The 144,179-nt window shown below is 39.0% G+C and overlaps 2 protein-coding genes and 1 long non-coding RNA gene across 4 annotated transcripts; 1 reads left to right on the top strand and 2 right to left on the bottom strand.

Moving 5' to 3' along the window:
* Positions 1-8,311: 8,311 nt before the first annotated feature.
* Positions 8,312-13,048, top strand: THOC3 (THO complex subunit 3). Its single transcript, XM_053462977.1, has 6 exons — positions 8,312-8,528; positions 8,883-9,039; positions 11,484-11,688; positions 11,981-12,142; positions 12,410-12,510; positions 12,623-13,048. Exons 1-6 carry the CDS (start codon positions 8,358-8,360, stop codon positions 12,784-12,786), a joined length of 960 nt encoding a protein of 319 aa, XP_053318952.1. The 5' UTR covers positions 8,312-8,357; the 3' UTR covers positions 12,787-13,048.
* Positions 13,049-73,301: 60,253 nt separating this feature from the next.
* LOC128490878 (uncharacterized) lies at positions 73,302-73,925 on the bottom strand. The gene is made up of 2 exons (XR_008353985.1): positions 73,669-73,925; positions 73,302-73,625 (listed from the first exon to the last, which is right to left on the bottom strand). It is a non-coding gene; the product is annotated as an uncharacterized LOC128490878 (long non-coding RNA).
* Positions 73,926-77,060: 3,135 nt separating this feature from the next.
* CPLX2 (complexin 2) lies at positions 77,061-130,662 on the bottom strand. 2 transcript variants are annotated; one of them, XM_053462982.1, is made up of 4 exons: positions 130,465-130,662; positions 89,202-89,293; positions 85,272-85,447; positions 77,061-78,329 (listed from the first exon to the last, which is right to left on the bottom strand). In XM_053462982.1, the coding sequence occupies exons 2-4, from the start codon at positions 89,230-89,232 to the stop codon at positions 78,132-78,134; spliced, it is 405 nt and encodes a 134-aa protein (XP_053318957.1). In that variant the 5' UTR covers positions 89,233-89,293; positions 130,465-130,662; the 3' UTR covers positions 77,061-78,131. The 2 variants fall into 2 exon arrangements, with proteins under 2 accessions (XP_053318957.1, XP_053318958.1); XM_053462983.1 differs by lacking the exon at positions 130,465-130,662 and adding an exon at positions 100,172-100,264.
* Between the last annotated feature and the right edge of the window lie 13,517 nt (positions 130,663-144,179).

The raw sequence follows: 144,179 nt of genomic DNA, 5'->3' as shown, positions 1-144,179 counted from the left end.
GAAATGGGGATGGAACTAAAGGGAAATAGGGGTAAAAGATAAAGAATATGGAATAATGGAAGAAGAGGAAAATGGGGTTTGGGAGAAGAAACTGGGAGATGTAATGGAGGAAGAGAGAAATTAAAATGGAAGAAGAGGAAAATGGGGGATGGAGGAAGAAGGAAATGGGGTACTGTAAGAAGAAAGAAATGAAGTTGAATAGAAAAAGAGATAAATGGGATAGAAGATGAAATGGGGTAGTAGAAATGGGAAATGGTGGTGGGATAATATATGGGGGATAGTAGAAAAGGCAAATGGGGGTATGGAAAAAAGAAAGAAATCGGGGTAAAAGGAGAGGAAAACGTGAGGCGATGGAAGAAAGAGAAATGGGGGGATGAAGGAAGAGAGAAATGGGAATGGAAGAAGAGCAAAATGCTATGGAATAGAAAATAAGATACACGATCTGGTAGAATAGGCCAAATGGGGGAGTGGAAGAAGAGGGATATGGGGATAAAAGAAGAGAGACATGGGGGTGGGTGGAAGAAGAGAGAAAGGGAGTGATGGAGAAAGAGGGAAAGGGGAGAATGGAAGAAGAGATAAATGTGGAAGAAGAGGAAAATGGAGGGGTGAAAGAAATATGGGATGGATGAAGAGAGAGAAATGGAATGGAAGAAGACAGAAGTGGAGTAATAGAAGGAAATGGAATTGGGTAATGGTGAAAGAAGATGGCAATTTGGTAATGGAAGAAAGAGAAGTGGGGTGATGGAAGAAGAAGTAAATGGGGGGAAATGGAAGAAGATTATGATTTTGGGAAGAGAGAAATAGGGCTGCAATAGAAGCACAGAAAAGCGGGGAAATAGAGGAACAGATGAGTGGGGTGAATGAAATAACATGGTGTGGAACTGACGAAAAGGAAACTGAAAAAAATTGAAGAAGAAATGAATAGGGGGATGGAAGAAGAGAGAAATCGGGGATCGAAGAAGTGGGATATAGAGGATAGAGGAAGAGAGAAATGGAAATGGAAGAAGACGAAAATGCAATTGAATAGAAAAAGAGATAAATTAGGCATAATAAGAGACAAATGAGAGGATAGATTGGGATAAATGATAAGAGGAATGGGACAGGTGAATAGAAAAAGAGATAAATGAGATGGAAGAAGGGATAATGGGGGAGAAGTGGAGGAAGAGGAAAATTAGGATGGGAGAGGCAAATGGGGCATGGAAGAAGACATAAATGGGGAGAATGGAAGAAGAAATAAATGGGGTGGAAAAAGAGGAAAATAGCGTGGAAAAAAGAGGGATATTGGCGATGAAAGAAGAGGGAACTGAGGAAATGGAAAAAGAAGAGGCAAATTGGAGTTAAAGAAGAGGGAAATGGGAGGTCGAATAAATAGGGAAATAATGAAGAGAGAAATAAGAGGGATGGAACAAGAGAGAAATAGAGGGAATGGAAGGACAGGGAAATGGGGCTGATGAAAGAAGAGGAAGAAAAGAGAAGACAGGGGATGGACTAAGAGGGAAAATGAGGCATAGAAGAAGTTGAAGTAATCTGTAATATCATTTTAGTATTCTACATTGGTAGGAACAGAATCAAGGAGGAGTGAGTATTCAACGATGTGTATTGTAACAGTTATGCAATTTAATGATACTTGATCAGCAAGCAGGTTCAGTAACAGACTCTGTTACATACAGAGTTAATAGTACTGAAGGAAAGTCCAGGTAGTGAGCCCAGAGTATTGTTATTATACCTGAGGATAATGAGAGGGGGAGTCCTGGTAGCTGTCTCTCAGAAGGGCTGTAGTGCAGTATTGCAAATGAGCTGGAAAGTATCTAGGAGGCGGAACAAACAGAGCAGTCAGCTGGAGATCCAATGGAGCAGGTAAGTAGCAATATTTAAACAGTCTCTTTAAGGTAAAGGGGTAAACAGCGTTACGAGGGACCAAATCAGCAGGCAATCAGATAAACTTGAGTAGAAGCTAAGCGGTCTGATAAAGGAGAATACTTTGCACGGTGCACAACTAGCACAACAGGAATGTAAACGAGGATGAAGTCCAGAGGTCTGTAAACGGGATTCAGTCAGCGTTGTACAATGAGCTGTGGGCAAAAGGGAAATCCTTATAGCAGTCCAGGTAAGTAACAGAGAAGATGATGCAGGGAGCTTCGTTCAGGACAAGGAGATGGTTAAACAGACAAGTCTTTAGAAAATACAGCTCCGGTCTGAGCGGTGGGGCCCTTCCTTGGATCACCTGTAGAAACTAGGTACTCGCGCAGCACTTTTGTTAAGACAATTGAAGTGCCCAGAACCACTCCCTAATGAGGTTTAAATAGGAAGTGATCACATTAGGCATTGATTACTTAAAGGAAATAGGAAAATTGGAATGGAAGAAGAGGGAAATTGAGGGATTAAAAAAGAGAGAATTTGAGTAATGGAAATGGGGAGGTGGCAGAAGATGGAAATGGAAGAATGTAAGAAGAGGGAAATGGGGTTAATGGAAGAATAGAAAAATAGGGAATGAAAGAAAGAAATTTGGAGAATGGAAGGAGAAACTCAAAATTAAAAGATGGAAATGGAATGGAGGAAAGGGTAATGGCAATGAAATAACAGAAATGGGGGCTGGAAGAAGAGTAAAATGGGATGGAATGGAGGTAAATGGACGGATGTGGGGTTTGGAAGAAGAGGGAAATGGGGATGAATAGAAGAAGAGGGAAATAGAGAAGATGAAAGAAGATGCAAATCGAGGAAATGGAAGAAGATGAAAATTGGGGCTGGTGAAAGAAGAAGAAAATAAGGGTGGAAGAAGAGAGAAACAGGGAATGTAAGATAAAGGAAAGGGGATGAAAGAAGAGGGGAATAGAAAAAGTTGAAATGAGGGGTAGAAGCAGAGGAAAATGTTGTTAATATAAGAAGAAGGAAATAGGGGATGAATATAAGAAGAGGGAATTGGGAGGAACAGAAGAAGAGAGAAATAGGGGTGAAATAGAAAAATAGGAAATGGAGGAGCGGAGGAAGAGGTTAGTGGGGGGGGTGACATAACAGAGAAATGAGGCCCGAAAGAAGAGCGAGAGAGGGAATGAAAAAATAGGAAAATGGGGCAGAATGGAAAAAGAGGGGGTGTGGAAGAGGGGGTATGGAAGATGAGGAAAATTAAGGGGATGGAAGAAGAATGAAGAAGATAAAATTGGGGAATAGAAGACAAGGAAAATAGGACATGGAAGAAGAGGGAAATGGGCATGGAAGGATAAGGAAATGGGGAATGAAAGAAGGAAATGAGGGGAATAGAAGAACCGAGAATGGGAAGATGGGAGAAATGGGAATTGTGGGATATAAGAAGAAGGATATGGATGAATAGAAGTCTAAAAAATGGGGGGGGTGGAAGAAGAGACAAACTGGGAGTGAAAGAGGGGAATGGAGGAAGAGAAAAATGGGAATTGAAAGAAGGAAACTAGTGAAATAAAAGAAGATAGAATGGAGGAGTGGAGCCCAGAGGGAGGGCAGTCCTTTAAGCCATGGTTCCCCAGAGGTTTCCCCCACAGGGGGTTTTCCTCTCCTGCGTGCTTAAGGATGACTGTTTGTGAGTCCACAGGTAGCCTTTGTTTTGGTCTTGTCTATAGAATAATTAACCCTGTCCAAAGAGTTGGTGCATAATCATTTTACTGGCAAATTAACTCTAATGTTGTAATAAAATAAAGTAATACTAAATTTATACACATTGTCTCATGGATTTATTTCTTTGGATATGTTGCCTGAAGCAGCATTAAACACATGGATGGTGGGTGCAAATGTGAAATGGTGAAATGTTGTTTTAAACAGGCAGCCGGCACCATATTTAATATTAATGTATGTTGATGCTCAGTGAAGTGATCAAACTGGGCTCCTGCTTCAGACTTTGGTGTTGCTGAATGCCTAAACATCGAGGTATTACAGAAACAGCATTTGGGAGAAGAAAGCGATTGTAGATCTCACGTCAATTGTCGCCAACAGGATGTTTTTCTGTGACATACCAGGCATGTCAGTTGTTGTCAATATCAATAGACCTTCTCAAAACATTTTTGGCAGTATGCTGTACTGTTCAAAAGTTTGGGCTTTTCATGGAAAAGGTTACAGATCACAGATGGTAACTACTCTCAGCTAATCCTGCAGCACAGGAAGAAACCTCAAAACTTTTGAAAAAAGTTCTTCTTTTGCAGGTGTACGGCGCACATGCGCAGAGGTTTTTACAGTGCGCAACCAACCTGCTTTCAATGTATAAGTGAATTTGTGAGGTTAGTGTTTTGACTACAAACCTAGAGTTTAGTAAACACCTAATTTTTTGTAATGTTTATTTATTCAAAATCATGGCACATTCAGAAGAAGACTCAGGTATTAATTCCAGAAGGGTGACCATGAGAACATAGAAAACAAGAAACAGTATTACAAAGTGGTGATAATTATGAAGATAGGGGTGGCTGTTCAGTAAGCAAAATTCTCAGTGGAATTGGAAGTGGAAGTGAAAGTAAGAAGCAAAAGTATTTAAAAACAAAGGCAATTGGCACAATACATGCCCTTCACATTTTCACTACTCATTTAGGTTGGGGGAACTTAATCTGTATTAAATGCATTTTAATTGAAATACTCAGATACCTTCTTTCCCCATTTGCTTGTTCAAGGGAAGTACAGAAACTTTACCTTTCGCCATAAGAATCATGGCCAGGTTACTGAGCACCACATGTTGATCAGGATGATCTTTTTTGCCAGCTCAAAAGCTTGGCTCACATAGTCACATGCCTCATTGTGGAAGCCCTGTGCAGCCTACACAGTCGCCAAATCATTCATCAAGGTCACAGTCTACAAGAAACACACAACAGAAAAATGGTCATGAACGGTAAAACCAGAGGAAAAATATGGTTAATAGTTACAACGAAATGTACAGTTTGTTCTATGTATTATCATTTAACATACAGTGAAGGCTCTACATTGCACTGGTTGCTTTCCTTGTTCACCTGTGGGTGCAGCTCCCCCTGCTCCTCCTCACAGATCTGCAGAGCTTTTTCATACATTCCTTGTGCTTCTGCATATTGTACAATGCTCATTAGGTAATGTCCATACGAATCTAGACATAGACCCAGGAGTAGACGAGTGTTGGACTTTTCCTCTGCTGTTAGTGGAAACAGGTCACGTCTTACAAACAGAGACGTACATTGAACGGTATGTGATGGACAGAGGTCTGACCTGGTAGATCCAGCATTCCGTCCTCCCTCTCTATCTTCTCCTTAAGACTCAGAATACAGAATTGATATCCGGCCACAGCCAGTTCATTTCTGAGACATGAAAAGGAAATCCAAGTTAGTTTTCACCATAAAAGTCTGGAATACAATTCTATTATGGCCTCTTAGTATACAGTATACATCTGAATTATAATAATGATCTTGCTATAAAGAGAAATTAAATTGGACATATCTGTTTAACGCCTCCATCTCGAAAGATATAAACCGTATTTGCTCGATTCAGAACAAATAACCATAGTCTTATATTCGAGGTCATTTTATAATCCGACCTCAAATAGAAATCTGATTACAAGACTAAGATCCAGATCCCCCGCAGCACTGCAGGGGACCTGGATCCTTCTCTCTGGCAACCGGTGGATGCCTGTGCGCTCTTCTGAGCAATCACAAGGCTATCGGGGTAGGAGGGTTGTGTTGCTACATGCCTCGATATCGAGGCATGTCAGCAACACCGTTTATGCTTAGAAAGCGATTATGATCGCTTCTAAGCTGTTTTAGCCTGCCGCTGACCTTTTTTTTTCTCCCCAGATCCACGGTCATCCTCGCTTGTGACATAACACTTTCTAAGCTTGCTTAATGAAATGACGTTAAGTGACTGTTTTTTTCATGCAGTGCCTGACCCATCAATGGACGTTAAGGGGTTAATACAGCATTGTATACTTAGCTATATACCATGAGAATGAGATTTAATTTACATGATATATGAAATTATTCATCAACAGTATCACATGCGAGTTAAGTGCCAGATTGGGTTCATTTTAACCAAAAGTCGATCAACATTATGTATTGGCTCCCCTAATGGCATTCAGGAGGCAACACAAGAACAATTTGTGTTAATTACTAAATATTGTATATAATGTTATGTGTGCAGACTTCATATGCGTCTTCCGCTTATGTTCCTCTTAGTAAATTTGTAGGTGAAATTTATAATTTGATTCATTCAATGTGAATGATGCTTCACATAAATGATGCCCATCACGATTAAAATATTTCATGTTCTACATGAGAAAAATCAAAATTACTTTATTTTCCATGATTGTTCTTGCTAATAACTATATACATAAGAATCCCCCAGGTTCTGGTGTTTTTAGTGTAGAAGAGTTTTTGCTAAATGCAATTAGAAGTGAAAATTGGGGATAGTAGGCCCGAGTACATAGAGATTTGTTTAACCGCAGTTTCATCTGAATTTATCTTACATTTTGTGCATGTATATTCCTTGTTTTTTAAATGTATGGAATAGTCATACAATAATACATTCTCGTTTCTCTTATTAGAAGTGCAATTCACCATAGGTCAGACAACACACTTGCTAGACGCACTTTTTCATCAAAAAATGTTGGCAGAAGCAAATTTTTGGATTCCATTATGTCTAATGTATTTCATTTATTATGTTTTATAGTTATTTGTATGGCAAATAGTGTGACTCGGCTATGTATTAGGGGTGCGTGTGGGTATAAGAGCTCGACTGGTCTCCAAATGTTTCCAGGGCTGCTTTTCATTCCCAGCCCGGCCCTGATCACTGAGTGAGCGTAGGCTGCCGTAGTTAGTGTCAGTCAAGTGCCGCTCGCTCGCCACCCAGCTCCTATGCTGATTCACTGACTGATCCCAGAGTGTCAGTGTCACTCTGTTTTGCCCGTCTCCTGGTGCTGACTCCTGGTGCTGTTCCCATGCTATGATTGACATTGCATGGGAGGTCATCACAGCTGCCAGACATGTGAAAATATATCACATGGCATTAAAAAAAGTATCGTTAATTGACAAAAAGTATCGATACTTGTACTCGGTCTCAAAAAATGGTATCTGTGCATCCCTAGTAAACATGATTATACCCATATTCTTATCAGAAATGGGTCAAATGTGTTCCTTGGCATCTGTAACCATGATATTCCTCCCACAATCCCCATATATAAAAATTATTATACCCATATTCTTATCAGAAACAGGTCAAATATGTTTCTTGGCATCTGTAACCATGATATTCCACCCATAATCCCCATGTAAAAAAAATATTATACCCATATTCTTATCAGAAACAGGTCAAATATGTTTCTTGGCATCTGTAACCATGATATTCCACCCATAATCCCCATGTAAAAAAAATATTATACCCATATTCTTATCAGAAACAGGTCAAATATGTTTCTTGGCATGTGTAACCATAATATTCCACCCATAATCCCCATGTAAAAAAAATATTATACCTATATTCTTATCAGAAACAGGTCAAATGTGTTATTTAGGATGTGTAACTATAATATTCCACCCATAATCCCCATGTAAAAAAATATTATACCCATATTCTTATCAGAAACAGGTCAAATGTTTTCCTTGTCATGTGTAACCATGATATTCCACCCATAATCCCCATGTAAAAAAATATATTCCAAGATGATGATGATGATAAAACAGGTAAAATGTGGTGTTTACACATGCATATACCATATTAAGTCCATAACCCAACCCTACAAATGTTTTGACTCAATTTTGTATTATTCCTATAGAATTTATTATGATTCCGTTATAAAACTGTACACATTTCAGCAAGTGAATAGTTACACATTTGCAGCTTGTATCAAGAACTACAGAAAAGAACATACTTTGATTTACCATGAGTGTAAAAGGTGTACTGACATCTAGTGACAGTGATGAGCATTGCAGCCTATCAACCCAATATGTTGTTTGGTCCGTCCCTACAGCAGAAGCTCATTGGGGTTAACCCTTCATAATGTAGAGTGAAGTCAATAAATTAAAAAAGGAACTTTGAAGCCAACTCTCCCTTTAGCGAGTAGACGTCAATGGGGGTCATTTTACAAACGCGCGCAAACAGAACATCCGTATACCAGAAGGCATTAACGACTCATAAACACAACCATTTTCTAGTAAAACCGCGCATCAAAGGAGCTAGTACGGGAATAACTGACAACTCAGACTTCTGGATTCAAATAATAATTATATAATAAAGCTATTACATTCCCCAAAACTTCCAGCATCGCCCCCGTTCCAGAGAACGCCGGTATCCTAAATAGCCTTTGATCCGGAAGTTTACCCGTCTTCTCACGCCGGTGGGCGTCGCACGGTTGTGACGCATTTCCGCTCTTCCTGAGCTTGGTGGTTGTCATGTCGGTACAGGAGCTGCAGGAGCATTTTCGTGGGAATAGTAAAACCCGAGAGTTCCCGGCACACAGCGCTAAAGTCCACTCGGTGGCCTGGAGCTGCGATGGACGGCGACTGGCCTCGGGCTCTTTCGATAAGACAGCCAGCGTGTTCGTGCTAGAGAAAGACCGTCTGGTTAGTAATGGGGGCAGCTTGTTAAGGGGGAGTGGGTAAAGATCTCACTAATCTGTGCAAGAAACCTCATTTAGAGAGGGTTTATAATAGGATCAGCAAGAAAAACACAGACACATTTTCATCTATCCCTAGTATAGCTAGAAACAAAATCAGAGCTATAAAATGTGCATATGGGAATAAATTAACAAAAACCCTTCCAGAATCTTACTAAAACATCAAAAACTCTTACATGTACATGTATGTAATAAAACCCTAATAATATGGTCATCTGAACACGCATGCTCCCAAGTACATATTAGATGTAATGATATCATATGTTATAACATGCACACATTTGGTTTTCTTCTCCTGCAGGTAAAAGAGAATAACTATCGGGGGCACAGTGACAGCGTGGACCAACTCTGCTGGCATCCCACCAACCCAGATCTCTTTGTCACCGCATCTGGAGACAAGACAATTCGTATATGGGACGTGAGGACTGCAAAGTGTGTATCCACGGTCAGCACTAAGGGTGAGTAGCATCCCCTTTCTTTCTGAACTCTATCACTTAGTTGTTATGGAACGGATTTCTTGGCTACCCAGTTGGAATAAATCCATTTGTGCAAGTATGGAGACAGCTGTTCAGAATTAGCGGCCATGGAAATTGTATATATCTGTATAATGATACAGTAAAGGCACAATCTTTTTTTGGCAAACTGCTGTTTTTAATAATTTTAATAAAATGAAAAAGCTTCTACCCCGTGCCGACCCATGCTAGAAACACTATGGCTCAGCTATCCCCTTTTCCCCGCACAGGACACAGTCCTGTGTGGAAGTTGAAGACAACTCATTGAACTGGTGTCGTCAGATTTCTTGCCGACATTCACACCTGTTTCACAGGTTTTCATGCCAGTGTACAGATGGGGCTCCCCCCTGTCATGTGCCCCCCCCCGTAGTAAAAACATTTTGGAGCAGATTTACCCATGCTCCTGATGCCTCAAAACATGTCCATGCACAGACCCATGGGACCCTGATGCCAGGAAGCAACTGATTCTTAAGTAAACAAGAAATGTTTGTGATGGAAATACGGTACATCTAGTTTATCATTCGGTCTTGTTTTGTGCAATAAATATCAGTTTTCAAGTAGAAATGTAACCGCTCTTCCTAATACGCTATGGTGGATGATATAAATATAATTAGTTATAAAAATAAAAAATTGAAATGTAAAAAATATATAGTTCTTAAGGTATGCATGCCCCCACCTACTGCATCTTGATCAGCAGGCTAGTATGCCAGTGGTATAGACAATTTGTGGTTGAGTTCATTTCTGAGCCCAGCCTCTAGGGGACATCACATTTCAAGTAAGGAACAGCTGCTGGAAAAAACGAATATGCAGTTTCTAAAAGAAAGTGGTTCTGCTGCTACATCATCATCTACAATAACTTTGTTTTAAAAAGGACTTTTTTTTTTTTTTTTGTTGTTGCTTTTAGCGCTTTTATCCTACCCCTTTTAAGTTTACTCTAAAAGAAAAGCTTGTTTTACTGAGCGACAGGCATTGCAAACAATTTGCTTCCCTGATTAGTCTTCCACTTACAAGGGGTGTGACAATTAGAAAATAGTTTTACTTAATTCTTTACTATACCTTCATGCAGTGAAATTCGTCTGACAAATCTGCTTATAAAATGGTGTGTGTGTGTATTTCTTTTTGGTTTATGTTGGGTTGTTATGGGTTTTGTACTGAAACAGCATTTTTATCATAATGTCATGTTTTCCAATGTATATCCACCTGAAGCAATAATAATATATACAGTATCTCACAAAAGTGAGTACACCCCTCACGTTTGTAAATATTTCATTATATCTTTTCATGTGACAACACTGAAAAATGACACTCTGCTACAATGTAAAGTAGTGAGTGTACAACAGTGTAAATTTGCTGTCCCCTCAAAATAACTCAACACACAGCCATTAATGCAGTATTTAACATGATAATGACCCCAAACACAACCCCAAGACTACCACTAACTTGCTAAAGAAGCTCAGGTTAAAGGTGATGGACTGGCCAAGCATGACTCCAGACTTAAACCCTATTGAGCATCTGTGGGGCATCCTCAAGCGGAAGGTTGGGGCACGCAAGGTCTCTAACATCCACCAGCTCCGTGATGTCGTTATGGAGGCGTGGAAGAGGACTCCAGTGGCAACCTGTGAAGATTTGGTGAACTCCATGCCCAAGAGGGTTAAGGCAGTGCTGGAAAATAATAGTGGCCACACAAAATATTGAGACTTTGGGCCCAGTTTGGACATTTCCACTTAGGGGTGTACTCACTTTTGTTGCCAAAGTTTAGACCTTAATGGCTGTGTGTTGAGTTATTATGAGAAGACACTGTTATACAGGCTGTACACTTACTACCTTACACTGTAGCAGAGTGTCATTTCTTCAGTTTTGTCACATGAAAAGATATAATAAAATATTTACAAAAATGTCAGGGGTGTACTCACTTTTGTGAGATACTGTACGCAAAGAAAAAAAAGCCGCGGTGAGGAGTTACCAAGTTTTCTGTGGCTTTGATGTAACTTTTGTATTCCGTGTGAACAAAATGTTGACTAACCGTCTATTGTCTTTGTTTGAGAGCAAACTCACCCAGTGGCTGCCTTATAATATTTTACATTCATAGAAGTCTCGATGAAGTTTTGGTTGCATGCTTTTTTTTTTGTTTTGTTTTTTTATAAATTAATGGGGTGGGAAAGAACATTCAGGGGTAATTATGAAGCATCTGTTACCCTAGTAGTAAGTGTTTTATCAACAGAGGAACCCAATGTACAAATAATCATTATTGGCTCCAATAATTTTTAAAAGTAAACATTTCTTGTAAATATAAAATGCATAATATATTTTAAACAGAGGAGAAGTATGTACCCTTGTTATTTGATTTAGCCTTCCATTTCATTGCATTAAAAAACAACTTTTGTTTCCAGGAGAAAATATAAACATCTGCTGGAGCCCAGATGGTCAAACAATTGCAGTGGGAAACAAAGACGATGTAATCACCTTCATAAATGCAAAAGACTATCGTTTCAAGGCAGAAGAGCAATTCAAGTTTGAAGTAAATGAAATCTCCTGGAACAATGACAACAATATGTTCTTTCTGACAAATGGAAACGGATGCATCAACATTCTGAGGTACAATGGCCCGACCGTGACTAATTATTCCCTCTTCCACTTAATCACGCCAGTAAAATGATACTTTATTGATGAGGGATGCAAGTTTGGATGCTTAAGAAGCTGAATATTTTATATATCCGGTACACACATAACATGCCATAAAATAAATAAAATCTCTGTAAAGCAAGAAAATACATTGTTCACCTGCCATTATTTTTTTATATATATATTTGTTCAATGCTTGGAAAGAATTTCATGCAAGCATGCAATTTGTTTTATTTTTCTATTTTAATATCCCTTTTCCATCCAGTTACCCGGAGCTCAAGCCAGTGCAGTCTATCAACGCACATCCCTCCAACTGCATTTGCATAAAGTTTGATCCCACAGGGAAATATTTTGCAACAGGTAGCGCCGATGCCCTTGTCAGCCTTTGGGATGTAGACGAGCTTGCGTGTGTCCGCTGCTTCTCCAGGTAAGGAACTCTTTGCTATAGTAAATGTTACATACGCTTTCCAGCTCTATTGGTGAGATTAAGATCCCATCGCAAAAGCATCGTTTTTTTTTTTTTGGAAGCTATGCTATTGAAGCTATCACTCACATTTATGTAATGTTAGTAGTTTATTTGCTGTGAAGTTAGTGTAACACTGGCAGAATTCACACTAACTTTCTTTTGTGAGAGCATCTGAAGATCTACTGTTCCATTTGGCTATAGTTAATTTGAGTTTTATATGGCCTGTAGGTTGGATTGGCCCGTGAGGACACTGAGCTTTAGCTATGATGGCAAAATGCTGGCGTCTGCATCAGAGGATCATTTCATTGACGTTGCACATGTCGAAACAGGTAAGTGAATAGATGAATGCAACTATTAGTAGATGGAAAAATGTGTAAGACATAGTAGTAGATCAATGGTGACTGTTAATGTACAGAGGAGCTTATTGTTGCTCTTTTTCAGGTGAGAAACTGTGTGAAGTTCAGTGTGAATCTCCTACCTTTACCGTGGCTTGGCACCCAAAGAGATACCTCCTCGCTTTTGCCTGTGATGACAAGGATGGCAAATATGATAACAGTCGGGAAGCAGGCACTGTGAAACTGTTTGGTCTTCCAAATGAGTCTTGAAGGACACTGTGAAGATTGGTACCTAAAATGAAAGCCTCATTGCAATAATGGACCTTGTGAATTTGGGCAATATATAAGAAAACAAACGATGGTTGCTTGAAGCTGACACCCAGTACTTGCTGAATGGAAATGACTAGAACACTTGTGGCAAAAGTACAGTCTGTGGAACATTATGTTTAAGTTGTCATGGTTTTTGGCTTTGGAAGCAAAATATTTTCTATGGAGTAAACTTCTTTTTTAATAAAACTGCTTTTAAATTAAATGAGTTATATTCCTAGGCCAGTAATAAACTTTTTTTCTTTAACAGAAAGTCAGAATAGTAATATTTTCCCATTTCACCCATCAAATTGGGCATACTGTTTTTCAATGTCAGAAGGATGTATATACTGTATTTGCTCGATTATAAGACAAGGTTTTTTCCAGAGACTAAGAGACTATGAGACTAAGATCCATATCCCCCACAGCGATGCAGGGGACCCGGATCCTCCTGTCTCCCCCTCCTCCCCCACTTACCGGTACTTCTGAGTCCCCGGTGCTTAGTCTGGGCAGCGTGTAGAGTTCTACGCGATTCGCGTACGCAACTTCCGCTGCAGCCAGGAGGAGGTGCGGTTAGCAGCGGGGGTTGTCTGCGTCCATCGCGCAGACCTTCCCCTGCTGTCAGAGGACTACGCGCCAGGGACTCAGAAGCTCCGGTAAGTTTGGAGGAGGGAGAGTTAAATGGGGGACAGGCAGAGTGCTCTGTGAAATGCCTTTTAACCCCCTTAATGCCACTCTGCCTCCTGAAATGCCTTTTACCTCCCTATATGCCACTCTGTCCCATAATATGCCTTTTAACCCCCTAAATGCCACAGTGGCATATAGGGGTATAAGGCAATTCTGGAGACAGAGTGGCACATAGGGGGTCAAAAGGCATATCATGGGGCACAGTGGCATTTAGAGGGTTAAAAGGCATATGTGGTACAGTGACATATAGGGGGTATAAGGCATTTCTGGGGCAGAGTGGCAAGCCTGGGGGCAGATGTGCATAACTGGGTGGGCAGGTTCAAAAAAAATGAAATAAAAACAAAATATTTTTCTCAATCATAGCTTTTATTAAAAAATTGATCACATAGTTTACATGAATTAACATTTACTGGTAAAACTTTTTTCCTATAGGGTCATCTTATATTCAGGCTTTTTCTTTTTTTCATAAATTAATATTCAGATTTTGGGGGGGTCGTCTTATAATCAAGCAAATACGGTATGTACATGAACAAAGATGACAAACGTAAGTGGTAGAAAGATAACTAAAATTTGACTTATAAAAGTTAGTTTTAGGGTTAGGGAAAGGTAACCGTAGGATGACTGATAATTAAAGAAACTCCATAATATCATTGTAGAGAGAACACTGTCTTTGTATATAGATTACTTTCTTTGGGTTTATGTAAGTGTTTTAGGTAGTATACTAAACATGTGGACGTGCTGACTGGAGAGAAACTTATAAGTGATTAGGTTGATGAAGGAGAAGATACATTGCCTTGGAAAAGCATTCAAACCCCTAACTAATTCTCCCGTATGACTAAATCACAAATGATACACTGAAAATTTACAATATGAAAACACTAGAACTCATAATTATTGTAATTAAGGTAATTTTGTTAAAAAAAAAAAAATATGAACAAAAACATTGCTGGCCCTCTCACCATTTAGCATTTCAGTCATTTCACTGTTGCATGGGCCTTGTGCCTTTTGCTTACTGAACGTTTGACTCAGACTTCAGTTTTTTTATGTTCTCTTGGAGAACGTCCCTGTATTTTTGTCCATCCATGCTTTCCTCAATCACAACAAAATGCTAGGGCCCTGCAGAGGAGATTAATCCCTGGTACCACACACAGAACTTTGCATTATGCCCAAAAACCTCTGTTGGTCCCATCTGGCCATAAAGCCTCCCATGTTGTTGGAGCATTCAAATTTTCTGTCAAGCTCCAGATGTGATCTTTGAACAACGGCTACAATGCTGCATTAACTGTTGGTATGCTAGGTGTGTGCGTCTAGGGGTTCCCAAACTCAATGGATAATCCAGCTCTAGCACAGTTATCTAAGAAAAGGTGTTGAGTGCTTAGTGCAGTGCTACCATTGCAGCTCATATCATGCGCCAAAGTAGTGCCAGGGGCCTGTTAGGTCTAACTGTTAAATGAGGTAATTGATGAGGCGTCTGCAGATTTTTGGGAGGCACAGTATTTTATTTTTAAATCTTTAATATTTTGAGTGGGAGATCACAAAGCAAACTGTTGTTGCTCTTCAGATCATTTTCTAGATGAATTACAGCTTAAATATGTTCTGTAAATTCCTTAAAACCATATTTTAATAATACATTTCTCTGTTTTTTCCCGGATAGCTTTCAACCTTACATCGCATGCTATGTTTGCATAATTTGGCGCATATGAGGGTGAATATATTGAGGCAGATCTTATATTGCTGAAATGCAAGGTTTACATGGACTTGTGTGATTAAGCTACATGGGGATTTAGGAAGACCATTCTTAGCGAATGTCGGAAGGCTGGAGATACATAGAAAAGTGTGGAAATGTAAATAAGATCCATACGAGATGCATGAGAGTCTCTTAATCATGAACGCTTTCTACTAAAGTATCATAATAAAGGTGAAAAAGAGGTTAACACAAACTAATGATACGTGCTCACAAGCATGGTCCAGGTTACTGTTGTATGTATTGCGTGTGTGGGTATATACTGTGCTCACGAACATGCTGGTAGTTAAATGTTTATAGGGAATACTGTTCAATAATGGTCCTTTTGCATTATGCCACAGGCAAACTGTGACACGGCCTACGCTTTCTTACAAGTGGGCAAGGGCAAGTTTAGGTTATGGGAAAAACATGCCTATAAGTATAAAACATCATGTGACAATTTGATCATAAAGAATTATACAGACGATCCAAAGGCATAATCTTTAAACAAATATTTGTCAAAACAAACAGCCGTTTCAGTATGGGAAAGGTGATTCGCCTGCCATTAATTATCAGAAAGATTGGATAAAAAAAAACTGTTGAAGACCACACAATAATTTACTAGCCTCTGTAATTTTCAAGGGATCTGCCTAAGGACCAGTGAATGGCAAACAGTTATTAAGCACCTCTGTTATTACGTATTTACCAGAAAACCAATATAATGTCCTTATAGCGGCTGTGCAGATAAAAGGAAAATAACCCTAGGCTGGATGAAAAATGCTGCAATAATAGATACAGTGAAAGCATTTCAAAGGGACAGCAAAGTCTAACGAGAGGGAGTCCTTATATAAAAGGCAGCATTATTGCATACATATGTTGCATACATTTCAGTGCATGTACACATGGCAAGGGGGCTGCAGGTACAAGATTTTTAGGAGACTGAGTTCTGGTGTAGTCACGGCTGAACCGTCACACTAGTTTCCTGTACAGCTAGTGTTCCAGATTGTGAAAGGATCATAGTGTTTCACATGGATACACCCCACAGAGAAGAGGTAGGTTGAGGGACTTGGTTGACATGAGTGTTCTCTAAATCTGTTATGGGTTGACCCTTAAATGACAGTACATCAGAAAACATACTTTTTAAACCAATAAGATTTTTGTTTTGACACTTAGATACACCGTAAACATTTTCTTTTTTTAATAGGTAGTAGTTTGATTTTCTAGCCGTCAGACGCAAAAACAAGTAATGAAAGAAAAATGGGTCAACAAATGGGTGGGAGGGCATGACAGTCTCCTAAAAAGTTTCAGTCAATGTTCTTTCAGATACATAGAAAACATTGCTGATTCAGTTACCACTTTACATACAGTATATGTATTGTTTTCTAGGTTTTAGAAGATGCCAGGTTCTTGTGATTTTAAAGAATGAGACAAAGATAAATCATGTCAGAACTTTTTCCACCTTTAATGTGACCTATAACGTGAACAAATCAATTGCAAAACAAGCTGAAATCTTTGAGGGGGAAAAAAACTCACAATAACCTGGTTGCATAAGTGTGCACACCCTCTTATAACTGGGGCTGTGGCTGTGTTCAGAATCGACCAATCACATTCAAACTCATGTTAAATAGAAGTCATTACACACCTGCCATCATTTAAAGTGACTGATTAATCACAAATAAAGTTCAGCTGTTCTAGTAGGATTTACCTGACTTTTGCTTAGTTGCATCTCAGAGCAAAAGTCATGGTCCGCAGAGAGCTTCCAAAGCATCAGAGGGATCTCGTTGTAATATATCAGTCAGGAGAAGGGTACAAAAGAATTTGCAAAGCATTAGCTATACCATGGAACACGGTGAAGACAGTCATCATCAAGTGGAGACAATATGGCACAACAGAGACGTTATCAAGAACGTCCCTCCAAAATTTATGAAAAGATGAGAAGAAAACTGGTCAGGGAGGCTTACAAGAGGCCTAGTGCAACATTAAAGAAACTGCAGGAATTTCTGGCAAGTACTGGCTGTGTGCTACATGTGACAACAATCTCCCGTATTCTTCATATGAATGGGCTATGGTGTAGGATTGCAAGATGTAAGCCTTTTCTTACAAAGAAAAACATCCAAGCCCAAACATCCAAGTCCCCCAAAAGCTCGTGGGAAGATGTGTTATGGTCTGATGAAACCAAGGTTGAACTTTTTTGCCATAATTCCAAAAGGTAGGTTTGGCGCAAAAGCAACACTGCATATCACCCAAAGAACACCATACCCACAGTGAAGCATGGTGGTGGCAGCATCATACTTTGGGGCTGTTTTTCTTCAGCTGTAACCGAAGCCTTAGTCAGGGTGGAGGGAATTATGAACAGTTCCAAATACCAGACAATTTTGGCACAAAACCTTCAGGCGTCCGTTAGGAAGCTGAAGATGAAGTTCACCTTTCAGAACGACAACGACCCAAAGCACACATCCAAATCCACAAAATCATGGCTTCACTAGAAGAAGATTAACATTTTGGAATGGTCCTGCCAAAGCCCAGACCTGAATCCAATTGAACATCTGTGATCTGAAGAGGGCTGTGCACAGGAGATGTCCTCGCAATCTGACAGATTTGGAGCGCTTTTGCAAAGAAGAGTGGGCATATATTGCCACGTCAAGATGTGCCACGCTAATAGACTCCTACCCAAAAAGACTGATTGCTGTAATGAAAAGGTGCTTCAGTGTTAGTTTAAGGGTGTGCATACTTATGCAACCAGGTTATTGTGAGTTTTTTTCCCCTCAAAGATTTCAGCTTGTTTTGCAATTGAATTGTTCATGATATAGGTCACATTAAAGGTGGAAAAAGTTCAGACATGATTTATCTTTGTCTCATTCTTTAAAATCACACAAACCTACCATTTTAACAGAGGTATGAAGATTTTTTATATCCACTGTATGGGAGTCCCACCAGATGGCAGTGTCTCCTTAGCCATAATCCCATATGTTTTGGGAGCGTTTTGCATCAAACAATTTTTGCAGTCCACCATGCAATGTATAATTGGATGTTTACATGGTCTTCCAAAAAAGATATTTCTTATGTGAGGTTTTAGAGGTTTCCAATAGCTTTGACACCCTCATAGCTATTGACTATGAACAATTATTCATTGTCAAATACTGTTTGAAACAAATGCATGGCAGACATGTACCCAGCAATAAAATTAAAATCCCGCAGATCTCCAAATAAAAGAGAGCATTGCAACTAATATAAGCTATTTTTATCTTCCCAGTAAATTAAATTATTTATTTCTAAACCTTTCTCATTATGTCTTCAAGTGGTGCAGAAAAACAGGAGATAAATATTAGGCATGTGCCCAATAGGCATAAAATAATGAAGTTCTGTAGCGTGTATATGGAAACACAGTACTAAATGTATATTTTTAATTTACATCAAAACATATAAATTGTTAAGTATTAGTGCTTAATATAATTGCCATAGGTCATGCAAAACAACATCAAAAAGGTTAAATATTTTGTTCTCCTAAAACCTAGTTGCTGAGAATCGCACTGCTGCTAGTCTTCCAATCTCTATTAGATCTTCAACTAAAAGATGGAAGGCTCCGAGGAGCTTTCCAGCATGAAGGAAGCTTGGCTCTAGTATATAAGATGCCTTTGGCATGTGAAGTCATTGTGATAACAGTATATAACGTCACAGTGAAGTCAAAGAGCTGCTGAACATAGGGTTTGGGTCTGGGTGAAATCAGTTTCTAGTACCCATAAAAATATCTTTCTGTTGCTACAGGTGCTTTCTTAGTGATGTGTTAATAATCTGTTATCAGTAGACCCCCACCAGCTCTGCACTCTAAGCAGCCACCTATATGACACATAGTCACATTTATGGCCATGATAATCCGGCTTTAGAGCAATATGTTACTATTTTATATTTAATGTGTATATTACAATGTCCTGGGCGTCGGGCGCTAGACCCGAATATAGGCCGCACCCCCACTTTAAAGACTTAAAGTGGGGGGAAAAAGTGCGGCCTATATTCGAGCCAATACGGTATATATACCGTAGATATATATACATACACACACACAAACATATATTTATATATATATATATATATATATTTATATTATATATATCTATATATATAGTGCTGAATACATTTAATCATAAGTGGGAGCAATATTTAATGTAGTGTACAAATGAAAATAATTTTATCAAACTGTTTCAGTAAAATTTGTTTATCTGCAAATCTGGATGTCAGGTGGAAGTTTAGTTACTTTCCAAACTTAAAAATCTCACTGATCTGAGTCCTGCATATGCTAGTTTAACGTTTATTGTTTAACGCATGCACTAGATAGTGCCAACATAATACTGAACACATTCAAACAGCCACTGAAATGCTGTTACAAACATTGTATTTTACGGAAGCTTAGTTGGATCAGAAATGAACACAAAATGTTAAAAGCCTTTTTAAATGCTAATAGTATTAAAAAATATATGGTGAGATTTTCCAGTGTTCTGCAAACTTTCTTTATTTAAATAAGCTATGTTTATTTCTTTTTCCATCTCTTCCTGTGCTTGTATAAAAAAAATGAAAAAATAAATAAAACATGACTCTCACCTAAGCAACTAAATGATATATTGGCAGAAGAGAATAGATTTGGCAGGTAGTATTGAAACCTGGCTGCTGTCTGTAGTGAGCCTGAAATATGTATTCTGCACCACGAGAGCTTCCTTTGTGAGTATTTTGGCTTCACGTGGCTATGTGCCAATAGTCTCATTAAGGATAGATTGATGTATTGCAGAATCCTTCTGGTGGCAGGAAAAATTCTACTGCTGACATGCAAGCAAACACCAGGTGTTGAGTTAACACTCTGTTTGCTAAAGGTCACAAACTGCTGACGCTGCTATGCCTAGCGGAGTGATATTTCCTACCAAAAGCCATGGGCATTTAGCACCAACCTCCCTTTTCTATTGTCACTTCTTTTTACCTGCTTGTCTATTCATATTAGGTGCCTCACCTTATATTTGCACACTATTCTTGGTCTTGTTATTCCAGTAAAGTGCATTGTCCCAATCACAACCTCATGCTGACGAGTCCCATTAAGGACGAAACAGCTGTCCATAAGTGGTGATCTGGCTACTGCACCTCTTCCTGAGTTTTGTCTAAAGGCTGTCTTGTACAGCAGGCAATTACTTTCAAGGGATCCATGTATAAAGTGGATATATTGGCGGCAAAAGTTGATTATTGTTGACCTTATTTGCATGCGCCTACCCAGAATCCCTTGTGGTTGTGGCAGCACTATGAGATTTCTGAGGGAAAAACAAGCCTTCTGGCTTGCCTGGTGTCTGTAGATGAGTGTTTGGTGGAAGGGTTTTCCATCACCTTTACCCACCATAACTTATGTAATGGTATTTCTTGTCCCAATTAAGACATCTTATAGTGAAAAAGGTATACATGTTTGAAAGGCCTAAATGATACATCTTTGAAAAGCCAGCAATGCAATATTTGAACACATAGAACTGTTCTCATTTGTAAGCAATTGCGCTCTGGAATAAAATGTCTCAATGGTTTAGTGCTTTTTAAATAGAGAAGCATTTAACGAGCTTTCAGGACATTCAGATTTTTCTGTTTCTTTGTTCATGCTGGAACATGAGAGCTGACAATAGCACCAGCTACAAACTAGCATTAAGTTACTATTATATATTATTTTTGCAGCAGTAAAACGAGAGGGCTTGACCGTTCATGTCAGTTTGTATAATTTGTACCGCTTTAACTGAATATAAGGTATGTTTAATAGCTTTGTGGCAACAACAGTCTTTTTGACAAGGCAGCTGTTTAGGGTCCAGTCAACATTTATCCACTAGTAGGTTAAAAGGCCATGTTGGCCATTAAGCTTGTGACATCCTGTGAGGGTGGGAAATTATTACAGTGAGGAAGGAAATAGTGAGTTTCGTCGAATATAAACATTGACAGTATGTGCCCACTAAAAACTCCATTAGCTTTCAAGGTGACCCTGGCCACAAAGGTTCGACTGACATGTGGAAAAGCTGCATATTATGCTAATAGTATTTTGAAGTTTGGTCAGAAGTATGAACCCATTCCAGTTGTGTTTATAGTTGAGGCCTAACTATACTGACACCAATATGTGTCAATATAAAGCGAAGTATTGTAGACAATACAGGAATTTTAGTCATTAGTGTTTTAAATATACACTCACTGGCCACTTTATTAGGTACACCTGTTCAATTGCTTGTTAAACACAAATAGCTAATCAGCCAATCACATGGCAGCAACTCAATGCATTTAGGCATGTAATGTAGTCAAGACAACTTGCTGAAGTTCAAACTGAGCATCAGAATGGGGAAGAAACGGGATTTAAGTGACTTTGAACGCGGTATGGTTGTTGGTGCCAAAGGGGCTCGTCTGAGTATTTCAGAAACTGCTGGTCTACTGGGATTTTTACGCACAAACATCTCTAGGGTTTACAGAGGTTTGTTCTGAAAAAGAGAAAATATGCAGTGAGGAGTTGGCCGAAAACATTGCTTTTTTTTTTTTGCTTTCTCTTAATAAAGTATCCTAAAGATTGGAAGCTGTTTGGAGTGCTGGGATTCCTTTTCTTTGTTTGTTGATGTCAGAGGTCAGAGGAGAATGGGCAGACTGGTTCAAGGTGACAGGCAACAGTAACTCAAATAACCACTCGTTACAACCAAGGTATGCAGAATCACATCTCTGAACTCACAACATGTCAAACCTTGAAGCAGGTGGGCTACAGCAGCAGCAGACCACACCGGGTGCCACTTCTGTCAGCTAAGAACAGGAAACTGAGGCTACAATTCACACAGTAGCCTCAGTTACTTGGACTGACAATTGGACAATGGAAGACTGGAAGAACGTTGCCTGGTCTGATGAATATCGATTCGAGCTCCAGATGGCAGGGTCAGACTTTGGCGTAAACACCATGAAAGCATGGATCCATCCTGCTTTCTATCAATGGTTCAGGCTGGTGGTGTTGTAATGGTGTGGGGGGACATTTTCTTGGCACACTTTGGGCCCTTTAGTACCAATTAAGCAATGTTTAAACACAACAGCCTACCTGAGTATTGTTGCTGACCATGTCCATCCATTTATGGCCACAGTGTACCCATCTTCTAATGGGTACTTCCAACAGGATAATGCACCATGTCACACAGCTCAAACTGGTTTCTTGAACATGACAATGAGTTCACTGTACTCCAATGGCCTCCACAGTCACCAGATCTCAATCCAATAGAGCACCCTTGGGATGTGGTGGAACGGGAGATTCGCATCATGGATGTGCAGCCAACAAATCTGCAGCAACTGCGTGATGCCATCATGTCCATATGGACTAAACTCTCCAGTTTTGGTCCATATGATATGCCTTTTAACCCCCTATATGTCAGAGTGGCATATAGGGGGTATAAGGCATTTATGAAGGCAGAGTGGCATATATGGGGTATAAGGCATTTCTGGAGGCAGAGTGGCATATAGGAGGTGTGACAAGCCCTGTAGCAAAAGGGCAGTAACAGTTAGGGTCTTAAGCACAGTCCTCTAGGGCAATCAGAGTCAGAAACACCAGCTTGTAACAAAACAGTGCGTTATTTTAACTGTCTAAATGCAACACCCCAAAAACCAAATCATAAAAAGAAAACCTAGCTCCCAATTGGAGCCCTCAGTAACTAAACTATGCTGGTCCAGACTGACCAGCCTAATTACCCACTAACTCAACCTCCCAGCCAGACCCAGCTAAACCAGGCTCTGGAAAACCTCCCCCAGACAGCACACAAAAGGTCCTGGAAGGTATTGCTTCACTTGGCTCAGAGATGGTCTTCTGCTTGCCCTGGGAGTTCAGGAAAACATCCTCTTCCCTCAACAGTCTCTCTGAGTATCAGGCTCCAGGGGTTTTTAATGCCCAGCACCTGTGCCTGATGTCGGCCCCATAGGAATCCCGGACCGGATCCTGCAGACTTCTAGCCTCCCGGAAAAGCCAGCATGGAATTTCCACAGAATGGGGGAACGGAGCATTGGGCCACCCTGCTCTCCAATTGCTCCACCCCAGGGACCCATATTTACGTTCTGGATAGCACCTGTACCCAAATGCCAAAATTAGCATCTCTCTGGCGTTAACACTGTCACAGAGGGTATAAGGCATTTCAGGGAGGCAGAGTGGCAAATAGGGGGGTATAAGGCATTTCTGGGGGCAGAGTGGCAAGCCTGGGGGCAGATGGGCAGTCCGGCCCTGATCAGGGAAGCCTGTACATGGTTACTGACTATGGTTATTTTAGGCTAGTCTAGTATGAGCTTTTAGGCTACCTACAAAAGATTGTTTAAAGTAAGGATTGGTATTGTAAACTGGGACCCTTGATTTTGAATGAGGTAGTACTGCGGATACTGTCGAATTACACATTATCTGGGTTGTAGATTATTCTGTGTATATATATTGTGATGGTTTTTCCATTAAAAGAGGATTTTGATTGATGTGGTTAATTTGCACTCTCACCCTTTCATTCTAATTCTGTAGTTAATTTTCATTCTCACCCTTTATTTGTCATGTCAGACAAGTGAAAGTGCTGCACTCTGTATCCATTAAGAGAACCCTGGCAGAGGAGATACTGCTTAATACAGAGATGGCAGGCGGTTTAGTTCTCTCCAAGCCACTATGGGACTGTTTGCACCAGAAGGTGGCAGCGCAGTAGAGTGTTCAATTCAAAAGCCATGCCACTGGAGACTACAGCATTTTTTGTGAAGATCATTTATTTCGCTTAAATGTTTTACAATATTTCAGTTGGTGCTTAAAATTAACTTAAACGGTAACTGGACCCCATCCCTGAAAAGCAAAGGAATGGTCCCTTCTCAATGTATAATTTATATACTGTGACATTTCAAGCAAATTACCTTAACATGTTACTAGAGTTGGACGAGCTGGCTATTTCTCTGCATGAAGCAAGCCCAGGCCAGCCTGACCTTAGGCTTGGCTCAGCAAGTCGTGCAGAAGATGAGGCGCATGCACCTGCAACACAATAAAAGTGTCTGTACAAAATATATCAAGATGTGGAGTCTAATGCATATGATAGGTGAGTGGGTCCTTTAAATTTTAGTGGCGTTACTTTAATTGTCCCTTCCTCTTTATTTGAATGGCAGACTGAACACATCTCCTGCCATGTCATATATTAACCACCAGTAATTTCTGAAAAATACTGGTGATTAGATATATAACAGTATGCTGGTCCAAAGTCTGAATTATGTTATCACCATAACAACCATGGAGATGTCCCTGCTGACTCAACAGTTCAGTAGCTATGGTAAAGAGAACTTTGCATCATGATACATTTTTGTGCATAATACCTTGAGTTTTCAGGGATTCAGCCAGTTTATTCATGGAGTGTACTGAAGAGCTTAGCCCATCATGAGCAGGGGAGCTCATCTACAGGGTGGGTAGAGAAGCTCAACCTAAGGGTGTGCAGAGGAGGTCAGCCATGTACAGAAAAGCCTGGTTGCAAGGTGTAATACCATATGTGCAATGAAGCTCAGATGAGTTTCATAAAGCAATTTATGAAAAAAGATGAGCTGAAGTTAACCTGTTTAATATGCATTCATAGTCCACTGCTAACCTACAAAGGGACAATAACGAGGGCAAGAAAATACATTTCATTTCAACTTAGATCTTGCTTTTACTTTATTTCTAGAATAGAACAGTTGCATCCTTACTGAAAGCTTCCTGGCGCCCCAATAGGCAAGAAGGGTGACACTGATCATTGATGTCCTCAAGCAGTACTCCAGAGAGATGAAGCAGAATCAAGTTGGTACAAGACTATGTAACAGTCTATGGAATATTTTTCCCTAAGGCTGCATATTAAATATTCAGCATGTAGTGCCCTCCAGTCATGATCTATCTATCTTTCTAAGGAACTGCTCTTCAGTGTTAACTTTGGGTTAGTGGAGGCTCATGCAATGTGGCGCCAGGAAGGAGAGAGAGAGAAAAAAGGAAAACAGAGTCTTACTTAAGAAAATTAATGATAGAATATATTGGCAGAAGAGAATAGAAGAGATGAGAGACATGTCATTGTTGCACTAGACTGCTGTAGCTAGCATGTAGGATCCTATCGTATACCACTTGGTGTTGCCTTAACCAATGTATAAAATACCATGGTTTTTTTTTTGTTTTTTTTCCTCTTTCTCTTGTCTTCACTTGGTCTCCCCACCATGTCCGCTCGTGTCGCCCCTCCTTTTCCTCTTTTGCCCTTGCCTCCTTACTGCAGCCTGCGTTTCCGGTGCTCCGGTGGGCTCCGCACCCCAGGTCCTGTGCGGTTCCTGTCGGGCTGTGCTTCCGCCGCACAATATATATATATATACATTTTTTTTTGTAACGGACGCTGCTATATGATTCTCTGTTTCTGTATTATTCTAATTGTTTTGTTCCCCCCTCCTTCTCTTTTTCTGTATCCCCCCCTACTTTACAAAACAGAAAACATCAATAAAGTTTGATTTACCCTAAAATACCATGTAAATTGCACCTGTAACATACGGTAATAAACATTACTCACAAATGGTCTGTATGAATTCCAAGTGATTATATATAGTTGCTACTAAAGTTGGATACTATATTATTTCAGAATGTTTCTGCAACAGCATCTTTTTTCAGAAGAGATGAGCTTGGTACACAGATAGTCTAGTGAATCACAACCTGTTTCCTGTAGACTATATGAGCAATGACTTCATTGTTACATTGCATGAATAGCCATAGGTCTGTTCTTCGATAGTACAAATTAAATTATTTTTTTGGGAAAGTGTCTCCTAGTTTGAAAGTAATCTTCATTGCATATAACCTAATTTATTTGTTGTTGTTGTTAATTAAATTAATGTTTAGATTAAAAAAATATTAACAAAACAAGCAGTTTTTGTCACACCAGCATAAAACATCAAAGCATTTTTTTCTTCTATGATCTGATTGTCTGGGTGTCATTCTAGCCACAATGATTGTGTAATTACAAATGAAGGTTGACAATACAGACGACTAATGTAGTACGGCATGTTGGCACATTTGTGATACATTCAACGACCACATCCTATCCCGACTGTAATAATAGTTGCTTTGGGCAACTATTATCTTCTTGACCTGTACCTTTATGGGTACTTTAACAATCATATGCTGTAATTTTCATCAATACTCTCAGCTAGCGCAAAGGGTTAATTGCTTGAATGCCAGTGCTTACTGGTTTGCTCGCACTTGTCATTCTCTCTTCCCTTTCTCTTTCATTTACACAACACAGCTAAAGGTAATTTTCTTTTGTAGGCAGCATAATAAGCCTGCCGAGTTCGCGTGGGAAAGTCAAAGGTCCAAATGCTGCCAGGCCTCAATTATCCTCCGAAATCTCTCACTCAGTGGCAGCAGTCGTACGTTCATGAGTTGCAAACAGCCGTCTGCCTCTTAGAAAACTACTGCTGCTAAGTAAATGACAGGTTGTACTTATATACACACACACTCACGCGCGTGTGTGAATATAAAAGCACAGTGAGGTGCTGGCTAATGTAGCCATTAAAGAGAAGAACATAACTGGGAACAGGTAACAGTCCAGCGGGAATCAAACACCAACTTTCCTTCCAACAAAATAATTAAAAGTTGTAAAGGGCAGAACCCTATGTTGTTTAAATGCTTATTTTGTATACATTTCAGGTGATCGTAGAAGAAAAAATATTGCTGCTCTGCCTTCCATTTTAATGTTTATAACCAAAATGTTTTTATTTTTTGCTGCAATACTTCTACTTCTATGCTGGTGTGACAAAATAATTGTGTAAGCAGTGGGAAAAGGAAAATTGAGTTGTTGTGTGTTATGTATATACACACATAGCCTTAGTGGCTTGTCACTTACCCTTACTTATGCTCTCATTCTCCCATGCTCTCACACACTCTTTAATTCTCTCATTCTCTCGCACATGCTCTCACCTCTCTCTCAATGTCTCCCTACCCTCTCCGACATTGTTCATTTTAAACAGTTCGTGTGCTTTACCTGTGTACATAAATGTGTGTATAAGTGTGTGGCAAAGTGTAAGTGTGCCTGCAAAGGAGATTAAATACATTCTAAATATGTGTATAGTTTTATAACAGAATTAACCCTGACTAATAAAGACATTCCAATTGCATTTACAATCTCTGGTGCCTTGATAAAGTATTTATATACATATCAAATCCTCCCTGAGAAACCCTTGTCAGTAATACACAATAAGCAATGTTGCCTTTATCCCTAGATGAGCACCTTTTAAGCAATGGTAAAATTATGATCATCTACCAATCAGCATCATTATTCCTTTACACTGTACGCAATGAAAGGGTTAACGCATCAGATCTCAGCTGGCAGTATAAAACATGGATGTGGCCTACCAGATTTTGTACGGACCATATCCAGCCTCAAAATCATATAGGTTCTACTGCTTTACATTTTTAAATAACATAGAACCATAAACTTTAATAGCAGATAGGAACCATTCGGCTCCTCTAGTTTGCCCATTTTATCCATACCTGGGAACTCTCCGGGTCTGACCCAGAGATTGCTGGGTGAGCACTGCTCCTCCGGGTCCTCCGGGTCAAGACCCTAATCCTCCGGGTTGCGGGAGCGGGGTCTTGACACGCCCCACTCCTCGCCCATTTTTTCCTTTAAATGGGGGTGTTTCATAGTTATATTGTTCATAAGGTTGAAAAAAGACCTATTCTTTATCCAAAAAAGGAACCCCCCCTAATTAAGCTGCTTCGAATTCTGCCATCAGGGGAAAAAAATTCCTTCTTAACTCCAAGAGGCAATCGGATTTCTCCTTGGATCAAGAAGCTCTAAAATATTAATGTTATTCTATTTATAGCCCTGTAGAATAACATTAATATTTTCCCGCTGCCGTCAGCGGGAACTCCCCCGATGTCAGCGGGACCACCTGCCGATGTCAGTGTGCAGTCCTGGCCGCGTCCCGCAAGGGAATGCTCCGGGTAGCCAGAGCCCAGAATTTCCCAGAAGACTCAGAGCTTAATCAGTCCTTGGTCTTCCCTTAGATTTAGTATATGCTTTAGGTCTATCTTATGCTTGTTTAAATTCCCACGCTGCATTAGTCTCTACCACTTCTGATAGGAGGTTGTTCAACTTATCAAACACTCCCTCTGTAAAGTAAAATAGTGTCTGGTCACCCAGCCTATGGTTGTGAATTAGATATAGCCCTTTCTCTCACAAAGCTGGATATCAGAATCTGTAGAGTCCTTTATGTCATGACTCCACTATGTATCAAAGACAACTGTCTCTGCAACACTGATTTATGGACATTTCTTTTTCTATGCTGTATCTGGTATTCAGAAATGCCGTGGTTCTAATGTGCACTTCTAGGGTTAACCAGTTTGCTAACGAGTACAAACTTTGTAAAATATTTTCTATTTATATGTGATTGTAATTACCAAAAAGCTGATTGCACACCATTAGAAGCAGATCGTAACTGATTGGCAGCACTTGTGAATGCCACACTCCAAATCACCAATATGAGCCAGAGAATAAACTCTGGTATAGAAAATGTACAGTTTAGGTTGCTTGACTCAAGATTCTGATAAGAAAAAACAGCCATGCGAGCATCTAAAAAACAGTCCTATATTAAATCAAGCAAGTTGAGTGCATAGAGCCTAGTGTAGTGCATACTGCATTTATTTTCTAAAGTGACGAGTGTTACACACAAAGGCTAGACCATAGTTACAATCAGTATGTAGGTATACAAATTCTTATAGTATATATTCACCTGCAGCTTCTACATAATATAATTTATAATATTTATAGGACAGCTTTTTCTTTATGCCACCCAATATAGTGAATAGTTACTGGACTACTAATTTAATTTTCATGTATTCACTCCAGGCAGCCAGTACATACAGCCTCCCTATGCCATGCCGTTAGGTACGCAACTGGCTGAGAAAGAAAAAAAATAAAGGTGTTGCAATGGCCCAGTAAAAGTCCAGGCCTTAACCAGACTGAAATGGTGTGGTGGGAAGTTAAGAGAGCTGTGCATAAACAAATGCCCGCAGACCTCAATGAACTGAAGCAACGTGTAAAGAAGAGTGAGACGAAATTCCTCCACAAGGATGTGAAAGACTGATAAAACCATACAGAAAGCGATGACTAGTTATTGCTGCTAAAGGTGGTTCTACAAGCTATTGAATCAAAGGTTTACTTACTTTTTCACACATGGCCTCTCCATTTCGGCTTTATTTTGTTGAATAAATAATGACAGTATAATATGTCATGTGTTGTTGTTCATCTGAGGTTGTATTTACCTCATTTTTAAGACCTGCTAAGGAACATATGTCCTGATATTATGTCCTGATATTATGTTATGATATTATGTCCTGATATATAAACCTATAGAATTCAAAGAGGGTGTGCTTTCTTTTTTTTTTTTTTTTAAAGTAGACACAGTTGAATTGAGAGGGGTAGAATTATTTTAGTTTAAATTAACAAAATATTTCAAAGTGCTTGTTATGGCAAATGCCCAATAGCTCTTTTGAATTGTCAATGAACTAGATCAGAGGTTCCCAACCTAATCCTGGAGGCACAGCCAATCTCCTTACTGGAACAGCAAAGGTTGATAACTAAATTCTGCTCTATTATTATACCTTTAGGACTGGATTGGGAGTCACAGAATTAGATAATTACACTGTACCATTTTCCAAAGTAAGTAATGAAAGACCATTTTCCTCCCTAAATAAAGCACTTATAGTGTTACATTATTTCTATGTGCCAGTTTTCAGTCTGAACAGTTTTCTAAATAGTTTTCCTATTTTTTTAATTGATCTTATTATTTTCCATAATATTTTGTAGAATATTTGGTGATAAGACATCTTCAGTGTGACAAATTACAATGTTTCTCCTAATACGATTATATAAACATTTTTATATGAAAGCATCATTCAATACCAAATAAATGAGTATCAATTAATTTTTACCACATCTTCCTTTATAATATTGATAGGGCAGCTTTTTCTTTATGCCACCCAATATAGTGAATAGGTTCTGGACTACTAATTTAATTTTCATGTATTCACTCCAACATGCAGGGTCAGGGACCAAAAGATGGATGACGCTTTCACTTTAATGAGATCCAAATTAGAATTTATGATGTTGGCTGAAAAAATATCGTGCTATTAAAACATACTTAAAAACGGAATGAGACAACAGAACAGATCTGTTGTCTCTCATGTTTTTTTCCCCACAAGGGGCGAATGTGGCCTGATATAAATTAGGTATTTTTTCCAGGGAAACATTACAGAGCCAGCTAATGGAGGGCTTGTTAATGAGTTGCAGGGTCCCCATGACTTTAAGGAATTATGCTGGCAAAGAGTTTTGTTTATTGTTCCTAGAGACAAGCCCTTCTTGAAATCAGTTGGAACTTATATTGGGAAAACATGACAATTCTATTCACCATTTGCAAGTGTGGCCCAAACTCCAATACCTTTTTTGACTTGTGACAAACCAAGAAATCCACATCCATTAAATGAGATTTTTTTTATGTTATAACCTACTTATTATGTCCTATTTCACCTTTGTAGTGCACTGCTTAATAAGATGGGGCTAAATAAATTAATAATAATTATAACTAATTCTAATGGCGTTATTACCTATTGTGGAGCTGAATCAGATGAATTACATTATTTTAAACACACTAGTACTCTTCTGCAATTTAAATTGGCGTTGTTGTGTACCATTATCATGTTGCGTTGTAGACATTGTCCATTTCAGCAGTGTCACAAACCTATGCTTGATAGGTGAATGAATGCTTCCCTAAGTGATTTTTTTTGTAGTCCAGTGTTCTGAAGTTTGTGTTATACCTTTTTATAATATAACTAAAACACAATCACAGGAAAGATGTATGGACTTGAATCCTTGAGAAAATAATATCTTTTTTTTTGTAGTTTCACACACGATCTTATTCTTGAAACAGGTGTCCCATGACCCAGTACCCATATTTGACAGACTACCTGTCATTAAAGGAAATTATCCTTATCTGGACAGCTACAAGTTTACTTTATAATTAAATCTTTTGGGCATATAATCAAGACTTCATTTTGTTCTAAGTTTCTCCAGTTTCACGGTGAAACAGTTAGCATCGGTGTCACTGCAGTCACAGAGAAAAAAAATTCCATTAATCCGTTTGATCAGCTACATTGTCTGACTAATTAAAGACTAGTCCCTCATTTGCATAATACATTTGCTTGGAGGCAGCCTGACTCTCTCGATCATAAAATTCTGCTTCAAAGAATTAAGATGAACTGTCAGGGATCTGCTATTAACCCTTTAATGATTATCTGTTAAATCTCTAAATATATGTTCATTCTCTTACACCTTTTTTAAGCTCATCTACTTATTGCCTATACTTTTCAATACACTCTTTTAGCCATTGATCAACCATATTGATTTCTATAATGTATTCTATATTTAAGGTATATGCAGATTGATAATACTGTATTGCCAAGGATTTTGTTTTTGTAGGCGTACTTGCCAGCAATGGCATTCAGTTATCCCTAATTAAAAAGATATTACAGTAGAAAATGTGTACACTGTGCCTTTGTCACACCAGTTGCAACTTCCCTCTGGTGTCTCAACCAGCAAATATAAATACATAAAAACAAACAAAAAGTGCGTTGTACACTTAATACACCTTAGGTGTAACATAAATTTAAAAAAATGGCACCAAATATTTTGGACATTGTTTAAACCTATTGTAGTACTTCAGAGTGCATATATTCCAGCATATCATTCATTCTCTTTTCAAAATATATTCTATTTAATATGCCATTTAACTGCTTTATGTTATCATATAAAAAGCCCTCTGATGAGATTTAAATGTTGGTATTATTTTGCTATACACTGATCATTTTTCTAATACCAAAGAGGGCCCCATTGGAGTACACCCTGGCAGTGCGATACACTGTACCTGTACATATATTGCTTATATATAATTAAGACCGAAACAGCTTATTCATCCTAAAGGGTACCACTCATCTACAAACAGTAGAACCACAATACAATTTACCGGTAATTGAAGACCAAGTTTAAGGTTCATACTTGTGTGACCCAGATAGTAAATGAATCTGATAGAGTTGCAATAATGCAATTGATAGGTATAATTATACTCCTCTAAATGTATCTCTCGGTAGGAATGACCCTAAAATGTCTAGTTTGTACAGTGCGGCAATGTATATTCGTGTCCAGGATGCCACCAGGCAGCTATATAATTTTCTAGACCCCCATCAACAAGCTAAAATCCTGGCAGGAACACCATAGAGACCCCACTCTCCCTATGTGTATTGGCCCCAGGATTTACTTTAATCTCACTGTTTATCATTGCAATCATTTTCTCTTTATCCTTTCTGATACCAAAAAGGTTAATCCATCCCTTTCCTTTTCTTTCCCTGTTCAAATGTAATGCAGCTTCCCAAATGTGACAAGATAATAAGCACCCGGTTGTGACGGGGGAAAATCGTCTTCAATACACCCCTGTCAAGCTGTCACCCTGATGGAGAGCTTTACTTAGTTTCCAAAAAATGTGCCTTAAGGAAGCAACATGTTTCATATTTGATGAAAAGGGAACTCAGATTCCCAGATTTTGCAAAAATCCTCACGTATATCAACAGCCTCTCTTATATTAAAGAATCCTTGGCACGTAGTCCATGGCACCTCTGACAGTTTCTTTGTCCATAAATGTTATTTAATTTTGCAGCAGTGAACAAATTAAATAATAATAATCAATGGTTAATAAGTGAGTTAACATGTAGAAATCCAACTAAGCATTTGGGGGCCGTAAATAAAAAATAGGGGAGCTCATCTGTAATACATGGAATTGAATCAAGGGAATGCACTTTAAATGTCTGTATGATCAGTGTTTTGATGTGAAGAACAAAAACCAGGTGAAAAAATGGTGCTGGTGCCCACAAGTGCCAAAGCAGCCACCAGATTCTCCAGGTCTTCGTCTTTGGTGGTCGCCAAAGCAATACCTTCTCTCCCCGGCCAAAAGGCATGCGGAAGGACTGGATATTCTTGGCCCTTCTCTTGGAAGCGCCTCTAGGACAGTCGTCTCTTCACCAAAAAAAAAAAACAGAATCTTCTGCGACGTCGGTTCCACCATGATCATTTAGGGTGCTTTGAAAAATAACACACATGTGCCCAGTGAAATAAATTAAGTGCAACATGAAATAGGAAATAGGAAATAGGAAATAACCAAAGGTGTCAATCGTTCCCCAGCTGTAGAGCTCAAACAGGGCCCAAAGTAGCTGCTTAATTTGCACATAGGAGCAGCACCTTTTAGCTTTATACAATTTGGTGTCAAGTTCAGGCAGCAGGAAGCTTCTCTAAATGCATAAAAAAGTATAGATAGGACAATCATTTTATGAAATGTTCCATTTAGAACTGTATACTTATTAAGGATTTGGTAATGTATAGATACCTTATCGTGATCCTATTTGTGGGTGGCAGATCAACGTTAATGATATTTTTCAGGTTTTCCCCAATATCAGATGTCCAAATGAATGAAAATAGGGTCAGCAGCATGAGGTTTGTTTTGAATACCAACAACACAACTGTGTTATACTTCTCTGTCCCCATCAGTTACATTCTATTTCATCAATGACTTATACATATTATTTGAAGAAGAGTATGTACAGTATATTTCTTTTGCACATTTTAAATATTTACAAGAATATACAGTACTGTAACAGAGGCACATGTATATACGACCTTTACTAGTTTTTCAGTGGTTACTACAGATATGGTTTCCATTCTTATTCACCCCTGACTTAATATACTCTTTGTGGATCACAAGGATGTATTTATATACCCATGCCCTTAGAAGATCAGTAGTGTTCTGTCACTTAGAAAACCTCCACCTCATAGAGACAACTCTGCATGGCTCTGCATACAGTGTGTATACACTGCTGATTGGAACTGATGTCTTCTGACAGCTCATTAAAGTCTGGTGTAGGAAGAGAGGTGGGGAACGCATAACCCCCCACCTATCCACCCAGCTGGGGGAAGACGATGTGGGAAGAACGAATGCAAAGGAAACGTGATCCCAATTTGCAGGGTTTGTTATGTGCGGAGATTTAAAAAGCGCACGGTACCCAAGTGCTGCTATTCCTATTAACCCGTATGACATTCGAGAGTGACAGTGTCACTCAAGGAATTAAATGTTGCTCTTTACTTGTTTAGATGCGGCATACACATTTGTCTAGCTGCACATTAATGCACATCCGTAGTGTCACATTATAAGCCGGTTCCAAGGTGTTACAATTATCACCGACTTTGTGGAGAAAGCCGTATTTGTGTGCTTTTACAGCAAAAGCTCTGAAATGAACTTGAACTGCAACAAATCCCTACTGCTATAAGCTTTATAAAAATATTAATTGAGGTCACGTAGGCTTTGAATTAAATTAAACCTTTAATTAATCTTATACAAGTAGATTAGGCATATCACAGTTCCAATCATAAATGAGTGTACTGGGACACATTTGCAATCCACTATTTTCTTATCCATGAAATATTAAGCAGGGCATGTGTTTCTGATCGTCTGAATCTAGCAGATTAACCAAACTTTCTAACGCTGAAATAAAACATCTTGACTACAGAATTCACATTTTTCAGTTCTACAGTCTTCTCTCTGATAATACAGTATCCATCGCTCACAGAACGATAATAAATAATGTTTCAACATCAAAAGTTTTTTTATAACTGCTTAATTTATGATAGCAAAAATAGAAAGAAAGCGATGTTGTGTTATGTCTTTATAGGTACGTGACATGGACTGAAATGTGTTAGATCGTTATAGATCTGGTTAATAGTTATTAAAGAATATGCAAATTGAGCTTTGCAACAAATAAGATGATTTACACGCTTGACATCTATCTGAACCAAATCAATAAATGCCTTAATTTACATTTTCTTTTCTTATACACTGATGAATGAGAATTGGTGAGCTTCACATTGAATTATAGGCTTCTGTGTGACCGTTCGTAAGCTTGTATTGGGATTTACTTCAATGAATAGGTTGATTTAGGGAATATGGTACTGCTGATTTGTTGATACCAACGTTTATGGTAATCATAGACTGCATATTTTTAAGATTATGAGGTCTATTTTTTTTAATTTGAAGCCTGAGGTGCAGAGCCGCAGCAGAAGCTAGAACCTCCGTAAATCTTGTGACAAGGCACTCCCTGTAGGCATAAGCCTTGTCTTCCTTCCCTCCCCAGCCAAAAGGCCTTTAACCATAAGGAAGAGATGGGGAATCATAAGGCATCCACCATCTCTCGCACCGAAAAAGCTGGTGTCCAGCTTCACTGCCGCGCAGTGCTCAATCCGTGAATCAAATCAGTGTCCATTGCCATTTCCGTTTATCCTTCAGTGTTTCCAAGAAAAAAAAAATCACACACATCTATTTACAAAAAATCATTGTCAGACGTGCACACAAACAAATGCAATTCGTAACGTTAAGTAAAAAAGTATCCAGACATTCGGCCTTGGCTGGATTTAAAAAAAAAATCATATTCTGAGCCCATGAGGGTCAGGGAATAGTGGAGTGAAGTGTAGCGTAGCTCTAGGTGCTCTGCGTGCACTTATTTGCTCCTCACAATTAGTAGTGCAATATTGTGAGTGCATCCACTACTGCTCTGGGGGCTCGAGCTTCAAGCTACCTTGGCCTTAAGGCTAGAGGATCAAGTTTTCCCCCATCCACTATGGGACTACTCTTGATTTTAGCCAAAAGGCAGAGAAGATTATGAGGTCTATATAATAAAGGTTAAATTGTCAGTGTTTAAGGAACAAGTGATATAACCTTAATTACATGCACTCACATGCCAAAACTCAACAGCAACTCAAGGATTTGTACATTTCTTTTGCTGTTGATATATCGCTTAAGTATAGATGAGGTTCTGATGGCTGAGCTGTTACTTCTAGATATTTACACTTAATATTAGCAGTGGATCAGGGAAACCTAGAGAACCACATTTAAAGTTACTTTGGTACAATCCATTCTATTGCCAGTTTTTGTGCTTGATTTTGTACAGCTGTTGGCAATGGGCATGGCTGACTAAACTGTGGAGGGGTGTCCACATCCACATATAGTGGATTTTCTTTTACATATTAATACCTTCATATTTTGTGATGTTATTTACATTTTATGTTTACTTGTTTTTAATCCTTATTGTGATGGGGCTAACAACGATGAGCTGTGCTAATGCATGTGCACATTGCTGTTACTAATGGAGTAGACTACTAGTAGCATCCCATATTCAATTTCCTTTGCTCTCGCACATTTTGTCTACCCTTCACAGTAAACGTGTAATGTTGCAACATGGTTTCATTCTCATGGTCTTGTATGAATTAGACTGTCTCTGGAATACAGCAAATGCACCACCCTGTGGTGGACTGGACTGCCCACCACTAGAGGAGGAGGGCAGGTTGGGGAGATCATGGATCTGCCTCTAACTGGGCCAAAGTAAAGGAAGTGCAAGGTCCTTTCCTACAGATCTCTGTTTCACTGCTCCTTTACTATGCATGCTGGTGATTGATGGTGAGTGCTGGGAGACAGACGGGGAGAAGGGGTAGGTATAATGAGAAAAACAAATAGATAATGAGAAAAAGGGAAAGATAAAGATAAAGGAGGAGGATGAAAGCGAAGAGATAAGAGCGAAAGGGAAGAGATAAAAGGGGTGCGCGTAATGAGAAAGGAGAGTTAAGGCAAGTGTAAGCCATGATGTTTGTGTGTAAGGGAAAGCGTGAATATGCATGAATATGCGTGTGTACGTATATGTGTATTTGGACAGTGTATCTATAACTATTATTGTTTGTGTATTACTGTTAGGAGCAGACATATTGGACTGTATATAAATAAGTAAAGGGGTTTTCCAGCCTGGATGAAAGTCCCATATGTAATAAGAACTTGCTTAAAATAGTTTATCTCTGGAGAATCCTGTCACCTGATCCATGTTAACACAAATCAGCACTGCTTGGACAAAATGTCCTTTTCTGAACAGTGCAGAACGAAGTATCAGCGATCTGGATAGACAAATAGACACAATCTGTGTAGCACACAACTGAATATTCAATCATAACAGCAAGTGACCAGGGAACCGCCACAGAGACAAGGCAATTTGCAATTAAACGACAGATTAATTCAATTATATAAGGTCTTCATAACAGCGCCCTGCTCTCATCTGAAGCCTATAAATTATGACCCATAACATATTTTATCTGAACTTTCGAAACATCTTTAGCACATGTTATCTCTGGCAAATGAAAGGCAATTAACAATGTGATTGCAAGCTCTTCAGAGACAGTTTTGTTTCGACGGCAGATTGAATGAAAATACCTCCAATGCATTAATTCACAACCCATTATTATCATTTGTTTCTAACGTGTTAACATGCCCTACAACTTTGCGAAAGATAATAAATTCTAATAATTAAGCTTAATTATGTTCTCTTTATTCTTTTGCTTACCTTATCTTCCCACTCATTTTGGAGCCTTTTCTGTGTCTTTAACTTTTCAATTACTCCCACTTGCATTATTTCTCGAGTATTTATGTACTATTTTAATACCTTAGTGTCTTGTTAAAAAATCTTTTTAATGAAGCACTTTTTTTTTTATTTGATAGCTCTATAAATTATAGAATTAATTAACGATTAACCCTATACCTTATCAATTGTCAAAGACAGCTATCACCATGGTTAAAGATATAAAAAACAAAAACTGTCTGCGCTTCTTACCCTAATAAAGTTGGCAACAAATATATAAACATAATATAAATGAGAGGTTAAAGATATGCTTATGTAGCGGGGTCTCATGTTCCAAATAATTTGGTGCCTCCAACCAGTCATCATCCCCCCACCTGATTACGTTCATGAAATTAGGGTGTAGCTGTCCAGGGGGCTGCTAATAGTTTTTATCAGGTAGGGAAACACTGAGATCAATGGTTCTGTAGACACTATAGCAGGATGATCTGATGTGGCATATAGCCCAAGTTTCAGATTGGAGTCAGTTGATCCCAGAATCTCCACTGCCCTACAGAAATACTTTGGTTTGCGATCAGAGAGGGGACCCCAAAGGGCCATTACCTACATTATTAAAAGGTAAAGCCACTATGCCCTTTTGTGCCAGCTATGTACCACTTATTTGGATTGCACTATAGAGTTAGGCCATAACGGGCTTAGTCTGTTTTCTTCCTCATTATTCTTATATTTATTTCCTCTAGCTAAATTTCTTCTCTCATAAGTGACATAAATTGTCCTTCTCGGTAGAGTGAAAGGGGCTGAAAGCTCCCTGCAGCCTTTACAAACATGATAGACTTCTATCCAAACTCTTCATTAACCTTTAACGGAATAAAGTCTCAAAGTAGCATGCAATTACCTTTCAGAGCTTCATATCTTTACATCTGTCCACAGGTCACCAGCTGCTCATTTAATGTAATAATTTGCCTCGTTCCATACTTATTGACTTCTGCGTAAACCTCTTCAGAGAACTATTCATATCTGGATAGCCAATTCACTCCAATCAAATATTTTAAAAGAGACAAGCGAGATAAAGCTTGAATCTCCAAAGACAAGGACATAGAGGAAAGACATTGAGCCCGATTCACTGGGTTCTGTTTTTAAAAGAAATTAGTTTTTGAAAATGTGGGAATCTAAAAAGCACTTTGCGGCTGCTAAGTCTAGATCAAGACCACTAAAACACATGCCTAGCGCAATGAAAGTAAGTTCATACCGCTATTCATATAGCTATATGAGGGGCTCTTCTACATGTTAACAAATCTAAAATGACACTTTATCACTCATACTTCCCTGACCGTCACCAGCTAGGTCTACAATCAAGGGAAATGGAAAACTTAGCATACCGGTTACCCCATCAAATTAAAAATACAATTGTAACCCTTTTACTGCTACAACAAAACACCCCTTAAAAACCTACACTACATATGTCCCACATCACCCTATCACACCAGTAAACAACAAAGACTTAACCTGAAGCCACTGGCCCACAGCACTCCATACTTACTACAGTGTGTGGCTTCTAGCTGGATAAGCCCAGTAACACACTGCGTATAAAACACAACGAGCAGCCATGCTTTTCCACTTCCGTCATTTAGCGGCCACTAGCCTTAAAGTGCTAGGGCTGTCCAGTCATCCCCAGTCCGGTCCTGATATGAAGGGAGGTGCAGCCAGACTTCAGGTTATCAAAAACGTAGATAAGGACAGCCCATGTTTTCTGCAAAATGAAACAAAAATAGATGCTTGAATTTATGTTCTGCTTATCTAGAAATTCATATGTAGAATGATATACAGTTACTGGCCACTTTATTAGGTATACCTGTTCAATTGCTTGTTAACACAAATGGCTAATCAGCAAATCACATGATTTTAGAGGAGAATGGCCACACTGGTTCGAAATGACAGAACTTTCTGTCATCTCGAACCACTCGTGACAACCAAGGTATGCAGAATACCATCTCTGAACATGCAACATGTCAAGCCTTGAAGCAGATAGGCTACAGCAGCAGAAGAACACACCGGGGGCCACTCCTGTCAGCTAAGAACAGGAAACCGAGGCTACAATTCGCACAGGCTCACCAAAATTGTACAATGGAAGACTGCAAGAACATTTCCTGGTCTGATGAGTCTTGATTCCAACTGTGACATTCAGATGGAAGAGCCGGACTTTGGCGTAAACAACATCAAAGCATGGATCCATCCTGCCTTGTATCAATGGCTTAGGTGGTGGAATTTTTTTGGCACACTTTGGGCCCCTTAGTACCTATTGAGCATCATTTAAATGTGACAGCCTACCTGAGTATTGTTGCTGACCATGTCCATCCCTTTATGACCACAGTGTACCCATCTTCTGACGGCTACTTCCAGAAGGATACCGCACAAATGTCACATCAATGTCACAAAGCTTACATCATCTCCAACTGGTTTCTTGAACATGACAATGAGTTCACTGTATACCAATGGCCTTCACAGTAACCAAATCTCAATACAAAAGAGCACCTTTGGGATGTGGTGGAAAGGGAGATCCGCATCATGGATGTGCAGCTGACAAATCTGCAGTAACTGTGTGATGCCATCATGTCCATATGGACCAAAAACTCTGATGAATATTTCCAGCACCTTGTTTAAAGTATGCCACGAAGAATGAAGGCAGTTCCAAAGGCAAAAGGGGGTCCAACCCGGTACTAGCAAGGTGTACCTAATAAAGTGGCCAGTGAGTGTATATTCAAAGGTTATTATTTTAAATACACATATAATTTTAAACTACGATGAATTTCTAGATAAGCTGAACATAAACTCAAGCATCCAATATTTTTAACCCTTAATGATAGACCAAACTGTTTAAGTAACAGAAACGTATTTATGATTAGACTTGTGCATGGAAAGCAAAATGTTTCATTTAATTTTTGCCCTGTTTGTTTGTTGACAATACATTTTGTATTCAATCATGTAGTCAATTAATTATACTGCCTTTCAGTAGAGGCAGCCGGGAGTTCTAACCCCCAAAAGTTAAGAATGCATGCATCAATTTGTATAAAAAAAAATGGGGAACTAGGCTGACCCTTTAAGCAGTCATGCACTGCCACTGGTATCTGCCTGTGCAAGTGTGTTATTGTGGCATAAGGGTAATAGATTATTGTATGGGGGACATGGAAAGGTATAGCCCCAAAGTAAAACCTAAAACTTAGGTTGTAAGTAATACCGTAGTTAACTACTCATGGTCATACCTAATAACTCTCAGAGTTTCACCTGAAGACTCCAGGAGAAGCAATGCTTCTCTGGGTCACCACCAGAAAACTAAGGGCTGCGTGAGTGGCATTCTGAAATGCCCCATTCCCTGCCCATATCCCCCTTAAACAGTAGTGTGTCCTGTGATGTCAGCAGGAACGCCCATTGACATTAGTGGGACCACCCACCAACATGCGAGACCTCCCACTAACATCAGCGGGACCACCCACCGACCTCGGCAGGACTCTCTGCCCGCATCCTGCAAGGGGGGCTTCAGGTAGTCAAAACCATAAAGTTCCCAGGTTTGTTCATGATCCTTTAAGTACTGACTAAATGGCACCAAAGAAGAAAAAAATATATATGGTTGAAGTTCTGAAATGATGTTTTTTAAAAATAAGGTATTCCAAATCTACTCAGTTTTACTCAGTTTAACAAAGGTGTTATATAAAGAGGGACATAAAATAATTTTGAACATGGCAACACTTAACTAAGATAGATTAAACTCATTACTGTTTGCGATGATGACCTCAGACTTACACCATATAGCGATAGTTAAAGAACTGTGCGATGCATGCTGGGACCCATTTTGTCTCTACTCAGGAACAATTAAAAGGAGCCATTTGAAAAAGTCATGTATTTCAAAGTGACAACTCACACTGACGGGATGCTGAATTTGGATTGCTTGAAAATTGACTGACAGTTTTATCTTTGCCATGACATTTAATTTCTGCCACCTTGCTCGGTGATGAATGCCTTACCACTTCTGTTAATAAGACATTAGACATTGCTATTAACATGCTGTCTTTCAAGGATCTTCCCTAATGAGATAGTGTTTCAAAGTTTACTTTTGCAGTTTTAGATATAGGCCTATGTTGAGTGGTATTCAAGTCTATCCCACACAGAATCCAAGTACAGCAAATAGGCTAGCATACTATATAATGAGCACACTAAGGCTCATTATGCAAGTGCTATACGACAGGCCATTATGCTATTCCTGTTCCGACTGTCAACCTACAGTAGAAAACCCTTTTTGAGACAGGTACTGATAAAACCAATGCATGGTTCCTTAACCCTTTGTGTGCTTGGGGTCGGGGGGAAACATTTTTCCTCTTGGTAGACCAGGCTAAAACTTTCATAGTTTTGCTATAGTTATATTTTGCTGACAATGATAAGAACAGTTTATATTTTACATAGGGAAACCTGTATATTTTGTTTCGGCACAAATTAAGCTATTTATTGATCAAACAAAAAGAAAAAACCCAAAAAAGCATAATCGTTCCTGCTATTTCCCCATAAACTTTAAACCAAATAATAAAAGTAAAGGAAACAAAATCATTTTCTTAACCCCGTAACGACCGGTGACATAGGGGATATGTCAAGAAAAACTGGTCCTTCAGGATCAAGGACGTAACCCCTACATCATGGGGGTTTTGGCAAATGACAGCCTGGTCTCTCCTCTGACAGCTGGGGCCAAAATTTGTGGCCATAATCTGTCAGATTGAATGTGACAGTGATCTAGTTGAGTGGCAACACATTCTACAGGGATTTAAATGTTCGAATGGAGTCCTCTTGTTGCGGCAGGGACTTATAGAGTCTGTAGAGCACCAGATTGGGTCTGCTACCGCAGTATTTCATTGACAAGATTGCACAATGTGTGCGTGCTGTCATAGGGCTGCACACAACGATCAGAGGGTTCACCATAGGATTCCCCCGATGCTGTTAAATAAGTGTAATTAATAATAATGAAACAATTAAAACCCTTTTCCACCCCTACAATGTTCACTAGTTATCTAAAATAAATAAATGAAAAATAGAAATACACAAAAAAATACACTTTGTAATGAAGTACAGGTACACTTCATTGGTTGATGGCAGAGGAGGCCCATGCCGGCGACCAATAGAGTTGCTCGTATGGACATTTAAAATCCTGGCGCCAAAGCTGCTGCATACTGCGTACCGCGTTAACACCGTATTAACCCCTTCTACAAAAAAGGAAGAAAAAAAAACGCACACGAAGAATGTACACAAATATTTGCCCGAACTGAACACAGGAACGGGCGAATATTCATGGAATACGAAGATTTTTTCCCCCATGGAGACGAACATGAAGAGTTGGCCGCCGCCCAAGTCTAATTATAAGTGCTTGAGCATGTAGGCCACTTTTATGCATGATTAAAAATAGGTTACAAGAGACCTACATACAAGGATATATAAAATCTGAGAACAAATGTAATTCAAAATCACAAACTTCATACACCTGATAGAGCAAAGAGAACATCTACGTACTTCAAAACAGGATCAGAGAAACATGTTTCTAAGCTATTATATGGACAGAATGATACTGCTAACTTTTGTAGTTTTCGTGAACAAAATAATTGATTTTCAGTCTTCTAATTAAAGGATTTTAGCTTTTATTTTTTTGCCTGCATGCTTTATATTGAAAGATGGTGAAATAACAGGGTAGTTTCACTTTACTTAGTAACGGTACACCTTGACTAACAGAATACAATTTGTTGTCACATATTTTGTTAAGATTTCTCTAAAGTCATGTAATGATTCAACTATACAATATACAATATACTGTTGGTCGCCAGCAGGGGGCTCGTCTGGCATCAACCAATGAAGTACAGGTGTACTTCATTGGTTGATGGCAGAGGAGGCCCCTGCAAGCGACCAATAGAGTTGCTTGTATGGATATTTAAAATCCTGGTGCCAAAGCTGCTGCGTAGTCCGCACCGCGTTAACCCCACATTAACCCCGCATTAACCCCTTCTACTAAAAACGGCAAAAAAGAAGAAAAAAAACGAACATGAAGAATATACACGAATATTCGGCCAAAACGAACACAGGAACGGGCGAATATTCGCAGAATACGAAGATTCCCCCCCCCCACGAAGACGAATTCTAACCCTAGGATAACCCTCATACACCAAATACCAAGATGCAGACACATGCTAACCCCATCCACTACCATACACACACTCTAACACCATATACTGACACTCAGTCTAAGATGGAAGGATAGGAAGGAAATTGGACTGAAAAAGGAAAAAAAAATGTGTCCCAGAAAACCATGACAGCATGGAACATCATGATTAAAGTAGTGTTGTGTGCTACCTGGTGCAGGGGTGCGAGGCAATCCCTGGAAACACTTACTAACCCTTCCTTAGCTACTGATCTCTCTGGGACTGATCAGCAGCCTCAGAAATGCTATAAATAAATAAATTAAGAATAATTAAAAATGACAGCAATGATCACATGGAGAAGGCACCATCAAAATAATTAAAGAAAATAGACCAAATGTCACCCCAATAAAACACTAAGAAAAAAACCCCAAACCCACATTTTATAAACATAGTTAACTACCATCACTCTCAGTCAGACTAAGTTGTAGTACACAAAAGCAGGTGCACCTGAAGAGAAAAGGGCTGGCATACTTGGGAGAATGTGGTTTTTTTTTTAAATCTAAGCTGTGTTAGTTTGGTATTTTATGTCACTTAACCTACGTACCCTGCCCTATGCTGTAAGCTCTACAAGTGGGATAAACAATACAAGTGGGATATTTCTAAAATGCTGAGGGGCCACTGAATAAAATTTTTTGCTGAATATATTTCAATGGCTTACTTTGGCAAGGATTGGTAGCCAAATGACTGCAGGACAAGAGCATACATGCCGTCAGAGAAATACCCCAGGATGTCTACATGCGGGTTATTTATTTTAAAATTTGTTCATGATTACCATTACAAATCCATATACTAACTGTGAAAATAATGTAATAATTGCCACAAACATATAGAAATTATTACATGTAAGGTCAACAACAAAATCATACAACAGTGTTGGACTGTACATCTAAAAGTGGCATGCCCTATTAGTACAGTTAATATGAAAAAGGGAAATCAAGGCTGACAAACATATAGCAAAAACACAAAAAACATTCTAGGTTTTGGGTTACAAAATGCCCTCAGTAGCGACGTAAACTTTGCATACTTTGTATGTATAAATGCTTCACCTAATCCTATGTCGGTTGGCAGCATCATGTTATGGGCCTACACAAATCCACGTCATAGACATTGACATTGTGCAGACTAAAAATATCAATTATTTATCATGAATATAAAATGATATTCTGAAAGAAATTCTCAACTACTCTTCTTTAAGGCATCAAATATTGGGATAATTTAAAAAAACTTGGATGAAGAGAAACCTCATTGTTGACAGAAGATGAGTTACGACCCCTGAATGTATTTATTTCAAAATAATATCTAAGCCTGACACGCGATTCACCTAAATGGCTACAGCCATTTTGCACTGTTTGTGTAAGTTGTGATTACATGACTTTAATGTAAAATGTTTAATTTAATGTACATTAAATATAATTATTGTGTTAGAATCTGAATTTACATTCAGATTACATTACAAAAAATTGCATTGTACTCAAGTCCATACTCAGGGATGGTGGCCATACAGAGGTCTGAGGAAAGCTTTTGTTCTGAAGTTCTTCATGCGCTGTACCTCAAAAATCATTTAATTTTTGCTTAATGGAAAAACCTAGGCTGTTCCGAAGTTGAACACGATTGCATGCAAGTCTGGAGTATAAATTGACAAAAAAACCCAGAATGATTAAGCTTCTCAGGCACTGTATCATAATGAAAAACACAAAGATAACACAAATACGTTTTTCTATCCAAAACTAGTCAGCAATAGTATATAAAACCCATTTCCATCGCCTCATCTGTTATTCTTTCTTATTTTTTTTTCTTAACTAAAATTACACTTACAGAATCACGGATAACTATAAATGATATATAACCCAGGGAAGCTATTGTGACCTTATATTAAGTGTTACATCTGGAATGGAATTAATTAGAAGCAGAACTAATTATCCAGCAAATAACCCTTTGGAGGAATGCTAGCTATATACTAAATCATGGTGTCAAAGGTCAGGAGGTTTATGTACCCCTCCAGGACCTCTAGCTAATGGCATTTTTTTTTACCTTCAGAATTTAATTTCACTTTGGTGCCTGGAACAAGTAGGTTCCATCAGCTCTTTACCCAGAGGCTAAATAATTCCGAATGTGTTCCCCTTTGTGAGTCGTCAGCTCACATAATTATGCACATGACAAATCTGTAGGGAAAAAGATGAGGAGGACGGTGACCAGGAGGTGATGATTCAGACATCTTTTCCACTTCAGCAATGTATGTTTTGCAGTTTGGCACACAGCAAAGGGAGCTAATATGAAACATATTGTATTTAGCTAGAAATTGTAGATCGTGTTCTGTGTACTAAATAACAAGACAGGTAATCATAATATCATAAAGGGAATATTTTGTCAATTAGGCAAGGGAATAAAACAGTTCCAGAATGTTTTTGGGAACAAAACCCATGGGACATAGCAGGGCTGGCCTTAGGTGTTAAGGCGTGCTGTGCGGGCCACCTCTGTAGCGCCCACCCCCCTCATAACCACCAGAGTCTGTTAGTCTCTTCCTCCCTTCCTACCCATGTAGTTCAGGTATAGATCAAAATCAGCATTGAAGGTAAAGATCAATAAATAATGCTGCATAGAAAGCCGAAATTGCAGGCATAGATCACAGGCCATCCCTGGCACCCAGATTGCACACATATGGCTTACACAGCATCAATACTGCACGCATAAGACATGCCCAGCATCCATATTGCACACACAAGATTTGACCAGCACCCAGATTGAGTCCACATACTTGCTTGATATCCTTGTCCTAACATACAAACACACTTTCTCTCTTCACCTTTCTCATAAACTCTCCCCTATCTCATTATCTCTTCTCTTTCTCGTTATCTCTGCCCTTTTTGTCCATTTTTATTACCCCCCTTTTCCCTTTCCGTTTTCCCTTTATCTCTCCTTCCTCTTTATCTCACCCTTTTCGTCTTATCTCTCCATTTCTTTTTATCGTTCACCCTTTCTTCTTGAATCACCTTCTCATTATTTCTCTTTTGTAGCTCCCCCCGGGAAATGTTTGGCCCAAATGACCCCATCAGCTACCCAACATGCGCACTGGCACATATATGTACACACACTTACACACTCACGCTAAAACACATACATATGCTGACACATATTTACACTAACATACATATTTATGCTTACACAGGAAACAGCTTACACATACATGTTCTTACATACACTTATACATACCGTATTTTCCGGTGTATAAGACGACTTTTTAACCCGTGAAAATCTAATCAAAAGTCGGGGGTCGTCTTATACGCCGGGTACTGAAACTTACCCAGCCGGACTGGAGAATCACGAATCTCTAGGGGAGGGGCGAGCGGAGAAGCCGCCTCCTCTGGGCCGGTTTTCAGGGCTGCGCCGAGGTAGGTGCAAGATCGTGATCTCCCCAACTAGCCCTGATCAGCTGGCGCCCAATGAGCAGGGCTGGTTGGGGAGATCACGACCTCCCTCTGACTAGCCCAACATTAGGGAGCTCGAGGTCTGGCACTTCAGAACTCGGCTTCCGTGCTCCCTAATCACTATGCGCCAGCTATTGATGCCGAGCGCGGGGATGATGTCATGTCCCGCCGCTCGGCATCAATTGCCGGCGTGTAATGATGAGGGAGCAGTAAAGCAGAGGTCTGAAATGACAGACCTCACGCTCCCACAACTGGATGGAAGATAGAAGATGGGAAAGGTAAGAGATGGGGAGAAAGGGGTGTAAGTGCAGTGTATGTGTATATATGTTGGTGTGAGGTGGTCAGTGTATGTGTATGGTCAGGTGTGTGTAAGAGCAGTGTAGGTATTTGTGTGTTTGTAAGCTGGTGTGTATATATATATGTGTGTGTGTAAAGGCAGGGGTGTGTGGTGAGGGCAGTGTATAAATGTGTATGTATGGACAGGCGTATGTTAGTATGTGTAGATATATATATATATATATGTGTATGTGCAGTCTATGTATGTATGTATATGTCTGTGTATGGGCAGTGTATGTGTATATGTGTGTTTGTAAGCTGGTGTGTACGTGTATATGTGTGTAAAGGAAGGGTTGTGTGAGGGTAGTGTATGTCTATACATGTGTGTGTGGACAGGCATATGTTAGGGAGAGCTGACCCACCCAATCCAAGCAGGCTTTGTATACAACAACCAGCCAATCACCGGTAAGGTACATCGCTTGCCGTGATTGGCTGGTTGTTGTATACTGGGTAGAGGGGTAGTCTTATACGACGAGTATAGCCCAAACTCTATATTTTAACTGGAAAAGTTGGGGGTCGTCTTATACGCCCAGTCGTCTTATACGCCGGAAGATACGGTACATTTTCATTCTAACATACATATCTACATACATAAATTCTCCCTCCCTTACCCACTCACTCCCTTCCTCTCACACCCCACTTACCTGCCTGGCAGCTTTGCATGCAGCCTCGCTTTCATCTTCTGCCTCCCTGTGCCTGGTACTGCATCACATTGTTTGATATATGTTATGGTAAGTAGGTATGTATATATAAATAAAATTGGAGGCAAGTTAAAAATGTCAACATTCTGACAATCAAAGATATGTTAGATAGTATATAAAGGTAACAAAACAAATGCTACATAGCATCACTGCTGGATTAATATGACACAAATGTATACAGAGATAGCAAAAAAGCAAGTGTCCCATCTAGTCTGTACTTTATTAATCATCTTACATTATTTAGCTTTATCTGTATTCTAGGCTTTCTTGAATTTCTGCACCATGTTTGCGTGGGCTCCTTTTACTGTCTGTTCTAGATTATTACTATCTTCTCAATCTGAAAAAAGAAGGGGTCATTTAACATGACAAATCATTTTTTTATCACCACTTGATAAAGTATCCATGAAAATTTCCATTTTACATATGCAATATCCGATACTTAAAATAGACCGAGTAAACATAACCGTAATCATAAATGAAATATTTTCTTCAAAATTCTAAATGAATCTTTGAAAATCTACTACCCACCCTACTCTACATCTTTCTATGTCTCAACCACCCAGTTGGTAAATTACACAGACCATTCCTATGGCTTTGCCCCCAGACTTCCATCATAGTAATACCATCCATAGTCATTTTTCTAAAGATTTTTACTTTAAGAGTGGATTTGCATCTCTAAAACGTGCTAGTAATGTATCAGATATTCACTGCCCTTACAATGATGTATTTGATTTCTTAGTAAAGGTATGCCATGCATAACATCTACATGTAGAACATTTCTGATTGATTAAACAGCACTTTATCACATTCTTAACAAAATACATTGTTTTAACATTAATCTGAGTCTAATTTGTCAACATGATGACTAAGTTAAAAGCCTGCTTCATCAATGTTCCAGCTAACCATGTTGTTGGACTGAAAGTAGAAACAAATATTGTCAAGGTGTTATGAAGTCTCACTGTTGACTTTGTATGAAAGCTCTGCTACTGATTTAATATGTAGCCTCCAGATGTAACTCACACAATAGCCTATGGGATATGCTCAGCTCTTTTGCTTGTGGGCAAATATTTTCTGGAAGGATACACATTTACGCTCTGAACAAAAACAAGGCATCTCAGTTTGTCAGGTCACCAAATAATAATCAAAAAATGTACATCAAGCACAGACATCACAAATTAAAAATAATTCCACGTCTCAAAGTCAATTCTATTTTTTGGCTAAAATCAGTTTGATATAAAGTTTGATATGTTGCAAATGATATCTCCTGTCTACACACAGTGCTTAAATGTTGGACTGACATTATCCACATCTAATGCAGACTAAGAACTGAGAAAAATAAATGCCTTATGGATGCATCGTCCAACAAGATGAGAAGGGACAATTCTCTTTTTCCTTTTATTCTTTTCCACAAGGTGCCTCATTATGGTTTCCACTGTTGATACTTACCATAAAAAAGTGGAATTGCTCACGTACAAAATAATAAATGCACATGTCTGAGAACTTTCTGAGTTTGACCCAGAGTCTTCCCCAGGTCAGTGACTTCCCCAGGTCAGGTATTTTTTTTCTCCAGGCAGGAGAGCAGTGTGTGGCCACACCTACTCCCTGCCTACTTTCCTTTTCTCCCCCCAGTTCCCTCTCATGATAGGCTGTTTGGGTCCAGCCTGACATATAGGCATAGCCACTCACTAAGAAGAGGGAAAGCTCCAAGTAGCCTAGACATTCATTATGAGCTAGCTGGCTGCCTTCAGTTCTGCCTGTATACTGATAAAATTATGGTTTCTAAACCTCATCTTCACAAGATAGCCCAATTGCAGGTTATATCTTGTTTAGTGTTGGCCAAAATATACGAGAATTTGCAAAATGGCATGGCAGACCCATGCCTGGAATACAGAATAGCTTTATTACCGCCACTATCAACCATCCATGCATATTCTCCTGAGATTCTCCTGACCTCGTCTTACCGTGACTCAAGAATACACGTGACTCTTCACTAGTGGGTGGTGGTTCACTAGTCGGTGGTTGGGGGAAATATGGCTTCCGTTGCTGACACTAAGCTCCCCCTCTAGTAGGTGGTTTATTTCACTATGCCACAACGTCACCATTTATTATTATTTTAGTTCTTCGTACATTGTGTCGGGATCTTTTGCTTTCGATCAGGTGTAACTTTGTGATGGGACCGCTACATACAGACCGGACCACTTCCTCCGTTTAACAATTTTATGTCCTTGGGGTTTCGGCCTACGAGGATCAGATACTGTTCGATGGGACCTCCTTCCAATTGCCGAGTCAACACTGTACCATTCTTTATTCATATATATATATATATATATATGGTCACTGTGTTTCTTCCACCATGTGAGTTACGCCTTCGGATCACATGCTTTGTTTTACCTCATTTCTTATGTGGCATTACGTATTCTCTCTGATGTCTCGGTCTTTGTACCATTACTTGTACACAATCTCAAAAATGAAAAATCACGACAGATATCACCTGCTTTTTTACTGTGAAACATGGTTCTCCCTTCTGTCAATAACATTTTTTAAACATAAAGAATACACGTGACTCAAGAATAAATGCTCCCCTGCTGATTTTTGCAACATTTTCTCTTCAGATTTTCTCCCACTGCAAATCAAACAATTAAGTCCTGAAATGAAAAGCAAAGGTAAATAATAAGTTAACTTTCGGCAGCCTGAGGAAAGGTGACATTAAAACCATTTTAGTACAAGTACAACAAGGGTAATCGACTGTGGCCCATGATATAATATGTACTGTGTTTCTATCCTGCCAATATTTACAACAATAAACAAGTTTATATTACATCATTTCTGACCTGAAAATGTGCTGAATATTATTAGATTGTATTGATTTGCCTCATAAGATGTTAGAAAGCAACATGTATGTGATTGTATTTGCCACTCACATTGTCAGAGGATGGTTGCTATGTTAAAAGGCAATAGCGAAATTCTTATAATTTTACTAAGAAACGCAACAAATAAATAGTTATTTAATGAACCACAAGCACTAAAACAACAAATGTTAAAGTCTTTTTTTTCCTTATTTAAGATTTGTAAAATGAAATGACAACTAAAAAATACACTACTTTTTTAAGTTAGTTTGTAATAACTTTCTTCTGTAGTATATATATAATTTTTTTTTTACAAAAGTACAAAAAAAAAGCTCAAAAGGAGTAGGCATATTGCCTTTTGGAGCGTACCCATTGATTCATTTTGAGATCTTTGCTTATACTTATCACTCAATGGTATCATTTAGCAAAAAAAAGCTTTAAGAGTATTTTTTATTTGTTACAATAAGAAAAGAAACAGACATCATCTTGGGAGGCAGGCTTGTGAGCAGAACTGAAAGCCTCCAAGTGATATAAAGAAGTAAATAATTTCTGATAAGCCAAGAAAAAGGGAAGTCACTGAAAAAAAACTTTTTTTTTTTCCCTTGAGCATACTGCATTGTATGCTCAAGGAAAAAAAAACTTTTTTTCAGTATACAGTAATGTAGGTCAGTAACGTAGTTCAGCGCATGCCCAGTGAATAACATTGAAACAAAACACCTATCCGAGGATTTATATTGGGGATTCCATCATATAATGTGGCCATATATTGTTTAGCCCCGCCACTACATCAAAGCATCCCAAGTTTGGCGAGTTCGGTCTAATTTTTCATGGCGATATTGCTTACCAAGGAGCTGAATCAATGGGACTGCCCTTCATTTTTTACCCAAATGAGACTCTCAAGCAACTTAAAGCCTTCTCTAGACATAATTAATGAGACCGATGCGTGGCACGAGTGTAGTTATTGGTCATTATTATTCTAGCTGAGAATTTAAATTTGTTTAGCCTTTTATGATTTTTAGGTTGTGCACTCATCTATTTTTGGATATTTTTTATTCCAATAAACCACCTTTATTTGCAGACATGGAGGCTGTTGAAAGCCGTGACATTTTCGATTACTTTCCCTGCTCAAATACTAATTATTTTTGGCAATGCTAATGAAGCCCATTCTTCCTTAGGCTTTCAATATTCAGAGTACCAGGTTTGGTGATTAAGACAGAGCCATTCTACAGGTTTGCCACAGGCAGTATGATAAGAGCCGTGCTCCTTGTCTAGTTGATTGGGCTAAAATAACAAAGCTATGCCCCAGCCTGATAGCTAAATGCAACTGTCTGAAAACATAATAGAAAAACTATGATTGTTTTAAAAAACAAATCTGAAAATAGTAATAAAATTTGTCAGAAGAACAGGTTAATGAGGCTCCTTTTTTCTACCAGCTGTAAGACAGCAAACATTCTTTAATGCTTGGCCTACACACATACCACTCAATATACTGCATTAACCTATTTCTTCGGCTAATCTAACGTTCTTTCAAAGGAGCACAGTAGGTCATTTTACAACCCAAATACCAGGGCCTTATTTATAGCGGATGGAGCTGCCAGAAGTTGACAACAAAGGCCATCATTATTAACCCCTTCAATCCCAGGGGTTTTTGGTACCTCAAGTCCCGGAGCAATTTTGCCATTTTTGCGGTATGTCGGTTCAGCGATTCTTCCCCTTTCCTGCAAATAGTGTACCCATGTACACTATATATTTATTTCAAGGAGAGAGGGCTTTCTTTTGATACCATAGTTATATAATAAGCTGAAAATTTAGGATGAGAAATTTAGTAAAAACTAGCGAAAATTAGAAAAAAAAAAACATAATTTCTTTATATATTTTCCCCTCTGAATCCTCATAAAATTAGGTAAAGTGATGGAAAATACCCCCAAGTTTATCAGTTTATTTAGGTGTCCTGATTTTAGAAATACCTAATTTATATAGCATTTCCATGCTTTCCCAGCACTTATAGGGAACATGCTATAAGGTGTACATTATTCTTTACAAAGCCGTAGAATTTTTACATTAGGTATGATGGGATTGCAACTCTAATTTTAAACAAATAAACCAAAAATACCCACAATATTAAATATTTCTGTAAAGAAGACAACCCAGACTATAGTATAGTATAGTATAGTATTTGTTTAGCTGCATCTCCTGATTACAGAAAGTTTTTTTCTTTCTAGAGGGCCATATCCATCCTTTACATATAGGACCCTATAGGGTAGTATTTTTTATACTTATGGCTTAACAGGTTTGGGGGTTGTGAACAGGGGCAGGAGGGTTTAACCTTTTAGATGTGGTGTTAGGGCAATGGGCCAGGATGTACTGCTACGTCATAGGGGACTGAAGGGGTTAATTTATACTCTGAAGATTTATGGTCCTTGTTTGAGTGAATAAGGAATGTGTCTTTCGAAAGAACATAAAAATAAATCACAAACAACAAATATTTAAAATACAAAAGGATAATTTTTAGGTAAATATAATTTTTTAGTGGATACGTGTTGCAGCTCACAATCAGCTTAAAGCCACATTTGGCATTATGCATTATGTAGAGCATTAACACATTTTTTTTTTTATAACATTGGTTCGGATCATTGCATTTCAAGTGCTCTATACATTTGACATTACTTTTAATTTATAGAACGTCAGCAGATCCCAAAGCATTAGTATAATCAGGGAGAATACTGTGTATAGTACCACTGAACTATGTATCCCAGTGTATCACTTTTAACAGTATATCCATTGTAGGCATTTACTGGAGAAAAAAAATGTCCGAGAGCTGACAGCATGCATTTCACCCCATTAGTCCTGTTGAAAGTCACTTGAAACAACACATTTCTTTTATTCCTTATCCAAGGTTTGACTTCCCTGCCCTTACTCAACTAGAGCTGTCGGAAATTCATGCAAATGCTGGATTGATTTTGGTGGATTGACACTCTACTTTCTATCCTCTTGGGCATGACTACTGAAGGATTGAGCAGGGATAAGGAAAGTCTTTTACTGTAACCTTTTTATGACCTCTTCAAGGACCCCTGAGATTTCAATCCTGAAGATTAAGATCAAACTTCTTACTATCTTGTTATTGAAGCAGAGTTCAAAATCAACAACAGAGAGAAAGCGAGAGTGTGAAAGTGAGATGAGGAGTGGAAAAGCCAGTGAGGAGAATAAGAGATGCACAGGTATCATTTAAAAAAAGTCATAATCCTTATGTTTTAACCCAAAGCTGCACACACACACACACAGACAGACATGCTTGGACAGACAGAGGTTAACAAGGTTTAGGATAGATATTTCACTTATACTAAGTGGATTCATTCATGCATATAGTTTATTAACCAAATCCAAATGCCTGCATAACAATGAATAGTGAAAGGAGCATTAAATAGATTATGCGGTGCAAGACAGGCTGCAGGGCTGATTGCTAGGCAAGAGGCAAGCATCTCTCCCATTACAAAAAGGGGCTAACATTATAACTATACTAATACTTAGAAATCTATGGGAAACTCCATTTTTACAAAATGTGCTTATTAGTTCTAATCCTAAAACTCTGGAGTGTATTTACTAAAGGCCGTGTTAATAGGATTTCCCCCTTCCTAATTTCTTCTATGTTTGCTTACTTGTCACATTTAAATATAAGACTAAGGCAATGTGAGTCAACACAAAATGTAGTCATTTTAATCAAAACCTATATCACCCATCTGAAAAAGTAATTGCCCCCCCTAAAACTAATAACTGGTTGTGACACCCTTGGCGATAATTGGCAATTACATTGATTAGGCCACTCCAAAACCTTCATTGTATTTCTTTTGAATCATTTAGAGGTGGACTTGCGTGTGTGCTTAGGATCATTGTCCTGCTGCATAACCCAACTGTGCTTGAGCTTTAGGTCACAAACCGATGGCCGGACATTCTCCTTCAGGATTTTCTGGTAGAGTGCTGGTCCTGAAGCAGCCCCAAACCATTACCCTACCACCACTTTGTTTGACTGCTGGTATGGTGTTCTTAATGTGGAATTCTGGGTTAGCTTTTGCCAGATGCAGTGGGACACATGTTTTTCAAAAGGTTCTACATAATATTATTCCAATGGTCTTGGGGGTCATCAAGATATTTTTGGCAAGCGTGAGACAAGCCTTTATGTTCTTTTTTGGTCAGCAATGGGTTCCGCCTTGCAACTCTGCCATGGATGCCATTTTTGCACACTCTCTTTCTTATTGTTGAATTGTAAGCACTGACCTTAACTGAAGCAAGTGAAGCCTGGATTCTGTGACCTCCCGGATGAGATGTCGAAGCACTTTTGGTGGACCACTCCAGGGAAGATGCACCACTGATTCAAGTTTTAGCTGGAGTCACAGAGCCTTAGAGATGGTTTTGTAACCCTTTCCAGACTGACATCAGTGACTTTGTTTCTCATCTGTTCCTGAAATTCTTTAGATTGCAGCATCATGTGCTGCTTTTTGAGACAGCTTCTATTTAATCGATGTTTGATTCAACAGGGCTGGCAGTAATCATGCCTGGATGTGTCACACCGCTGTATACAATGAAGGGCCTACTAATAAGCTTCTGCTGTGGTAAGAGCCTGACTGGCCCTGTATAGTGCATACTTAAATCAGTGAGATCTCTCAAAGTCTCCTCATGCACTGAGTTATATATTATGCAGGGACTGCTCAGCTGTCAGGACTCGGGTGATCAGGTCGGGTAGGAGCCCATGCGCAGGGGATACTTGGGGTTCAGTATGTAACCCAGGGTGCATGATTATGCAAACAGACACCACCAACAGAAATCCAGGTAATGCAGTGTATTTTATGTATATAACAGAACCAGCAAATAAGGGTAATATAGTCTAAGCAAGTAACCGGACGTATTGCAAAATAAAATACAGGTAATAAGTCTTTTGGCAGGGAGCCCGCTTGGAAGGGTACGAAAGGCACACAGCCCGCTTGGAAGGGTACGAAAGGCACACAGCCCGCTTGGAAGGGTACGAAAGGCACACAGCCCGCTTGGAAGGGTACGAAAGGCACACAGCCCGCTTGGAAGGGTACGAAAGGCACACAGCCCGCTTGGAAGGGTACGAAAGGCACACAGCCCGCTTGGAAGGGTACGAAAGGCACACAGCCCGCTTGGAAGGACACAATAGCAGGGAGTCCGCTTGGAAGGACACAATAGCAGGGAGTCCACTTGGAAGGACACAATAGCAGGGAGTCCACTTGGAAGGACACAATAGCAGGGAGTCCACTTGGAAGGACACAATAGCAGGGAGTCCACTTGGAAGGACACAATAGCAGGGAGTCCACTTGGAAGGACACAATAGCAGGGAGTCCACTTGGAAGGACACAAAAGCAGGGAGTCCACTTGGAAGGACACAAAAGCAGGGAAGCAGGAACAGTACAGGTGCAGAGCCACAGCAGGAAGGTCCATAGACTTCAATACAAAGGCCCTAAATGAAGGGCAGGGCAGGTTCATAAAGGCAGGGCAATCCAGGTAACAAGGCCCAGCTGGATGTATTCACTAGGGCTCAACCCAGGTAACAAGGCACACCTGAGTTCTGAGTGCTCCAGAGGGCAGCCACTAGTGGTAGCAGATGTAAATGGCAGAGGTATGAAAAAGCCATGGTTCAGGCAGCGAAAAAGTGGTTCCTGACAGTACCCCCTCCCCAAGGAGCGGCCTCCGGGTGCTCCTGGGACTGTAGAGAGGCAGTATCAAAACCTGTGGTAAGAACACTTAGTCCTAGCACGTAGAGCTTTTTCAAATACGTGCAGGTCCTCCTTTCTTACTACAGTTCCATTAGAGGCAATGACACAGTCTGAGGAAAGATCATCTGCAGTGCAGTTGTAAGACATAGTGGTATTGGATGCTGGATACATAGACATGATGGTACTGTTCCGTACTCCCTCTTTCTTGGCTGTCCATGCACCATGGGTCACGAAGCTGCCCTGTACCCAAGGCACCTCTGGGGGCCGGGGGGTAGTAACCGAACTGCACTGGTTCAAGGCTGGAGTGGCAGGCTTAACAGACTTCTGTTCACGCAGCTGTTGCTCGTAACGGTTAAGTTCTTTACGATGCACAATTGTCCCGTCAGATGCTAGGATGTAACCAGGAGCCCCTAAGGAGTGTTTTGCTGTTTGGGGTCTACGATTCTTATTCCTGGGAGTGATGGGAGTGGTGGTCCCAACTGCACAAACAGCCGTGGGGTGATCAATTGCGGGTGTGTCCGTTGTATCAGCAACAGAAACATCTGAAGACACACTGTCCATATCAGACCAGTCGGTTTCATCAGAGATGGTCTGGAGGTCATCCGACATGGCTACAGATGGTGCAGAAGTTCCAGGTACTGTGGATTGGTTAACCCCAGGATCACCAGGTTGGGGAAGAGATAGGGTGTGCTCCAGCTTTGATGCGTTGTTGTTGTCACATGCAGGTTCCTGGGCCTGGGGTTTGTTAGTGTGGGTTGCAGCGGGTTTAGCCGGTTTCAGAGGACATTGGGTGATCCAGTGTCCCTTTTTGCCACAGTAAAAGCAAGATTCCTCATCACGCCTTTGTTGTAATTCGGTTGTGGTAAGGGGTTCACGTTTCCTAGAAGATTCCTTTTTAATTCTGGTAACAGGCTTCTTGGATTTCTCAGGTGCTGTAGCAGGTGTAGGTGAATGGTCTTCATGAGAGTGATTGGAGTTGGAGTCCCAGATATGCATTAATGATTTGCACAGTTCAAGCAAGCATTCTCCTATCACTTTGATTACTGAAAGTAACCCCGCTGACTCCTTGTAAAGGCCTTTGTATTCTGTCAGGACTCGGGTGATCAGGTCGGGTAGGAGCCCATGCGCAGGGGATACTTGGGGTTCAGTATGTAACCCAGGGTGCATGATTATGCAAACAGACACCACCAACAGAAATCCAGGTAATGCAGTGTATTTTATGTATATAACAGAACCAGCAAATAAGGGTAATATAGTCTAAGCAAGTAACCGGACGTATTGCAAAATAAAATACAGGTAATAAGTCTTTTGGCAGGGAGCCCGCTTGGAAGGGTACGAAAGGCACACAGCCCGCTTGGAAGGGTACGAAAGGCACACAGCCCGCTTGGAAGGGTACGAAAGGCACACAGCCCGCTTGGAAGGGTACGAAAGGCACACAGCCCGCTTGGAAGGGTACGAAAGGCACACAGCCCGCTTGGAAGGGTACGAAAGGCACACAGCCCGCTTGGAAGGGTACGAAAGGCACACAGCCCGCTTGGAAGGGTACGAAAGGCACACAGCCCGCTTGGAAGGGTACGAAAGGCACACAGCCCGCTTGGAAGGACACAATAGCAGGGAGTCCGCTTGGAAGGACACAATAGCAGGGAGTCCGCTTGGAAGGACACAATAGCAGGGAGTCCACTTGGAAGGACACAATAGCAGGGAGTCCACTTGGAAGGACACAATAGCAGGGAGTCCACTTGGAAGGACACAATAGCAGGGAGTCCACTTGGAAGGACACAATAGCAGGGAGTCCACTTGGAAGGACACAATAGCAGGGAGTCCACTTGGAAGGACACAAAAGCAGGGAGTCCACTTGGAAGGACACAAAAGCAGGGAAGCAGGAACAGTACAGGTGCAGAGCCACAGCAGGAAGGTCCATAGACTTCAATACAAAGGCCCTAAATGAAGGGCAGGGCAGGTTCATAAAGGCAGGGCAATCCAGGTAACAAGGCCCAGCTGGATGTATTCACTAGGGCTCAACCCAGGTAACAAGGCACACCTGAGTTCTGAGTGCTCCAGAGGGCAGCCACTAGTGGTAGCAGATGTAAATGGCAGAGGTATGAAAAAGCCATGGTTCAGGCAGCGAAAAAGTGGTTCCTGACATCAGCACATCTTTGCTGGAACAACCTGCCAATGTTTGTCCTTCATAATGAATGGTGAACAAACCTAGAAACGTCTCACCTCCAGCTACCCGGAGCTCTCTGTCTTTGGGGGTAGTGGCTTTGACACGTGCGTATTCAGAACAACCATGCTACCTCATGTGGTCTTTCTTCCAGATATCAGTGTTTTGTTTAAAAATTACTAAGTAGTGGAATTGTGGGATAATTTATCCTCCCAAATGGATTACTGCCTACCTCTTCTCTGTGCGCTTCACATTTGTGTATTTTGTGAATGTTATGAGTTCCATGAGTGCTGGGGAAGTCATCAAATGCTGTACAAGTGCTGAAAATCAGTTATGAAACTGAAAGTTATGTTGGCAAGGAAGCTGATGTAAGGTAGTGCAATTCAAATTGTATGTAATGAATATAGAAATAATTGAATAAAAATGATCAGCATTCAGAGTTGCTGACTGGTGCTGGGCATCTACAGCCTCACATAGATTAGACCTCTAGAATATATTACATTTGTGTACTGGGATAAAAACCTCTAATGTAATACAAATCAGCATGGGGTGATACAATTGGTAGCAGATCTGATTGGTTTCCTCGTGGAAATTCAATCTTTGATATGGGTCACATCTCATCTTTGGTAAAGTGCAGTATACTAAAAATGACATGCATATAAATGCCATGAGCCTCTACAGCGAGAGGAAAGACGTTGGGCATGAGCTGCTCCTGGTGTGATATTGCTCTTAGTGGAAATGCAACATCTGAAGTAGTTAGAAGTGGAATGTAATCATTTAAGGGTCATTGCTGACACATTGGGTGTAGAGATTGCTCCTCTGGAAGTTTGTGGGTCCAATATTCTATATCAATAGCCATAGAATTTCCCTCCCATATATAAGCGTATTTCCCCTTTTTCTGACATTTTTCTCTTCCCTCTCTTTCATTTGTGGTAACATTCACACTTTTGTTCTCAAGCTTTAAAAGAAAGATGGGAAGATTTAGAAGAAAGATTGGAAGGTTAATACAGATGACATGGAGGGAAGAAAAAAATAACAGAAAAAGAGGATAATATATAAGAATGAATTATGGGAAAATATATGGCTACTGATTTAGAATATTGTACCAACCAACATCCAGAGAAGCAATCTCTACACCGAATGTGTTATTATTGTGGGTCTCTCTTGATTTGAGTGTCCATTGAGCCTAGGTTTGGACAACTAACTAATTACATCCTGCGTGTTCAGTATAGGTCTCTAAATCAAACATGCAAATTGAAACACCTGCTATGATGTATATTGTCCTTTCTTGGGCACCCAGAAGTCGTATTTTTCTCACTGTCACAGCAGGAAAAGCACACTACAAATGTTGTAAAGCCATCCCTCCCACAGCGAGCTAACACTTCATTTTTTAATTCGACCATTTCTCTATTGCAGTAATTAACAGTGTTTTTATAATTTCATTATGAAGAGGGAATTTCTTCTGTATGCGACCGGATTTACTATTTCTTTTGGTTCTGAAGGCCTCCCCCTCTCCTTGTTGCTTTGGCTATATAAATACAGCCTTTTACCTTCTCATTCTCCTCCAGTAATCACATCCCATTGTTTCACAAATTCTCCCTTGTCTTCTGGCAGAGAGCCTAATGTCATTTTCCCTTTGTTTTTCCAGATGGTGACAAAGATCATGGAAATCAAGAGTATAATTTGCATTGTGTCAAGATGAGGCACATTTAACTGCTTTGTCAAATATAAAATAATAGAATGCTTTGCACCAAGCCCTACACATGGACAGTGCACCAAGGGACCACAAAATGCACTTAAAATTGCTGAGGTTTTTAAAATTTTAATATATTGACTCGCTGGAGCCATTTGGCATTATGTTGTTTTTCTATTAATTACCATATTTTCTATGGGGTTCTTTTTGGAAGGACTTGTCAACCCATTTACGTGATGAAAATATATCTAATATGCATATCAGCATTCTAATTTCAATCAGAACAAGTGTCTACTGTTGCGCTCCCTTTCCCCTGCTGCTGCCCACCACTCCCAGACCCTTCCAGCTCACCTCCTAATCTGTTCTCTCTGCTTTCACTTTCTCCCTCCAGCATCCCTCTGCACTGACCCACCACCTCCCATTCCCCTCTGCTCTGGGGTCCAAAGGAGGGCTAGTAAATTTCAACAAAGAGGACAGGCCCAGCTAACTCATATAGTGACCTAATACATATTTGACAACAAACTTAGTCTGTACTATACAGTTCTGTCCTGCACATATTCACCAACCAGGACTAAACGAATAACCTATAAAAAGGTGATAGAATGGATCTATACTTGGTTGCAATGATCTCTTCTTTAAGAGACATTTAAGTATATTCAAAGAATGATCGAAAGTGTAATAACTATGCAGACAATATAACAAAGCAATGGATAAAGCTAACAGTGTACTGAGTTGTACAGCAAGTTGCATTAGTAGCAGAAAGACGGAAGTGAATAAATATCTCTGGTAAGAGCTTACTTAGCGTGTTATGTACAGTTCTGGATACCCCATCTCCAGAAATATATAGATATTCTAGTGAGAGCTCAAAGTGGGGCTATTAAAATGGTGAATGGTTTGCAGGATAAAATTATCAGGGCATACTAAATGATTTTAATATGAATTGCTTGAATGAGAAAAGAGAGGGAATGTGATTACATTAATACATAAAGGGATTCAGCAAAGCACGAGAAGGAAGTATATTTCACAAGAGGAGAGATGTTAGTGCAATAAGGTATATTTTAAGACTGGATGGGCAGAGGATAACACATAATGTAAGGAAATTTTATTTTGCCAATATTATGGTCGAACAAGCTCTCAGGTAGAGGTAGAGGTTAATACAGTAAGGAATTTAAACATGCATGGGATAGGCATATGGCTTGTTGTTTGTGTAGGTGTTAATTTGTTTTATATGTGTTCTTATGTATGTGTTAACCACCCTATTTAAATTGTACAGCACTGCATGATTTGTTGGCTCTTAATAAATAAAAGGTAACAATAATAATAATAAGACAAGACCAAGGGAATAATACATTTTCAGGTCTTTACAGCAAGAAGAATTGGCAGACTAGATGAGCTTATCTGTTGTCAAATTCAGTTTTTTTATGTTTGTTATGCAAGGCCCTGGTGGTTATATGTAGTACTGCAATGAAAGCACACATAATAATGAAAAGGCATCTGCCATAGAAGTGCCAGGACCGTCAGTTATTTTGGCTTAGACCAAATTAAAGTGCTCGGTTAAAGAATGGGTTAAGCTCCATTGCAGCCTCTTATGCAATGATAATTAGTGGTCTGACAATAAAGAAAAAAAACCCCTTTAAAATAAAAAAATAGCTTGTTAAATAAAATGCAATGTTGCATTGCTTAGCTAATCAATTATCTGATTAATCTTAAATTGCATTTGTACCTGTTTTCTGAGCAGTTTCTCCATAACAAGAACAATAGATAACCTATGGATGACTTTAGACTGAATTGCCTGTTTTATCAGATGCCTTCTCTTGTTGTAAATAACACCCCCAGTCACCTTCCTCTGCCTGCCAATTCTTCCTCTTACAGGCAAAAAAAAACAGGCCTCTCCGTTTGGTGACGATATTAGTGAGTTTCCTTTTGCAAATTAACATTCAATCTACTCTTTTTGGCTCAGCATTTCCTTATTTTAGCTGGGGAGGAAAACCTGTCTCTTTTTACTCAGAACTCAGACAAGAATGCTTCACATAGGTACATGAAACAAACAGTTAACGACAGCTGTTATTTTAACACTTTACATGTATAAGACTCAAAGGGTATTGTTGACATATTCACGCTGTAAGTCCCACAGACCAAAAGTCAGTTGACATTATGTATAATTATTATGTATTGTTTTATATCGTGCCATCATATCCCGTAGCACTATAAAATATATACTTAAATGTACAAAAAGTAAAAACTTGGCTAAAACGATCAGTATATTCTTCATTGGGAGAGCATGAAAGTCAATATGATAGATCCTCCATATTTATCTGGGTAAGATCCAAGTAGTCGTGCTGTTAGAAGGTAGCTTCTGTAATTTACAACAAAGAATATTAAGTACAATAGGGCTGTTTGTTTCAAATGTATAAGTATTTATTTTCAGTGTTTTAGGAATATGGGTGGTACATAGTGGTTCATGGATCATGGTCAAAATGGCAGTGTCTCACTTGTGTGAGTCCCCTGAAGACGTTGGAGGCTTAGAAAGTGTCTAGGTTGCCTTATTGGAAAGTTAGCTAGCTGACTAAATACTTTCAAATTCTAAACATACAAATACTTATTTGTTAGTGTTATATGAGCATATTGTGTACATGACTAAGGCTCTCCAAGTTTGGGCTGTAACAATCTTTGTGGACTTCTAAGGTTTGTCAAGTGACAAACTAGTAGTTGTCTCTATAGAAGGTGGAAAAGGAAACATTTAAATGCATTTACAGCTGCAGAAACAAATAGAAACTACCAACATCAAAATCTAATTCTACCAACATGTTATTTAATAGCAATTTACAAAAATCAAGGTTTGACAGAAGGATAATATGCTATTTTAACTATTCTTGTGTATAGTTTTTTTATTATTATTATTATTTTTTTTAAGTCCTGGAGTGCATTTGATGTTCTCTCAATTGCTGTTCTGTAAATATGTTATTAGTTGGCCAAAAACATCATATTTGATATTTTAGGAGGTAGCAAATCAAAGGGAATATGAAGATCACAACCACTTAGAACTTTGTTCATGCTTTATTGTCAGCCTTATTTTTTTGGTATATCAGTGTGGCCTCTAGGGTTCACAAAAATAGTCTTCTGCTTAAAGGTTATAAAGTGAAAAACTCCATGCATTCTGTAGAGTTATGTATACTGACTTCCCATCCAAACTAATCTCTTTAGGTCAAATTGAAACAGAAATGAAAGCAAGCACTCCAGTGCCTTCATTACAATTGTCAGTCTTGTTTGCTGCGGCATATATAGGGCCATATTATTCATTCATGTGTCACTAGCGCCCCAGTGTAAGCAGCTTTTAGTAAAAATGTCTGGTAGACAGAATTACATGTGTAGCTCTTCAATTCATAGACGAGGGGTGTCAAAACTCCAGCTCTTGAGGGACCCCAAGGCCTAGACTTTGACAACCCTGTCATGGAAGGAAATCCCCATACGCATTAGGGAAGGTAGGGGATAACTGATGGTTTGGGTCAGCGAACGCTATGTATGATATATGGTGGGAACTTTATAATGTTTATAAATATTGTTACATGGTTCGAAAAGGAGAGCGTATAAATCATATTGCTTTTGCATTGCTGACAAAGAGATGATATCCCCACAGCTCCCTCTCTTTCATAAGTCATGAGTTTATATTGAGTTTGAAGTTGCAAATGTATCATTTTACAGTGCGTAATTCTCATGATCCTTCTTGAGTGCAGTCTTTCTATTATTATTTGGGACTACCCCCATCGCCCTAGGCCACCCAAAGTAAATGTTGTATCTCTAAATGTGGTATATGTCTAAATAATTTATATTTTCAATTATCCTGGTGCATAGCTGAGTTCTCTGGAAAAGTAGCGACTGGCTGTTCCACAGACGTATTGAACAGATTCTGTTAATAATGTAACACAAAAATGGATACTCGACTGGAAGCAATCATGTGGAGAAATTGTTGATGTTAAGGCCAATGACCTTAGAAGCATGAGCATCTTCAATGTCACACAGGAAGTTTTCCATTCTGTCTTAGAGAACGGTGTATGTACATTTTACTTGCTTGAGTTTTAGTTTGTTACCTTTTACCTTTATTCAATACTTCTGCCAAAGACAGATGATTTTGCAGATCCTTCAAAGTCATTTTTTTTGCAACGACTTTCAAAACTTGCTTTCTGTTTCCATAGCAACTTAATTTCCAATGGTTATCTGATCTAAATAGTGCCCTGTTTATGCATCTTACACTTTTAATGATAGACTTGGATTTTGATATCACTAATCAGTGTAATTCAAAACAGAGATAGGCGCAGGCATGTTTTACGGTAGATCATTTTTAAAACTGGAGCCTTAATAGTTTCCATTGGTTAAAAGTGTATTCATTAACCATGTGTTTATGGTTAATGCCATTTTAAAAAGCCTAAAACCAAAATAGTAATGAGCGTGCTATAAAGCTAAGCATTCTGCAAATAATGATCCCATGATTTAAAAATGCTTGAAAACTAAAAAAGTGATATGATATATAAAGTTTTGTCACCATCTCAAATAAAATGAAATTAATTAGTAAAGCATTAAAAAAAAATTGCTGTACGCGTGTTAAGATTTTGCTGGCTTGTGCCGGAAAAGTACGAGGGCAGAACCCAAAGGTAGCCAAGGAGTTGTTTTAGTTTTAATTTGTTTGTGTTTTTTTTCTCAGTAAGATTGACTTTGTTTTGCCCTTCTATTGAACTTAAGATCTGAACACTAGGATAGGGCAATTATTACTATGTTCAATTAAGTAGGGTTACATAGGGCTAGTATTCTTGTCATGGTTGCACCCCATTATGGGGAGAAATTAGGACATACTAGGTGATCGGATGTGGGTCGAATGAAAACAGGTATTACATTGGAGATACGAGGTTCTTTTTTTAATTCAATTAGCAGCTAACCCTAACCTCTACTCAAACTACCCTGTTGTGGCTATATAGACTTGTCCTCCCTTTTCTTTTTTAATTTATAGCTAATAAATGGAATTTTGGTGTGTTCTTAATTTTGTGAACTTTCACCTTGTTTTTAGCAAATGTATTCATATTCTATACAAATTTAACCAGTTATACCTGCAGTGCTAATTGTTCAGCTTCTGCCTATAAAATATATTTGATATCACAGGGATATAGTTAAGTTCAAAGATGGAAAGAAATGTAATGAGCTTTATGGAACCATAAAGCTCATGTTTTCCTTTGCTAAAAATGAAACTCTGGCCTTTAATTGTTGCCAGGCTGCCCAAAAGGTTTGTCCTAGCTCTGGGCTGAGTTGGCCACAAAAAACACTTTGTGAATATAAAAGGCCTTGATGATGCAAATTACCCTCAAGGGTTAATTGCGTTGACTGCACTCATTGTGTTAATGCATCAGTGTTAATGTTCTCAGGAACTTCTTGGGCTAGGATTGCTTTCAAATTGCATTCTAAGGTAACGTTAGTAATTTCTTTATGTTTGTGTATGACAGAGACATATTTACTGGGTTCTTTTGTTACTTACAGACCAGCCACAAAAGACAATTCAATAATTCAATTTTGTAAGCAGGTATAAATCTTTAATGAATTCCACCCACCGGTTTTCCATTTGGATAGGGTTTGTGAGCTGCTCGAGGGGTGAATTTCAGTTAAAAAAAAAAATAGCTTACTTAGATTTTTAAGTTCAATTTCTGCCAGAGGACATCCTCTTAATTAGTTAATTGATTCTAAGCAGAAGATGGAGATCCACTAATTGCTTTTAAAATGATACACCAAGGACTGGAGACAAAAGATAATAAGTAGAGGAGAGAGTAGAAGATGAAAGAATAGAATATACACACTAGCCTGGGATTAAGAATGAAAACAGAGCTGCACAGGGCAGATGGAAAAGAAATTGAAAGAGAGAGGAAAATGAATGTGTCTGCAAGATGTAATATGAGATAAAGGATGTCCTGTTTCTGGCAGTTAGTTATTCTTTGGCCCTTTGGGTAAATGGAAAAGAATGACTTCTGATTTTGAATTAATCTTAATCTACCGATTTATGATCTCTAACAATCTCATGACTCTTCTGCCAAACTATGTAAAACTTTGAGATGTTCTGGGCAGGAGTTATAAATATGAACATGAAGCATGTAAACAAGTGTTCCCGGACAATGCTGCATAGTTTGCATTAATCTGGAATGAGCCTTTATAAATGTGCTCCATTGTATCTCAGGGCAGAAATGCAATTAGAAATGGATGCCCCTACATTATTATATGGTACTCCCATTCGTTATTGAGAGAGGCTGGGTAACTTCTTTCACATTTCAAGGACCTTTGGCATGCCATTGGAAGCAAAGGGTTGGATCTTGGGCATTCATGCTATTGCTTTTTGATCAGTTAGAGCAGGGATGTTTGTATCAGTGGTAACCTCTCAAGGCTGACTGTGGGTTTTGGTAGCAGTATAAACTGCTTTGTGTCCCACTATGTAGGAGGCGAGAGCAGGTTCTCACCCTATTGAGAGTGTGCCTTGACGTGGCGGGTGAGCTTAATTATGCTTTGGCCAATTCATATAACCAAAACCTCTCATTTATATTATGTTTATATATTTGTTGCCAACTTTATTAGGGTAAGAAGCGCAGACAGTTTTTGTTTTTTGTATACATTGTACAGCCAATACACTGTATTTGCAGCATGCTTACACCTGCTTGGTAGGCCTCGTATTACACATTTGTATTATTTGAGCCTGTGACTAGCTTAGCGCACCGACATTTTTTCTTTTAATGTTATTATATAATTTATAATCGGGAAAAAAAACATCACTTATTGAAGGACCAAAATAGTATAAATAAAAAGGTTGTATGAACGGGCGTCATGCTTAACCAATATCATAACAGATCAAACCATACTTTTGAATCTTGCTTTGAGACTGCATAGTAACCAAAATATCATTAGGGAATCTGCTGCATTGATTCAATGGACACTAAAATCTCTGTGGCTTCCCATCATTTGATCAGTGTTTTCTCTTATGCAATGAAAATGTAAACCGCTTCAGCAAAATATTATTGCTGTTTTTAGTTTAACATGACAGGTATGAAACATGATTTTGTAAACTGCACAGATTATCATAAAAATCCAACACTTTCATATATTGGAGAATATAAATGGACCTTTGCCAGGAGGAATTATTATTCCTAGCAAACCCTGGCATTGATTATTCTTTTTATTTGAACTGATGCCTTGGTGTCTGGACCCTTTCTCTGTAATGCAAATGTCTAGAATAAAGCATAGGTCGTTACAATAAATACATACTGTAAATAAATGCATGCACTTCTGGCTAACACAAGAATTCCCTTAGTCGCAAAAGTGGAAATGTGATTCACAGGAATTATCAGTAAAACGCAAAAGACTTGAAGCATAGATGTGGAAAAAAAAACTATTCCCAACGTGAAAATCATAGTTCATGTCCCTAGCAAGGAGAGATTACGGTCACAGATCCACTCAATTTAACAAAAGGCTCTGTGGTTTGAAAGATAAAGAACAACTGTCACAAAGCAGAGGCATAATAGCAGAGGCGGGAGAGTGAGAGTGCTGCTGCCCGGCAGGGGAAGAGGGGTCCCGTGATCAGCATCAGGCAGCCGCCAATAATAAAGGATGAGATGGGCGGCCTATGCTGATCCCTGTTAAATACCGCAAATAATGCAGGCCCTTCTGATTGGTTACCATTCCCTATACGATTTTAATGGAAAATGTATGCCCTTCTCTGGAAGGCTGTCCTCCCCTAGGAGGAGGGGCAATCATCCCATGAGCCACTTTACTCCCACTCTAAGTGTGTGCAAAAAATCTGTCTCTTTTAATTGGTTGTTTTTGCGAAAGTCCTTCTGTCTATTGGTTTATCTGTTCTGAAAGCTAATTGAAAATGTAATCTAGTGTTTTATCACCTTCACATTGTTCTGCAGTGTATAATAAATCAGTGCTTGTTTAGCTAAACTCAGTACTAGTGACCGTCTACTTTATTGAGTGAAAAAAGCTGCTAACAATTCACTGTAACTATATTCTTTTCTCTCCTATCCCCCAGATAGCTCCTGAAAAGCGAGGGATTCTGCCTGGGTGCTTCATAGGATCATTTCCGAACTAAAGACTTCTGGTTCCCGTGACAACATTTGTAATTTTTTATACTGAGATCTTTAAATATTTGCTATAATCTATATGTCTGCATGTATGACAGTACCAGGGTTGCGCAACTGGAGGGTGAAAATATCTTGATAAGCCCACCTGTTTGGGCACTTAACATGTTTTTTAAATAGTAAAGGAAAGTGGAATAATGTAATTAGACGAACGGCCTATGATTAATTAGATAAACATTTTTACCCGCTTGTGTGTTAGGATGAAAAATTTAGTATATGTTTAGAGTAAGAACATCAATACATGTACACATTTCGTTTTATGGCGAATCGGTTCATTGGCATTCAATGCAAGACTGACTCAATATATCAAATTGTCATCATTAATTTTCATGTGCAGTTCTATTAATCATGTTTATCATGATTCACTTCAGGCTTCCTGATCGTTTAGTCTTTGTGGTGGAGGAAGGGAGACAAGTCTAAGAAACTACTGTAAAATAATACATTTAGGACAAAAAAAACAAAGATGGAATAAAGTCTTAAATGAATCAGAAGAAAAGGGACTTGGGGGATTTACTATTTTAAAATATTTAAAGGTGGGTGGTGACTACTAGAATGCTAGGTTGGATAGTAAAATATCTTAGAACAGGAAAAAGCAGATGTAGTAATCCTGCTTTACAAGTAACTGATAAGGCGTCATTAAGAATACGTTGTCCAGTTCTGAAGATCATGCCTTCAGAACAGAACATAGAATTGAGTGAGAATTCAAATTGGACCTATAAAGGGACCTAGCATGCGCATGAAAGAAAAGGCTTAATAACCATAATATGTACAAACCAGATAGGAAAATGCAATGTTTTTTCCCCATTGCACAACCTAGTAGAATATGATGGTGTTATATAACTCAATATAATGGCTTAGGCGCTTGTCTAGAACGCCTAGACAAGTGCAAGGGCTGGTTATAGATAATATATGAATATGAACCTCAGGGCCATGTTTGCCACAGGCCACTAGGGGCAGCTGCCTAGGCCCCCAAGTTTTTTGGTGGGCAACCCCTGAATAGTCCCCTTGGTGCGTGCTTACGTGCGTTTGCCGACAGAGCTCTTCTTAAGGGGCCCACACCCAATTTTGTGCTTGCCACTGCAACTTGGCTAATTGGTGATTTAAGGGATTTAGGGAGTAACGTTAGAAATGGACCTCCGAGGTAGTATTCTCGGAGATACTACCCGTGCCATGCTCTACATCAAAAAGATAGAGGGAGATTAGGCAGCTTAGCTGGGCTGATTTTGCTTTGGGGTATGATCTCTATAGTGGTGCTGGATTGCTGCTGAATGCAAGAGGGTCCAATGTGCTTGGGGAGAGGATAACTAGATGATTGGAGTGAAGGGCAATGAATACTGTGCTAGACACTATGGAAAGGGAAGATGTTTTAGTTTTAGTGGGTGGATCTGGGGATTTGGTTAGGAGAGAACCCTATAACCACTTTCAAAATTGCTAGAAGGTATTGCTGCCCGACAGAATGACAGAAGGTGCCAGATGAAGCACCACATTTAGTAAATCCGAGAGTGAGAAAGATAGACAGATCTATGAGATTAGGCAGAAAAGGCAAAGCAAGTTATAAGAGCTTCCAAAGAACACATAGGAGAGAAAATAGAAGATATTTTTTTTTCAATATTAGATGAGAAAAGAAAGTAAAACACGGATTTGTTAGATTAAAAACAAAATAAGTACGATATGTAGAAGATAATAAAGGTCTAGCTGACTGCCTCAATGAATATTTCTGTTCAGTTTTGTTACAGATGAAAATGAAGGAAAGGGACCTCAGTTAGGAAAAAAGACTAATGAGTCATTTGATACACATCAGTCTATCAAGGAGGAGGTGGAGTCTAGTTTATATAGACAAATAAATCGATGTTGCCTGATGGGATACACCTCTTGAATGAATGAGCGAAAAAATGTTATAAGTGTTTAGGGGCAGAAATGGGAAAGGTAGGCTGTTAAGGGGGCAGAGATGGCACAGGCAGACTACTTAAGGGGCAGAGGTGGCACAGACAGGCGGCTTCCGGGGCGGAGGTGGCACATTTTATTCATTCTGATATTGCAAAAGGTCTTGATGATAAGCTGTGCTGATGACACAAAGATTTGCCACAGGCTTGATGGTCCTGGAGGGATAAGTCAAATGGCAAGTGATTTAGGAAAACTGGAAAAATGGTCAGATCTGTTGCAACTGGCATTTAATGTGGATAAATGCAAAGTAATGCATCTAGGGCATAAAAACCCAAGGGCAGACTATAGAATATTTGATACTGTCCTAACCTCAACGTGTGAGGAAAGGCATTTAGAGTTGGTAGACATGTAATAGAGCAAGAGGAAATGCTGGCAGAATGCTTGATTTTATATGGAGAGGTACTAGCAGTAGAAAGAGGGAAGTGCTTGTGAGACCTCACTTGGAATATTGGGTACAGTACTGTAGACTGTATCTCCAGAAGGATATACATACTTTGGGGAGAGTTCCAAGAAGGGCTACTAAACTGGAAAAAACTACCACAACAAGAAGAAGACAGATGCATAAATGAAAGGGGCAAATGTTTAAGAGTAATATCAGGGAATATTACATTACCGAAATGGTGGTGGATGCATGGAATAGTTGGTAGAGATTAGTAAAGTGGAGACAATTAATCATGCCTAGGATAGAGATAGGGCTATCCTAGATATAAGATATGGTCAGGGACTAATGAAAGTATTTAGAAATTGTGCAGACTAAATGGGCCAAATGGTTCTTACCTGCCGACACATTCTGTGTTATTACCTCTGCTCCGTGTTCCTATACCTATATCCTGGCTCACTTACTCCTCCCTGGCTTTCATACCCTTCCTGGTGGCTGATTTGGTTTGACCTGGCTATCGTTATTTGGACTATGCTTTCTGGATTTGTCTTGTGGTCTTTAATGTCTAGTTGTTAATCTGTTGATGGCCTTGGCCTGCTTTCAGACTCTGCTTTTTCGTGTAGATGTGTCTGGAACCATTAACCTGTTGGTAACCTCAGCCTGCCCTCAGACCGTTAACCAACTTTTAACTGCGGCTGTTCCTGCTGTTTCATTATTACATGCTTCCTGCACCATACCCGTCTGCTGTCAGTTGCTATGCCTGCCAGGTTTTTTTCTGCTATGTTCCCCGTATAGCCTTTCAAGAGAGGTAGTTGGCTACTCAGCAAAAAAGGTTCCAGTCCACAATATTGAGGTAGAGTCTGAGAGTCTGACAATAATATTAGTATGAGTGTATGTCAGTGTATGGTGTCAGAGTGTCAGGGTGAGCCTAAGGTTAGTGGCAGCAGGGAGAGGGGAAGAGAGGGGTATTAGAGTGTGTGAGTGTATAGCATTAGAGTGAGAAGATTGTACCCAGCCAGGGCTGACCCACCATTGTGAGATCTGGCATCATGTAGAGTGACACCAGTGAGGGAGTGGGTAGATCGTGAGAAGGGGGGGTAGGGAGGGAGAGGGTAGATCGTGAGGTGCGGGGGGGCCCTTAACAGATTCTCGCACCGGGGTCCTGAGGTTTCTAGTTATGCCCCTGAGTGACACATTTCACTCTCCCCCTTCCAGCTGCACTTTATACTACTGATACAGGGACATCTGGGTGCTCCTGCAGGGTGCCCTTGATACAAAGAGGGCGAAGCCACAAGTATGCAAGTCATTTGAAAAGCAGCTGGGTAAAGGTATAAAGGTTTTAGGGAATATTTTGTCTGCTTTTATTGTAATGTCATTTTTAAATGAAAAATATTAATACAATATCTATTCAATAATATGTATTGTTATATGCATGTTTAAAAATGAACAGAAAAGGTAGGTTACAGTTCATACAGAGTTTCAGTCCCAGATCTTTTTGTAACGCCCCTGTCGTGCCCAAACATCCTCAGAAGTGCAACCACAACTGCCCCTTTCCCCATTGAGTGTTAATGACATGACGGACCCCAGGGTATTAAGATGTGATGAAAGGCAGTGTAGCAATAGGAAAGGTTCGTAAAACCTTGAAGAATGGATTGCATCCTGCCTCAAGTGGCTTCTTCCTTGTGCTCCGGCTGGCATTACAAGAGGGTGGGGGGTTGCTAGGACTCAGTCCTTTGTGTTGGATATTGGAGCCCTGCAGACCTTGGTTAAATTGGTTAAATTCCATATTTTGCAATTTAAGATATTTATTAAACCAATATTATCGGTAGTGGTCAGTGATAACGTCACTATATACTATGTAAATTGAAAATAACAAAATAATAATAATACAAAAAAGGCAGTGGTTCTGAAAAACCGGTGTACATTGTGCTATGTTTTCTTTCTTCCTAACTGTTGAAATATCGCAAATTAATTCAAATTATTATTATGAAAATGTAATTCATTAATATGAATCCCCTATGCGCATGCAAGAATATGAAATTATTATTCATGAGCAAGTGATCAGTTTTCCGGTGCATCTTCTTTGTTCAAGCAGATGCTTATAAAAATAATATTCTCTAGGGATGGCTTAGGTAAAATGCATTTTATGTGTTTTCCAGAAGTACCCTTTTAAGTCAATCAATATTTAGAGGCTTTAGTAATGTGCTGAAAAAAGTAAAATTGAAAAGCTTGAGCAGCACGGACCTTTGACCTCTCCCAATAGTATTTTTTATGCTCCCCCATAAGAAGCTGTGTAGTAAAATTGCTTCATTGCAACTAACCTCCTGTAAGCAGAAATATCTTGCACAGTATGGGTAAGATTGAATGACTTCAGTTATTTTTAAAAATAACATTTACTAAAATTGTGCTAACTGTTCTTTTAAAGGTCCTGTTCCAATTAAACATGACAGTTACTGTACTTTCTAGTATGCTAAGAAAATGAACCTCAACAAACCTGCAATTTAATGTTTTCCTCAGAAAGAGTAACTACATTGAGTACTAAAAGTGTTACATTTGGCAGAATAGGCGGGGAATTACCTTTAATCTGTGCCATTTAGCTGCAAAATATCACATTTTATATACCTATATTTTTTATTGGTTTAGAGAATAAAACACCTCTCCAAAAACGAAGGAAGTGTATTCTAGACTATAATTTGTGTAGTCTACATTTTAACCTTGTGGCAACAAACCAAGCATTGTGCATGCTTAGAAGGCTCAGCTGGAGGCTATTTTGAGCTGGACATATACATTTTGGTACTGGGAACTGGCCAAATCAGGACACTTGGTAAATATATAGTGTGCATCCGATCTAATAACTGTTATATACTCGTGTCATTTTGTGTGTCTAGAGGCAGACAGGATCAAGACCGCATGTGGCCCCTTCATCCACTATAATTAAATATATATAAACACACATTAGTAAGCACTTGAATGCTTAATGTGATAACTTAACATCCTTTCTACAATTCTGGAGTTATTTTCACTCACGCAAGAAATAGGCGCATCAGAATTCAGCCTGGAATTAGAAAGCCCCAGTCACTTGAATAATTAGGAATCGGATTTAACAGGATAGGAAGGGTATCCACAAAGCTATGAGGGCTCTGACACACAGCACTTTTTTGTTCCCGCTATGCTGCATAAATGTTACAATAGCTAAATTAATAAGCCTCAACCCCAGTGAGGGGGTTCTGCAGCAGGAAGACCCTGGTTGGCCCTAATGTATACTTAAATTGTTGCGCTTTCTTCAGTCTTCAGCAGTGATATGGAGCAACCATAAAGGCACCACATGCATTCACACAGAAGAATCCACACGTCATGTACATACATGGTGACTTACATACATACATGGTTTCAAGCTCCTACAGTAGAATCTGCAGTAGTTATGCTGCTGTGACTGCTGGCTGGGTGATCCTTCCACACTTTTCCTTACAAGAAGAAGGTCATGCAGTTTCCATGTTTCTGACCATAACGTGTGCTTACAAACTTAGTTTCTTACTGGCTGATATCATCACATGACTCGAAACCAAATAAAACCTTTGGCACCACTGATCATTAATGAAAAATGAAGGCTGTCTTTGAAAATACCCCATGCTGCAGAACAGGGACCCCTTATCGCTCAACACACGTTGTGTTCCTGCTGTGTAGTGCAAGCATACGTATAATGTACCTAGCAGCAGGCAGGGATCCTTGACACTTGGTGCCCAAGGGACAAGCACTGGGTTCCCACTGTGTAGCAAACATATAAATTTCCCAGCAGCGTGTAGGCAGGGGCCCTGGAAAAATGACACCTTTGCCTTTAAGTATCTCCCTGGTTGTGTTTAGAGGTGAGGTTCATATTGTACCCAAATGTCAACTGGTAAAAAACCACAAGCAAAACGTACAATTAGAAAAACAAACAAAATACCACTCGAGTTGTTTCTCTGTATTGTATATATATGTTGTATTTATCTGTAATAAAAAAAGTAAGTGAAATATCTTCTGTGCTAAAACATATCAACAGCCCATTCACAATTTAACCCTCTGAGGGCCATAGGGTATGCCCAACGCATTTCAAATCAATGCGTTATTCAGTCCTCTGGAACTCGAAGCGTTAATGTTTGTAAAAGCATTATGATTGCTTGCAGATTTGTTCCTCACAGAACATCCAGCGATGAGTAGGTGGAAATCTAGATACTCGTGCGCAGAAGAGAATGGACTCAGATATGAATATAACACGGATTTAAACAAGACAGCAAATTATGGCTTTATGGCTTTATCTCCTACAGAAGCTTTTCAGCTTCGATGACTAGTCACTGCTGGTCATTCCCAGTCAAGCGACCTGGGCAGCTTGGTGTCTTCAAAGTGATCACTGTGGTAACAGAAGCATGCATGTATGAAACATATACACTTTAATGGTAGGAAGTCATATCATGTGTGACAGAAACATGTACATATGTAATATAATGACAACATAGAACGTTTCACTGTACATACACACGAGACACACATAACATAAACACGTGTACAAGATCTTTACACAGATGTTTGCAAGGGCTGCTCACAGCTCATCCAGCGCTTTCAATTAGATATCATCAGCTGCAAAGCAGCACACAAATTAAACATATAACAAATCAGCTGTTTTTCATACAAAGTTTTGCCTTTTTCTCTTAGTTTGAAAACTTTTTTTTTCATATATCGTCAAAGATGAATACAGTAATCCAAAGAATTGTCGATACAAAATTGCTGGAATTATAGTCCAATGTAAATTTTTCAGCCCTTTCAACCCCTATCAAAATAGAATGGATACATGTTGCAATTAACATAAATGAGTTTATGTGATGTCATCGAAAGACTCTCCCCATAGTTATAATTACAGCTGTGACGCTGTCAATGCTAATACACGTGTTGCATTGGAGAGTATTTTTCATGGCAATGGCAACTTGCTTTGGAAAAGCAATAATTCACCATATCTTACCCATCATTTTATAATAATCTATAAGGTGGCTGCCAGAGTTCTATAACATATTACTACAACTCTACACATTTACCAAATCTCTAGGAGATTTGGCTGTACAGAACTATATAACATATGTATGTCATCGGTAGCATTACTAAAGTAGCTTTAACGAGTTGTGGCTATATACAAATAAATCTCTCTAACAGTACAACGTTTTCCAGTTTTCATTGGTAGAGATCGGACATTTATATAAATCTCAATCTATTATAATTAACCCCAGTACCAATGCACATAGAGTATTATACGTTTTCTTGGAATGTCATTGCAAGAATAGTTTAATGATAAGGGGTTTCTAATAGTATATTAGTAATACCCTATTCATCTTACATTTACAAAAAATCCCTTTAAAAAAATGTATATGATTTGTATCTATTATTTGGTCCTTGATAATCAACCAACTATATGAACTACATTGTTATGGGGTTAGTTAAGGACATATAAAGAGATATATGGGGGAAAAACAGAGAAAAAAAACAGATAAGGCAAAAAAAAAAACTTTTGGTTTTCTCACCCCACCCAGAAAAAAACCCCAAAACCCAGAAGCTTTCCTAAGCCTCTCATAAATGTTACCCTTCTGTAGGGAACAGACAAACACATGATGCAGTTCATGAATGCAGTGAATGCATGTTTAAGACACGCTGTTCTAAACTGATCCTGTTTTCTTTTTTTTACAAATGTAAACATTAACATGGGTGATCTACACAGAACTAAGACACACAGTGTTTGTAGTTTGTTTTTAAAAAAATGCATCAAACGCTCATATTTTTCCTAAGCATGCAATCAGCATTACAGTCGACGTCTAAAAGAGTAGTCTGTTGGTCCATGTTAGAGTCCACTTGGGGGTCAGCTTTCCTTATTTTCCCTTTGTGCAGGACCACTGCTAAGAGGAAAGCAGTTTGCATGCAGCTTCCGCATTACACCGTTAGATGTTTAATTGTGTGTAAGAAGGCATATTGACCCCGTGTCTTTTTAAGAAAAAAGATAAAATAGAGATTTAAGAAAGACTGGGCAGAGGAAGCTGTGCACTGCAAGTCCAATTAGCAATGAAGAAATATAAGGAAACTGAGCTAGAAAAAAAGTGACATAAATCTCAAAATACAGAGTACAGAACAGATGCAAATACACAAGGGTTTCTCCACGTCTTCCAAATATCGCACAATGTGACTCCTGCTGACTCAGTGCAGACGGATGATCTGTAAACCCAACATATTAACTCATGTTTTTGCTTGCAGCCACAAGGCAAAAGTAGCCATTGTGTTTACGTAGGACTCAAGGGATTGCATTTTCAAATATTTTTTAACAAATGAACATAGGGCAAAAACATGAACTCCATCCACTCCTCCAGCTAGTAATCCTATCCAACACTGACCATTTGTCCTCTAGGTCCGAAATACATAGAACTCGATTATTCTGTCACCGTTTAAATCAGCATTTTGAGCGGCAGTGACAGGCTTGGTCCGTGCAACACAATGTGAAGCATAAAGATCTCTCTCTTGGAAAATGTAAATAATCAGCAGAGGTTGTGTTTTGTGTCCGTGTTTGTGAGTGTGCCTGCGTTTATGAATGTAGGTGTTCTTTGTCTGTGTAGCCAATCATGTATTTGTGCTAATGGTTGTCTATACTTATTTGTGTTATTAATACGTGTGCTTTTGTGTAATTCTCTTGGTCTAGGTTCCGTTGGCTTTCCTGTTTATTTGTAATTGGACATGGGTTTGGCTGGAGCAGAAGTCTCATATGTTTTTTGGTTACTTTTTGAACATGTCCTGAAGTGGTCCTGGAAGATACTTGAGTACGGTGTCCAAAATACTTTCTTCCTCTTCATCGTCGTCATCCCCACAACCAGCTGGGATGGCTTTTTTAGGGCGGGTCAAGCTGCCCTCACAAGGCTGTTCCATAGCAGCCTTTTCTTCTGCTTCCTTCTCTTCTTTCTTCTTCAGGCCGTACTGCAGGATGACAAACAGAACTCGTCAATGGGACTGTATATAAATAAATACCTTTGACATGGTGGAAAAAATAATTATTTCAGTTTTAAAAAATCAGCTTTTCTTTCCATGGCTAACACCATTGAACTCTAGTCTTATAACATGGAATATATATTCCATTAAAGCTAACTAATGCAAGATACATTTCCCTGATCTTTAGCCTGAATACATTGTAATCATTATAGCTTTAATTTTAAGGCATGATCCTTGTTTTCCCTACAGAAACATTTTAAAGAGGTTCACGTTAACGTGCCTACTTATCTATAGCACAACAAATTGCAGATTTGCTCAAATGTAAAAGAACGTTTTAGATTTTGATCAAAGAAAACAAATATTAACAAAATCTATCTCCTCACCCCAATTATAAATACATCATCTCACACTTTGCTTTTTTAGCTAATGTTCTTATTTCAAAAAACATGGTGGTACAACTTCAATGGGAACATATCGCCCTTTTGTCCCCTTCAATACTAAGCACAGGGATACTAAAATACAACTACTAATAAAAAAAATATTAATACAAAATGATATATTATGTATTTTTGATAGACCTGCAATGCTTTGAACAAAAATCTGTATTTTTTCTGATAGGATGCTATCTGAGAAGGCCAATTTATTGTGGCTTATCTCAACTATCGCCCTGACAGGATATTAAAGATGTGTGTCCTTCTGCCCACCTTGTGATTAGATGGGCCATCTGCAGAGGGAATGAGCTGCCGGGGAGATGATATAAAGAGATATGACTTGGCTCTGTAATATTAGAACTGCCATTGATAGCATTGAAGATTCTCTGTCTTCTTCAGTAAGAATAACACAGTACATTTTGCAGCTCAAGGTCATAAATTATACCCTCTGGATGGCTAACAGGAAAGTAAGGCTGGGCAGCATTCGATCTAAGCCTGGCCCAATGTAAGGCCGTGGTACCCTGCTAGCACAATGCTGTAAAATAAATGTATGTATGCATGTCTTAATTTGCTTAATTTGCTTGCTTTTCAAACAGATTTACTAATCTATCCCAAAGATGTATCCATGCATCCGAATGCTTTGGCCACAAATGCGTTACGAGTGCAGCAGAGTGGAAATCAAAGGAGACGGGGAGGTGATGGGCTGATAAATTATTGAATGGCCAAACCCACTAGAATTCCTGCTCACAGGACACTGAGCATTATGTAAAACAGAATGTGTCAGCAGAACCAGACAAAGAGGAAGAGGGGGAATGAAAAAAAGAGGAAGAAGAAGAAAAGAGAGTCAACATTAACAAGAAGAGCCCAGAGGCAAATAGTGTAGTCCAGTAAGCAAGCAGAGGTCAATAGCTTGTAATGAAATAGAAAGCTATTAATTAATGTTCTATTCTATGGTAAAAAAAAAATTCTAAGTAATATATACTTCAAAAAAAAAAAGGATTTGTGTATATATCTGTCAATATAGTATGTATCGGTTTGTTTGTGGCATGTCTAACCAGGTGGGATGCTTTCTTCATGCAATTGAAGGACATTGATGCCCCTGTAGCATTGTTAGAGGTTTGTGTATGCTTCAAAAAAAAGAATCAGGCCTCAATGTGGATCCCATTGTACAGTACAGCAGAAAAAAAAAAGAAATAATAATAATGGGACATCAACAATCTAGCAGAGAACATATGCCTATGCTGTTCTAAATGACTTACCAACATTGGGTGACTTGGTAACTTTTGTGTTACAAAATCAACCTTGTCTGTGGATTACTGATACCGTCTATCTTGGATCTGATTCTCTTTTGCATCGCAATGAGTTCAAAGTAATTCCGCCGGCGGTTTGTTAAGAAGGGGTCTGCAGCACCAGCCACTGTGTCTAACATAAAAGCGCAAAACACTCTAGTTTGTATGCCTCACTATGCTTTGGGAAAATTGCTCTTAAAGAAGAATGATCCAAAGGGATTTGGCGCACATTACAGCATAAAACACCACACAGAGCAGGACCCTAATAAGCAATGATTTGAAAGTAATTGCAGTAACCCTTTGAATACGCGCATTTATGACTGTATGCAATTACTGTTCTGGTCTACTACTGTATCCATAAAACGAAGGGTTAGTTGCTATTTAATCGTCCCATAAAAGCGGTGTTATGTTGGCATTAAACTAATGTGCTTTAATGTTGAGCATGACTCCACGATGTGCATTGTTTTAAGGGGCAGCACTATTAAATTAATGATTCAATAAAAGAGGCTGAATGCAAATTCACATTGTTGTTACAAGAACGACAGGGAAGACTTTAAGCCCATAGTAAAGGCTAAAATGGTCAATCAACAGAGTAGTTTAATATACATGTGGCAGACACACAAAACTAGCAATTTCCATCCCTGTTTCGCACACATTGACAGATAGGGACCGCACAGTCCTTCGTAGCCCACAGAAATGATGTAGTAAAGGTGTTTTTGTTGAATATTAAATTTAGTCTATGCACTGATGACTTGGAATCACACTGGAGGAAAACAATGACGAATAAATATGGGAAATAACAGTGTTTAAAGACCTTATTTCTTCTGTTGTGTTCTTAAAATGACAATCTGGTTTAAAGTGAAGCATGGGCTGGTGGTTGTTTTCATTTTTGAAGGTCACCTTGTATTAAATGAAGCAAGTCTAAGGAGGGATCCATGCAACATTGATTCTGTCCCTTCCACTATTGGGTGCCATTGTAATAGATAGATTGAAGAAGCCATGGCTCATTGACTCTGCGCCACCCTCATCAGTCAAAGGAAAACATTCCTGGGCACTGATGATATACTACAACAGAAATAGGAGATACACCCTAAAAGCGTAAATATGTACTGTATATAGTGAAAAGTATATATTTATATTGATAAAGTGCAATATCTGACGTGAAGGGCGTTTTACAAACTAATAATTTCTTGATGCGCAGAAGTCTTTCAATATTTCAATGATAAAAAACATAAAAGAATAAAGACATAAGAAATAAGACATATAATGTGTAACACTTTAGTAAAGCAGTGCCCCCTTCCAGTGCTTTGGTATTGCACTCACAAAGTTTGGAGTAATATATATATATATATATATATATATATAAACAAGCGAAGTCATAAGTGAATTAATGGCCGGTCCCTAAACCCACTGAAAACAATGCATTTTGAGCCTGTATATGTACGGGCTTTGTCATTAAGGGGTTAAGGGGTTACTCATTTATCGTGTAACAAACCATTGCGCTAGTAAGAAGTATATAAGTGCAATTTCTATGAAGCAGGTGGTTAGAAAGGTCTGGCTACTAAAATCATTATTACCTTTCTGTTTGTCAGAGCTCACTTGTGTGATGTTTGTCCGGTTGTTACATGATATAGTGAATGTGGGAACAAAAGGTTGCCGTGAAAATAATCTACACTTAGCGTCTAGGCCCACATTTGTAATCCCTTTTCACTGATTTCCACAGCTGTAGACCACTGTGGTACACTAAGCAAATAGTCCTCCAAGAAATGACGGACATCTGGGGAAGAAAAAAAAATGGACAGGGGGATTTGGGTCACAAAGAGGGACTGTCCCTTAGAAACTGGGATATTTGAGAGGTATGTTCTTACTCCAAGATTCACTGACAAAACATTGAAACATACTGAAAGTCAAAAGAGCACAGCTGTTAGGATGTTTCTGATACTCGATCATCCAAACAAACTATTCTTCCATTTTGGTTATTTCTGCGGATATATACGAATTATTTCAGGTTGGACAGCTTGGATGAGCCTGTTAACTAAAGAACATTTGAGACAGAGGTTTGTAAATAATATCTGTGTATTATGGTATGAGAGCTCCCATCCAGTTGAGTGCATCAGAAAACCATTAATGTGCCTCAGCCTCCCGGTAATTGTTACATGAATTAGTATATTACAGTCTGCATATAATTCATTATTATTTAATGCGTACCTTTTAAATACAATGCTGCATTCAGGCATATATTCTAAACATTTTATATATAAGAAGAGGTATTGTTACAAGGTGGAGGAGTATTTAAATGCATAGGAAACATCCATGTTTTGCACGCTATTTAGCTACGTTCATTCACCCAGTGTATTAAACCTATAATTCTGTATTTTTTAATGTTTTGCAAATGTACAAATGAGTTAGGAAAGTTCTCCTGGCTTTATGACCATGGTGACAGCTATGCATGACCAGAGGTCTGTCTGTGATAACCGGCCGAGGTTAATACTAGATGACCCACGGACTGAATGGGCAGGGTACATACTAGGGGGCACAAGGGCAGAGCTGCTAGGAGTTCCTAACAACTGTACCAATATTATATTGACATTATTAGATATTAGACAACGACAGCAGGCTACACTTGTATTGTCTACAAGTGAGAATGCAATATTATTTGGTTATTTGATACGGGTTTCAGGAAAGACATCTAGACTCCAACAAGATGAACTGGGAGTCAGCGCCCATGTGTATTAACGATTTCCTTATTTCTGATTGATTCCAATACATTCTTACTTGTTACATATCATCGTCCCAGTAGATTACATCTACTGTGTGTATAAAGTAAGCAGTTCAGTGGTATTTTCACGTAAAATGTATATTGAGGTTTGTTTTGCACGGCCCCCAAAGCAGTTTACATCATGCAAATTGGTATGGTCGTTATTTCATTCATGGAGTTAAAAAATAAAAGATGGATTAAAACATGCATTAAAACTAAAACAAAAAAAGGAACTAGACTGTTTTCTTAGTGAATAGGTAGGATGTACATGCCAAATATCCCACAGGACACTTGAAACTGCCAATTTTTTGAAAATCATTTGAATGCCACCTTGGAACCTTGCATCTGGTAAAAGATGGATTGTGGTCAGTTGCTGTAAATTGGTACACATGCTCGAAAAGATTCACACTGTGCTAAAGCAGGGAGATGAAATGTCATTCATTGTGTGAGGTGTGAGAAGTCTCATTGTGTGAACACAAAGTGTCAGCAGAAAATGTTATTTTTCACTGGGTCTGGTTTGACAGTTTGTAATGCTATTTACAAGCAACCTATGATGAAGACCTTGATCTTCGTAACCCTCCTCATGGCCACTGGTTTTGTTAATCATCACAAAGCGATACATTTCAGGGTGACTTTTACAGTCAAATATACGGCAAGATTTGAGATGTTAGTTTCCGTGGCAACCAAATGTTACAGAACATAATATCAATTTGTAAACTTGGATTGTTTTCATATGTGTTGCCTGCATATGCGGTTATTGAGATGTATTTCTGGTGGACGGTGGTTTGGTACCTGACAGCAAAAATAAAAATGCTTCTATCAACAGTAGCTTAAAAAATAGCATTATTTTAAAATGTGAGTATGAATACTTGTGGTAACACCAAGAGCATTTCCCCCTTTGCTATAGAATTGCAATAACCCACCTAAATAATAATTAAATAATAAAAATATAATATTAATACTTTATTATTAGTAGTTTTATTAGTTTAAGGTTTATGCTAAGCCAAATCCAATTTTGTATATAGCTTTGTGGAGCAATAAAGACTTCACCTGACATTAAGTTTCTACGCCCTCTAAAGCAGGGATCCCAGATTGGTGGATAATTGGACATTTCAGTAAACAGACTTTTGATTGGTCATTGTTTCACCCTTTGTTAAGCACTGATCATTTAAAAACCCCACCAATCTCAATAGTGGTTAGCCCCTGACAAAAACATTTTGGCGAAATGCACGTCGGGGGAGCCCACAGATAGTTGTTATAAGGTCGTACACAACTTGGTACGGATATGCCGGCTGATGTCAGGTATAGGGACATAGATTGTTAAGTTTGGGGCAAGCATGATATATTGAGTAATTCTTATCCCATTTTGATTACCCATAACATTGGGCTACTGATAATAGGAGTACCATGTGGGATGTTAAGTGTGTTTTTAATTATGTTTTTATAATTTTGACCAAGTATTATGGTAGAATTTCTTTGATGTTTGTTAGGTTGGGGGATTTATGACTAATTCTTTAAATATTTTTTAGTTAAATCTAATAAAATTTCATTTTTAATAGTTTCTGTATCATTTTTTCTCCCCCCCCCCTTTCTTTATGTGATTTGTGTTCAGACGGGGTATTTCCGACGTTCTTAAGACTCTGAGATTAGTCTTTTTGTTTGTACAGCACAGTCTTTCATATCACTTGACATGTACAATATGTTCACACTGAATGTTACTGAACCAGGATAGCAGGACTTAAATGGTGGGCAAATAAAATGCGCATGTATAACCAACAAACAGTTTTCCCTGGAATTGTTGCAGAAGATGCATTCAAGAACTACCTTGGGTATCAGAATTTAGTAAATAAATCTCATTGTTTACAAAAAAATCTTATCTGAAACGCCCATATGCCTTTTTTCATTCAAGCCATAAACTTGATCAAATCAACCTGTTCATTTCTTCCTGCTTTAGTGGTGTCAAGTTAAATCATGTCATGTCCAATTCTAATAATCCTGCGCTTCAGTAACTCTCCCAAGGGTGTTGCCACATTACATTTATACCAATTCTGGGGTGAAATCACCTGGGGAATACTTTGTTTTTTTGCCCTGAAGCCTATTCGAATGCATATTGATTAAATCTTGTTGAAAGCATCATTGAGTTCTAAAGCAAGCCGATCCGAGAGCCATCTTCTCATCTTATCTAATGTTTCAACCTCTACTGAGTCTATTCAGTTTGTCTATTGCAATCGGATTTTCTTTGAGAATTAAGACTTTAGTAAAGATTGATGATTAGAGATTCCCAATGTTCTATATCAAGCTCCAAAAGCTACAAAACCTTCAATCTTCAAAGCCCAATGACATAAAAACTGAAGCACAGTGTAATGTTGTAATAAACAATTTGAATTGCCACAAACACCCATTTCAAGTGGAATTTATTATCACGGAGACCAAGTATCAGTGAATGGCATACCTTATCTCGTATTTGCTGTCGAACTTTCTCTCTTTCTGCTTCCATCCTGGCATGCTTGGCTTTGCGTTCCTCCTCTTGCTGGCGTAGAGCTTCTTGTCTTTCTTCCTCCTTCTTCTGGGCATCGGGATCTTTTTCCTCCTCGCCACCTAACATCTTGCCCATATCCTTTGTTGCCCCTGGATTTAGATGGGACAAGGTACATCATGTTATCAATTGCTATGTGGCAATGGCAGGTGCATTAAGTAGCTGTACTGCTTCTGGCTTTGCAGGCTTGGATCATGTAAGGCTCAAAGTTTACCATAGAATAACAGGGTAGTATAGGGTTAATAAACATTCTATGCAATAAAAAGGTAATGAAGCCCCTGAAATGTTAATAATCACTATATTTTTGTTTGCATATTAGCTGTCACAAGCAATATTCCGGCAAGCTTTCTGGAGAAAGGTTTTAAGGAACGGCTCATCCTAGGAACTATCTGTTCCCAAACTAGGAAAAGATAGCCAGCTTTGAGATAGAAGTGGGAAGAGGGTATGGGGGAAAGGGGAAGGTCACAGAGCACATAGGGCCTATTTGTTCTCAATTTCTCTTTGTCACTATGGAACACAGCTATTCAATTTCTCAGCCGAGTATTATACCGTTAACCCTTCCCTACCCTTTGTTTTTCTGTCACCATTGAATAGCCCTCCAACCAAATGTTATGATCTCTTGTTATTAGATTTCTGTCACTTCTTCTGTTTTTAATGCTTGACATCTCCCACGACTCTAGGAAAATACCATTCAATCACTCACTGTCTGACCATTCTCTTGTGCTTTGCCTACTTTATCTTATTCGCAGGGTCCAACTGATCCGATATGCAGTTGTTACCATCTCCAGCCGTACCATATCACAAACGGATATTAAACAAGGATAACTGATGGTTCACCAAAGGCATCGTTTGCGTAGATAACCATGAACCCTAGGGCTTAGAGCATAGGACCCTATTCACCATTTTTACTGCACGTAATTTTGTTAACTTTTTTTCCTGAAATATTTATAAAATACAAGTGATTTGCCTGTTAACTTCTCTATCCAGACTAAAGCAGCTGCCTGATGCTGTGCAATCTTTCCAATTAACAAGGGCATAAAAAATGTCCATATGTCGTGTTAAAAATATTTTAAAATTGTTCAGAATTTATCTGCACAAACAAAAATAAACATTATTCTCATAATTACTACCTTAGTCGGTAAAAAGATTCATAATAATCAGCCAACTAGGAAGGTGAACATTCGGAGATACTAATCAATGTATGGGTCAGGTAATGTCCGTCTAAATCATGTATTTAAGAACATCTTTAACCCCTTAAGGACAATGGGCGGTCCCTAAACCCATTGAAAACAATGCATTTTGAGCCCGTACATCTACGGGTTTTGTCATTAAGGGGTTAAAAAGCTATAGACTTACAACGTTCTCTTAGGTGTCAAATCCACCAGAGCCTTAACATATTTGGCAAGAGGATATGTTCTGTATCTGTACAATATGCTTTACATGTGCTGGTGACCAATATGTGAAAATAATATGTTTCCTGGAAAACATGGGCACTGTGGTCACCCAAAATAAACTCTAAAATTGAAGAGTTTTGGGAAGCCACAATTTGACCCGAGATTAAAAAAAAACACAATAGTGAACGAATCTAAAGGAAAGATACTGAATGAAGAAGAGGGGGTGTGGCGTTCCAAGGTATTCTTTCGAGTACGCATTTAACAATTGCGTGTTTAACTGATGAAGGAAGGTGCCTGGGGACCGGGAAGCCTTCAGGATATTGTTTAGAATAAAGGCCAGCGTATGTGCAAAGCTTAAAGGCCAATTATATGCATTTTGCAATCTGGATCTCTAAATGGCATATAGAGTACCTCTGGCCAAAGGGTTTCAATCAATAATTTATAATAAACTTGTTAAATGTGATTTAGCTGTGGCATCAGCACAAACAATTACACAGGCACATGGCACCGGAGCCTGAGGTGTGCACATGGGCCGCTGCCTCGGGTAAGGTAGCTATTTACCATTTAGCAAGATCTGCTCTGTTAGCATCTAATTAGAGGAACATAGCAATATTTTGCACATGAGTTATTCACAGTTTTATAATTGATTGAATTTTATGGTAATATTGGATTTATAAGGAAAACTTACCTTTGAATGCTTACCGAGACTCTTCTTCCATGGCTGTTTTAGTATAATTTAGCTCAATATCAAGTCAAATTTAAAAGGCCATCATAGTTTTTCATATAAATATCTTCATTTATTGAAAAGACATATAACATGTGTTTTCAGTGTAATCGTTTTGGAAATATTTCGTTGTAAAATGAACCTCACGGAAGCCGAGATAGACAGGAGCCTGTGGCAGGGCGAGCTGCTTTAACAAAGGCTGACTGAACCCATCAACAAATATTATCTACTTACCAAACAGGTAGAGAAAACTTAATAGGGGCGATGGTATAAACAGTAGGTTAGTATACTGTACTGTCCTCATAATATACTATAGGCACACGGTAGATTTTTAATGCTAATAAATATATTCCCTATTTTAAATTGTAAACACAGTTATAGAAATATATTTAGTGTATCGGACTGTAGAATACATGATTAGGGTGAACAGCGTAAGAAGATACGGTGTACAGAAAATGAATAATATTTAATGATCTGAAAGGGTAGCTTTACTGAGTTTATGAAACATTTGTGAATGTGCAGCAGCCAACATGCTCAAACCTCTATAAATTTGGATCCATCCCTTGAGGTTGTCAGTGTATTCTTACTGTGCCAGAGGCCTGCAGAGCATGGCTTACTACTTTCCCTAGACACCTCCACATGACTCAAACAGAATAATTGTTGCCCTCTTAATAACATACAGCAAATAGTTTTCAGAGAACCACAGAATTACACAAGGGATATGAATTTAAATGACTTGATGCTAATTGTGTTGGCTGTATTACATTAACATAACGCTCGTTACTGGAAACTGTTTAGATGTTAAAAGTTCAATGACTTCCCACTGTAATGACTTCTCCGAGCCCAAGAGAGCACAAATGCAGAATACTTTATAAGTGCAGTGGCACGCAAGTGCCTTACTTCTGGCCAGGTCAATGGAAAATACAGCTGTTTTTCAAAAACAGCATGAAATGCTTTAAACAGATAGTAAAAAGTCAAGTTGTTTTGTGGAAAAAGGAAGATTTACCTGTCATAGCTCCAAAATCCATGAGGTTTCAATGGGAACTGTGTTTACGGTTTTTCGATTGAAATATACAAATTGTATAAAATAATAAGAATAATAATAAACAATACTGTGTCTCTAAATGAGAACAGGACCCTCAGATGCAGATGGGCTAATTCTTCACACTTTAGCAGGTGTAGAAGGGTATTGTACAAAGGTTATAGAGTAATACTGCTCTGAAACAGCAGCACTCCAGCCCTATATTCATGTTTAATGCATTTTTATACTTTTACTGAAAACACAGAGTATATTACAATAGTAGAGCTTCCATTATTGTCAATGGGATGTAAGGTCCCATTTAAATCATTGGAAGTGGCAGCAGCCAAGCATATATCTGATATCTGAACATTGATGTTTTGCTACCATGATTGGTTACAGCTTTAGAGAATTTTATTGACATGCTACTGAGCATGTGGAAGACGTATACATACTTACGCTTCCTGATTTCAGTAGCGGCAACTGGGGAGCAACATAAGTCTTGTTTTCTAACTCTACTGTCTTAAGAATGCTCCAATGCCAATGCAGTAAAATACATTTGAGTCCACGCACAATGGATTCCAACATGCATTAACAATACGAGTACTATAACAACACTATTCTTTTCATTAGTACGAGATTACCAACCACTATAAAGTAGGCATTTGTAACACTAGGGTCCAGATATAGGCTAAAAACATAAATCTTACCCCCTAAAGCCTGTTTCATGACGAAATCCATGTTGTTTCTTCGAGTTCAGTTCTAATGTTCAAAGTAGAATTTGCATCCAGCACCGCTACCACTGTAAGGGGTATAACAAAAGATAGCAATGTCAAATATTGTGCATATATATATATACAAATCACTTGCTAGGGCATAATTCACATGTACATGCTGTGTATGCTGTTGGCCATCTTTATTCATCTAGAGTTTGCCGACACAGCATGATTCAAGTACAATAATAAGAGTGTTGCTCAGTCATAGAGATATATGTTAATTGCAGACATCTTTACATACTGGCAAATTAATGTTCTTTGAGGACAGTGTTATTCAGGCTTGGATTACATAATGAGGAATAATTTACTATTTAGCTTGCGGTGCACTCCTGGAGTCAGGGGTGGCCATGACTTTCTTGTTGCATACTCTAAAACCCATTATCAGCCAAGTTGGGAGCGTTAGCAAAGAACAAAAGCTGTATTCCCAGTTTGCCTGCCCCTTGTGTATAATGTTAAAATGGCACCATTGACTGCATAGAGCTTCAGTTCTCTCTGTCTCTCTCTATCCATCTATGTTATATTCATCTGTGTCTCCATCCATCTATAATTCCATCTTCTGGCTGACTAACATTACATCTTCCCGTACATATAGAAACCATATGGATATATTTTGTCTACATCCTATTTATCCTCTCTCCTAGATTCCTTGATCGCATGGGAACTCAGACAGTATATATGTTGCTAAGTGCATAGAATTAAGGACATGTTAATATTTTCCACATCGCATCTTCGGTTTTTGGCTCACACCCATTGAACTTTTTTATTTTATGCTATATTTTTAACCAGGCAAATTTCCGTGCGCTTCTCTCTGAAGCAGAAACTTGTTAATTATATGCAGTTGAGGAAATTGATAGCTTTTTCTGACTAAAATAAGAGACGGTACTATTTTTACCAACAGCTATTTTGTGTTATAAAAAGCATCACACTATAGGGAGTTCACTTTTTTCAGCGCCAGAGGGGTTTAGGATTTCACATCCCATTACTTGCTGTTCGCGCAGAAATCTTGTTGTTCTGCCATCAATGCAATGGATTCTGGGTAGGCATGTGCAAATACTTTATACAGTACTTGTATTTTAAGTGGAGGGTTTTGCCATCACCTTTACCCCACCCCAAAATATTTTTTGTGTACATCCCATTACTAAAGTCATTTATAAGAGCTTAAGAGTTAACGGTGCTGATAGCGAGGAGAAGTGGTACGACGAACAAAGACAGAACAAAAGACAGAAGAACAATAAGGGGCAAGAGAAGAAGCGGAGAAGGTAGGGAGACAGTGAGAGAGAGAGCATGAGACAGAGTGAGTGAGAGTGTGAGCGAGCACGAGAGTGTGTTAAAGGGCATGAGAGAGGGTAAGTGACAACAAATTTTGTTTCTAATTGGAAAAAGCCCTCTGAATTCCGTTTGAATTGAAAGGTCATGAAACAATTTGTCTGAACCATTTTTGGGCCATTAGCGCACCTCTCCTCCTCCACCCCTGCAAAGGCTGCCCAAGCAAATACCAGCAACTTATGACCGGGGAAGATACTAGACTTTATAATTGACATCCCTGTGTACCTAATTAAGTGATTTAAAGAAACCTGCCTTGTTGGCGCATTGTGTTTTTATTGACTCAGTAGTGTATTAATGGGAAGAGCTGCTCTAGGCCTAACCCAGTGTTGCCCCACCATCTACCTCCCCTCTACCTCTTCTGTGCACCTTCTTTGGAAAATATAATACTTAGGTCTGTTTAAACCTCCAAAGGATGAATGTAATATATTTTTTTTTTTTTATCTCTGATCTCTCTTCTGACCCATTGAGAACTACAATGCACGAGAGACGCCAAAATGCTGATATGTCCCTAGATGTCCTGGGCCTTATTAGCCCACACCACAATACATCAATGCATTGGGAATATGCTTATATATATATATATATATATATATATATATATATATATATATATATGATGCAGTAATAAGATTTTATCTTAACTCTTATAATTTGTTGTACGTATTTCTCCAACAATGAAATGGATCAGAAACTAATGTATTGCTATACATTACAGGAATGTTTACAATGTTTCTATGTGAAGAAAAAGAATGATGGCAAGTTGCAATGCTCTTGGAGTGACATCTAACACTTCTCAGCCTTCAAAACAATCCCAATTAGCATAATTACTTAACGGTATGGGAATTATCTCAATCTGACTGCAAATGAATGTAAATGAGAAATTGGGAGATGATGCATGAAGCAGTGGAAATCCTGGCAGATACATCCTAGGGAGAGATTAGTTTTTCATCGGTTATAGAACGGATTAAGCAATGTGGACACTTTTATAGATAGGACCAGAAGAAAGAAAATACAGTAAAAAAAAATCAGGCTTTGGAGATCTTTAACAAATTGTGTTTCTTTTTGGTTAGCCAGGAAAACTCAGATGATGTTTTAATAATAAGCTTGTGGTGTATTTAATACATTTGCAATAATCAATTTACATTTCGTGCAGAAATAACATATCTCATACTTATGTATCTGCCTATAGCTAAAGTGGTATTTTTTTAATATATATTTAGTAACATCTGGTCACCCTAAGAAAGAAGGCATAATCAGGTCAGGACTATGAATGTAATGTTCAGGGCAAATGTATTGAGGCATATTTTTTCCAGGTAATTAAATACCCCGTGATACAGTATGCTGCAAAATGTCTATTTGGGTTTAAACAGAAAGAAAGGCTTGTTTTTGATGTGTTGAACATTATCATACTATCCCCTTTAATTGTACATTTAATTGGTGTCGCCCTTGCAAATGCATAGAGTAATTCTGTAGAATTCCACAATCTCACTACCCTTTGACTATTTTCCGTGATATATCAAATGTGTGCTGGGGGTCTAACAAGAGCGCATGCATGGAACACGCTCCGACTGATTTCAATGGGAAAGTTTCCAGCCACTGATTGGTTACTTTAATCTTTTTTTTTTTCTATATATTTTTGAAGTAGGAACTCACTCTGAACTCCCAGTTTGCTGATCATGCTGTGAAAGTTATGCAGGGCTCTTCATCCCGTACTATGTATTATCAGCCACAGGAGGATCACTTCAGTGATCTCCAGTAAAAAAAAGTGCTACTTTTACACTTTCTTTGCATTTGTACAAATCAGAGAGGGAGAGCTGCTGGTCACTGCCCTTGTGATTCGGTTTACGAGCTATGGGGATGGCCTACTGCTGTTCTGTCCAGGTCCCTAACCGGCCACCTGCCCCCAGGTGATAGAGTTGCTGAGTGACCATTATATACATCACTTGGAATTATGGACCAGTATTATGAGATGCCTTACATGTAAGTTGGTTTAAGGTACTGACCTTGGGATATTGGTTTTTGATACTGCAGTATGCCACTGTTGTTCATTTATCTCATACTGTAGGTGTACATATAATCACCTCTCTCTTTCCATTTGCATACTCATGATCTATATACAGACATGTATATGTACATTTCTTGCCAGTGAAAATTATGGTCATTTTTGTTTGCTTTTCAAATACATGCATGGATCTTTTATATCTTGTTAACATGTCTTGCAAAAACAAAATAAGTTGTGCTCTTTTCTTTACTATGCTTTTGTAGACATAGTTACAGATATATTTTAATAATACACTTATAGACAGACACCTAGTCACACCAGTTAATTGGATGCTTTTATCATATCATTGTACATAATTTAGTAATTGGGATATCACTAACTCCAAATAACGCACGTACGGTATACTGTGCTATATTCTGGTGAGAGGTCTACTCCTTTGGGGCCTTCTGAATCAGCTTTGTAGTGCCATATGACTTTAGTTTTTTCAGTGACTAAAGGAAAACTGGCCAAGGTGTCTTCCATTGGTATTTTTTTCTCGCCTTTCCATGAAGACTAAAATCAGAGCCTAGCTGTAACTATAACTGAGGTTTGTTTACTAACTGGCTTTCATTTACAGAGAAGAATTTGTTGAGTAAGAGTATGGAGAGGCTTGGCATTTCTTGGACGCCTGTTCTTGGAGTCTGTATCCATAGCAATGCTTCCTGGTAATGAGTAATGGAGAGCCTAAAGGAAAAACACATTGTTCTCCATTTCTTTGCCATTTGAGCCGTTATTAGAGAAAACTCAATAGAAGGATAAACTAATCAACTCCAGCATGAACCGTAATGAAATGTATGCTTTTGGCTATCAGGAAACAACTAATGTAGTGATTTTTCAAAGTCTCATTGAAAAACTGTTATGGTGTTTGAAGTGTTACATATTATGAAAAGAAGTCGTGCTCTTTTCAGTTTCTGCCTGATGAATCTGGAGCCGAGTAAATCATACCATAGTTTGGGGCTAGACTTTGATGAATAAACCATGTGTTTTGCAAAGCGTCTTAATTTCATTATTATTTAAAAGTATGCATTTAGTTCCTGTTCTACTCCTGGAAAACATGATGTGACATGTGCACTGCCTTTGGTGTGTTTTTTTTTTTAAACAATCTTTATTGCTCATTTTTAATGTAAACTCTAAATACAGAGTGAGCCTTTCACAGTGATGAAGGAGTTACTGGTTAAACAAGAAATATTAGTCAAATGTTCTTAATCACTTTGACTGTGTGAGTGCATGGTGTTGTTACTATAGATGTTAAGGGGTGAGAAGGAGAATGGGAGCGGTTTGTGAGTGCACACAAAGTATACATACACCGAACATATAAAGTACACATAAACAATAGCTATATATGCACAGTACACATATAATACATACATAGAATACACATGCACACACTACACATATATATATACCCAGTTAACAAAACTTGTACATGAAAAAATTATATATATATATATATATATATATATATATATATATAGGGAAAAAATTTCAATTGATTCCATAACAACCAAATCAAAGCTTTTTCTCCAACTTCCATCTCAAAATCAGCTTCGATTCAATTGTAACAAACATCTATGTCTGAGTTATATATATATATATATATATATATATATATTTATATTTATATGTGTGTGTGTGTGTTATAAATATATAAAAATAAAAGGAAGAAGTAAGTTATGAAAGGTTTTCTGACATATTAGCTCTATTTTCATGCTGTATATTTGTATTTTACAAAGTTTGTTTTGAACATGCAGGCAATGAGATGAAAAATAATAAAATGGATTACCGTCACATTTCAATTGTTACACATGGCTGTTTTTGGCATATGTTTACATAATTAGTGATTAATTTTAGCATATGCAATTTGTTTGTGTTCAACGCATCCTTGAGGAAACCTGGGTTATTGCAGCCATACTTTATGTGCCATTTGTATGTTCTGTAGCTAGGGCCGGCCGAAGACTTAACGCCGCCTGGGGCGAAGTTTAAAATGCCGCCCCCCCCGCCGACGCTGACGCCATTATTCCCCCCCCCCGGTACTTACCTTTAAAGAGTCCTGCCGGCGAGTCTCCCTGCTCTGCCACGGTGCCGGTTTGTAATGCTGAGCGCCGGAAATTGACGCCACTTCCGGTGCTCATTATTACAAGCCGGCACCGAGACTGAACAGGGAGACTCGCCGCAGAGGAGAGAGAGAGGGGCGCCGAGCGGGTAAGCGAAAACCACTCGGCGCCCCTCTCTCTCTCCTCCACTTCAAAACAAACAACCAAAAAAAAAACGCTTCTAAAGTGCTGCCTGGGGCAATTGCCCCAGTCGGCTCCATTGTAGGGCCGGCTCTGTCTGTGGCACAAAAGGATGTAGCCAGTATACAAAGTTAATTTAATGGAAGTCAGATCAGTCAGATGCATGAACTTTACTAGACCTAACAGAGAGTCAACATGGTCAACTGACCTATGTTTCTCTGTGAAGTTTAATTACCGGGTGTCTCTGTACTGCTGCCAGTAGTCCAATGGGTATCTGTACAGAAAATGTGGGAGCATGGGCTATTTGAAGGAATAATAAACTTTCAATGTATGTAATGCACAGGGGTCTTTCCTACACTGCAGGAACGAAAGAGCCCAATTGCTCAGAGTGACTTGTATACTAAAGAAAGCTAATGAGGCTAAAGCCATCAGTACGTTCCTTTTCATGTATTTCTTGATCCTTGTATGTTGTTGGTCTGCCAAAGCTTGTGGTCAACTGGGAGTTTTCTTCATAGCTTGATGAGCAAGACCCATCTAGCTATAATTATCCAATAAGCAAGGGTAACATAAGGCCAAAGAGTTGTCTTATTGTCATGTGTGCAATTCCTTTATTTCATTTGGGCTCCGCACTTATTAGACATCCTTATTTTAACTGAGTAGGTTAACGCACTTAAACTTGCAGTGGGATTTTTTTATATATAAATATTGTTTAATGATGTGTGTTCTTAATTTAGTGAAAAAATGAAGCAAATGCAAGATACAAGAGAGAAGCCCTCTGATTCATACACAATATAGCACACAGCTCTTATACAATTATGAAGTAATATGATGCCGATGTGTGTGGGAGGTGACACAGCTCATTAATTTATGACTATTATTAGCTTATATTTAACATTAACACCCACAGGAGTTAAAATGGACTGTTTTCCACAGGAGGGATGTAAAACGTACAAATGCAATAAGCAAATAACACATAATGTTATTAAACGAGCATGAAAATTCTCAGGTCATCGCAGCTCCAAGATTAGCGCTCGGCTAAATCACTGAGCGTTAACATTCCCCAAGAAATTGCTTTGACATTGTTGGGGACTTGGTGCAGGAGGTCGACTTGCTCCATTCAAGTTGGTTACGAGTTTCTCCCAGATTCAGAGAACGCCATTCATACTACTTTCAATAGAGCTCAGTCATGGTCATGATCCCTGCTAAGCTTTTAACCTGTGCACAATTTAGGGATGCAATGATAATTCTTTGAAACATATAATTTAGGCATTCACACCATGTCAAAAGAGCAAAAGGAAAATGTAATATATCTATCTGATTATTTTCAGACATTTTATATATATATATTTTCAGATATATAATATTTATTTTTAGATATATAGCATAAAGTGTAGGATAATAGGTTTCTTATTCTTCTGGCTACACAAAAAATAAGGAAGCTTTCACTTGGATAATATTACATAATCCATTATGGGTAAAGACTATATCTTATCCATATAAAACCACTTGAACTCAACCACATTCATTGATTTTTTTTTAAGCAAATGGAGGTGATGGTTGCACATAGATCTGGGGAGGAATGAGGTTAACAGTGAATTGTAGGATATGTGATGCATGAAATGTCCCTGGAGTGGATAAAGTAAATAACTCCCAGTAAGAGCCGTGCTTAATAAGCACTTCCTGCAAACTGTGTCACTACCCCAGGTACCAGATACTGAACTAGATCTTTTTAACCTCTTAGGTAATTCAAGTGCCAATGATTCAGATTACGTATGTGGTTTTTTTTTCTGGCTAGTGGCTGCTGACTGAGAGAAAGAGCACAGTTGTTTTGAGAAGCCATAGCAATCATACAGTTACTCTGCAGAGAACCTACAGTATATATATATATATATATATATATATATATATATATATAATATTGTCTATTTACTTGTTGACATCATATATACTCGTTTGTTAATTGTAAACCGTTTGGAATTGGTATGTTCATGTGTATGTTAGTTATCATTTTGAAAAGTGAAAATATTATTGTTCCGTTGAACACATATCTGTATTATGTGTTTCTGCCAAGTTCTGAAGCTACGGCACTAATCTGCGTATAAACCATGGACTGCTCCAACAGAGGTTTCCACCAACCTACGTACAGATTTATAGACTTCTAAAAAAACAAAATACTGTAAAAGTGATGCACTGTAAAAGTGAGGTATTGTTTAATTATCACGGTCATATGGTACTACATCTGACTTTCTGTAGATAATACCAAACCTATTCATAAAGCATTAGAGATTTACTAAAACAAAACATACCATGCCATATAAGTGGCCATTTAACATTACACGGGCTTAGGTTCACTGCTTGTTCACTGATTTCCCTACTTATCCTGGACAAATAGCCAACACAACGACCTTAACTCTCTTATATGTACCACTGTCTGGCAGCAAATTTTGTATTGGTGATTTACATGTCCACATTACAGACACAACCTATTTGTAAGGGCATGGAAGTGCCCAATTTGCTGAGTTATATATAAACTGCTCAAAAAATGTGGGCTGAGTTAGGATAGTGGGAGCAGCATATGCTAGAGTAGATGAGGCTACTGCTAAACACCTTTGGTTCCTGCCACATTATAGGATTATTAAAAAATATACATATAATTTAGACCCTGTATAGAACCTAATACTATCACTGGACATAAAACAGTCAAGCAAGAAATATGTATAGACTGCACGACAGTACCTCACCTTTGAATGGCTGAGCTATTTGGGAGTTGCATAAAATGCTCTCATTTCCAGCATTTTATTGTTAATCAGAGACCTCAATTACATAAAGAACGATAAACACAAGAACTACGTCCACTGGTCAAAGGTTGTCCTTCTCTAGGCGGTAAATTAGACTTCTGGAATGACTTTATGATTTTCATTTCATGTAATAACATTATTGATATAATATCTAATTTTGCAACAGCCTTTATCAGCTCCCCATATAACCACATATACTATCTCAGCATTGTTATTGCATGCTTTAGGAATGTTTGTTTTTTAATGATAAGCAAGTCAATTTGATTCTGGTTTACATACAATCCCCAAGTCGCTCAGCGGTTTAGTGTGGAAACTCATTTCCTGCCAATGAAAGACACAATCTCCAGCAGAATATGACTTTGATATCTGCATCTAGCAGCCCAGTTGAACCAGTTTGAGTATATTATGGAGCAAGTTAGTATGAATAAGCAAAATATTAATGTGTGCCCATTCAGAAAGACTGGTAGAAGCAGGAGAGAGAGAATATGAACAACATGAATAGAATAAATTATACGGTTGTATAGTAAAGCAATGGGCTACAAAACGAAGAAGCCAACCTAAATCTGTGGGCTGTTTTATTTAATAGCAATAAGTTATCTTATTGCATAAATAAACAAGAATACTAGACATGTGTCCATTGCGTTAAAAATGCCACATGTGGAGCAGGGTGTAATAATACAATTAACTTGCACTTCCTCATTTCACCTCCTCATAAGGAAAAAAAGATGGCCAAGCTACGGAGCTATATGTAGTCACGGATATTTATTTAGGATTGTGACCAGATATGTTTGAGAACAGTGTTCGTATTGTCTGCAGTTTGTTCAGGTGGAACATCTGCCTTGGTGCTGGACTTCTGCCAGCTGCGAGATGAACCTCAGAACAGGTGATCTACCTCATCCAGCTGTCCATTCAGCACTGGGGAAGGTGCATCACGGGGGCTCAACTGAGCCTCCCACTAAAAACTGTGACTTTTAACATGACTTGGCTATGTTAAGCAGACATGAGACTGTTTGTGTTTTGAAGTCACCAAATCTGAAGTGTCTAAAATCCACAGGTCACACTGTAAATAATCTAGAGCCACTGGTCTGTTAATACGTCTCTATATTTGTAGATATGTACATGAAAATATGCACCATTACAAAGAATATTTACATTTTGGCCATACAATACACCGGTACTGCTTTGTGTCGCAGCATTCAGAGTAAATGATGCATATAACAATCATTTTAATTCAAAACAGAACAATACCATTATGTACTGCAGAAAATATAAGCCTAGTTAATGGACAGAGATCATTAGGTGTAAAAATGTTAGTGTATTATGTTATACAAATGAAAAAAGTTATTGGAGATACAGAGCACCCTGTCCTTTTTTCTGTATTCCTTTTGGAAACCTACTGTGGCATGGCATTAATTATTACTATCAGAGGCAGGCCGCCTTAGGCAGCAGGGGTTAAGGGTTAACTGGCTTTTGGATGGGTGGCAGGCCACCATGGAAAACATGTGTTCTCCAAGCCAACAGCTGCTAAAGAAAACCTTGCAAAAAAGCCACAAGAACTGTCACTTCTGCTTTCTAAGGGATTATGAGGACAAGGTTGTAAGCCTAAAAGACCTTGATCTAAATATCCTTTTATATATATATATATATATATATATATATATATATATATATATACGCAAATAGATATTAGTATCAACAGGCATACACAGATGTGAACACTGCAAGTGCAATATTAATGATATGATCATATTGAGGTCATCTGCATTCATTTACTGCTGAGTTAAAAGGCTGACACTTTTCTTTTATTAAGAGCCTTAATTTGGCTGTGGTTTGTGACACACATTTTCAGGAGATGCTTCTTAATTTAGGCGGAAAGCTTACTCTTGGGTAGTGGGGTGACAAGTTCAGGATTCTATTTAGCACACTCTTTCAATGTTTATATTATTCTAGTGTCCCAGTATTCCAGCACTGACCTGCTGTAGTGGCATAGAGGTGCTGCTTGATGCATATTAAAACAGGGACCCAAACTCCTAAGACCGATCCATTCCATTTACACTGCTTTACTGAAATGCTCTTAGATCCATTGTCATTATTGCAAATTATTAGAAAAATATAATACATAAAACTTGCTTGTAACTAATTGCTAACGTACAGCAGCTTTACCAAAGCCAGGAAAAGTCAGGGGGAAATGAACCCTCTTTCTGGGTGTGTTATCTAGGTCCTGTAGCGCTGCCATTGTAAAGCCACAATCTTCAGTAAACATTCACAGTGACTACTTCATACATCAGGCGAATACTATAGTTTAAAGTACATTTCCCCTGTGAACTCACTGGACCAACTGATACCCCGATGCCTCCTGTACTTGCTAGCTTTGATTGAGACTGCTGTACCGTCTGTCACTACACAAGTACAAGCAGCTTCAGCACCAAGGAGAGCTCCATTCAGATCTCCTCTGCGTTCACGTGACTGTCTGAAGGATGCGTCTAAGGAAAGCAGACCACTAACCTGGAGCGCTACGAAGCCAGCTTGGTGATGGCAGTAAATGTCTTCTGCTAGGAGTCCTCTGTCCTGATCACACGGAGAGTAAGTAATCAGACTGTGCACCAGCTGCTGTCTCCAGACACTCCCTTCACTTACTGATGCTGTGTAACCCCACCTCACCATTTTCTATACCGCCCCTCCCTCTCTCCTCCACACAACACAAATCCTAGCTAGTGTTTGGTACATAGTGACTGATAGCGGCCAGGATCTGTCTCTGCTCCCAGCCTCCTCCAGGACCCCTTTCATGTAAAAGACCCCCCTCGTGTAGATCCGCATTAAGATGCACCTCCCCTTATATCAGAAAGGAGCGCTGGGTTCTGGTGGAGACAGGGATGACCTTGTGTTAGGAGAACACCATTGCTAGCTTCTCGTGTTTGGTCCTCTAGAACCTAGCCCGTATTTGACCTTCTTGTGTAGATCCTAATGAGATACTTTATTATTCATGTTATATTGCCTTCATTGGGCAGTCTAATATTAATCATGTCTGACTGCAAACAAAACACACTCATTCTACAACTTCTCCCAGGAACAGCCAGAGAAGTTAATGAATTAGTCATGGAAATGTCAGGGCAGGGCTCCTTGCCATCTTCAGAGCTGGTGCAGGGTTGGTTTTATTATAAGAATGATAATGAGTGCTGATTTTCTACCATTCCTTGTCAGTCCGTCTAGCTCTGTATCTCAGTGACTCTGATTATATCTGTGCTGTGATTTTAGCCTTAGCCAGACTGGAGACCAACTAATAGCCAGTTAACCTAAATGGACTGAGTGAGACCACTCAACATACAAAAACAAAGGTTCCGGGAAGAAACCTTATTAAGTGTATTTCTGTGCTAGGAGTCATTGTATAGCTCATCATATTACACGGTCAGCTTTCGGGATACACAGAAATGTTTGTCTCCATATAGTGAATCATTCATGCCTATTTCCTATTTGCATTGATTGATCCATGTATTTACTATTAGCTGTGGAGTTCTTCGTATGAAATCCAGCATCTAAAATATTATGATATCATTTAACGCTATGAATCTGGTACAAGCTTTGCAAAATGCTACCCCCACCAGTCACCGCCTTTGTATTGGTATTCTTAGGTCAAAGCAGAACGCAGTCCACATTTTATATAGTCCAGGCATGTCAAATGGTTTTGTTAATAGAAAACATAATCACAGGGTCAGTGAGTAGGGCACCAGTCAATGAACAGTGACTTTTGCCTTTCAATAAATGTTAGTGTGCTCAGCTAAACCCCCCATGGTACATTACAGCAGAAGATAAAGAATGTCTATATTCTGAATGCATTTGCTTCCAGTACTATCACATAGTTGAGTTTTTAGAACAAATACCCTTTATGTTAAATGTAATTTATTTATCTACCTGTATTATCTACTTATCGGTCTATTATCTACTTTACCTATCTATCTATCTATCTATCTATCTATCTATCTATCTATCTATCTATCTATCTATCTATCTATCTATCTATCTACCTATCTATCTATCTATCTATCTATCTATCTATCTATCTATCTATCTATCTATCTATCTATCTATCTATCTATCTATCTATCTATCTATCTATCTATCTATCTATCTATCTATCTATCCATCCATCTATCTATCTATCTATCTATCTATCTATCTATCTGTCTATGTATCTATCCATCCATCTATCTATCTATCTATCTATTAGATCTCTATGTTCATACAAAGTAGGATGATATAAACATTGGACCCTTTTAAAGCCAGATTGGAGATGTCTTTCGCCATGATAAAGCTTTATACTGAATAAAATAAGTGCCAGCGATGGAGCATTCACAGACAAAACTACATATAACCTCACTGTTGCTTGATAAGTAACCAACCTAGGAGGTCAAGTGGCGACTGGCCAAATTTAACATTAATAAGATCCCTTCTACAGCATTCACCTGATCGTTCTAGGAGCCATGTGAGGTTATTGCTAATGCGAACCCACTTTCCGAAAAGAGACTCCTAACACAACTTAGAAAAAGATAGACTAGTGGGTTTAACATCCATAGTAGGATACTTAGGCGTGCAATGCTATATTGAATCAAATCCGATTCTAAGTATTAGCATAGTTTTATGAAGACCTGCTAATGAAACCTCCTGGGCTTTTTATAATCAGGTATGCCACAAAGGTAGCAGTTTGCAGGAGAGTTGAATATACTTGAGATCTCTGTGCCTAATTAAAGGTGAACCCCAGTTAGCCTCTTGAAAGAGATGGTCATTCTTTAAAGTACTGGAAAGTACAAAATCTAGAGGTGGTCACTGCAGGTAATAGAGTGGTTTTTAAAGAACTGGTAAGAAAGGGTTCTTGGGGGTACGCATCATAATTTGTGGTTGATCTAGGTATTATTCTGACTTCAGGAGTATTGAAGGATTTATTTTTCTTTGTTCTGAGCAGAATTAGCATGTACTTAAAAGGTGGGCATTGTCTTCATCTGGATCAATGTAATCAGCAATATCATAAATAGGGTTAACTTCATAGAATCATGTCTTTTTTTTAGCATTATTATGTAATGATCTAGATACAGATAAAAGTGAGTGTCAACAACATTTTTCTTTGTGGACCAGTGTCTATGTTTGGTTCACTGCTCATGCCTGCCTCAGATCGGAGTGTCATTTCTCTGCATAATGCTATGTCTTCACCCAAAGCTTCATACGCCTGCATGGGCAAAGATTAACACGATACGCTGATGACACTTAAACTCAGTGGATGAATTCATGCATATATATATATATATATATATATATATATATATACACACACACACACACAAAAATCATACAAGAAATAATGAAACATGTTATGCTAAGGTGCCTTTATCACACAACTAACTCCTTCACATCACAATATTATTCTATGCACTACATGCAACTCGGTGTCTGATATCCTGGTAGGTGCACAAAGTCACATTTTTTCCCTGGGGGGCATTTCATAGTTTTGCAGTTATATCTGTGTGACAACCCTATAAACAGCCAACACTTTACCTTGGGATAACTTACAATATTTATAGAGACAGTAAATAAATACATTTTCCAACCCTGTGCAGATGAATTGACTTAATAATGCCTTAGGTAGACCTTGCACTTCATCACATCGGATTTATACAAATAAAAAATATAAATATACAAATAAAATAAAAAAATATACAAATAAAATAAAAAAACATAATTTTCTACTACGATATGCCCATGTATGCCAAACCAAAAAGTAAAGGTAATGAAAGTAATAATAATACATAAAAATGGATGACATTTGCTAGCCCATGTGACCTGCCAGTGGATTACCTGATGCGTGGTGTGTGCCACTGTTATTGTGTATCAGCATGTATCTTTATTTATCTTTCCAAATAAATATTAATAATAGAAATGATAATCTCGTGAGGGGATTGAAAGTGGAACTTATTTCCACAGTTTCTTAAAATAAAAGCCAAATGGAGAAATCTGCAGGCCAAAATATCCCTGATGCAAATCCGGGCAAACCATAAGAGACAACAAGCCTTGATGTATGTGCGGTATTTCTGAAGCCACAGATGATGTGATGGCTAGGTAAGAAAGTGGACTTTACACCAGAACCTTATTATATCTAATGAATAGCTTCTACATTCCCTATAGGGTACCTTACACTATGTACGGAACAACATTATGAATAATTGTACAAATATATGCGTGTGCCATAATGTTCAGCACTTTTTGTACCTCTCTGCTGCTCCCTGTGTTTCTTCTGGCTATGTACTTGGTACACCAGATGGTGATATTGACTCAGTGTCAGGGGCTGAATCATTTCTGCTACCTAGGATAATGACTGGCTGAGGCTTGCTTTCAGCATCTATTGACTTTCAAACTATACTTGGCTATAGAAACGCAAATATTTGTTTACAACAAGACAACATAGCCCTTTACATGGTACCCAGCTTTTGCTACCAAAGTTTTTTCATCACTAATACAGTCCAACATGCTCGTTAACCTACCTGCTTTAGATACAATTATGATCAATGTGTGGTATGTATGTTATAGCCACAGTATATCTGTAGTATAAAGATATAATATTATAGAAATGCATAGAATTTATCACCAACGTTCATGTTACTTTTGTTCCATGCTCTTTCACTTCTTCCTAGACAGTAACCAGAGAACCTTTCCTCTGCAGGTGTCTTATAGAACACGTCTTGATATAGAAAGTGGTATTTCTGTGGAACATCTGCCCCATGGGCAGCTGCCCTTTTGCCCTGGCTTGAAGATGCCTCATGGTGCAAATGGTGTGAGGTTATGGCTAAAGAGGAAACCATTGCTGGACCTTATTATTTTCTACAGTGCTAATATTATTAGGTAGGATCTAACTAAAGCCAAATATGTGTGCTAATGCACTTGGCTAACAGCTATGTCACCAATAAATTAATTATAACATTACAAAAATGGCTGATCTTTTGCGGTTTACTCCAATAAAATGCACAGGACTGGCTGGGTGAAATGTTTTGGGCTTCCTTTTAACTGTATTCTTCACAGTGAATGAAAATATACAATGCTGCCTTCTGCTTTGTCAACAGAAAATCTTGAGAGTATAATATGCAACAATTGCATTTCAAAAACACTGCAATACATTCAGCCGTATTTCACACATTGATTCGATTTGCTTACATCACTTATAAGTGCTTGTGCAATGTAGCCTTTATGGAACTAACAAAAATGTATCAAAATGTTCACTATGGAATGTTCACCATGGCAAGGGCTTGTTTTTTGGAAGAGCCCGTGGTGAACTACCGGTATATCTCTAGTATATATATATATATATATATATATATATATATATATATATATATATATATATATATATAAACTTTAGTATTTAGTATTTAGTGTGGAATCCTGCTATTGATTTATGACAATGGCTGAGAACTTCACACAGTAGGTACTCATAGCTCTCCTTCTTCTAGGGGAGCGGATTTGCGGGGGGCAGGGGAAGCCATGCACGGAGGTGGGGCTGCCGATGCATAGGGTTGGGCTAGCACCAGCCAGCCATTGGTGGCCAGGAGTTGAAAGGTGTAAGAAATCATTTTTATACGCTTATTCTGTCACACACTTTAGGCTTGACTGCAATTTGAGTACTGGGAACATATGTTTTTGAACACGTAATGTAGCTAATTACAGGATCCTCTGGTATATTTCTATATCCAATGAATGCTTTGTTAGGAGTTCCTAAATGTATACATTGCCCAAATATAGTAAAGAACTTGTACACTAATGGTATGTAAAAGGGTATAAATATATACGCCATCAGGGGCAAGGTCTCTTCCATCTTTCACCTTCATCTCACCAAGAATACTGAGCCTGCAGTAACTGTGACCACCATTTGTTCCAGCCACCAGTACTGTATGTATATTACTTAGTTATTGAATAAACCTGCTTAAGAAGACATTGAAGATGTGGTCTTCATTGCTGTTTGGTCACTGGAGAAGTTTAGATATTCAAGAAAAAGAATAATCTAACAAAAGGAAAGTGGGCGAGGAAGCTGACCTGGTGACCCAGGGAAGTAGCGCTTCTCCTAGAGAGTGTGGGTGAAATGGGGAGAGTTCTTAGGTATTTAGCCATGCATCAAATGGTAGCAAATGAGGGATTTGTTTGTATATACAGTATATATGTATATGTATGTATATATATATATATATATATATATATATATATATGTATATATATATATATATATATATATATATATATACCTATACACATGACAAACACACAGTACCTTTGCAGTGTAAGAAGACCGAACAGTTATCTTCCCGAAAGCTAATCAGTAAGGCTAACAACACTATTTGTTTGGAAGTAATTAAAACATCAGAGATGGAAAATGTGTTCCTAACTGCAATTTAGCTTCCATGCAATGTAACTGTGTCACCCAGTGCCAGCTCATTTGCATATAAAAATCTGACTGAAAGAGATCAGATGTTTTGGAAACCTGAATAGGAGTCTCAACACTAACCTTTGTACTCCATTGAATGGAAATAATATTTATTTTAGAGGTTGCTAAGAGACCATTAAAGCAGGCTTTAAAAGAGGGGGATGTAAGTAACACAGGATGAACAGGTATGATGGATAGTCTATGTCTGTTAGAAGAGTTTATAATTTTATCTATCAACTAATTATCATAAGAGACAGAATTTATTCAGACATAATTCAGGAGTATATCTCCATTCAGGTCCCGTACTAAGAAAAACTATGTGTTGAATGATGATTACCTTTTAAATTATCATTTAATTATTTTGAGAACATGAAGATGATTAACTTGGCATTTAATAATTAAAGTGATCCTGTCATCCAGCTTATGCCAACAATAGGGCTAAATGCACTTGATGTCTTCACACCTTGGAGAAAACTGAATATGTCCCATATGTTTCACGCTGGACTATATTAAATGTATAACTGGGTGAACCTAAGTGGGCTCAGCCTCAGTGCCAAAGATGGGGTAGAGGATGAGAATACATGGAAACTTCCTGGGGTTGGTTGGCTACCTGCATTTGACCTCTTCTGGGGTTTGGCAAGAAGTGTGCAGAAGCATCACTTCCCATCCCAGAGAGGTCTAAACCGCCTGAAAGTCCTAGTTGGCTTGCACATGGCTAAACAAGCTAGTCCCAGATTAGTTTGTGATGCTCATACAATATGGTAATGTAGAAGTGCACTCCAACTGAATAAAGGAGATTATACACTTCACAAAATTAGACATGTTTTAAATACAATAGTGCTGAAAGATTATGCAGTAATGTAGAGAGAAGAATGCAGAGGAGATCCCCAACTTTTTGATGCATAGGTCTGTTTCAAGGGTCACCTGTGATCCTTTTTTTCACTCTTAGAAAAGACCTCTGTGTTGAAACCGGGATCTCCTCTGCATCCTCTGGCCTTCTGCCTTGTATGTATCTCTGATTTTGTGCCATATATAGTCTCTTTGCTCCATTATTCTGTTTGAATGCACCTCTGTATGTGGCAACCCCCCACACAAAAATAATAATTTTGTGCCACCTCTGCCCCTAAAAAAGCCTGGTTGTGCCACCTCTGCCCTGAAGCAGCCTGGTTGTGCCACCTCTGCCCTGAAACAGCCTGCCTGTCCCATTCCCACCCCCTCCTAAACAGGCTGCAGAGGTTCCTACTCCCTCTGGGACACAGTGAGCAGGCACCACAGTAGTGAGCGGCAGGCCTGCGTTAGGCGGCCGTCACAGCAACCCCCTGATCAGTGGAACCCGGGGCGGACCGCCCCCCTTCGCCCCCCTTTAGGAAAAAAAGTTACCCACTAATGTCACACAAGGTGCAAGCAAAAAGAATTTGGTTCTGCCTAGTTTCCATTCTGACTTTCTCTGATGAGCCCATGAGTAGTCTCTATTCTATGTATGTTCTGTAAATTCATCAGAGTAGAAAGCTATGGTAGCTCTTGCATGTAGTGGTGCCTGGGATGTAAATCCAAAACTCATTTCATAATCTGATTTACACACTTACAGAGGGGGAAGAAAAACATTTCCTGACTCATTTGACTTATGTGAGTTAGCACATAAGAAATGTTATTTATTTATTGTTGAGATTTATATTTGATTGTGTAGAAAGGTTGTTTTAAGAAATGTTTACATTTTCACTCTAGGTTTTTAGTTGATTTCTAAACTTAGAGCTTTTTAAGCAAACCCCTCCAATGTAAATGTTGTTTTATGAATTGGATCTTTGTTTTTAAAAATTGAACTGTGTGTACAAACTACTATTTAGATGTATGAACAGCAGTTTTAGATGAATCATTATTTATATAGAAACCTGTTGTTTTTTTTAATTTGGTGAATTCTCTTTTTATGATATTTGATTCCTATTGGTAATTCTAAGAATAAGTAGTCTGTTATTTTATAACCATTAGTTGTATTTGTTAATGAAGCATTGTGAAGCCATACTGAAATCTACAGGGAATGTTAATTCATGCAAAACATAACACATTGCAGCTACGGATATAAAAGTATAATGCTTAATTATTTAAAGTGGGTGGACCTATCCAATTTATGTTGTTATTTAAGTCAAAAGATCTTCTTTTAGTTCTATTAACAGCAGTAACTACCAGGAAAATGCTACAGGAATATGATAGTGTGTTTTAGAAAGGCACATTATTGATAAAAGGTTCATGAAGATTCATGAGTGATTGTGCCAGAGAGTTGATCATCACTGGTATTTTTGTCTCCCACTGCTGCATCGCATCTCTCCCCAGAGGGTCAGCTTGACAAAAAGCTGCTGAATGTAGAACAGGTAAATCAACCATTACAGCAAAATACATATACAATACAGTAGGTTTGTATGAATCCAGCACTGGACCGAGAGCAGAGCATCTCTTTCCGAGTGAATATGGTGAGAATATTTGGTTACCTATGGCATATTTACGATTAATATCGGTTCCTGTGACGTTTCTGTTTCACCAGCAATATGATAGGTACACAAATAATAAATATTTATCTATAATAATAACTTTGTGTATAATGGCAACGAAGTAATGCAAGGCACAAGGACTAGTACACATTGACCTTGGAATAGGCATATTATTTGCAGATATCATAAAAATGCATTTAGTGCTGCATTTGGGTTTTGGCTTTTTTTTTTCATCTGTACTGTGCTAAGAAATATTGTTCTACAGCACATGCAGATATGTTGTAACATCAGAATTTTTATGTAACCCAATGCATAGAAGCAACAGAATGGCGTGACAGGTTGTGGCAATCCTACAGAGTAGTTAAACACAGTAGTGTACTTAAGGGGGGTGAGGGTGTGGTCAGCCCCGGGTGGCACTCGTCAGGGGTGCCACTTACCGGGAAACCAAACTGCCGCCTAACGTGGGCCCATAGCTTACCACTGTTGAGGGGCAGAGGTTGCACAGGAAGCTGCTTCAGGGGCAGAGGTGGCACAGACAGGCTGTTTCAGGGGCAGAGGCCTACCACGTCAATGTCTGGCTTGTATATAGAGATACGGGTTATGCTACACTACCATCAATGTCTAGCTCAGTATATAGTGCTAGGAGTTATGCTGTACCATATCTGTTCAGTAAATATTACCGTATTTGCTCGATTATAAGACAAGGTTTTTTTTAGTTTTTCAGTATTGATAAATACCCCTCGTCTTATAATCAGGGTCATCTTATAATCAGACCTCAAATAGAGGTCTGACTATGGGACTAAGATCCAGATCCCCCGCAGCACTGGGGACCTGGATCCTACTGTCTGGTACGCCCCCCCCCAAACTTACGGTGCTTCTGACTCCCGGTGTGTTGTCCGGGCAGCGGGTAGACGTCTACGCGATACACGTAGACAACGTCCACTGCAGCCGGAAGGAGGCGCGGTTAGCAGGGGGGGTTGTCTGCGTCCATCGCGCAGACCTTCTTCGACTGTCAGAGATCAGAGTTCCCCGCACCGCACTAAAGTGAGTGGGGTGCCACAGAGGATGTGTCCCAGGTGCCAAAGACTCTAGGTACGTCCCGGGCTAAAAACCTTCTGCTATACCAGGGTATTTTACCAGGATACTTTAATTTTCTTAAGTATATTGCTGAAATTTCACACCACGGCAAAATGCAGCTGTCCACAAAAGAATCCTCAGACTTCACACATGCTTTTGAGCCATAATGAAATGTAGATGTATAACAGAAGTTGGGTGATGCAGAAGGACAATGACAGAACTGTTTGTTCATTATTGTAACTTAGATAAAGATCAAACCATATTTTAAGATAGAGGTGCACATTAATGCTGGTAATTCCAAATAGTTCACTTACTTTTTCTTAACTATATATATATATATGTACATAAATACATGTTAATGGAACATGTCAAGAAATTTTAAATTAGTATGGGTCTCTAAGGTGGAGCATTTGGAGAGCAGGGTGGACCATGCTCCAACTCCAGTTTTTGTAAGAGACTGGATGTCAGCAGGATCCAGTCCAGGATTTGTATGAAGCCTGCAGGTACCCATATGCTCCCTGAGCAAGGATAGGCTCTGAAGGTCCATGCGCCAGGTGTGGCATTACCTGGCAAGAGCCTGGCATAGCTGAGCCTGGCAGGGTGGCTAGTGAGTGTTTAGGCTGGTCAGAGTGTGCCAGCAAAGAATAGCCAAAGAGGGCTCCAGTGGGGCTAAGCTTTATTTTTATGATTTTGTTTTGGGGTATTTAGGGTACAACTGTAAACAAAAATGCATGATTTGCTAAAATTCTGTGTTCCTGGGCCTGATGTATTTTACAGGCATATGATATCATCAACTTTCAGCTTATTGTGTATTGTATGTTGTAACTTGTAGCAGCGATATAAATACTCTAACATATGGTGTAAACAACACAGAGATGCTTTGGAGTGTGCTCAGAAAGACACTTGGGTTATGTTTGTTACAGGTGCTACAAAAGAAAGTGTATGGATGGAATTTGTTGGTCTGCACACTATACAAGTTTGAACACAAGTGTTCATGTATGGCAAATCTCATCAAGCTCTTATGTTACTTGGGTTCTTATCAGCAAAGGTTTATGAGGGTCTTGCCTCACATCCTTCCACAGGTTGAGGTCAATATTCTTTTAGTTTCGATGTGGTGTTCCATACGTAATAAAAAATACAAGTTAAAGAGTGAAACTTTACACATAAAGGTATGAGAGTTTAAACTCAACTGCCAATTTAACAGTTAAAAAAACCCTGACCTACTTCACTAAACTACCAACTACAAATGAGTTGACATTAAAACCATACTAATTTATCTATTCTTCGTAACTTGTTGAGATGCAGTGCATTTTTTTCTTGTATGTTATATTACTGTGAAGGGGGGGGGGTATTTCTAATATGAAATAATGTAGCTAATACTTGAGCATCTACCAGCTGGCACCAAGGTTGCATTATCTGGTTCTAACAATCGACTTTTTTATATTACAGAATATCTAATTCAAATCTTCTTGCAACCCAGTTTCAGGTGGGGTTTCCAGGGCATGGGGTTTCCAGGACAACACCTGCACAGGAGGACAATCACTGCCTTATACACCGTCTCTCTTATCCTTGGCCATTTGATTAATTGTTAATAGACGCAAAACAGATCTTTTATATACAGCTCTCTGGCCAGTCTTTTTCCATCTTCTCACTCACACTGAAAGCTGTTCCTGTAAAGTCTAAATCATTCAAAGAAGATATCTTTATTCCCCTGATTTTTATATCCCAAAGGATCTTCATTATGAAAGGCCAAGCCTGGGGAATGTTTCCTGCTAGAAAGGCTAAGCTTCTGATGCGTAATGCATAGTTAATGTGGGGAGATATTTTAAAAGTCATCTAACCTATTTAGCGTTGCATTATGCATGGACTACTCAGCCTTTCTTACAGGGGAGTTACACTTGGTTTGGCTCTTTATAATCTACAGAGAAGTCCTTGAACTGAAGTCGCAACTCTCCAACAAACTCACGTGAAAGCTCCCACTTTAATAAATAAACCCTAGAGCCATCTTTATTAAGGACAATTCAGGAGCAAAGTGCTTTATATAGAGCAATCACCATGAAAACGGATGAAATGTTCTTGTGGATTACTGCAGAAGTGCTTTTTGGACAATTTGCTGTAAGTGTATGGTTAAGTGTATTAAATATACATATAATATATGCCGCCTTCCTTCCCTCACCTTCTGTGTGATATAGGACTAAGGATAAATGCTCAGAGGGTTAAAATAATATCACATGTACCACATCCTCCAATAACTTTAATGGACGAAATACTCCTGAGTTACATTCAATATAGAATACAATGCACACTCCAGCCATAGTACATAAACACATTCCTGGCCAACAAGTGGCCATTTATCAGTCCACTGCAACTGGATACAGAATGAATCTTCCTTAAGTGATCAAATAGCTAGTTTTTACACATTATTTTTGGATTGCTTTACAGCTGTACACTGAGGATAAGTAAGTGAGGTAAGTGAGAAAATATATTTCACAGGTTGCACGCTTTGCATACTATGGGGTGGTGAGGGATTTTCACAGTCGAAGGCACCATTTAATGGACTATGTTTTCCCCTACCTGGTGTACCTAGAGGTACTGGGAATTGGTGTATTGGAGTATTGTGTATTTTACTTTTTAAAAAAATTATTTTCAAACGTCCCTCGTAGTAAAATAATAAAATAAATAATAAACTAAAGACAGATTTATTTAGGGACTTAACCTCCTCCATCCCACGGGACAGGAAAGGGATGGTGAATAGGGGTCTATGGAATGCACATACTTTATTATAACTATTATTTTTTTAAGATTTATTTTAAAGATTTAGAGTTGCTGGCCAGTGCATGCAATCTGAATGACAACTCAATGCCCTCCCTTGCAACCATATGGTCATATTCAACTATGCAGTGTTTATTTCAGAGCTGGATATGGCCATGGCACCATATGACCTTCCATGCCTGCACCATGAAACTTTACTCACAATAATACCATGATATATACTCGTTCTTATACTTTTATTTTTTAGCTTTTTTCAGTTTTTCCCCCCCTGCAAATACTTGAGTACCAAACCAAAGCCTGTAGCCAAGTAGGTTTAACTCACAGGTTTTCATGGGAGCGCATGACAGTTTTGCTATATTGTTTCATAAAAACATTGTCTTTTTGTGTCATTCTAGCACCTAGGATATATATCTTTTCAATATTTCTGAAATAAACATCCTGTGAGTTTTATTATTTCAGATCACTCTACCTGTCACATTCTTTGCAGGTTCTTCATATTTACTTTCATTTTTTTCAACATTTCTTTGCAATCTATTTAGCTCATATAGTCTAAAAAGAAATTAAACTCTGTGAAGAACTGAACATTCAATTTTCCCAAAACAGGTTCTGGAAAGATTGCAAATCGATTTCCTGTTACAGTTTAGTAGCTTTAGTGATGTGCCATGCTTTACCCATTGCCACAAGAATATGATTCACCTCAGGCATCACTTTGCCCACAAAGACAGCCCTCACATCTGTTGCCATAGGACAGAAAATACATAGCAAAGACTGCATCTCGGCAACCTGGAGGCTGTTTATAGCTTGATGCTTCATTACCCACTTACCCTGCTGTCATCATTTGCAGCCAAATGGGAGTTAAAACTTTGGGCAGCACAGTGGTCTCTTGGTGGGCAACTTGGCTAAAGAGAAACAAATCGTTCCATGCACAGAGAGTGTAAGAGGTCATCTTATGTTGTGGGACTACTGTAGCCAAAACAAGTTTTTTTCTAGCTACTACCTAGGAGTTTGGCATTGAATTATTGACATCTGGAAAATCTCCTGGTTCTGGTGCTCTGCCACCACGATTCAAATAGTCATATTTCAATGTTTCTTAGAATCAATCTTTGTTCTGAAATAAACATTGTAAAAATAACATCTGAGAACAATCTAAAACTGTCTGTGAAAAAAATAGGTTATAATTGATATAACAATCAGATACAAAATAGAAAGTTACAAAATTATCAACAGGAATTTGGGATCTAACCGAGTTCAGCTAATTAATCACTGGCTGCATTTGTATTTCTACTCCTACGAGCTAATCAAAATTAGTTTACAAAGTAGTTTAACCTTGTTCTTTTTGTGTGAGCTGTGAGGGTGTTGAGGGAAGTTTTAATCTGCGCTATTTTTAGAGGATAAAATCAGGGAATTCAAATAAAAATATATTAATTGCTACAGTGGCTTAGGGAACACTCCCAGCTATCTGGCACAGTAATATGATGGTCCAAATTTACTACTTTGGCATAATTTAAATGTATAGTCAATGCGTGCTGCCAAGTCCTGAACAAATAACAGGTGTCACCCAAAATGTCCACACAGAGAACTTATGTGCCGTGTACAACCAACAGATAGCTCACCAAAAGCTGAGCAGACAACATGGAAGTTGTCTTTTTCAGCTGGCAAGCTATGTATTTGGAAGCATTTACATTTTGGGGTGTTGCTTTTGCAAAGGCATGGGGGATTCTGTAGAATGTCGCATTTGCCCCTTTAAACTCACCCAAGGTATCTTGTGTGCATGAGATAGGTTTGCCAACCACATATGCTTGCAAATGGTGTACCTACAACCAGCCAGCTCAAGCTTCAAGCAGCCAATCAGTGGCAAGAATTGTTTGACCATGGAGGAGGAGGCAGCTGCAGAGCGAAAGCATTTAGCTTATGTAAGCGTTTGTTTCGTTTTGGAAGAATGCATATTAAAAGTCCTTTAATATGATTTCTTTAGTGGAATGTCATTAAACTCTGCCTCTAGTTATATATTGGCATCATACATAACTGTATCAACTGGACTCAAAAGACGGACATTTTAATACAGCATATGTGCGCGGGAAAAATATCAGATGTAAAATGTGTTAGAATGGAAGAGTAGAACCAAATGGGAATGTGTTGATCAGTAGGTTGAGTTCTAACCCTCTCTCTATGCCTTATGTTTGTCACCCCATTTCCCTCTAGATTGTAAGCTTGCGAGCAGGGCTCTCTCCACCAAATGTATCGGTTTGTGTTAGTCTGTCAATTCTTGTCTTGTCATACCCCTTGAATTTATGTATTAAGTGCTGCGTAAACTGTTGGCGCTATATAAATAAAAGATAATAATAACAATATTCATAATGTAATGGTAATGCCAATAGAACACTTTGAATTCCTCTACAATAACGTAACTATTCATTTGTATGTTCAACTTGTCATCGTTTTCGAGGGAGCTCACTGGGATTGGTCATACATAATTAATAGAAAATGTGGCATGCTGAAAAGCTTTATTTTGCCACACTACTCTTACAACTCATTCTTCAATAAATAAACCCATATATCTTCAGCCTCCTTGGGCGTATATGAATGCATTTATTTATGCATAAATATATGAATGCATATATTTATGTATTTAGTGGTAATGGACATACCTAGAGCTTAACAGCTACAGCAAAATAATGCTGATGCACAACAAGTGTTACATAAGCACAGTATTCAGATACATATATGGAGAAAGTATTGGGACAAACCTCTTAATTATCGAATTCAGGTGCATCAATCAGACCCACTCATAAAAGTGGAAACATGTTCTGTGGAGTGAAGTGTCATGATTCTCTGTTTGGCAGTCTGATGGGCCAGTCAGGGTTTGGTGGATGCCAGGAAAACGACACCTGCTTGACTGCATTGTGGCAACTGTAACGTTTGGTGGAGGAAAAATAATTATATGGAGCTGTTTTTCAGGGGCTAGGCTAGACCCCTTAATTCCAGTGAAGGGAAATCTTAATGCTTCAGCATACTAATATAATTTCGGACTATTGAGGGAACAGTTTGGGGAAGGCCCTCCTCTATTCCAGCATGACTGTGCCTGAGTGCAGAAAGCAAGGTCAATAAAGACATGACTGGCCTGCACAGAGCCCTGACCCCAACACCATCGAACACTTTTGGGATGAACTGGAATTAAGATAGTGAGCCAGGGCTTCTCGTTCAACATCAGTGCCTGACCTCACAAATGCTCTCTTGGATAAATGGGCAAAGATTCCCACAGAAACCCTCCAAAATCTTGTGGAAAGCCTTTCCATAAGAGTAGAAGCTGTTATAGCTGCAACTACATATTAATTTATATATATTTATAAAGTCCCTGTTGTTGTAATGGTCAGGTGTCCCAATACTTTTGTCCATATAGTGTATTTTTATCAGGGTACAATTGGTATGAATATATTGGGAAAAGAAGACCCTGCCCATTATGGACACATGGCCCAACTTGAAAAACCCAAAGTATACATTGCTTGGAATAAGTTTATGAGGCATTTATGTATCAGTCAGAAAAATATTGTTTTCCTAAGTTTATCGCAAGTGGGCAGAAGTAGTGTATTAGCAATAAACCAGTAAGTAGAAAAATATGTTATTTAGCAATTAATAATATTTTTCTCTCCCACGCACTGAATGCTCTCCATGCAAAAAATCTGCATTGCTTTATCTGAAGCTTCTTTAACGAGTAAATACTGTATACTGTATTAGGAAACCCAAAAGTATACATATAAAAAATAAGTTCAAAGAGCTGCATAATGCATAGTTCATTTGGAGAGATTCCTTGAAGGTAATCTTACTGAAAGTTTTAAGTGTTGAAGTACGAGTTTAATGACTTTGCACCAAAACTGAACTTAAGTTCAATCATTTACCTAAATTGTAAGGCTGAATGGTTAGCTTGGTCTTTTACAGCCTAGACTCCAACCTTAATTAAAGTGCTTTGGCTGTACTAGTAGAGTTTGTATTTAAAACTACGTCTAACATTAACAGTTACCCAGTTACCTCAACTGATGCGTAATATTCAAACTCAATAGCTCCTGCAAACCCAAAGTGTTAAATGTAAATTCCCTTTAGTACCGTGCAGATTGTGATACATTGCAGGATCCTCCCAACGTTGTATTTTCCGACATTAAAGTACATAGGCAATCAGTCTTACCAAGGTAATCTATGCCTCACTGATCCCTTGGGCTACACGCTTATTAATATTTTAACATCTAATGGAAAGAATATGATGCATTTTCACATATTCCCTATTAACCACATTTGTAGTCATTATTTTGTGTGTGCAAAATGTTAGATCTCACTAATACTGGGATAAGTCATAAACATGGAACTGAATAAGAAAGTGAATATGTTAGTTTGCAGTGATTAATAATTTAGATGCTGCTTGTTAAAAATACATCTGACAGATTGCTTCAGCAAAAAGCTTCTTTTCCATACGTTAACACCATGGCAATATATTCAGTGGATAGACTAAAATAAAACAACAGCTTGCAGTACCATTAATGTTAAATTAAGTCTATAAAGACTACTTTAAAGTGTTAAATTAGTGCTGTTTATATTTATAGCGAATTCATTTGGCACCAGTAGCCCCTAAACTGATACAGTCCACGGTAAGATATTTATTGTATGTATGATAGAACTGAATCATAGAATTGCCGATAATCTTTACATATTTCCTACTTGGAAAAAAACATACCGTATTTGCTCAATTATAAGACGACCCTGATTATAAGACGACCCCCCAAATCTGAATATTAATTTAGGAAAAAAAAGAAAAAGACTAAATATAAGACGACCCTATAGGAAAAAAGTTTTACCAGTAAATGTTAATTAATCTAAACTATTTTTTTTAATAAAAGCTATGATTGAGAAAAATATTTTGGTTTTATTTCCTTCTATTTTCCAACCTGCCCCCCAGTTATGCACATCTGCCCCAGAAATGCCTTATACCCTCTATATGCCACTGTGCCCCATGATATGCCTTTTAACCCTCTAAATGCCACTGTGCCCCATGATATGCCTTTTAACCCTATATGCCACTGTGCCCCATGGTATGCCTTTTGACCCCCTATGTGCCACTCTGCCTCCAGAAATGCCTTATACCCCTATATGCCACTCTGGCATTTAGAGGGTTAAAAGGCATATTATGGGGAAGAGTGGCATATAGGGAGGTTTAAGGCATTCAGGAGGCAGAGTGGCGTATAGAGGGTTAAAAAGGCATTTCTGGAGGCAGAGTGGCATTAAGGGGGTTAAAAGGCATTTCACAGAGCACTCTGCCTCCAGAAATGCCTTATGCCCCCCATTTAACACTCCCCCGGCTCCCTCCCCAAACTTACCGGTGCTTCTGACTTCCCTGTCATGTAGCCGGGGCAGCGAGTAGATCCTGCTTCACTCTCTATTTCTTTTTCATATATTCACTTCTTTTTTTTTTATTCTGACTTTCTCTTTTATTCTCCATTTATTTATTCAAGTCACTCAAATATGTACCATAGCATGCATTTTCAATAACACACTACCTTAAGTCTTCTAAACTCATTCACCCCTTTAGAAATTAATCTTGGCTCAACTTGTTAGTGAATAGACCTAATTGCGTTTAACTGTTAAAGCTTTCTGAAGCCAATAATAATAAAAATATGTGAAGAGAATACTTTGCTTACATACAGTCTTTCATATTCAGAATATCTAGTGGTACATTACACATAGTTTGACGTAGGGGGTTTAAGATTCTTTATTGCCAGGTGGCAGGTGCACATAATCTGTAGATCCAACGCTAATGATTAGTTGGCGTAGGCTAAACGGTATTTCTTAGAGGGGTAACAAGAAAGATTGTTCTGTTTTTCCTGCCACTGTTCTCTCAGAATTATACTTAAGGCCAATATGTTGTATTAACGGAAAATTATGTGGAATAAACAGTACAGCAGAGAATAGACAGATCAGTGCCAACAGCAAAATATCACATTCATTTTCAGTAAGATGTCTATTTGTCTACATTATAAAATAAACCATAGCAAATAACTAAAACTTAAATGGAAGACAACATGTCCTCACTAAACAACCTTAGGAACAGTTTGAGTTATAAACATTAACCAAGTCCTAGTTCTAAAGACCCTTCTTACATTAAGTCAGCATCTCATTACCATTCAAATTATAACATTTGCGCACTGTGGCAATATAGATACATAATGATGGCTCACATCTCTTTTTATTTTTCTTACACTGCACTCAATAGCAAAATGATGAGCATTTTAAATGTTCTTTGTCATCAGATGTAATTTTACATAGTAGGTACAATGTGTCAGCTAGTCTCGCCTATATACCGTGTATATACCATGAATACCCCGCTTACTAATAATTTTGATATTATTTTTAAAGACAAGGTTATGCCTATAATATTTGTGCCTATGTGTACAGGTGATGCTGGCACCTTCTTGCAGGCAAATTTGAGTGGTCCCCCAACCACATGTGCCCTCCTGTTACCAACATATGCACTAGCACACACTCCACAGCCTTTCTTTATTTATAGTCTTTTTATATCATTATGTGACCTTTAGATGCTCCTGTCTCTGCAAGCGAGCCAGTCCAAATCCAAACTGGCCTGTTTAAAAAATTCTCCCCCCCCCCCCCACCAGGGCAGCCCAGCTCTGTAAGATTTCATGCTGAGCCTCTTTTTTACTCACAATACCTGAGTTCGGCTTGTTTGTTCTGATATCACATCTAAAATAATAATTCTAGTAATTTTTTGCATGAAGTGGATTGTGGTGATGTCATAGAGGCTGGAGCCAATTCTTGCTATTTTTTAGTTTGCTAGCAAATTATATAGATTACTTTCTAAGCTTTGCTTTCAAAATGTTAAGACCTCTTTACAACATAGCAGATTACACTCTTGAGCACCAGGATTAAAAGGGTCTAATAACAAACAATTATTATAATTCAAGTGACATTTTTAGTCCCCATTACAACTGACCTATGATTTGCTATTCCTTAAGCATCCTCAGGCTAGAAGAATACTCCAGTCACATATGTATTGCATTTTCTTACCCTGGACATTCTGAATATGTCAATGAAAAATTGAAAAGGTTCACTGTAAGACTGGACTCACCTGATATTCAATAAATGCATTACGTAGACCATGTCTCAAGCATTTTAGTAAACATACCAGTCAGTATCCAGTGTACAAAAATAAAGGGCACATGGCACAAGATCAGTTCCTGATATCTCCATTACTCTATCCTCAGTCTCCCCAACAGACTAAATTTGCAGATTAGTGTCACACTTGACTCGCTTTCTTTTCCCTTCATGCAGGGGCGTACCTAGAGTATTTGGCACCTGGGGCGGATCCTGTATGTGGCATCCCCCCCCCACAAACACTTTAAAACTGCATAGCTTCTATTGTTATATACTGGCGTAGACATTGAAGGTGGTACAGCATTACTGTTATCATTATATACTGAGGCAGACATTGACGGTGGTACAGCATAACACCTACCACTATATACTGAGGCAGACATTGACGGTGGTACAGCATTACACCTATCACTATATACTGAGGCAGACATTGACGGTGGTACAGCGTAATCCCTATCACTATACATTGAGCCAGACATTGATAATAGTGCAGCATAACTCCTATCACTATATACTAAGCCAAACATTGATGTGGTGTAGGCCTACCACTTCATTGTCTGGCTTAGGGATGCACCGAAGCGAAAATTCTGGACTGAAACTGAAAATGCAACGTTTACCTGTCCGGAAAAAAAATCTCACACTTTTATTTAAAGTAAGTAACACAGCAAAATAGGACAAAAAAAATCAATAACAATATTAATATATATATATATAGTTAACAGTCCCAGGCATACCCAGATTCCAGCATGTGCTAGCCGACTTGGCATGGTAGGAGTGTGATTGCTGTTAGCAATCAGATATATATATATATATATTAATATTAATATTGTTATTATTATTGTTCACATGTGAACTCAGCACTGGAGGCATAGTATCCGACATACAAATCCAGTATTTACAGGTATACAATAATAATGTATGGAAACATAGCAAGAGATAAAACTACAGGCATAGATGATAGGTTGCACAACCCAAAGCCAGCCCTGGTGTCCACACTGCCCACATAGAACCTGACCAGCACCCAGATTACACACATATGATTTACCATCTTTGTCCCCAAACAGCCCAGCACGAGTCAACTTTGTCCCCAAACAGCCCGGCCTGTGCCATCTTTGTCCCATAAACACCCTGCCTGTGTGATCTTGGTCCCCAAGGCTCAAACATCCTTCTTGTGCCATCTTTACCTTTCCACAAATCAATTATACATATATCATACACACAAACACTTTAACAGTCACTCACTAATTCACACTTTCATTCACATACTTAATTCACACAATCATTTATTCTCTCACTCATTCACACAAATTTACACATCCATTAATGCATTCTCACAAACGCATTAATTCTCTCACTCATTTATCTACCCCCCTCTCCCTCCCTTCTCACTATCTACCCCCTCTCCCTCCCTTCTCACTATCTACCCTCTCACTCCCTTTTCACTATCTACGCCTCTCTCACTCTCTTCTCACTATCTACCCCCTCCCTTCTCACTATCTACCACCTCCTCCCTTCTCACTATCTACCTCCTCCCTTCTCACTATCTACCCCTCCCCCTCCCTTCTCACGATCTAACCCCTCTCCCTCTCTTCTAACTATCTACCCCCTCCCTCCCTTCACACTATCTACCAACCTCTAACTATCTACCCCTCCCTCCCTTCTCGCTATCTATCCCCCTCCCTCCCTTCTCACGATCTAACCCCTCTCCCTCTCTTCTAACTATCTACCCCCTCCCTTCACACTATCTACCTACCTCTGACTATCTACCCCCTCCCTCCCTTCTCACTATCTATCCCCCTCCCTCCCTTCTCACTATCTACCCCCCTCCCTCCCTTCTCACTATCTACTATCTAAAATTAATGTTCTTTTTTTCTGCTGGTTCTAAACCAGGAAGGAATGTACAAAGACATAGCAATGGTTGACAGCCACACAATTTTACCTGAATTCAGGAGTAAATTATTTGCAGTAGTGCCAACCGTTGTTAGTTTTATATAGGCACAAAGGAGTAGTATCAGCAACTTAGAACATTTTTGTGATGCATGACCTTTTTCGGGTGAGCTAGTCTCAAAATACAGTTAATTCTCTTTGTTCTGTAAGTTATTCTAAAGAACACATTAAATATGTCAGCCAAAACATGGCAGTACTTCCCGAGTGGGCAACAGACTGTAATCTCCTCTATCTACCCCCCCTCCACCTCCCTTCTCACTATCTACCCCCCTCCACCTCCTTTCTCACTATCTACCCCCTCCACCTCCCTTCTCACTATCTACCCCCTCCACCTCCCTTCTCACTATCTACCCCCTCTTCTCTAATTATCTACCCCCTCCCTCCCTTCACACTATCTACCCACCTCCATCTACCCCCATCTCCCTCCCTTCTCACTATCTACCCTCTCCTCTTTGTAGTTAAAGGTTTTGGACTTACCATCCAGAAGTCCTGCGGTCCCCACCACCTCCGTCTTCCTGCTCTGCCGCTGCTTCCTGCGCTGCCGCTGCGCTGCTTCACTGCTGAGCGCCGAAATATGACGTCATATTTCGGCGCTCAGCATGACATGCCGGCCCTGCGACGGAGTTAGAGGCCTCGCGAAGGAGACTGAGGGGCGCTGAGCGGTTGCTAGGCACCCCTCTCTCTCCTCCGTGTAAAAAAAAAGTCACGAGGCTGCCGGGGATGCAGGACATGTGGTCACCCTAGCCCGTGGCACCCCCGGATGAGCGGCACCCGGGGCGGACCACCCCCCCAACCCTAGGTACACTACTGCCTTCATGTCAAGTCTCTCACTAAATCTTGCCACAGTAACCAGCGATATCTCTCAAATTCATCCTTTCCTTATTTAAAATACTACTGTCTGGATTATTGCACCTTCCTACTAACTTTCCTTCCCCACTCCCTTTTTTGACCATTCCAATCCATCTTGAATACTGCTACCAGACAAGTTTTTTATCTGCTGCCCCATTATGCCAATTCCTCCACTTAGTGTTTTTGGACCTACAGAGTGCTTACCAATAACTCCCACGTTCCTCTGCTCCTAAAATACTCTCCTAATTGTCCTCCTTGCTCTTCCTGTGAATTGGATATCTCTCAATTTACTCATCATCATTTACCATTTGTATGTCTAAGATTTTACCTGTACTGTACTTGTTCTGTGGAATTAGCTACCCTGTGCTACGAAACTGTTTCCTACTCAGTCTAACTTTAAATGCTGAACAACAATCCCACCTGTTCAGAGATGTGAACAACCTACCTTTTTTATACTCTCAACTTGCATCATGAAAAAACATCTGTCCTCCTAATGTTCGAGATCTCCATGCCACTGACATCTGACTTGGTATGATCCTCACCTAAGCAGTCCATCTCCTGCCATCTCATCCTCTCAATGTCAATAGACTGTTAACTGAAAACAGCTGGGCCATCTTCCTCTTCTGTACTAGTATTTTGTAGCATTTAATGGTAAACTTCATATTGTTTATCTTTCTTATTTATATCAAATTTATAGAAGGTTTGAAAGAACCTTTGGGAAGGTCATTTTAAAGGCTGAGCACACCAGAAACCAGGAGTGGCGGGTCAGGACGACTCCTGCAATCACCCCTGCAGGGTCCCGCTGCTTACCTGTGCCTTGCTCGCATATTGTGCGAGCACCGTCTCTTGTACCGCCAAGGGGATACTGGAGCCCAGCAGAGTCACATTAGGTTACGTCACATGACCCTGATGCGTTCCTGCTTCCCCTGGGCGATAAAGCAGAAGTTGTTCGCACAGAGTGCGATAGATGGAAGCAGCGGGCCCCTGCGGCAGTCTGCAAGCAGCAATGGGAGATCTGCAGTTCAGGTAAGGGAGTGGAGGAGGGTGTAATCTTAATGATGGCATATTTGTGAATTAATATGTGAATGAGTATCTGTGGATGAGGGAATTAATGAATATCTGTGAATGAGTGAATGAATGAAAAAGTATCTGTAAATGAGTTCATTAAAATGTGTGAATAATTAAATGAATAAATATGTGTGAAAGCATGGATGTACAAGTGGGGGGGAAGCATGGCACAGGGAGGCTGTTTGAGGCAAAGATGCCACAGAGAAGCTGTTTTGGGGCAAAGATAGCAAGTCCTATGGTTCCAGTCTGGGTGCTAGGCAGGTCCTGGTATGCAATATGGGTGTCAGGGCTGACATGATACTAAAGGGGGGCTGGCTGGGTGGCATAAATACACAATGTAGAGCTAGCTGGAGGCAATACACAAAGATGTGGGGCAGTGGGGCTGGCTGGGGGTATCACATAAATCAATTCTAAAGGGAGGGCTGTCTGGTGGGATAAATATACAATGTGGAGATAATTTTTAAGTTGATAATTTTGTATGCCCCGCGAGTGTAAATATTCAAAAAAGGTTAAAAAAAACCTAGAGGGAGTATTATACAAGTAAAAGTGCCGTTGTTAGGGATGGACCAGCCACACTAGTATTGCAGGAAAGCACAGAGGAAAGGTGAGTTTAAGGAATATGGGAGGGAGGGCGTTAAAGCATAAGTTCGTAGGTGTCGTAAAAAAAAGTAGGTCTTAGGCTAGGTTTCCACTTGGGTTTTTTTAGCTAAAAACGCCTATAAAAACGCCAATAGCGCCACCTGGCGTTTTTTTGTGAAAAACGCATGCAGCCAGATGTTAGCTGTAATTCAATAGGAAATCGCAAAATGCCATTTCCACCTGGCGTTTTTCTGTTTGGCGTTTTTTTAGTCCTCTTTGGCGTTTTTCTGCTTTTTTGGGCTCTGTGGCAGTTTTTCAAAACTGCAGCATGTTGACACTCTGGCGTTTTTTGCAAGAAATCTTGGCTTTTTTTCTCCAATAGAAGTCTATGGGAGAGAAAAAACGCCATGAAAAAGCCATGTGGGTTTATTGCCTTGGCGTTTTTTATGGCGTTTTTTCCACAGTTACAATGCAGAGGATGGACCCAGTATCTGTGTGTCCTACGAGAAATAGGCTGAAAACAAACAGTTTCACACAAAACAAAGTCCTGGACTGGTTCATATTGAATTTTACACCATTTGGAACAAACATGCCATTACAAACAAACATACGCGACCGGATCCTGCGTGCCAAAAGCAACAGCAAACAATTTGCACCATCATTTGGGGCCAATCTTCCCAGAGGAGCAGACATTCGAAATAAAGCATGCCTTACAAACCACAGAAAAGAGACAAAAGGGTCTACCAAGTAAATGACATCAGGAGAGGGCAGATACTTGCCATTTATCCTAATCCCTTTTAGCTGGGTGAAACTTCTAACTTGTAAAGGCTGGAAAAACTGCCTAAGGTCAAAAAAAGCAATTTCCACAGAAAGGCTAAAACGCCAGAAAAAACTGCAGAAAAAACGCCAAAACGCAGGTAAATGCAGCGGCAGTTTTCTTGGCAGTTTTCCTGGCGTTTTTCATCAAGAAAAAAACGCCGGACAAAAACCCAAGTGGAAACCTAGCCTTAGGCTTGGTTTCCATTGGGTTTTTTTTTGCTAAAAACGCCTATAAAAACGCCAATAGCGCCACCTGGCGTTTTTTTGTGAAAAACGCATGCAGCCAGATGTTAGCTGTAATTCAATAGGAAATCGCAAAATGCCATTTCCACTTGGCGTTTTTCTGTTTGGCGTTTTTTCAGTCCTCTTTGGCGTTTTTCTGCTTTTTTGGGCTCTGTGGCAGTTTTTCAAAATCGCAGCATGTTGACACTCTGGCGTTTTTTGCAAGAAATCTTGGCTTTTTTTCTCCAATAGAAGTCTATGGGAGAGAAAAAACGCCATGAAAAAGCCATGTGGGTTTATTGCCTTGGCGTTTTTTATGGCGTTTTTTCCACAGTTACAATGCAGAGGATGGACCCAGTATCTGTGTGTCCTACGAGAAATAGGCTGAAAACAAACAGTTTCACACAAAACAAAGTCCTGGACTGGTTCATATTGAATTTTACACCATTTGGAACAAACATGCCATTACAAACAAACATACGCGACCGGATCCTGCGTGCCAAAAGCAACAGCAAACAATTTGCACCATCATTTGGGGCCAATCTTCCCAGAGGAGCAGACATTCGGAATAAAGCATGCCTTACAAACCACAGAAAAGAGACAAAAGGGTCTACCAAGTAAATGACATCAGGAGAGGGCAGATACTTGCCATTTATCCTAATCCCTTTTAGCTGGGTGAAACTTCTAACTTGTAAAGGCTGGAAAAACTGCCTAAGGTCAAAAAAAGCAATTTCCACAGAAAGGCTAAAACGCCAGAAAAAACTCCAGAAAAAACGCCAAAACGCAGGTAAATGCAGTGGCAGTTTTCTTGGCGTTTTTCCTGGCGTTTTTCATCAAGAAAAAAACGCCGGACAAAAACCCAAGTGGAAACCTAGCCATAAGGGAGTTTTTGAAGGGCCGAAGGATGGATAGGCTGGGAGAGGGCATTCCAAAGGACAGGGCAGCCCTTCAGAAGTCTTGTACTCTTGCATGCGAACTAGAAAACAGCGGAGAGGACTGACTGGCAGGGATCATTGGAAGAGCGGAATGACCGGTTAGGAGTATATTTAGAAATGAGTAAGGAGATGTAAGTAGGAAAACCTCTATGAAGAGCTTTGAACGTAAGAGTAAAGATTTTGAAATGAATCCTAAAGTGCGTAGGCAGCCAATAAAGAGACTGACAGAGGGGAAAGGTGTTAGTAAAGCAATGGGAGAAGAAGATATGTCTGGTAACAGCATTCACAGGGGATTGTAGAGGACGAGACAGGTATTCGGGAGACTAGCTACGACAGTAATTTAGGTGGAAGAGGGCATAGTAAGGGCATGGACAAGAGCCTTAGTGGCATCTTGTGATAGGAAGGGAGGGATGCGGGGTCTAGCGCTAATACCCAGAAGGCACAAGGGCCCATTTATTTGGATCTCATTTCTGCTTTAATCTCGATTAAGGAATGTTTTTAAGGTTAAAACTCAATACCAAAGTCCATCCCTTCTCTAATATTTCTATTAGCCTCCTAAGGCTTTTGATTTCAGCAGCTTGGTGCTGTATGATTCTTGTTTTCATTGCAATAATTAATTGATAATTATGCTGTTCTAACTAAAGCAGGGTATTATGCATCTAACTAAAACAGGTTATTATAAACCCATGAAAGATCACCCTTTAACCATAATGACAATGGCATCTCTCTGATTATGCTCTTTGGGCATTAAGCAGAGGAGAAAAAAAACGTAATAACTACAGGGTGGAAATAGTGTTCAAAATTGTTCCCCCTAAATCAGTTTTTGGGGGGAATTTCAGGTTGGTTTAAGCGAGATGCATTGAGAGTTAATTATAATCATATAAGCAGGAAAATAGTGTTTGATAGAATGGTCTCTGGGGATAAGTATGAAAGTAATGAGCCTGTTTTGTTGCAACAGTTGCTGATTAAGTTTATTGTTATTGCCTCCCCTTTCTTCAGCTACACAACTTAACCCGTTGAGCACCTGAGGTTTTGCAACTCATTTTCCTGGCACTGCAATAGTTACCATAGATATTTGAAATGATTTACATACCTTACTTCACTTTTCCAGAGTGTGTTTTTTTTCATTCAGCCTGCATTATTGGGACAGGCTTCAGCATCAGATTGTGGTTGTAGATGATTTTGGTGATTGTAAGTATATTTATCTATCTGTCTATAAGCCAATCGTGTGGTAGATCAGTCGAATAGCTTCCAATTCTAAACATGTATGGTACAAGGCATACAGCTATCCTGAATCATGAATAGATGGAATTACTCTGTTTACTATGTTTTCCTCAAATTTGTTACATACACATCACCTGACAACGGGACATTTGGCATCTTTTAACCTACATTAATCCTGCGTAGTATCATGCTTTAACCCTCTGTTCATGGTATGGTGTGCGTGTCCCCTTGAGTTATGATCCACCATCAAACCACCTTATTATCACTCTTTAAAGGGGTGGCCCTAAACAACCTCAACATACACAAATGCACATTTAAGCACTTTACTGTGCACTTATCTTTTTTTTTTAAACAATAACCCCATTTATCTGTTGAAAACGCTCTCTACAATTTGCCGTTGATTAATTGGAGCTTGAATTGCATGTTCTTTAGGCTCCCTGGAAACCTTGCTCGAGCCGGTGCTGGAGCTGGCAGTGAGTACTCACACAAGCGCACTGCTGAGCAAACGTGTTTGGCGGATTCTCATGAATTCATCTATGCATTCAGATAAACACGTTAATTATAAGCTAAGCTAACACTTGCCTATCATATGCATTAAAGTGCTTATAAGGGAAGGAGTATACATTTCACCATGGGTCCATCCAAGACAGATCAAAACCCCATCATGCATTAACCCTTTGTTCCTAGATTGCTTTGGCCAGTACTATTCCTATTATCTAACGTCCCTTAACTAATTTTGTTACTCTGCTCATTTTGTTTGCCCCCCCATTCTAGCTTTAAATGTGCAAATGAAAGCCACCTGCTCAGAAAAGTGATCTATTCTCTTAATACCCCACAACCTGCCACCTGAACCCCCCGTTTCTCCATCCTTCAACATCAGACAAAAGACTTCACTAAAATCACCATTGGCCAGGCAGGTGGCTTACCTTCTGTCTTATTCACTCAATCTTATTCACTTAATGGAAGCTCACCAGAATGGGGTCCTAGAGCAGTAGATAGACAGATAGACAAATAGATAGATAGATAGATAGATAGATAGATAGATAGAGGGATAGACAGATAGATGGACCATCAAAAAAAGCACCGGAAAAAATTACACCTCTGTAATGTTGAATAGGCCCTGCTGGTTACACAATTGAGTGAAATTATCCATGCATTGCATTAGAAGCCTTCCTTTGGATAATGGCGGAATTTGTTCTTCAAACATTTTACTGAATATAGTGAGATGAAATTTTGTTTTGTTGGATTGGGTCATATTGAAATATAAGGTATCCATAACCATACATATTATATTGCGTCACCATCTAAAGAAAATGAACCCCAGAGTTGGGCTTCTGATTGGGAACATAAAATACACTAATAGACTTGTGCATTCGTTTTTGTACCAACTGTATTTTTAACCATAATTGCCTGTTTTTTGCGTTCATACGAATGAACGAAAAAAAGGGCCAACTCCAACGAAACTAATGAAAACCAATTGGAAAAGTGACGAAAATTCATTTGGATGTGTTAGATTCGCTGCCACAAGTAGCCGCCACTACAAACCATTTTGGCACTCCTTGTTGAGATAAAGGGACTTTATGTATTCATTGATATATAAATATTGGTGACAAAACCATGTATTAGAATATATAATATTGGGGAAATCCAGTCGTGCTGCGTGTGCCTATCGTCTGCTGCTGCTGCACCTCTTTGACTGTCATTACTGTAATTTCTATAATGAAAAGTGAGTTCAGAAGGTGTCAGTGACCTCCCAATTTTGGGAATACTCCCAAATGCCTTTCCGAATTAAACAAAGACCATCAAATTTGTCCGAAACGAACAGCCAGTAAACAAAATTTGTTGCCTAAAAACGAATGCGGAAAAAACAAAACAAAAGTTTGCTCGCTGTGCACGTCTATACACTAATCTCTAATGTGTTTCATTTAATAGGTCCTCATAAGGCCTCTTGCGTAAACCGTATATACTACATTGTAATCATTAACGTTTTTTCAGAATATGACACGACAAAACGTCATAGAGAAAATGGATTTTCAATTTCATGAAGATCTTTGACAGTAAAAACATCCTTTTAGCATTTTAGCACTAGATAACAACTAGTAATTCATCTGTCTGTCTATATATTTCAAAACACTTATCTACATTGTATGTCTATGCATTTCCACCTATGTGGCCTATGATAAATAAGAGGTTAAATCAAAACATTTATGTCATGAGCCTATCAAATCAAGTGGCGAATATGAAGGCCTACCCACACTGTCTTAAAAATATTTGCTTATATGTAATATATCTAGAAAATGCTTGTTTATGGGCTTCTGTATTATCCTAAATGAACCATCAGTGAATTACTTTCTATGCTATAGCTAAGTTTCTAGCCAACGTATACTTTCCCATATATAATAGGAAATCATGGATTATCTAATCCCAAATAGTAGTGTTATTCTACACGCAGCAAACATGACCTAAAGTAACCCACTTAGTATTCAGAAGGCTAGACATACATTAGAAGATTTATTGCCATGCAGGCATTTCTAGCTATAGATAATCAGACTCTACACTACCTGTAAAATAAGGTGTTTTGGGGCAGTACGGGGTCATCCTACATCAGTCATGGGTCAAGAATTTTGGCATTAAGCAAAATAGTAAGCCTGCGAGCAGGGCTCTCTTCCTAACTTAGTCTGCCAGTTCTAGTTTTTTCATACCCCTGGAATATATGTACTGTAAGAAGTGTACATGTTGGTGTTTTACAAATAAAAATAAAATAATAATAATTTTGTTTCAATTTTTTAAAACATATGACACCAGTCAAAAGTCCATTATGATACCGACACTGATTTACATTGACCATCAGCTCTTCCAAACTGCAGCAATAAAAGAAAGCCAAGTTGAAGCAGAGAGATCCTGTAGTGTAAATGCACACACATCTGATCAGACCGCCTGTGCTGTCTGCTATGTGTTTCACTTGAGCAGCCGGGAGGAGCAGTCCTCCCAGTTATGGTGCTGAAACCGGCTGAACTCAATGCTTGCTTGATTTACATACAACTCCCCCCAAAAACAGACGTTAGCATGATTTTTTATCAATACAGGACACCCCCATCTCCTATACTGATCACACGAGTCTCACAAATCATCGGTATCTACCCTAACCAATGCAACTGGGCCTGTGCTGCTAATAACCTCATCACAGACAGCAGGAATAAAATAGAGGTGTCTTACCCCTGTGATGCAGCTGATACAGATATTATTGAAGATTGCTTTTTCGTGAATTTGATGGAGCCAGCAGTGTTTGTATTTTCCAGCCTTTCTCCTATATCCCTATGCCTCTGTACCACTTTACAGTTCTCCCACTCCTGCTCTGGAAGAGAACGGTTTCTAAAAATAGCCTCCTCACGCCTGGGAGCGAAACTAGCACATCCTATACATTGGTTGAATTTGTATCATCCGCTTTTTTTTTTCCCCCAGTCGGCTCTGCATCCTCAGTCTTATACTTCCTGCACCTAACACCCCCCCTCTGCAGATTCCCCCAGCAGACCTGCCAGTTACAGGTCCTATCTTTTTCCGAGGAAACACGGTTAAGACGTAAATTAAGGATCATGCAGAAGGAGGTGGGCTCGTGGAGTGATGGCGTGAAAAGAAATTGTGTGTTTTTACAATTTATGGTGCATTGTTCAAAGGCTGTGATAATGGTTTGATCCAAATCAGCAGTAGGAGGTCACATGCAGTGTCTCCCTGGTATCAATAATTAGTAGCACAGTGTTATTATTATTATTATTATTATTATTATTGTTATTATTATTAGCAGTAGTAGTAGTAGTATTTTTGTAACAAGTGTAAGCAACACATCCACCTGAAAAATGCATATTTAAGGCAATTGAACATATGCCCCTTGAAGTAAAGCCATCTGGCTTCAAGCAGTTAAACTTTGCTAACCATTGTATATCATTATATTCAAAGTCTTATTGGGAGCCAAATATTAATTTTTTAAAGCAAATATTGGATTTCAAGGCTAGTGGGTTTCAATTATCCAGCTCAAAATGTAATTGTGTGGGTTAACATTGCGAGTGCTGCAGTTTTGTGCATAGGACTCTGCTAACATCCTGAATAGTTAATTTGCTACACAAGTTTTATTAATGAAGACACTGACTTGTAGCACCCCAACGGCTGTTTTTGCATTAGATGTAGCGTAAGGAAGTATTACTATACTGAGGCAGTGGTAGATAAGTGGAGCAGCCTTCCAGTTTAAGAGATTGAGGCTAATTCAATGAGGAAATGAAAACACAAATTGGATAGGCATAAAGCTATCCTGAATCTAAGACGAGACCAAGGAATGATTAAGGTTTGAATATTTACATCAGGAAAAACTGGTAGACTGGATGAGTCAAATGGCTCTTATCAAATATGTTTCTTTGCATTAAAAAGAAATGTTAATTTAACACAGGGAAGACCCAGGTCTCTTAGTAACTGTAAATGCGTGTGCAGAAGTACATGCTATTGTCCCTTCTACAATTTTCTATGTATTTGTGAAACTTTCCCTGGTAGGCAATGATTATATTGTAGACAAATTGTTTCCTTATCCTTTGGTGTATCTTTTATATACGGTAAATACAAACTCCATTAAATCAAATTAAGGTAAATATTCGATGTAAGCTCATAATTTCTAATCTTTCGGGCTAGTGCATGCAACTCAGAAGGTATTTGTTTCTGAACCATCACAGAGTGGCTATTACCTAAAGCCGATTGCATCACTGACACCGGATTACAAACTAGTAACCTAGATAGGTCAGAGAAAGCAAACAAGAGCCATGATTTAAGGATTGATAAAATGTTACTTAATGCTGTTATTACAAAGGAGTTTATAAAGACTCACAGCAGACGTGACTGAACTTTCACAGAGTCAACTGCATAGAGATCACATTAAACCAATGGGAAAATGTAGGGGTTTTGGGCAGATGTGTACTTTTTCAGTATAGTCCAATGTTATTTTAGATGAGTTGTAGGAGTCTAAAAGTATATTTTAAATTTAACTATGGTCTTCACTTTATTTGTCATGTCATCTTTCACGATCATATGTCATCATCATATTTACTCATTCCCATGTTCTGTTCAGTCAAATATTGTACGTACTTTGTGTTCATTTTTTTCCCTCGTTTTTTGCCGGTTTTCTAGCAGGGGTAAATACGGGGTTAACGCGGTAAAAGTACGCAGCAGTTTTAGCTCCAGGATTTTAAAGGTCTGCAAGAGCCCCGGCAGGGGGTTCCTCTGGGATCAACCAATGAATGGCAGCTGCTCTTCATTGGTTGATGCCAGACAAGCCCGTGGCGGCGACCAATAGAGTCGCTCTTTCAGACCTTTAACTCCTGATGCTGAAGCCATTAGTCTCTCTAGGCTAAGCTGCTCTGAAGTGTACCTCGCTCTGCCCTTTGTCAGGGGGACTCAAGTCAGAGTAGTTGTCTCAGAGCAGTTGTCTCAGACAACCACTCTGAGCAACTTGGCTTGTTTTTAGTTTCTCTGGCAAAGGGCAGGGCAAGGTATACCTTAGAGCAACTAGGCCTGGGCAGACCAGTGGCTTGGGCAGCAGGATTTAAATTTTAAAGGTCTATAAGAGTTCATACCTTAAGCTCCCTGCGTGATCCTGATAATTCTAGCATTTAGAACAGACTGCAGAAGAGAGAGTCGAGACAGTGGAATGAGTGTTGCAGTTTTTGTGGATTCTTGGGTGAGGAATGGGCGGATGCGAGAGATTGATGCAAGAGGGACAGACAAGTAGTTGATAATAAGGGACAGGAGAAATAGATCAGGAGAAGACAGATAGATTTGGGTATCATCTGCATATAGATAAAAGTTGATTAGTTTGACAAGAGATGAAGTATAAAGAGAGAACAGCAGGGAACCAAGGACTTTGGGGATGCCAACCAAAAGTGGAAGGGTTAGACTGATATAAGCAGATCCAGGGGAGAGCTGTATCTTGAATGTCTGTAGAAGCAAGTGAGTCAAGAAGAAGGTGGTGATCATCTGTATCAAAAGCAGCAGAGAGAGCCAAGAGTGTTAGAATGGAGAGGTGACCTTTTGCTTTGGCAGAGAGCAAGTCATTGGAGACGTTTGTTAGAGCTGTTTCAGTAGAGTGAAGGGGTTTAAAGCTGTAGAGGGTCATGGAGGGAATCTGAGTACCTTTTTTAAGTTCACTTACTTATTTTAAGGTAACCAGCTCCACCTACCTTTTAACGCATTACTGAGTCCTGCTTAACTCCTCTTTGATGGCGTCTATCATACCTTCCCCATCCAAGTTGCTTGTGAGCCTTCAACCAGTCCCACGTCAAGTTTTACATCAGTCCAGTTTCTTTGCATATGTCCAGCTCTCTCGTGCGTAAAAATGTCCAATTCCATCTCTAAGCCTATGTCATGTTTATGCTTAGACTCCTAGGGGTGTAAAGTCTCACTTACTGCTAGGGGCAGCATAGGTACTCTGTTTATTTTGAGAGTTTGTAATCCATAAAAACTGACTAGGGAAGCCCTTAGACCCAGAGACCCCTTGTAAGGCACGTACCGTCCGGCGTACGGTACGTGCTGTTCGAGGTCTGGGACTTACCTCCCGTGGCAGACCGCGTCTGCTCGCGGCAAGGTTTCTGTCCCTGTCGCCGGCTCGGGCGGGGATCACGCCGGCGACGCGATACAGGTCCCCATGAAGGGGGCGGCGCTCCAGCACGCCGCCCTAAGTTCCTCTCCTCCTGCTAGCAGTATGCAGGAGGGAGGGGGAGGAGTAAGTTTGGAGGCTTCCCCTGGAGGGGCGGCACCTCTATTGCCATCTCACAGGGAAGAGGTGGTTGGGGGCAGAACAGAGGGTGGAGATCTAGACGTGACGTCAGACGCCACGTCTAGGATCTCCATAAAACCCTCAAGCTCCCTTATGTCGGCGCTCAGATATTCTGAGACGCTCTGTGCCCTACACAGCGTTCCCAGTACTGTGCTCCTCAACCTATTTGTATCCTGATTGATCTGTTACCTGACCCTTGCCTGTGACCTGATTACGCTATTGATTGCTGCCTGGACCTGACCATTGCCTGTGACCTGATTCCGTTGTTTGGCGTATTGCCTCTACCTGATTTTGTTATCGTGCCCTATCTCTACTACTCTGGACTGTTCCTGTTACCACCAGTAGTCCTGCATTCTGGGCTCCTTCTACCCTGCTAATACAGACACTAGCAAGTGTCTGACACCCCTTCAATTGCAGGGGCCTACATTTTGTAGCTACCAATGTCATGTTTTAAAATGATAAATTAGACAAAACTTTGCAATAAAACCTGTCTTTTCACCACACTAAATGTCCCTTACTAAATGGTTAGAGATGCAAGAAAACCAAAATGTATGGGGCGCAGGTGCATATATAGGGAAAAAAACAAAAAACAACACAATATAGTGTAGGTGGTATGTCCAATATTAATTTATAAGTGATATGTTGCACTCACAAGTAAATGGTTAGAGATGTCTAAAAAAAAAAGTACGGGACAGAGTACGGGAACATACTTGGAGATCTGAAACAAGTAATCAAGGAGGGTTTGTTAAAAAAAAAGGCATCTTTTATTTAGCTACATAAGCAAATGAACAACAGCAACAAACTAAAAGTCCCTTTTTCAGGTGAGAATAGCAGAATTCTGATATCTCTAATTTTATGTCAGATATTAAGCCAATGTCTAAGATGTTGGATGATGTTGATGCCCAGTTTGCACCTCCTAAATTGAGGTGTATGGAACTTATTCCTGACCAATATTGGGTACCCCAAAATAGGTTAGCTGAAATCCCCCCATTTATTGTGACTTCCTGCATCAAATGTGATATTGATGCCAGTGAGCCAATACATCTTTTTCACATACGTGCTGTACATGAAATGTGAAACTGGAAAGACCTACATATTGCTAGAATTTCAGTTAGAAATCTGGAGAGAGATTCGCTTTGTGAAAGATGAAAATGTCTTACCGGCAGGCATTTTCCTTGCACCCCCCTCTACACTGGTGCCAAACGAAAGCCTCAAAGAAGAAGCAGAGCCTGCTAGAAGAAAGCTATTAGAAAGGACCCCAGGTACCACTGTCCTTCATGTCTCTCTCTGCCAGGATTCTGCATTGATGATTGTTTCATATCAAAGTAGATTCTCAGATTTTTAGTTAATATATATATATACTCTTTTTACGCTCAGTTAGGGTGAGAGGGTATTTCGAATTGGCACAAATCTGCTTTATATCGAGAAAGAATGATTGAGAAAAATATTTTGGTTTTATTTGGTTTTTCAAGTGATTTTTAATAAAATTAAAATGGGTGATTTCATGTTTTTTTTCGCATTATACACACTATAATGGTGTTCTTAGTCAGCTCCAACCCATTACATGATGTCATGGGCCACAGTGATAATAGGAACTATGTGCTTTCATACGTATCTTATGACTAATGTGTTTTCTAAATGTACACTATATGGACAAACTTATTGGGACACTTGATCATTACACCAACAGGGATTTATATGACATTGGATTAAAAATATATAGACATTAGTATAAAGTTGTTCCCCCCTTTACAGCTATACTAGGTTCCACTCTTCTGGGAAAGCTTTCCGCAAGATTTTGGAGTGTTTCTGTAGGAATTTTAGCCTGTTCATCCAGTACAGCATTTGTGAGGACAGGCAGTGATGTTGGATGAGAAGGTAATATCTGTTCCAGTTAATCCCTAAGGTGTTAGATGGGGCTGAGGTCAGTGCTCTGTGCCTGCCACTCAAGTTCTTCCACACCAAACACATGCAACCATGTGTTTATGGACCTTGCTTTCTGCACTGGGGCACAGTCATGCTGGAATAGAAAAGGGCCTCTCCAATCTGTTCCCACAAAGTTGGACGCATAGCATTGTCCAAAAGTTCTTCGTATGCTGAAGCATTAAGATTTCTCTTCACTGAAAATCAGTCTAACTCCTGAAAACAGCCCCATACCATTATCCCTCCTTCACCAAACTTTACAGTTGGCACAATGCAATCAGGCAGATAACGTTCTCCTGGCATCCACCAAAAACATCCTATCCCAGTACCACTAATGTTTGTAAATGCAGACTGCATTGCCAAATGCTTGATTGTATATACATGTGGCAATGGGTCTGACTAAAACACCTGAATTCTATAATTAAAAGGTGTGTCCCAATGCTTTTGTCCATATAGTGTACTTTAAAATACAAGATTTGTCCCTTTCCTAAACAAAACATATTAGGGCCAGAACCCGACATGTGCTGTGTGACCAAAAATGGCACCATGAAATATGGGGCTGGTATTCAATTATTTCCAGGGCTGGTTTCAATTCCCAGTGCGGCACTGCCTTTTGTTATTATTAGTTTTTGTGACCTCCCTTTTTGTATATTATGTTGTGCTTTGTGAAGCTTGTGTTATTTCATGTTATAGCTAGAGGTGTTGATCATGGGTAAAGAAGTCATGTCAACATTAATAAGTGACCCTTTCCAAAATACATTAGCAAGACACTGTTAGACAGCAACAAAATACATTATCATGACATACAATATTGTAATTGTTTCTGTAATACCACATTTTAGCAATTTATTCTACTATTTCTAAGGATACAATTTTCTCAGATGGCTACGTTCCCTAAAAATCTATGTCACATTCAATCATGTCAAGGACAGCCAAGTTCAGTATTACAGATCAATCGCCCTAGGTAGAAAGGTTATCAGCACCCACCAGATCCTACCTGGGAATTTTTTTTTCTTATTATTAATTCATAGTTTAGCCTTAACCTTCAGGTTATTATGAAGCGTTGTAAGGAAGCTTCTCAATTCCTTATCAGCACCCCATCTTTTAAAATGCTGCTCAGCGTTTTTACTCAAGGAGTTTTACAATTTCACTCATATATAAAAATAGGACACTTCTAATAGATTCAAACAATATTATCATTCCTAAGTATCCAGCTTTTTGGGTCAGTTCAGATGTTTTTAATATTAATGGGAAAATTGTGATTGTGATTACAGTGCATCACCCACGATATATGTAATTACCCGTGTGAACAGAAGCAGATCTAAATATTCTGAATAAATACATATAATATATATATATAGGTGGGTATTGAAATATAAACTTTTTTTTAATGAAGTCATTTTGCCAAATTATTGACCTATAGAGTATCTAAACCCTAGAGAGAAGACAAAGGATGCCATAAATATTCACCTTTGTGTTGCAGCCACCCACGTGTAAAATAAAATGTACAGATGCCAGCTGCTTGGGAGTTCTTAATAAAAATGGTAATGTTTGTAGATTGATTCTGCAACATCCAGGCGATGGAGACCTTTGCAGCTAACCTTGTGTCACTGCAGTAAAGATTACTACCAAGAGAAAACAAAAATGGATTTAAAAACATATGTCTCTCCATGTTTTCTAATATACAGTTTCTCTCTCTCTCTCTTGCAGACAGTGAGCAAAGCATTTTCAGCTCCTCCATATGTAGGATTTATACGTTTGTTATATGTTTTATTTAAACCTTTACAAAATCGAACTTTTGATCGAGTACCTGGATCAATGCTTCAATTTGAAGAGTGAAAAAAGGGTTTATAACGGTGCCTAGTGTCCATTAAGGCTACAATGGAAACCAGACTTCCCAATCAAGTGTTAATAGTGCAATACCCAAGATGTCTCTTACACTGAGAGAGGATATGATCACCGTCTTGTACAAACAGAAAAAAGAGAGATGTGACTTCAATAACTGGTGTCCCATCTTCCTCCTTAATGTAGACTACAAGACAAGGTACTAGGTACAGTAGCAAATTGCAGTCGGCCATTGGACAGACTGTCCACCTTGACCAGACCTGCGACATATCTGGCCATGGAATAGCAGACAGCCTAGCCCTTATCACAGATATAATCCACGACATCACGGACCGCAAAGTCTGGGCTGCTCTGGTCAATCACGACCAGAAGACGGCTTTTGATCATTTGTCCCCAGAATTTATGGGTAAGGCCCTGTCAAGGTTTGTCTTAGGGGAGATGTTCTGCTCATATATTGCCCATATGTATCAGGACATTTACAGAGCTCCCTGATGCCATGGCTGGGACTGTTTGGACTAACGTGGCATCAAGCTGGTTGAGCAATAGAGACAAGAAGATTGCATGAATGGCTATACTGGGATGCATGCTCAGTTGCTGCACGGATACAAGCACTGCCCTATCTGCATCGTAGAGGAGACTTCATTACATTTATTCTGCCAGTGTTCTTTTGCACAAACTTTGCTGGGATCCCTGAAAAAATAACTCAAATACTCTGTGGAGAGAAAGTTCCTCTCCTACAACTCTGTTCTTAATGGACTCACATAGAGGGTGCCATTAAAGAAGCATGGCATCTAATGTGTTGTGTTAAGAACACTTTGTGGTTTGCCAGTAACCACCTAATCCTGGGTAGGGAACAGATCACTGACCAATACTGCCTCAGGATGATCCTCAGCTTGCTTAAATACTACTACGTCATTGACAGTCTGAAGGAAGAAAACTAACCTCCATGCCAGCTCTAATCAGATTCCCTCAACCCCAGGTGTCACTTGTGCCATAATACCACATTGTTTTTGTAGACTGATTTCTTGGCTGTTGCTTCTAACATAGTAGAGTACTTACAACAAATGTATGAGTGTTATGATGTGAAAGATATTAATTGTTCAAATGATATTCCTGTATATACTAGGCAAAGCTGTTCCTATTTGTGTTCTCTGTTGTGTTGCAGCATGCCTAGCATATGAAATGTATGTCTAGTCTATAAATAAACTCAGTCGAGAACCCTGGGGTATTATAATCTCTCCTGCCAAAATACCACATTGTTTTTGCTCCCCTGGAACTTTTTTATTTTTTTTTTATTTTTTTTACTGCTTTCCTGAATGTTGTGCTGTTATAATATTTTACAGACTAATGTGTTGCCGTGATGCTAAACTGCAGAGTACTTCCAAATGTGTGAATTTATGATGTGAAAGATGTTGATTGTGCAAGTGATAGTGAAGCCTGTGTTCTGCGCTGCGTTATCTTGTATATAAAAGTGCATGTCTAGTCAATGAATAAACACTATTGAGCCCCCTGAGCTCTTCTCAGCCTTTTGCCTAAATCAAGTAACTCTGAGTGATGGAAAGCTTCATCCTCTGGCCTTTAGGCTCTCTCAGACCGGTTCTGGAAACAGTGTCACCCCATGTGTAATGTGCAGTTTACACAGAGCATTGGCAACTCAGAACCTTCTTGACATCTTTGTTTATTTTTATCTACAGGCCTAGGTTGGATCGTGGTGCAGGGAATTTTTTATATGCCAGCCTAAATAGCCTCTTTTTTGTTGTTTACATTGCACTTTTTTATTTTTGCATTGCTCATTACATTTTGTGGTTTTTTTATGCGTTTAATTTTTTTCTTCAAAATTTACTTCAATCTCCAAAAATGGCCATGACGGAACTGGATCCTAATTACAAGGTCCAGGAAGGATAAACTGTAAGCTTGGGGTTGTTAGTTCCTTTGTGTAGAGAAACATTTGCTTCACACTTTGGCTCTTAATTTTTTAATTACGGTTTTTAATTCTTTAATGGCACAACTGAGCTAAAACCTGAGCTGGGACTCACCATAGATCAGGCTATTAAGCAACTGTCTGTTCTGAATTGGGTGGTTTCCAAACCTTTTTTTATAGATAAGTGGAATGAAGCCCATGGAACAGCGCAGCTTAGGTGGAGTGGGCTTTGACAGAGCTAGGTGGTGTGCATTAGGAGTGATTTAATTTAATTGGTTCAAATCTGTTATGGGTGGAGCCGATATCAAGGATATATTAGTGGCAACCATTTTGTAAACGGTAACTTAACTGCTTTTCCAAATCCTGGTTGTCCCACCCTCCCTCCCTTTACTAGTGGGTTGTGGGGGTGACTACCCCATTTTTTCACACCGGCGGGGATAGTTGGGGATTATTGTTTAGTACAGTGGATTTTTTGGTTTGGTTTACTAATTTGACTTGGTTCAAGTTAGTTTGATTTAGGTTTCGAGCTGGCCTGTGGCTCAGAACCTGGGGTGGTGTAGGGGTGTTCCGGTATGCCCCTGCATTGGTTGTTTGGTTAACTTCAATGAGTGTTCAATGTTGACTGAGCATGTAGGGGACCTGACAAGTTTCTCTTATGATGAAGGCTGAACAGACTCTTCGAAATAATAATTTAATGCAGCATGAAGACATTTTCATCTTGCCTAGAGGACAGTTCAGTAAATTCATATTTTCATCGAAAAAAGTCTATCAAACAAAATGTACTTTATAGCAGTGCTTTTGGGTGAAAAATCCACTGTACTTGAGAACATTGATCTGCTATGTGAATTAATAATGCTATGCTGGAATTTTTAATCAGTGCACCAAGTAAGCATGGTAAAGAATATGTGTGCTTCATCTTTTCCCCATTTACACAGACATTTCACTATAGCTTAACCAGAAACAGAAAACTTACAAAAAGTTAACCCTATGAGCATTAACTCAGGAGTGTCTATGTCACAACCAGATGAACAACTTTTATAACTAGAAATTTCTTCATGGATTTTCATTACCTAGTGAAGTACTTTAATGCCCCTGGGTTTTTATGTGCAGGTGTTCATGTATAATTAAATAAAAAGTTAATATAGAAAAAACAATAGGTTATTCCCCAAGAACACAAGGAAGGGCTTTATCGTGAGTGAAAGAAAAAGCATGTGACAAGTTATAATTCATTACTGCCAGTTATCACATTGACAGATTTGAGCAGTACATGCTGCAGGTGTATGATATGTTTGGGCACACAAGGTTTGCAGATTTGTGCTCATTTGTTTTAGTTGAAAACCTGTATGGATTTGAGTTACGAGCTATCAAAACAATGAAAAGGTGTGTTGAATCGGAGGTCTACCACCTGAAAGGATTCCAGAGGCATTTAGAATACCAAGCAAAATTTGTTTTGGAAACAGAATAGGAATATCAGAAGATGTTTTGCAAGGTATCGCACGATACAGTATATGTAACAAACTTCCTTGCATAAAAACAATAATATAACACATATTTAAGGCATGAGCATGCAGAGCTTTCCCTAATTGTGTCAGTTTTACTCCCCTTTAAAAAGGCTATAACACAAATCCAAAAAGATAGAAACTATTACTAAGGTATTTTTTCTTACTTTACACAATATGTGTATGTATGTGTGTGAGTGTGTGTGTAGGCAAATTTATATATATTTTTGTGTATATAATGACGCCTTGGATGGGCTACCTTGTAACAGTGTTGACCCAGGGCTCCACTTTCCAGTAACCATTTGTAGTTGTATTTTTATTTTACAGTTGTATTATATGTTTTATATAGTTAATAATCTAAGAATTAAACACCACTGAGAATCCAGTACCTTGCAATTAACTGCCAGCCTATGAAACTTCTCTAATTTTGAAGAACTTGATTTTGGCATTGAGATTATGGTATCTATGTGCATCATACAGATGGTGCAGATATGCATAAGGCTTTAGTGGGATCATGCTATGCTAGTGGAAATGTGCATGTTGCTGCCTTAGATATTGTATAAAATCCAAAGGTTTGTTTTTATATGATTATAGGGATGCAATTTAACTGCAGACCCTGAATGAGTTTTAAAGAGAAGCTTCATGAGCATTCCTGGGAACTCTCCAGGTTTGACCCGGAGATTGCCGGGTGAGCGCTGCTCCTCCGGTTATGCTGGTCAAGACCCAAATCACCCTGCTCCCCGCCCATTTTACCTTTAAATGAGGGTGTTTCCTGCTGCTGTCAGCGGGAACGCCGCGAACGTCAGTGGGAATGTCGCCGACGTCAGCGGGACCGCCCACCGACATCAGCGGGACCGCCCACCGACATCAGCGGGACCGCCCACCGACGTCAGTGTGCAGTCCTGGCAGTGTCCCACAAGGACAGCAGATTTTACTTTTTACAGTCTACCCTGACCCAACTCTTCACCCTGTATAAATATCCACTCATACGTTGTATGTAGTTGTACATACACAGTACATTTAAGTGTGCCTATATACCAATAGCCAGCCAGTATAAAGATTCTCATCACAGAAAATAGCAACATTTTATCAATCAAATGTATTGATAAATAGAGTATAATCCCCTCACTTACATGCATCCTACAAAGCAGATATTTGCTTGAATGCCTGTAAGACAAACCCTGTCACAAGAAGCACTAGATGCCAGAAATCCCGCCAGGAAATGCTTATGGAACAAACCACTTGGGGGGGGGGGGCTTAAATGTATTACCCTCAGTTTTAACTTATTTTCCCCTAAAGTATCTCTACCTCAGTTAATGCACTTATATAAGGGTCAGCAAGATCATTAAACATATACACGGGGACAGGGGCATCTGTGTATTGGCCCCTGGGAGGGAGCTGCCCTTTTTGTCAGTAGTAAAGATGGTCCTTGTTGTATTTTTTATTATTTTGTCACATTTCTTTAACTATGGGTAGGAAGGGTTTACATTGGGAGGCACCTATGACAAAACAATGTACGGCTCGGTCTCAATCATCTCAGCTTGACACTCTGACTAATGAAAGTCCATGGAAAGACAGCGCTCATTGGACAAGCAGGATTTCATTAGCGTTGCCATTAACTAAGTGTAATGTTTTAGCAGGAAAAGTCATCCGAAGGATCAAATGAATGACAGCAATGGCAGCCTCCTGGACTTCAGATAAAGGGCATATGAAGTAAAGCCATTTTCTTGTTAATAGTAACCTACATTTCTGTATAAAACTCTGTATTGTATGCCATTTAAGTACATTCTCTTTCAAGAGACCATTTTTATTTTAAGGATAAACTTTAGTACCTCAAAGCTTCCTAAAACACAGTGGCAGACCACGGATAGCTTCATCCATCATCCATGTGCAAGGAAGCCATTAAAAAATCTGTTTTTTATTGAATATTTTATAAAGTCACACTGATCAAATTCTACATTACATTGCTTCTTGCAACTCAACTATTTTTTTTTATTAAAGAAAAACCTTTGCCATGATTTTTTCCCCATTTTCTTTAAAACCACATCCTTATTTGAATGTTAATGCTTTTTAAATACAGGCTTTGGTATTTTTTTCTCCTAAAGCTTTGAAAATAATACAACTGAAAGGTTCAGTGACCTGAAATGATTGTGCAGTCAGACTTCAGAATAAATTACTGGCCTATTTTGGGTTTCTATCAATTAAACATTGGAAAAAATGTTTAATTAGAGGCTGCTGAAAAGTGACGGATTGATATGAGGTAGTGCGTGTGTGCGTGCGTAGCAGGTTTTATTGTTTTATCTCGACCCATCGAAAGCTGGTACAGGTGCGGTGCTTTGGCTTCTACCTTTATAATACATCATATAATAACCTCTACAACTGATGACAGTAGGTCTTTCCAGCTTTGACATCTAAAATTCTGGTCTACACATATGTTTCATCCCGTTAATGTACAATACAAAAAGAACTGTGCCTCTGTGATCCGTGCATAACAATATTACTACAGACATTTTCGGGACCAGAAATGGTATCCTTAAAGACATTATGAGCAGTTTTTATTTAAAGTAGACACCAGAAAAATATTTGAATCCAAAAATGCATAGATATACTGTATTTATATATATATATATATATATATATATATATATATATATATATATATATATATATATATATATATATATATAGAGTCAAAGTTGAAGAAAAATATATTTTAAATACAGGTACCATCAAAAGAATGGGAAGTTTGTGCTTCAAAAACTTTATGTGCCAATGGTAAAAAGGTTTGATAAATCCCAGGCTGGTAATGGTTTGTCTTCAAAGCTAGCTTGAGAGAGACAATATCAAAATTTTACACAGAGTTTACTGGGACTCTAATAATTTGTATAAATGAACCATGGTGATTCATTCTTCCTTCGTCTAATTTAATATG

This window comes from Spea bombifrons, chromosome 4 (assembly GCF_027358695.1).
Source record: "Spea bombifrons isolate aSpeBom1 chromosome 4, aSpeBom1.2.pri, whole genome shotgun sequence".
Classification (NCBI taxonomy): Eukaryota; Metazoa; Chordata; class Amphibia; order Anura; family Pelobatidae; genus Spea; species Spea bombifrons.
This window is presented reverse-complemented; position numbering and strand designations above follow the sequence as displayed.

What these genes read in the sequence shown, in the direction of transcription:
- THOC3 (XM_053462977.1), top strand. Translation starts at nt 8,358, where the DNA reads ATGTCGGTACAGGAGCTGCAGGAGCATTTTCGTGGGAATAGTAAAACC. An exon ending in ATCCACGGTCAGCACTAAGG is followed by an intron (nt 9,040 to 11,483) that starts GTGAGTAGCATC and finishes TTTTGTTTCCAG; the next exon opens with GAGAAAATATAAACATCTGC. An exon ending in GGATGCATCAACATTCTGAG is followed by an intron (nt 11,689 to 11,980) that starts GTACAATGGCCC and finishes TTTTCCATCCAG; the next exon opens with TTACCCGGAGCTCAAGCCAG.
- CPLX2 (XM_053462982.1), bottom strand. Translation starts at nt 89,232, where the DNA reads ATGGATTTCGTCATGAAACAGGCTTTAGGGG. An exon ending in CATGAAACAGGCTTTAGGGG is followed by an intron (nt 85,448 to 89,201) that starts GTAAGATTTATG and finishes ATCTAAATCCAG; the next exon opens with GGGCAACAAAGGATATGGGC. An exon ending in GACAGCAAATACGAGATAAG is followed by an intron (nt 78,330 to 85,271) that starts GTATGCCATTCA and finishes GTCATCCTGCAG; the next exon opens with TACGGCCTGAAGAAGAAAGA.